This window comes from Cervus canadensis, chromosome 3, assembly GCF_019320065.1.
Source record: "Cervus canadensis isolate Bull #8, Minnesota chromosome 3, ASM1932006v1, whole genome shotgun sequence".
Taxonomy (NCBI): Eukaryota; Metazoa; Chordata; class Mammalia; order Artiodactyla; family Cervidae; genus Cervus; species Cervus canadensis.
Genome location: NC_057388.1, coordinates 20,476,230 through 20,620,408, shown reverse-complemented (window position 1 = coordinate 20,620,408; position 144,179 = coordinate 20,476,230). Strand labels below are relative to the sequence as shown.

At 36.9% G+C, this 144,179-nt stretch overlaps 1 protein-coding gene across 6 annotated transcripts; it reads left to right on the top strand.

Moving 5' to 3' along the window:
* Nucleotides 1-41,446: 41,446 nt before the first annotated feature.
* On the top strand, nucleotides 41,447-136,184 carry ETV1 (ETS variant transcription factor 1). Of its 6 annotated transcripts, none has more exons than XM_043462745.1 (14): nucleotides 41,450-41,830; nucleotides 41,929-42,125; nucleotides 42,237-42,395; nucleotides 43,258-43,345; nucleotides 44,703-44,750; nucleotides 53,960-54,013; nucleotides 91,092-91,221; nucleotides 94,298-94,486; nucleotides 98,834-99,081; nucleotides 117,332-117,400; nucleotides 118,950-119,018; nucleotides 122,302-122,471; nucleotides 128,402-128,503; nucleotides 133,443-136,184. In XM_043462745.1, the coding sequence occupies exons 3-14, from the start codon at nucleotides 42,351-42,353 to the stop codon at nucleotides 133,662-133,664; spliced, it is 1,434 nt and encodes a 477-aa protein (XP_043318680.1). In that variant the 5' UTR covers nucleotides 41,450-41,830; nucleotides 41,929-42,125; nucleotides 42,237-42,350; the 3' UTR covers nucleotides 133,665-136,184. The 6 variants fall into 6 exon arrangements, with proteins under 6 accessions (XP_043318684.1, XP_043318683.1, XP_043318680.1 ...); XM_043462744.1 differs by having other exon boundaries at nucleotides 41,451-41,830; nucleotides 42,264-42,395; XM_043462748.1 differs by lacking the exon at nucleotides 117,332-117,400 and having other exon boundaries at nucleotides 41,448-41,830; nucleotides 42,264-42,395.
* Nucleotides 136,185-144,179: the final 7,995 nt, after the last annotated feature.

Genomic DNA, 144,179 nt, shown 5'->3' with positions numbered 1-144,179 from the left:
CAAGTGTTTCTTCTGTTAAACCTCTAAATTTTGGGGTAAGTTGTTATATAGTCATAAGTGATTAATGTATTGACAGCAAAGATGCTTGTTCCTTGGAAGAAAAGCTATGACAAACATCGATAACACATTACAAAGCATATACATCACTTTGCCAACCAAGGTCCGTCTAGTCAAAGCTATGGTTTTTCCAGTAGTCGTGTGTGGATGTGAGAGTTGGACCATAAAGAAAGCTGAGAGCCAAAGAATTGTTGCTTTTGAACTGTGGTACTGGTGAAGATTCTTGAGAGTCCCTAGGACAGCAAGGAGACCAAGCCAGTCAATCCTAAAGGAAATCAGCATTGAATATTCACTGGAAGGACTGATGCTAAAACTGGAGTTCCAATTATTTGGCCACCTGATGTGAAGAACCAACTCATTGGAAAAGATCCTGATGCTGGGAAAAATTGAGGATAGTAGAAGGGTGTGACAGAGGATGAGATGGTTTGATGGCATCACTGACTCGATGGACATGAGTTTGAGCAGACCCAGAGAGACGGTGAAGGACAGGGAAGCCTGGCATGCTGCAGTCCTTGGGGTTGCAAAGTGTAGGACATGACTTAGTGACTGAATAACAACAGAGATCCTATAGGCCATTGTGGTGACTTTGTCACCCTGGCTGAGTTGAAAAGCCCCTGAAAAGTTGTAAGCAGAGCAGTGATGACCTGCATTTTGAAAGCATTACTCTTGCCTCTCTATTGGGAATAATTTTAGGAGAATAAGGACATAAGCAAGAAGAAGAGTATCTTAGTGCTTTCAGCTGCTATGACAAAATATCATAAACTAGATGGCCTATAAACAGCACCAGCATATTGCTCACAATTCTAGAGGCTGTAAGTCTATGATGAGGGTGCCAGCATACTCAGATTCTGGTGAGAACCTCTTCTTCCAGGTTGTAGACTATGGACTTCTTGCTGTACCTCCCCATGAGAGAAGGGTTTATGGAGTTCTGCAGGGCTGCTTTCATAAAAGCACTCATACCTTTGATAAGGGTTCTAGTCTCATATCCTAAGCAACTTTCAAAGACCCCCACCTCCTAATCTCATTATATTGGGCACAAGGTCTCTCCATATGATTTGAGGAGACAAAAATATGCAGTCCATAGCTTTATTGACTATGACAAATACCTTTGACTGTGTGGATCAAAATAAACTGTGGAAAATTCTGAAACAGATGGGAATACCAGACCACCTGACCTGCCTCTTGAGAAACCTGTATGCAGGTCAAGAAGCAACAGTTAGAACTGGACATGGAAAAACACAATGGTTCCAAATAGGAAAAGGCGTACATCAATGCTGTATATTATCACCCTGCTTGTTTAACTTATATGCAGAGTACATCATGAGAAATGCTGGGCTGGATGAAGCACAAGCTGGAATCAAGATTGCTGGGAGAAATATCAATAACCTCATATATGCAGATGACACCACCCTTAGGGCAGAAAGTGAAGAAGAACTAAAGAGCCTCTTGATGAAAGTAAAGAGGAGAGTAAAAAAAGTTGGCTTAAAGTTCAACATTCAGAAAACTAAAATCATGGCATCTAGTCCCATCACTTCATGGCAAATAGATGAGGAAACAAAGGAAACAGGGACTGAGTTTATTTTTTGGGCTCCAAAATCACTTCAGGTGGTGACTGCAGCCATGAAATTAAAAGATGCTTACTCCTTGGAAGGAGAGTTATGACCACACTAGATAGCATATTAAAAGGCAGGGACATTACTTTGCCAACAAAGGTCCATCTAGTCAAAGCTATGGTTTTTCCAGTAGTTATATATGGATGTAAGAGTAACTATAAAGAAAGCTGAATGCAGAAGAATTGATGTTTTTGAACTGTTGTGTTGGAGAAGACTCTTGAGGGTCCCTTGGACTGCAAGGAGATCCAACCAGTCCATCATAAAGGAGATAAGTCCTGGGTGTTCATTGGAAGGACTGATGTTGAAGCTGAAACTCCAATACTTTGACCACCTGATGTGAAGAGATGACTCATTTGAAAAGCCCCTGATGCTGGGAAAGATTGAGGGCAGGAGGAGAAGGGGACGACAGAGGATGAGATGGTTGGATGGCATCACCAACTCAATGGACATGAGTTTGGATAAACTCTGGGAGTTGGTGATGGACAGGGAGGCCTGGCATGCTGGGTCACAAAGAGGCGGACACAACTGAGCAACTGAACTGAACTGAACTGAACAAAGTGTTAAGAGGCTTTTGCTCTAGTTCAAGTGAGAAGATGGAGGCTTAATCTTGGGTGGCAGCGGTAGAGGTGTTATGAAGTTGTTAGAATCTGATATATTTGAGGAAAGAGCCAAAAGTCTTTGCTGATGGAATAGATGGAAAGTGTGAAAAAGAAAGGAAAATGTCCAGAATGTCTTAAACATATCTGGCAAAATGGATCTGCCATCTACAAAGATGGGGAGAATCCCTAAGAGAAGGAGGTTTGGAGGTGTTGGATAAAGGAGCTGAGTTTGAAGTCTGTCCTGTGAATACATGTAATGCACATCTGAGTGAAGCTTTGAGTCAATCGAATGTCTAGGTCAGTTAATCGAGGGAAAGGGCCCATTTGCAAACATGAACTTGGGAATTTCAGAATACTTATAGATGGTATTTAAATTCTTAAGTTTGGATAATACCACCCAGAACTTATGTGTCAACAGGAAAGAAAAAAGGTCTAAGGACTAAAGTGAGAATCACCCCAAAATTTTGAGATCGCAGAGTTGACGAGGGTTCATAAGAAGGAGCCTGAGAGAAAGAAAAAGAAGCCCAGGATGGTGCAGTGTCCTGGGGGGTCAAGGAAAAAACATACTTCAACTCGCTGTGTCCAAGTATGCTTGTCAAAGGCTGCTGACAAGTCAAATACGATAGCTTTCTTATTGTACGAAATGGAAATGGAAAATTAGTTTTAGCAACATGGGTGCCATGTTGCTTGGTGACTTTGATAAAAGCATTCTGGCAGAGAATTAGGGTAAGTTGAAGAAAGAATACATAGATGGAAACTTTTTAAAAATATAGACAAAGTTTTGGAGTATTTAATTGCTGTAAAGAGAACAAGAAGAAATAAGTGGTAGCTTGAAGAATAAGTGAGGTTGAGAGAGATTTTTCTAAACTGAAAAAAATAATAGAAGCATTGTCTCTGGATAATTCATTTAAGGGCTTCCCTATGGCTCAGCAGTAAAGAATCACCTGCCATTACAGGAACCTCAGGTTTGATCTCCAGGTTGGAAAGATCCCCTGGAGGAGAAAATGGCAACCCACTCCAGTATTTTTGCCTGGGAAATCCCATGGACAGAGGAGCCTGGTGTGCTACAGTCCATGGGGTTACAAAGAGTTGGACAAGACTTATTGAGCAAACAACAATTCATTTAAAGAATATAAATTGTTGCCAGAAAATGAGGCAAGCATTGGAAATAGAAAGCCATTTCATAAAAAAGGAAATGCACTTATTTATTTTACAGGAAAAATCTAATTCAGATATTGAGTGGTATTGTGCTAAATTTCTAGGATTCACTTGGAATGGATCAACATCTTTTGAGGAGGTGGTGGTATATTTGCTAAGTCATATCCGACTTTTGCGACCTCATGGACTGTAGCCTGCCACGCTCCTCTGTCCATGGGATTCTTCAAGCAAGAAAACCAGAGTGAGCTGCCATTTCCTTCTCAGGGAATGTTTCCGACCCAGGAATCAAACCCAGTTCTCCTGCTTTGCAGGCAGATTTTTTACCAACTGAGCTACAAGAGAGGCTTGTATCAACATCTTTTCAATAGTGAAATTCACATCTGCTGTCTTTTCATTTCTACAAATGCTATATAAAAAGGTATTAATTTTCTAGTGATTTTTCTGTCTGTTTTTTAGGCTTACTAATTGGTATTTTATGCTTGCTAACTGGTATTTTACTTTTTGGTAGAAGTGGGGTATATTTTTTATTCTCAATGTATTTTTTAATTAAGAATATTTTTGATTTAGATGTATTTATTTTGTAACTCTTTTTGTATTGCTACATTTACATTGGCTTTAAATAGTTTCAGTTGATTATCTTTGGTTTTCTAATAAATAATCATATCCTAAGCAAATAATATGGCATCCTGCTGTCAGTCTTCCATTTCTCAGGCTCTCTCCACATTATCAAGCAATCCAAAAGTTTATACTGAAGTATAGACTAGAGGACATGTGTAAAATGGGATCTTGAAAGGCTATGTGATACATCTTCTATCAAGAACAAATGTCTGGCACCTCTAAAGAATGACTCTTTTAAAGAATTAAAGAAATTCAGCCACTCTCATTTGATGGATTTTTCAAATATACATACTTGTTCTTATATCAAAATTTCTGTTCATGGTACTGAGTAGACTTTTAATTTTTCCCTTGTGCTTTAAGGAGTAATGAGTTCATGGAGGATAAAAGAAGATACACAGCAAGCTGGATACAAGGGAAAAGAAAGCCAAGAAATCAGGACCCCTAGGTGTCCTGTGAATAGATTAGCATAGTGTCTGGGGTATAGTTGGTTCTGAATAAACTTTAAATAAAAGTTTCCTCTAAAAGGCCTAGAGGAGAGTTTGAGGGAGAATGGATCATTTTTATGTATGACTGAGTCCCTTTGTGGGCCCCTGAAACTATCACAACATTGTTAATTGGCTATCAGTCCAGTTCAGTTGCTCAGTCATTACTGACTCTTTGGGACCCCATGGACTACAGCACACCAGACTTCCCTGTCCATCATGAACTCCCGGAGCTTGCTCAAACTCATGTCCATGGAGTTGGTGATGCCATCCAACCATCTCATCCTCTGTTGTCCCCTTCTCCTCCTGCCTTCAACCTTTCCCAGAATCAGAGTCTTTTCAAATGAGTCCGTTCTTTGCATCAGGTGGCCAAAGTATTGGAGCTTCAGCTTCAGCATCAATCCTTCCAAAGAACATTCAGGATTGATTTCCTTTAGAATTAACTGGTTTGATCTCCTTGCAGTCCAAGAGAATCTCAAGAGTCTTCTCCAACACCACAGTTCAAAAGCATCAATTCTTTGGCATTCAGTTTTCTTTATAGTCCAACTCTCACATCCATACATGACTACTGGAAAAACCATAGCTTTGACTAAATGGACCTTTGTTGGAAAAGTTAATGTCTCTGCTTTTTAATATGCTGTCTAGGTTGATCACAGCTTTTCTTCCAAGGAGCAAGCTTCTTTAATTTCATGGCTGCAGTCACCTTCTGCAGTGATTCTGGGGCCCAAGAAAATAAAGTCTGTCACTGCCTCTATTGCTTCCCCGTCTATTTGCCATGAAGTGATGGGACCGGATGTCATGATCTTAGTTTTTTGAATCGACTATATTCCAATATAAAATAAGAAGTTTAAAGACAAGGCCCAGAAAAAATGATGAACACTTTATAAATGGGCCTTGATTACTTAATCTGAAATTAAAAAGAACTTTTTTTAAAACACTGTGATCTACCCTTCCAGAGCAAAGGAACCACCAGAAAGAATATCACTGATAAGAAAAGCAAATAAAAATTCTGTTATCAGTTTAAAGTGACAACATATTACCACTACCTTTTCTCAGACACCATCTTCACAAAGAAATAACAATGAGCAGTTGTTGGGTTTAAAACTAGAAAATTACAAATGATGACAGATATCAGTTGCTTCTCCAACTCTGGAAATTTTTTGCATCCATTTCTCCTTAATCTTTAGAAGGAAAAAATTAGCAATTCCCTCTTTAGGCCTGCTTCTCAGAGTGGGTTAGCAATATCTGTTCTGGGTTGGCTAGATTTTGAATAGTGGCGCATAGCATATTTAACTTATTTCCTATTCTTCATGCATTGTAAGTTACTACTGCTTTTGTAATCATGAGAAATGTGGATAAATGACTGACCCTTCAGTCTTAATAGAAGTTTGAGCCTACAGTGAAGAAGAATAAAGCTAAATCTGACTTACCATTCCTTTCAACAGTCAATGCTTCGACTTCTAGATGATGCATTTATTTTGAGCTGTCAGTTTTAAGATAGTGAGAGAAAAATGTTCAAGGCCATGATAACGTCCCACTTTAAAGTTCTCATGTGTCTGCTTAAATAGTTACAATAACACATGCTGTAGAAATTTCCTATATTTATTTTAGAATTACTGCTATGTGCATATGTATTATTCTTGGTAGGATGGGCATCTTTATATCTAGGGCATCCACTATGATGACTGATTATGTTCCAGCTGGTCTTTCTCTACTTGGGAGTGAAAATTTTTACTGGAGTAAATTTAATCAGACAACCTTGTTAAATGTGATGCTTGTCCCAATCAGTTGAATGTGTCAAAAAGAGAAAGTACAAGAAGAAAGACAAAAGCTACAGTCTTTAATAACATGAACTTACCCAATGTGAGTTCTTAATTTGGACAGTCTTTGACTCACATTCTGAATTTCCTGATAGCTCAGTTGGTAAAGAATCTACCTGCAATGCAGGAGACCCTGGTTCGATCCCTGGGCAGGGAAGAGTCCCTGGAGAAGGGATAGGCTACTCAATCCAGTCTTCTTGGGCTTCCCTTATGGCTCAGCTGGTAAAGAATTTCCCTTAGGATTGACTGGTTTGATCTGCTTGCTATCCAAGGGACTCTCAAGAGTCTTCTCCAGCACCACAATTTGAAAATCAGTTCTTCAGCATTCAGCCTCCTTTATGATCCAACTCTCACATCTGTACATGACTACTGGAAAAACCATAGCTTTTACTATCTAGACCTTTGTCAGCAAAGTGGTGTCTCTGTTTTTTAATATGCTGGCTAGGTTTGTCACAGGTTTTCTTCCAAAGAGCAAGTGTCTTTTGATTTCACGGCTTGAACTCATGTCCCTTATATCTCCTGCATTGGTAGGCAGTTCTTTACCACTACTGCCACCTGGGATGCCCTCTCCATTTCTTGGCTTTTGTAAATGGTGCTGTTTTCCTGCTATGAACATTGAAGCATATGTATCTTCTCTTCTTTTTTTAGAGTTTTATTGGAGTGTAGTTTATTCACAAAGTTGTGTTAGTTTTAGGTACACAGCAAAGTGATTCAATTATACATATATTCATTCCTTTTCAGATTCTTTTCCTTTATAGGTTATTATAGAACATTGAGTAGAGTTCCCTGAGCTATACAGTAAATCCTTTTTCTTACATGTTATATATAAGAAAAAGGACCTATATATATATATATATATAGAGAGAGAGAGAGAGAGAGAGTAGTGTGCAGATGTTAATCCCAAACCCCTTTGGGAATCATAAGTTTGTTTTCAACATCTATGAGTCTGTTTCTGTTTGTAAATAGGTTCATTATTTTTTAAATTAGCTTCCACATATAAGCAATATGTAGTATTTTTCTTTCTCTGTCAGACTTATTTCACTTCCTATGATAATCTCTAGGTCCTAGGTTCATCCTCTTAACTACAAATGACTCAAATTAGGTTCTTTTTATGGTTGAGTAATAGTCCCTTGCATATATGTACCAGATCTGTATCCAATGTTCTGTTGATGGACATTTAGGTTGCTTCCATGCCCTAGCTATTGTAAATAGTGCTTCAGTGAGCATTGGGGTGCATATATCTTTTTGAATTATGACTTCCTTTGGATATTGTCCATGAATAGGACTGCTGGATAATATGGTAGGTTTTTTTTTTTTAGTTTTTAAAGTAACCTTCATACTGTTCTCCATAGTGGTTGTACCAAATTGCATTCCCACCAATAGTGTTGGCAGGTTTCCTTTGCTCCATGTCATTTCCAGCAATTATTCTTTGTATACTTTTTGATGGTGGTCATTCTGACTGGTATGAGGTAATACCTCATTGCAGTTTTGATTTGCATTTCTCTACTAAGCAGTGATGTGGAACATCTTTTCATGTGTTTTTGATTACCTGTATGTCTTCTTTGGAGAAATGTTTATTTCAATCTTTTGCCCATTTTTTTTGATTGGGTTGTTTGCTTTTTTGATATAGAGATGCATGTGCTGTTGGTATATTTTGGAAATTAATACTTGCATGGCTAATCAGTTCAGTTCAGTTCAGTCAGTCACTCAGTCGTGTCCAACTCTTTGTGACTCGACTCTATGAACCACAGCACACCAGGCCTCCCTGTCCATCACCAACTCCCGGAGTCCACCCAAAGCCATGTCCATTGAGTCAGTGATGCCATCCAACCATCTCATCCTCTGTCGTCCCCTTCTCCTCCTGCCCTCAATCTTTCCCAGCATCAGGGTCTTTTCCAATGAGTCAACTCTTAACATCAGGTGGCCAAAGTATTGGAGTTTCAGCTTCAACATCGGTCCTTCCAATGAACACCCAGGACTGATCTTCTTTATGATGGACTGGTTGGATCTCCTTGCAGTCCAAGGGACTCTCAAGTCTTCTCCAACACCACAGTTCAAAAGCATCAATTCTTCACTGGTCAGCTTTCTTTATAGTCCAATTCTCACATCCATACATGACTATTGGAAAAACCATAGCCTTGACTAGACAGACCTTTGTTGACAAAGTAATGTCTCTGCTTTTTAATACAAAGAACAAAACAGGTGGTTGCCAGGGTTGAGGGAGGCTGGGGGAGGAGGCACATATATGAGCAAAATAAACAGGTACAAACTTTCAGTTATAAAACAAATGAGTGAGAGGTTTGAAATGTACAATGTTGGAAATATAGTCATTAACTTTGTAATATCATTGTATAGTGACATATGATTACTGGATTTATCATGGAGATCATTTTGCTAGTAGAGAAATATCAAATCAATAGAGTATGCACCAGGAACTAACAGTGTTGTAGATCATGGCACTTCAAAAACAAACACATAGAAAAAGGGACCAGATTTGTATTTACCAAAGGCTAGGGTTGTGGGGAAGGAGAAGGCAATGGCACCCCACTCCAGTCCTCTCGCCTGGAAAATCCCACGGACGGAGGAACCTGGTCGGCTGCAGTCCATGGGGTCGCTAAGAGTCGGACACGACTGAGCGACTTCACTTTCACTTTTCACTTTCATGCATTGGAGAAGGAAATGGCAACCCACTCCGGTGTTCTTGCCTGGAGAATCCCAGGGACGGGGGAGCCTGGTGGGCTGCCGTGTATGGGGTCACACAGAGTCGGGCACAACTGAAGCGACTTAGCAGCAGCAGCAGGGTTGTGGGGAAGGGGAATTGGATGAAGGAAGGTACCAACTCCCAGTTATAAGATAAATAAGTACTAGGGATGTAATGTACAACATAATGAAGATAATTAACACTGCTGTATGTTATATATGAAAGCTTTCAAGAGAGTAAATCCTTAGAGTTCTTATGACAAGGAAATTTTTTTCTATTTATTTTTTATCCACATAAAATGATGAATATTCACTAAATTTACTGTGGCAACCATTTCGTGATGTATGTAAGTCAGATCACTATCCTGTACCCCTTAAACTTACACAGAGCTGTAGTCAATTGTATCTCAATAAAACTGCAGGAAAAAATAAAATTGAAATGCCTGCTTTCTCCCCAACTCACCTTAGTTCAGGGGCATTGAAAACTGCTTCCATCTCCCCCTTGAGTCTTCCTCAGCTCTTTTCTTCCTACATATAACCCGCTGGAACTTTCTAGCGCTCACCATGCATCTTCTAAACTTTTGGTTGTTAGCCAACTTTTATGTTATAAAGTCTAAGCTTCTGAACATAGAAATCAAAATCCCCCAAATATGGTCCCTACCTGTTTTCAGCCATGCATCTAACCTGTCCCTGACCTAGTATACTCTCCCGAAGGAAAAAAAAAAACCTCAACATTTCACATAACTAGTTCTGCCCCATTTCAATACCCTTCCATCAATCAACAATTGAATTGAAATTTCTTCCCATTGAAATCACGTCCTTCAAGATCCAGTTTGAATGCCACTTCCTCCCAAGAGCTTTTCCTAATCTCTTCAGCTGCAAGAGATTGCTGTCTTAAAGTCAGTAACACTCTTAAAACACTTAGGTTTTTTTCTTGTTTTGTATTATGTTCCCCTATTAGATTTTTCAGTTCTTACAGACAAAAAAAAACATATCATCCTCTTTTTCTATTCATCTCATGTTGTACTTGACATAAGCTTTTGGACTAAGGATGGTTGTTTCAAAGGAACCACTGAATGAATTAATGATAGCAACCTGTAAATTTAAATAATAGTTTTCTAGAGATGCTCAAATTATGAAATATTTATCTTTGGCATTTTTAATTGTTCTTGGAATACAAAGACGTTCTGGCTTTATTGACCATATATGAACTTTAAAAACTAACCCATCCAACACTAGAACTACAGTGAGGAAATGCAAATAACACAATGACTTGCCCAAGTCACACGATTAAGGATGATACTATGTCCAAAAGTGTGTTGGCCTAATTCTCTGTTCAAATGCATTATATATTAATTTAATTTGAATATATGTACACTTATTATTATTTTTTTTTCTTTGCCTTTTCATACTGTTCATAGGGTTCTTAAGGCAAGAATACTGAAGTGGTTTGCCATTCCTATCTCCAGTGGACCATGTTTTGTCCACTGGAGAAAGAAAGCTTTCTTCAGTGATCAATGCAAAGAAATAGAGGAAACAATAGAATGAGAAAGATTAGAGATCTCTTAAGAAAATTAGAGATATCAAGGGAACATTTCATGCAAAGATGGGCACAATAAAGGACTGAAATGGTATGGGCCTAATAGAAGCAACATATAATAAGAAGAGATGGCAAGCATACACAGAAGAACTATATAATAAAGATCCTCACAACCCAGATAACCACAATGGTGTGATCACTACCCTAGCACCAGACATCCTGGAATGTGGTCAAGTGAGCCTTAAGAAACATCACTGTGCACAAAGCTAATGGAGGTGATGGAATTCGAGTTGAGCTATTTCAAATCCTAAAAGATGATGCTGTGAAAGTGCTGAACTCAATATGCCAGCAAATTTGGAAAATTCAGCAGTGGCCACAGGACTGGAAAAGGTCAGTTTTCGTTCCAAACCCTAAGAAAGGCAATGCCAAAGAATGTTCAAACTACTGCACAATTGCACTCATCTCATGTGCTAGCAAAGTAGTGCTCAAAATTCTCCAACCTGGGCTTCAACAGTACGTTAACCATAAACTTCCAGATGTTCGATCTGAATTTAGAAAAATCAGAGGAACTAGAGGTCAAATTGTCAACATCCACAGGATCATAGAAAAAGCAAGAGAATTCAAAAAAAAAAATCTATTTCTGCTTTATTGATTACATCAAAGCCTTTGACTGTGCAGATCACAACAAACTGTGGAAAATTCTTCAAGAGATGGAAATACCAGACCATCTTACCTGCCTCCTGAGAAATTTATATGCGGTTAAAGAAGCAACAGTTAGAACTGAACAGGGAACAATAGACTAATTCCAAATCTGGAAAGGAGTATGTCAAGGCTGTATATTATCACCCTGCTTATTTAACTTATACGTAGAGTACATCATGAGAAATGCCGGGCTGGAGGAAGCACAAACTGGAATCAAGGTTGTGGGAGAGATATCAAATAACCTCAGATATGCAGATGATTCCACCCTTATGGCAGAAAGTGAAGAGGAACGAAAGAGCCTCTTGATGAAAGTGAAAGAGGAGAGTGAAAGGCTGGCTTAAAACTCAACATACAAAAAATGAAGATCATAGCACCCGGTCCCATCATTTTATGGGAAAAGATTGGAAAAAAATGGAAACAGTGACAGACTTTATTTTCTTGGGCTCCAGAATCACTGCAGTCAATGAATGCAGCCAGGAAATTAAAAGAAGCTGTTCCTTTGAAGTAAAGCTATGACTAACCTAGACAGCATATTAAAAAGCAGAGACATTACTCTGCCAACAAAGGTCCATCTAGTCAAAACTATGATTTTTCCAGTAGTCATGTATGGATGTGAGAGTTGGACTATAAAGAAAGCTGAGCACTGAAGAATTGATGCTTTTGAACTGTGGTGTTGGAGAAGACTCTTGAGAGTCCCTTGGACTGCAAGAAGATCAAAACAATCAATCCTAAAAGAAATCAATCCTGAGTATTCATTGGAAGGACTGATGTTGAAGCTGAAACTCCAGTACTTTGACCACCTGATGCAATGAACTGACTCGTTTGAAAAGACCCTGATGGTGGTTGGGAAAGACTGAAGACGGGAGGAAAAGGGGGCAACAGAGGAAGAGATGTTTGGATGGCATCACTGACTCAATGGGCATGAGTTTGAGCGAGCTCTGGGAGCTGGTGATGGCCCGGGAAACCTGGCATGCTGCCGACCATGGGGTCACAAAGAGTTAGACACGACTGAGTGACTGAACTGAACTGAACACTTATATATTAGCATATTTATATTTCACATTTGTACAAGTTTCCTGTATGAACTTATTCTCTTGCTTCAACAATCCTGTATAATCATCAGAGTTCCACTGACAAGCAAGAAGCATTGATCCTCACGTTAAGGAGACTGACATCCACTGTTTTTCAGCTGAAGTACACTGATTTCTGGAATAAGCTACAGTTCAGCTGGGCTTAGCTACAGACTGACAACTGGGTTCAGGTTTTATTCATGTTTTTTTTTTTTTTTTGATATCCAAGCTAAAGGGGCAGCAGCTATCCAGGGCATAGTTTTTTGCTTTTTTCTAAACTGTCACACTGCCATTTCTGCCTACATTCCATTGGCCAAGGGAGTAATTTTTATTATGTTTACAGTTATATTTAATATCTGAAATATGAATGTATGTCAAAATGGTTTATTTCTACAATTATGCTCCTTGTAGCAAGTTCAACTTGTAAGAAAATAGATGAAAATTAACCGATATGAAAGTTTAATTTCTATGTCTCCATTATTACACTGGAAATATGTATATAGGTATTAGGTTTTGTCTCTATACTTGACAAAATATTTAATGACTGGCCCATACTTGTTATTCTTTATTTGGTAATATTTCTACTATATGAGAAATTATAGTGATTTCATTTAAATGTTAGCAATTAAAATGAGTAAAAATATCCACTATATTTAAAATGGATAACCATCAAGGACCTACTGTATAGCACAGGGAACTCTGCTCAATGTTATGTGGCAGCCTGGATGGGAGGGGAGTTTGGGGAGAGTGGATACATGTATACATATGGTTGCAACCCTTTGCTGTCCATCTGAAATCAAAACATTGTTAATAGCTATACTCCAATACAAAATAAAGAGCTTAATAAGTAAACAAAATCACTCAAAAATATTGAGGGATTTGTGTTTTCTGTTTGCACCAAATAGAAAAATGAAAAAGTACAATTTTTAGTGGACAACAATGAAATTCATGAGAAAATTGGTTAAGATCTGAATTTTCAAGATTTACTCTGGTTGATTCTGATACACGTTACCCAAAATCAGTTTCAGTCAACAGGTCCTTAAAAGGGAAACATCAACATAAAAGGGATTATGTTGATACAGATATACTGCAGAATCTTTTACACATTGAAATGGACTTCCTTGTGAAAATGGTATCATTAAACAAAATATTCAGCATTTATTGCTTTTACTAAATTTTTGCCACCTTGAGTGATTGCTAGTAACCCCCTATGGTCTAAATAATATATTATATATTATGCAATTTTATTTTAAAAATCCCACTACTTTGCCATGATACTTAGTATTATCTAGAACTATGCATTTAGTTAAATTTTATTAATCATACTGAGATGGTCAGTAACACTGAAATTCCTTTCAATTCCTTTATATACTGAATGAGACAGTTTTAGACAGCTCAAAATAGTGGTAATTTAGGGATTAGTTAACTGTTTTTTCCCCCTTGGAAATTAATATGCAACTAGGAACTATTGTATGACACTCATACTGAAGACCTTGGATGAAAATTGAAGGTAAAAAGTTGTGTAAATGATGTTACTGTAGCAAATTTAAAGATTCAATAGTGAAATCTCTCTAACTGTGTTGTTTTTTATTTGTTTGGGTTGACTATCTAACCCAAAACCACTGGCCCAGTTTTATTAGAATTTCCATGTCAAAATAGGCCTAACAATTCTGAATTTTTCTCCCACAAACTGTTAAATAATTGCTATTCTCTTTCTCTTTAGGAATTCTGAAGAGGGCAACCCCTCAGGTATGTTATTTGCCTCCAGTTGCCAGTTAGAGGTCAGGTAAGACAGATTCCATAAGCAAGTAGGTCCCCAAACTATCATTACATCATTAGAGAGGGAACACAAAAAACCATTTATTCCTGCCTAAACATTTTGATTTTCTGCTGTCTTATAAGGTGGAGTGGAGAGGCAGGAAGAATGTTCTAATCTGAAGCAATTTGTAATGAAAATGAATTGTCCATTTCTATGCATTTACTGTTTTATTGATTGATTCCAACTAGAGTTTGTATCAGGCAAGATACAAAATGCTCTGTAACTATAGTCATGTTTGGCACTGTTGGTGTTTTAAGAAATTCATTGGTTTTCATTGGAATAATTTGTCCCTATTCATAAGGAAAAGTGTTTGAATTTCTCTAACACAAAGTTCCTGGATTGGGAGTTAATACTAACTTTACCAAAGTACATGATGGTAAGAATGAGGATGTCTCACTTCTGGATCTTAGTTTCATTTCCTACAAAATAAGGAATTGGTACTGTCATGAGCTTCCGGGTCCCTTCTGATGATAGGATACTGGAGTAATAGACAGTTGTTCTTAGCTATTATTTTTATTTATCAGTATTTGTAATGATCAAAATACAAAGTACATTGATATCAGAACGTGCGATAGGATAATCTATTGATATATCAATTTGTGTGTTTTGTTTTCATTGCTATGGATAACAAATGTTGGCAAGGATGTGAGAAAAAGAGAACCATTGTGCACTGTTGGTGGAAATGTAAATTGGCACAGCCACTATGGAAAAACAGTGAGGAGGTTTCTAAAAAAATTAGAAATAGAACTGCTGTGTGATTCAGCAGTTTCACTGCTGGCATTTATTTTAAGAAAACAAAAACCTTACTTCAGAAAGATATATAGAGAATCATGTTCATTGAAGTATTATTTACAATAGCTCAGATATGGAAGCAACTTACATGTCCATCAACAGATGAATGAATAAAGAACACACACACAATGGAATATTACTAATCCATAAAATAAAATGAAATCATGCCATTTGCAACAATATGGGCGGAACTCAAGGGCATGATGCTACTGAAATAAGTCAGAGAAAGACAAATACTATATAGGTAGGTTTGTGTGTGTATACATTATAAATATATCTATAAAACTAAGTTTATAGGTACAAAGAAGAAAAGTGATTACCATGGATAAATGGAAGAATAATTTTGTTTTAGTTTAAATAAATTGAGTAAAAACTTAAATTAAAACATGATTTTTTTTTTTTGAAAAATGTGAGCCTGGATATTGAGCATATCATAAAATCATGCTTGACTAAAGAACTGAGGCCTTCTTCCATCTTCCAGTTTTTCGTGGGTTTCTGTGTGGTCCTAGAAAGGCAGATGGATGTTGCCAAAATCACTGATTTTGGATCTCTTATCAACCAAACAAGAAGAGGCTTGGAGTCAGATTCAATTAGATTTAATGACAAGAAAGATAACATGATATTTCTTGCTTGTGAGTTTTAGAAACTCAAAATTATGACAGCAAGTATGAGCAAAAAAATTCCTTTGAAAATTAACTATAACATAACTCCAAATAATTACTAGAATTACTTTCCTCTGCTATAAACATTGAAAGACAAAGGTCAAACTATATATATCAAAGAGACATATATGTTTCAAGAGAGTGAAAGTAGTGTTATGGTTGCTAGAATGTATCATCATAGGTAAAACTTTCAAGACCTCTTTTTATGAAATAAAAGTGTATAATTTCAGCAATTCTACATATGACTTACGTGCTTTAATATTTGTACTTAAAGCATGTCTTATACAATATAGAGAGGAATGATAAAATTAATGATCATTTAAAATGTTAATTTTTCTTTACTTAGAACAGCATTATATAATATATGTACATATAAACACCATGGCAAATTGAGACAATAGATGAAATTTAAAAACTTTATATTTTAGTACCTTTAGTACTTTTTCCTGCTTTTTAAATTAAGCTTTTTATTTTGTACTGGAATATAGCCTATTAACAATAGGAGAGCAAAGGGACTCAGCCATACATAAACATGCATCCATTCTTCCCCAAACTTCCCTCCTATCCAGGCTAGCACACAACATTGAGCAGAGTTCCCTGTGCTATACCGTATGTCCTTGTTGGCTATTCATTTAAAATATAGCAGTGTATACCTATCCATCCCAAACTCCCTAATTATCCCCTACTCACATCCTTCATCTCTATTCTTCATTCTCTATTTTGTGAGTCTATTTCTGTTTCTAGGACTTTTCAATGCACAGAAAAATTTAAAGCTTTCAAATTTGTTTTTACAAACCCAAGGGGTGAAGCCTAAGATAAAAAATACAGCATTCTTTAGTCCTTATCTTTGTATATTACTACGAAAAATTGATGCTTTTGAACTGTGGTGTTGAAGAAGACTCTTGAGAGTCCCTTGGACTGCAAGGAAATTCAACCAGTCCATCCTAAAGGAGATCAGTCCTGGGTGTTCATTGGAAGGACTGATGCTGAAGCTGAAACTCCAATACTTTGGCCACCTCATGCGAAGAGTTGACTCATTGGAAAAGACCCTGATGCTGGGAGGGATTGGGGGCAGGAGGACAAGGGGACAACAGAGGATGAGATGGTTGGATGGCATCACCGACTCGATGGACATGAGTTTGAGTAAACTCCAGGAGTTGGTGATGGACAGGGAGGCCTGGTGTGCTGCCATTCATGGGGTCGCAAAGAGTCGGACACGACTGAGCGACTGAACTGACTGAACTGAACGCATTCAAGAGATTTGCCTCTACAAAGCTTAGTTATTTTGAGAGACAGCCCAGTGAACTTGTCACCGTTCATGAAGCAGTGGTGGGAAAAAAAACTCTACTGTGTCAAGTATCCTAACTCTAGTCCTAGTTTCTAATTTGACATCTGTGTACTTGGTTAAATTGCTTTACTCTTTTCTCAAATGTATTGTCTCTAAGTTAAAAAGATTGTAATGAGATACTCCAAAGCTTCAGCCTACTTGAATTTTCTATTACAAAGATTATTTTTTCCAAATATTTTATTTCCCTGGCCTTTAGTCAAATATGCTAAGAACTGCCATCTTCACTGCCATTCATGTATTAATGTTGACAGTTAAAGGATTCTACAAAGTTTCTCTCATCAGCTAATACTTTTAGAATTTCGTTTTCTTATGTCTTCAGAGTCCATCTGAGTTACACAACAAAGTGAATCTCATTATTGGTATCTTAAACTCTCAGTGGTGTTAGATGAAAAGCAACATTACCAACTTTGTTTTAATCACAAGATGCCGTCCAAAAGATATAAGTTGTTTCAAAGAAAATCCACACTCTAAGACTCCCTTATATTAAAATTATTCAACAAGAATATGCTGCAGGCATTGATGCAAGCTACAAAGGATGAGATCTGAAAGTGTTTTAGGTGATGGCAGTTATCTTTGAAATAAACAGCATGCTTTAGGCTATATATTATATTTAATTCGCTAAATATAAGACTTATATGTTTGCCTTATTTACTATTTTCTTCTAGAATTGCCCTTTTCTAGAGGCATCTGTTATGTCATGTGCCCACCACTAACAGAGAGCCGAAATATCAGGGCTCCAGCATTCTTTTGAACGGAAAGATCTAGAATGTTTGCTGGAACTCAGTTCGATAATAATACACTCAGAATGGGCATACTTTTTTTTTTTTTTTTTTTTGCACATTAGCCTTTATCAAAGGGCTATTTGCAATACGTCAATGAGACTAAAATCAAAGGCATTCATTTGAAACTCAGATAAGTACACAGGATTTGAGGGCAGGAAAGAAACACTATTAACTCCATTTTATAGCTAGGTGAAGCAGAGACATAATTTGAAAAGTTATAGAGGAGGCAATGTTAAATCTAGAGCATAATGAATTTTTTTAAAGATGTAGTGTCAACTACAAATTGGCACTTGCCATCTAACGCTGCAAGGATTAAATCATGTGCTGCTGCAGCTGCTGACCTTTGACATTCCCTGAAGGAGTTCAGGGTGGAGAGTAGAAATGAGGCACTCTGTGCTCAGGGATGCGGGGAGGGGCAAGAAACTAGCAGGACAGGTCTTCACATAGTTAGATATATTCAGGAGCCGAATTAATGAGCCCAAGTTTTAGATCTCCCCATATCTAGAATGGCACTAAAATCTTTCATAGTGATGACTGTTCTTTGTGACTAACAGAAAGCTTCATGGGACTGGTAGAAACCTTCTGGAAAAATATCTGCTTGATTGCATGTATTCTTCCTCCCTCAAATCACATATATACTGACCTTCTACCCTGGCTCTTCAGAACAGTTTCTCTGAGCTATCTGAGGTGTTGTCTCCCAGGCTGAAGTCCTCATTTTGCCCCAAATAAAGTTTAACTCGCAATTCTCATGTTGTACATTTTTTTAAGTCAACATCAGTTTTATTCAGAAGAACCCGGCATGCATTTATCAGTTATACTACCTTAATAGGTAGCCAGCAAGTCAGTTTTTTGAAAAATTGATAACTATAAAAGACACTTAAATTAATATAATATTGAAAATGGCCTTCCTTTTCTTGTCTTTCTATTTGACTTGAAGATTGATGTCCCAAGACACCCTAAATAAAATCCATATAAGAACATTATGCTTGTGAGGCAAAAGCACTGCATGTTCCTTTCAGTCAGAAGAGATTATTGACTGATTGTCATCTTAAGTCCTCCCATTAAGACATTCTGGAGCCGTATTCATGTGTTAGAGCCAAGATAGAAGTCTTGAAGAAAACAAGAACAATCAATGCAGACTTCAGTTAACATGCAACATCAATAGAATTGGTGAAAATTTCAATGGCAACACCCATGAAAATGTTGTATAACAACTATATTGTTGTATAACTATATACCTAAACATTTATCTTCCATTGGATGAAAAGAAAGTTAAGCCATTTATCTTCCATTGGATGAAAAGAAAGTCAGATGGGTTAATTCTGTTGGTAAAATGTTCTGGCTATCCTTTGTACCTACCAAAGTAAAAGAATATTTAGCAAATAAAGTTTTTGTCTACTTCTTAAAGAAAAAGGATAAGAATAACTGACATGAAGTAGGTAATACAGGAGGTGGGAGGAATGCAGTCTGCCTTGTGAAGCGTTTATGAAATTTTTACATCTAAACAGCAAAGAAATCTTATCTTTACTTTCTTTAACCCACAGAAGATAAGCACCCAAATTGTAAAAATTTGTCTGATTAGACAAATATGGCATAAATAGTTTTCTTTCCCCATGTTTATTTTATTTTTTAATATTTACTTATTTATTTGGCTATGCCAGGTCTTAGTTGAGGGACATAGAATCTTAAGTTGCAGCATGTGAACTATTAGTTGCAAAACATGGCATCTAGTTACCCGACCAGGGATCAAATCAGGCCCCCTGCATTAAGTGCTGAGGCTTAGCCACCAGGGAAGTCCCTCAACCCATATTTAAATATATATATTTTTTATATATAATATAAATATATATATATATATATATATATATATATATATATATATATATATATATATATACATGTGTGTATGTGTGTGTACACTCAGTTGTGTTTGACTCTTTCTGACTCCATGGACTGTATCCTGCAAGGTTCCTCTGTTCATGGGATTTTCCAGGCAGAAACTAGAATGGGTTGCCATTCTCTTCTCCAGGGGATCTTCCTGACCCAGAAATCAAACCAGTGTCTCTTATGGTTCCTGCATTGGCAGGAGGATTCTTTACCATTGAGCCACCTGGGAAGCTCCTATATATACATACTTACTCTAAATTACCCATATTTTCAATCCCTGATTTAAAATCTCAACATTTTCCTTTCTAGACTTAAGAATTATGCATGTAAATATGACATCTTTTTGCCTTTTCTTACTGTTCATGAGGTTCTCAAGTCAAGAATACTGAAGTGGTTTGCCATTCCCTTCTCCAGTAGACCACATATTATCAGAGTTCTCCACCATGACCCATCCATCTTGGGTGGCCCTACATGGCATGGCTCAAAGTTTCATTGAGTTAGAAAAGGCTGTGATCCTCAGGATCAGTTTAGTTAGTTTTCTGTGATCCTAGTTTTCTTTCTGTCTGCCCTCTGATGGATAAGGATAAGAGGCTTGTGGAAGCTTCCTGATGGGAGGGACTGGCTTGGGGGAATCTGGGTGTTTTTCTGATGGGTGGGGCCATACTCAGTAAATCTTTATTCCAGTTTTCTGTTGATGAGCAGGGCTGTGTTCCCTCCCTGTTGTTTGGCCTGAGGCCAAACTGTGGTAGGGATAATGGTGACCTCCTTCACAAGGGTTTATGCCAGCACTGTTGCATTCAGTACCCTGGACCTTGCAGCAGGCCATTGTCAACCGACACCTCTGCCCGAGACTCCTGGACACTCACAGGCAAGTCTAGCTCAGTCTCTTGTGAGGTCACTGATCCTTTCTCCTGTGTCCTGGTGCACACAAAGTTTTGTTTGTGCCCTCAAAGAGTCTGTTTCCCCAGTCCTGTGGAAGTTCTGTAATCAAATCCCACTGGCCTCCAAAGTCAAATTCCCTTGGGGTTTTCAGTCCCTTTGCTGGATCCCCAGGTTGGGAAATTTGTTGTGGATCCTAGAATCTTTGTAACAGTGGGAAAACTTCTTTGGTATAATTGCTCTCCAGTTTGTGGGTCATCTGCTTGGTGGGCTCCATGGTGGGGCTCACGCACTGTGACTCTCTGCTCTGCTGCAGCCAGAGCCCCTGTCCCTGTGTCAGGCCACTGCTGACCAGTGTCTCCACGGGAGACACTCAAACACTCTACGGCAGGTTTGGCTCAGTCTCTGTGGGGTCGCTGGGTCCTGGTGTGCATAAGGTTTTGTTTGAGCCCTCGAAGTGTCTCGTGAATATGGGGTTTGATTCTAAACGTGATTTCGCCTGTCCTACCGTCTTGCTGGGACTTCTCCTTTGCCCTTGGACATGGGGTATCTTTTCTTGGTGGGATCCAATATTCTCCTGTCGGTGGTTGTTTAGGAGTGAGTTGCAATTTTGGAGTTCTTGCAGGAGAAGATGAGCACACGTCCTTCTACTCCGCCATCTTATTCTCTCTCAAATTGGGAAAGGAGTACATCAAGGCTGTATATTGTCACCCTGCTTATTTAACTTATATGCAGAGTACATCATACTAAATGCTAGGCTAGATGAAGCCCAAGCTGGAATGAGTAACCTTAAATAGGTAGATGACATCACCCTTATGGCAGAAAGTGAAGAGGAACTAAAGAGCTTCTTGATGAAAATGAAAGAGGAGAGTGAAAAAGCTGGCTTAAAATTCCACATTCATAAAATGAAGATCATGGCATCTGGTCCCATCACTTCATGGCAAATAGTTGGGGAAAACAATGGAAACAGTGACAGACTTTATTTTCTTGGGCTCCACAGTAACTGCAGATGGTGACCACAGCCATGAAATTAGAAGACACTTGCTCCTTGGAAGAAAAGCTATGACCAACGTAGATAGCATATTAAAAGTGAAAGTGAAAGCCGCTCAGTCATGTACGACTCTTTGTGACCCCCTGAACTATACAGTCCATAGAATTCTCCAGGCCAAAATACTGGAGTGGGTAGCCTTTCCCTTTCCAGGGTATCTTCCCAACCCAGGGATCAAACCCATGTCTTCCACATTGCAGACAGATTCTTTACCAGTTGATTCACAAGGGAAGCCCCGTATATCAAAAAGTAGAGACATTACTTTGCCAACAAAGGTTCGTCTATTCAAAGTTATGGTTTTTCCAGTAGTCTTGTATGGACGTGAGAGTTGGACCATAATCAAAGCTGAGCACCGAAGAATTGATGCTTTCAAACTGGTGTTTGAGAAGACTCTTTAGAGTCCCTTGGACTGCAAGGAGATCAAGCCAGTCAATCCTAAAGGAAATCAATCCTGAATATTCATTTTAAGGACTGATGCTGAAGCTGAATCTCCAATACTTCAGTATACTCCAATATTGATGCGAAGAACTGACTCATTAGGAAAGACCCTGATTCTGGGAAAGATTGAAGGCAGGAGGAGAAGGGGATAACAGGGAATGAGATGGTTGGATGGTATCACTGACTTGATGGACATGAGCTTGAGCAAGCTCTGGGAACGGGTGATGGACAGGGAAGCCTGGTGTGCTGCCGTCCATGGGGTCACAAGGAGTCAGATGTGACTGAGTGACTGAACTGAACTGAGCTGAACTATGATATCAGTTGGAAAAAAAAATCTCTCATAATAGTTTATAACTAACTCCTGACAATTATAGCAGTCATTTCCTAAATTCTATATATGTTATTCACTTTAGCAAAAAGGAAATGCAATTATCCTTCTTTATTATTCTTGCATTAAAGATCTGCCACTTCTTTGAGTTATAGAATTGCATTGAACATAAGTCAACCATTAGAATGATTATTATTAATACCAAATATACATATGTATGTTACCCTTTTCATTCTTAAAAGTGTGGGAGAATATAAGGAAAATGCATGCACGCTTGGTTGCTCAGTCATGTCCGACTCTTTGCGACCCCATAGATTGTAGCCAGCCAGGCTCCTCTGTCTATGGGGATTCTCCAGGAGAGAATACTGGACTGGGTTGCTGTGCTCTCTCTTCCAGGGGATCTTCCTGATCCAGGGATCAAACCCATGATTCCCACATTGCAGGCAGATTCTTTACCATCTGAGCCACCAGGGAAGCACAAATATACATATCTGTCCTACCCTTTTCATTCTTGAAAGTGTGGGAGAATAGAAGGGTATAGGAGAGACTCATAATGCCTCCAAGTAGTCCTGTCCTAGACAAGAGGGAACTCAGCATTTGACAAGGATCCACGTACTTAAATAGACGTTCACTTGTATTTTTGTCCCCAAATTTTATTTTTCCCTGAAAAGATTGATTGATTTGCATTTAAACATCATTTCAGTTGTTCTTAGTAATGATCTTTTATCAGAGATTCTTCTTTTGAACCACCGATATAGACAGCCAATATCATTAGAAGTTACCCTTAATACTTACCTCTCATTGCCCACACCCCACCACTTTAGTATTTTAGTCATGGCTAAATAATGATAATACAAAAGTTTGATAATACAAACTAAGAAGGCATTTGTGCTTGTGGAGATTAATGAGAAAATGGAGGGAAAGAATCTTTTTATTGATAAAAATTATATTTATACTGTAGGATTTCCTTAGTTTCATAGTTCCTTATACACTTTGGATCAGAGGATGAAGCAGAGGCCATTATGGTTTCCCTATCTATAGCTACAGCTATCACTCCATTGAAGTTGAGGCCAACATTCTGGATTCCAAGGAAAGGTGGCAGTAATATGGGAGAGATAAAGTGCAAAACAGCTGGTAGAAAGTTAAATAAAAATAACCTTTGACAGTATACAGCTGCTCTTATAAGTATTAAAAATTGATCATTTAAACTATAATAACAAAAATCTTATAAACTGGATGTTACATTTCAACAATGTAGTAACAAGGCTTAGAGAAATTAAACATCCTTCCTGGGATCACACAGCTGTTAAATGGCAGAAGCAAGGTTGGAATCAAAAAGCATAGCCCCAGGAATTTATCTTTCTCAGTGTCCACCTCTTCTCCCATCTTCTCTATGTTGGATGCAATCTATTTCCTTTTTTCGTTAATGTTTATTTATTTATTTGTCTGTACCAGGTCTTAGTTGTGGCATGTGAACTCCTAGTTGAAGCATGTGAGATCTAGTTCTCTGACCAGGGATTGAACCCAGGTACCCTGCATTGAGAGTGTGGTGTCTTAGCCACTGGGCCACCAGGGTAATCCCAACATATTATTATTTGTCTTCCTAGGTAAGTAGAAACCTATTTCTATTCAGAAGAACTTCAACTGCAATGTCAGTTATTTTTAAGATGATAAAATAAATTGGTAAAAAAAAAAATAAATAAATAAATAAATAAATAAATAAATTGGTATAATCTGCTAGAAAATGTGCCAAGCATTGATCTAGATAAGAGATAATTTCTTTTATTCTTTTATCAACTCTGTGATGGAGGTACTTAATTATCCCAGTTTTTCAAAAGAACAGATAAAGGCACAGAAAAATAAAATAACTTGCCCAAGGTCACACAGCTGCTAATTAGAGAAGCTAGGATTTGCAACAAGTCAATCTGGCTCAAGATCCTATGTTCCTAAGCAAGGCTGATTTCTCTGTTAGGCACATAGACACAATGCCAAGGGCCTGCCATATTTTAGAGGACCATAAACATGCTTTAATTTGAGTTTCTTTTAAAAGAAAATAAAAAATGGAAATAAAAATGAATTTAATAATATCAAGCATATAGTAACTATAATATCAAAATATAATATATATAATTAATGGTTTCCCAAGTGACTCAGTGTAAAGAATCTGCCTGTCAAGCAGGAGACCCAGGTTTGATCCCTAGGTCAGGAAGATCCCCTGGAAAAGGAAATGGCAACCCACTATAGTATTCTTGCCTGGGAAATCCCATGGACATGAGCCTGGTGGGCTATAGTCTGTAAGGTTGCAAAGAGTTAGACATGACTTAACAACTAAACAAAAATGGCCCAACAATAATGCAATAATTCTGAGTATATGATAATGATTTCTTATGCCAACACAGTATTAAAATATAACAATATATTTATTTTATTAATAATATTTAATGGAGGAAGGAGCCCATGAAAGCAAAGATATTTAGGATCCACAGAAGTCAAATTTAGCCATGTTCTTAACCACTGTGCTATGATGCCTCTCATTATAAATAAAGTTCACAGTCAAACACTCTTAAGCTTATTTGTGGAAATAACTTTCCCCAGTAGTTATCTGCCTATTATTTAGCATTCTTCATATTCATCAGGCAATGATATGTCATTATCTCTTCCCAATCAAAACAAATTAAGAAATAAAAATCATCCTTTTCATGCAAATATCAGTCTTTACTTCTAAACCCCATACTGATCATTTTAAAAAAGCAGATACAGTAAAAGGTCAATTTCACAAAGCTTAGGAGTACAATCAAACAAATTATTTTACTAGGTCTCACTAATTTAATGGAGATCCAGTTTTTTTGTTTGAGAGAGGATAGGTGATATAGGTTTGAAAATGTTCTGAAAACTAAAAAATAGTTTATGATAATTATTTTTAAACTTTTCTTGAAGTATAGTTGATTTACAAAGTTGTGTTAATTTCTACTGTAAAGCAAAGTGATTCTGTTGTCCATATCTATATTGTGCTTGTATTGTGGCTCTACAGCTTAGAAAAGCTAAGAAGAGGACTCAGTATCAGTTCAGTTCAGTCACTCAGTCGTGTCCGACTCTTTGCGACCCCATGGACTGCAGCACGCCAGACCTCCCTGTCCATCACCAACTCCGGGAGTTTACTCAAACTCATAGAGGATAAAAATCAGTGATCAGAATGTTGAAAGATCAGAACTTAAGTGAAAGCATACATGAAGGAAGTAGAATGGACAGTATGAGAGAGAATATATAGAAAAGCGTAATAGATCTCATCTTGCCTTGAGCGTGCCTCTAGTTAACTATCTAGTCAGTGTGTATCTGGTGAATGCTCAGTGTGGGCCAAGTCCATTTCCAGGCAGGCTTGTACATAAAATAATGAACAAGAACACCAGAACCCACCTTACTCCACAAAACAACTAAGCCCACTGATCACAACTAAGACCTGATGTAGTTAAATAAATAAATATTAAAAAAAAACAATCCATACTACTTTCCTGGAGCTTACATCTTGGGGTGGAGAAGGAGGAATCAGGAAACAAATAAAAACTTGGGCATATACGTAAACAAGTGGGAATATTTTAGACAAGCTAAATGCTATGATGAGTAAAGCAGATGAATATGCTGGAGAGATGAGGTAGGGGAAACACAGGGTGAGTCATGCAGGGCCCTTCTAAAAGGCTGTTTTACTGTGCTCTCTCTACTTCCAGCTTATGCTTTCTGTCTGGCGGGGGTGCTGTTATTTGTGTCTTCCTCATATAACACAGCGCCTGGCACATTGTGATGATGAGTGCTGAGACCTGCTGGTAGCAGCTGCACTTCTCCATTTGCTAAATAGAGAATTTAACAAGAGGAAATAAGCTTTCACTTCAGCATAAGGGATTTAGTTTAGTTATTACTAAGCATATCCCAATCCTGAAGTGTTAAATCCCTAAATGGTGTTGTAACTTGCAGTTCTCGATTTCCTCTGGGTCTTAGTTTGCTCAGGCTGCCACAACAAAATACCACAGACTGGCTTAACAATGAAGGTTCATTTTCTCACCGTTGCGAAGACTGGAAATACAAGATGTGGGTGCCAACTTGGCTTCTCACTGTGCACTCGAGTGAAGTACCATAAGTCCCCTACCCACAAACAAGCTCCATTCCAAGAGTGTATTTCTAAGTCCAGTTTGTTCTTAAGTCCAACAAAGGTAGCCTACATACCCAGCTAACACAGTCAGCTATATAGTACTATACTGTGATAGGTTTATAATACTTTTCAGATACAAAATAAAACATTTTTAATCTTACAGTACCTTGAGAAGTACAGTAGTACACTACAACAGTTGACATCCAGGGGCTGCCATTAACAGTCAAGAAACTCTTGACTGAGGAGCAGGAGATGAGGTGGGAAACAACAAAGCTGAAGGATTGCCCAATAGGACACAGGGCAAGCTAAAATGTCACTCTCACCTGTCATGATGGCACAGGTTCTGGTCCCCTGGTGGAACCAGATGCACATTTCCATCTTTGGAATTTTGCAACTTGAGTGTTCGTATGTAGGGTACTTATTGTAAAGAAAGTGAGAGGGGTAGGGGAGAGACAGAATGAGAGAGAATCCCTTTTTCTTGCCCTTCTTACTCTTTTTACAAGGCCACTAAACTCACCGTGAGGGCCCTACCCTCAGGAATCATCTAATCCTAATTACATCCTGACTAGTCAAGGCTATGGTTTTTCCAATAGTCATGTATGGATGTGAGAGTTGGACTGTGAAGAAAGCTGTGCACCGAAGAATTGATGCTTTTGAACTGTGGTGTTGGAGAAGACTCTTAAGCGTCCCTTGTACTGCAAGGAGATCCAACCAGTCCATCCTGAAGGAGATCAGTCCTGGGTGTTCATTGGAAGGACTGATGCTGAAGCCGAAACTCCAATACTTTGGCCACCTGATGCAAAGAGCTGACTCATTGGAAAAGATCCTGATGCTGGGAAAGATTGAGGGCAGGAGGAGAAGAGGACAACAGAGGATGAGATGGTTGGATGGCATCACTGACTCGACGGACATGAGTTTGGGTGGACTCTGGGAATTGGTGATGGACAGGGAGGCCTGGCGTGCTGCGGTTCATGGGGTTGCAAAGAGTCGGACACGATTGAGAGACTGAACTGAGCTGAACCATCTTATGGGGCTTCCCCGGTGGTGCTAGTGGTAAAGAACCTGCCTGCCAATGCAGGAGACTCAAGAGACATGGGTTTGATGGTTGGAGGGGAAAGATCCTCTGGAGGAGGGCATGGAAACCCACTCCAGTATTCTTGCCTGGAGAATCACCATGGACAAAGGAGCCTGATGGGCTACCGTCCATGAGGTCTCAAAGAGTTGGACACGACTGAGCAATTTAGCATGTGCACGTGCAGCATCAGATTAGGGGTTAGAGTTTCAACATACAGTTGTTTTTTTTTTTTTTATTCTTTTGGAAGGGGCGAACATAGATATTCAGTCCATATGCTTTGTTTTAGCATCTTTAACAGTAGAATGTGTTTAGTAATTCCCTTAAGAGTCATTTCTCAGCTAGGTGACAGAAATACAACCATGAGTAAGAGGAATTCCTATCTCCTGGAGTCTTGCATCTAATTGTGGCATAAATTTGAATGGCAAATAAATGGATTCAGTCTGTGATGGATTTGGCATTTGAGAAGAAAGAAGTTCTTATAGTCACCCTCTAAGGTGGCCCCCAATGATCCCATCCTCCTGTTATTCTTCCACCTTCGGTATCATCCCTCTCTCATGAGGTATTAGTCTGTATGACCAATCACCTCTGGCAGAACTGTTGGATAGTCACTTTCAAGATTAGATTGTAAAAGGCAGATTTCCACCTTGAGCTACCTCTCTTGGATTATTTGCACTGGGAAGCCATGTCATCAGCAGCCCTGTGGAGACGAACACATGGTGAAAATCTGAGCTATGTGGCCAATAGTCACAAGGAATTGAGATGGCCAGCCACCACATGAGTGGACTTAGATGCAAATTTCCTAGATCCAGATGTCTGCAGCTCCAGTCTACAGCTTAAATCTCAAGAGGCATCCTGAGCCAGAAACACTCAGCAAGTTTCCTCCCAGATTCCTGACTCACAGAAACTGTGAGATAATAAATGTGGATTAACTTAAGCCACTAAATTTGGAATAGTCTGTAACTGTGTGATAGATAACTAATGCAGATCTTTTCGTGCAGATGATTTGAGAGACAATGATCTAACATGTTCTCGATCAATGGTCAGATATGGAAAGCTTAAGTGAGAATTGATAAGCTCTCAATAAGCTAGAAAAATATGAAGAGTAGCAATGGCATTGATACCAAAATTGATGCACTACTGATGTCTGTTTGAGCTGTAAGATTGAGTTACCCAGAATCCAAGCATTGATATTTCACATTTATGTCATGAATGAGTCAAGTAACAAGAGCTATTTATAATGAATGTCATGGCCTTTTCCTCTGTTTTAACTGATAACACTTATTATTTTAAGAATTCTGAGTTATCAGTAGGAGTGGGTGTCAGAATGTGTATATGGAGAGGAAAGAATATCTTTGTCTCAACTCTAAATGCAAAATTATTTTTAGTCTTCATTCATATACATACCTGCTTCCTGAATGCCTTTCTGATAATGCCTTCCTTTATGGACTCAAATGATGTCTAGAGCATCAGATATACAAATCTTTCCTAACAAAGGTAAGACTCTCATCATAAAAAGCTTATTTTTCTGGGTAGACTATGTTGCTCCAAAATATATTTGATAAAGCTATGAACATTGATATTATTTGACACCAGAGAAACAGGTAGGGATTTCAATTTAGAAAAATGAGCCAAGAATAAAAATCCAAGTTGTATTTAGAGTGTGTTTTACAGATACAAAGAAGATTTGCAGCTTTCTTTGATGTGCTCACATGAAATGCCTGTAGTCAAAGGGCTATTTTTAAACTTGAGAAGAAATTCAGGACAAAAGGAACATTTTAAATATAAAAGAGAACTCTCAGGAAGATCACAGAGAAGTGAAATCACTATTACAAAGTTCAAAGACACATTGTTCTTCAAATACCAAGAAGCTGACTTAAGGATCATTGGTGACCCTCATTCTGGGACGACTTTTCTAGGTTTTAAGGAAGTGATGGACATGAAGCTGTTCTTTTGCCCCTTTTCAGAAATCGCTCTGTTTTGGATCACTTTTCTCTTTTACTTTTTTGAGACTAATCCCTCTGTTGTCAAGCAACATTTTCTGTCTCCTTCAACTACCAGGCTAGAGTTTTTGAACTCAGTGAGGGGATCCGAATTGCAGATAATTAGCATGTGGTGTCAGGCACCAAGTTGGCTGATCACAAGAGACTAGGGAAAGGAATCTGAGGTGTCAGTCCCTGGTTGGAGCAGGGAAAATATCGGAGACTGGGAATTGGCTCCCACGTAGATGGGAAGCTGGAAAATTATTTTAAAACATGGGCAGAAAGCCAGGCGGACCAGTCTCATGTATTAAGGACCGTTCTAAAAGTCAACCGGAAGCTCATAGGGATAGATCTGGGACCTTAGGTCAAGGAGGACTGACCCAGAGAGGAGGGATCTATTGTTCAATGTCAGAGAGAAGCTCTAATAAACAGGACAAGAAAGGCAACTTCTATGAGTACCAACTCTGAGAGGCAATTTAAATACATTAGCTCATTTCTTCCTCACAGCAACTTTGGAAGATAGGTTTTATATCCATTATATAGATGTGGGCAGCTGAGACTCAGAGAGATGAAGCAATTTGGCCTTTGTTGGAGCCACCATTCATGTCCATGATTGTCTGATGCCAAATCCTCATTCACCACACCACTTTTTATTTTCCTATGAGTGATTTTATTTAATACAGTCATTGACTAAGAATAAGAAACGTAGGGGACTTCTTTCATAAGGGATCTCAAGAGCAAGTACAAACCCTTCATTTAAGGTGCTTAAAAATGAAAGAAAGGTTACAGTGGTACAGGTTATGATTCTGAATTATATAATTCAGATACTTTGCTGTTGGTCATATGTCAGATCCTTAGAAATCACAAAGAATGTTTATGTGTGTCAAAAATGAAAGAAACAAATATATTGGAGAAATATATTTAACTCAGTGCATCCTTTAATTTTCTTTTTGATGATAATTTAAAGAAATTTTATCTAAAAGCCATGTGTACGCAGGTAGTCAGTCCTTTTCAACTATCCAGTAAATTTTGGTTTGTTTTCATAACAGTCACTGCCTACAATATTGCTTAGGGAATATTTGAAATGCATTTATATTTGTAGAATAAGGCGATTCAGTAGCATGATGTCCATTCACTGGTTCATTCATCCTGCAACACCTTCTATATACCAGTAGCTGACAATGCAATTGTAATCACAGTACTAAGGAGTTTACTGAATGAAGGATGGTAATTAACATTTACACAGAATTTAGAGCTAACAAAAAATGCCAGCTCTGAGAGGCCACAGGAAGGAATTCTCCTAATTCTACCTTGGAGTAAAAAACAAGCTATACTTCCAGGAAGAGCTATACACAAGCTATACTTCTAGGAAGTACTTTGGAAAACCCGTCTTGAAAGAGTCCTCCCAATGTGTAATGCACTGATTATAAAATACATTGATAATAAAATGATTAACTTGTTAGTCATTATACTGTTCTAAATCAGTTGTATCCCAGGTTAGTCATTCAGTCAGTCAGTTCAGTCACTCAGCCGTGTCTGACTCTTTGTGACCCCATGAACCGCAGCACACCAGGCCTCCCTGTCCATCACCAACTCCCGGAGTTTACTCAAACTCATGTCCATCGAGTCAGTGATGCCATCCAGCCATCTCATCCTCTGTCGTCCCCTTCTCCTCCTGCCCCCAACCCCCCCACCCCAGCATCAGGGTCTTTTCCAATGAGTCAACTCTTCCCATGAGGTGGCCAAAGTATTGGAGTTTCAGCTTCAGCATCAGTCCTTCCAATGAACACCCAGGACTGATCTCCTTCAGGATGGACTGGTTGGATCTCGTTGCAGTCCAAGGGACTCTCAAGAGTCCTCTCCAACAACACAGTTCAAAAGCATCAATTTTTCGGCACTCAGCTTTCTTCACAGTCCAACTCTCACATCCATACATGACCACTGGAAAAACCGTAGCCTTGACCAGACGGACCTTTGTTGGCACAGTAATGTCTCTGCTTTTTAATATGCTATCTAGGTTGGTCATAACTTTCCTTCCAAGGAGTAAGCATCTTTTAATCTCATGGCTGCAATCACCATCTGCAGTGATTTTGGAGCCCCAAAAAGTGAAGTCTGACACTGTTTCCACTGTCTCCCCATCTATTTCCCATGAAGTGATGGGACCAGATGCCATGATCTTAGTTTTCTGAATGTTGAGCTTTAAGCCAACTTTTTCACTCTCCTCTTTCACTTTCATCAAGAGGGTTTTTAGTTCCTCTTCACTCTCTGCCATAAGGGTGGTGTCATCTGCATATCTGAGGTTATTGATATTTCTCCCAGCAATCTTGATTCTAGCTTGTGCTTCTTCCAGTCCAGCGTTTCTCATGATGTGCTCTGCATATAAGTTAGACAAGCAGGGTGACAATATACAGCCTTGACGTGCTCCTTTTCCTATTTGGAACCAGTCTGTTGTTCCATGTCCAATTCTAACTGTTGCTTCCTGACCTGCATACAGGTTTCTCAAGAGGCAGGTCAGGTGGTCTGGGATTCCCACTTCTTTCAGAATTTTCCACAGTTTATTGTGATCCACATGGTCGAAGGCTTTGGCATAGTCAATAAAGCAGAAATAGATGTTTTTCTGGGACTCTCTTGCTTTTTTGATGATCCAGCGGATGTTGGCAATTTTATCTCTGGTTCCTCGGCCTTTTCTAAAACCAGCTTGAACATCTGGAAGTTCTCAGTTCACGTATTGCTGAAGCCTGGCTTGGAGAATTTTGAGCATTACTTTACTAGCGTGTGAGATGACTGCAATTGTACGGTAGTTTGAGCATTCTTTGGCATTGCCTTTCTTAGGGATTGGAATGAAAACGGACTTTTGCAGTCCTGTGTCCACTGCTGAGTTTTCCAAATTTGCTGGCATATTGAGTGCAGCATTTTCACAGCATAATGTTTCAGGATTTGAAATAGCTCAACTGGAATTCCATCACATCCACTTAGTCATTGGATTGTTCTAAATCAAGTTGTGTCCCAGGAGAATAAAATTCCATTTCTAAAATGGACATTTAGAATCCATTTTTCCCTTTTTCACTAACTTGTCTTTTATATTTGAGGAAAGCACCTCCACCACACCTGCATCTCTCACCGTGGTCCAGAAAACAACTATGAGGATAGAGACTGGTGACCTCTGCTGATGTTTTACTGTTTAAAGTTATCAGTGCCATGCCTTCAAATCTAGAGGAAATGCCAGTGGTCCTCTTTCCAAAGAAAGATAAAAGATTTATGTTTTGCTCTTTGTTCATTACTTATTCCAAAATTTACAAGTCACTCAAAATTAAGATTCATGACTATCTAGATATTTCTATATGAAAAGTTCTGTGGTTCTTACAAAACTAACTATAAACTGCTAATGTGTTCACCCCTTAAATGGACAAAAAATGACCATGATATGTGCATGTTGTAATATACCATTCCACTTGCTAAAAGAAAAATGTAATGATCTTTTATGTCACAACTTTAATTAGACTTGCTGGAAGTACATGTAACTAATAGTAAGAGATAGGGTGAGTATTCTTCTTTTAGATGATAAAAATCAATGTTTCTGGGTAAATTCCATACTTACAGAAAGAGAAAAATATAGGAATATACACTATAAATTATACATTCACAGTGGGGTTGATATTGCCCCAAGTGTTGAAAATTGGTCCTTGGAAGGATGGATGCTAGTATTACACTAATTTGTGATCTTCCAGAAGACTCCAGGATATAAACAGATAAATAGGGTATCCATAATATCAAAATTTAATAGGAGGGAAATTATGAATAAAAAATGTCCACAAAGGCTCTTTGGTGGGTAATAATAAAAAAAATGTTGAGTAACACTGGTGTATAGGTATATGTACACATATGTCTCATATATGTATGTATAGGCACCTTTATGCACACTATTTTTCCTTTAGAACAAAATAGAATTCTGTATCTGATCCTTGCTTTTATTTTTTAAGATGCTATGTCATACATGACAAAGCATTGATGCTTTTGAACTGTGGTGTTGGAAAAGACTCTTGAGAGTCCTTTGGACTGCAAGGAGATCAAAGCAGTCAGTCCTAAAGGAAATCAGTCCTGAATAGTCATTGGAAGGACTGATGCTGAAGTTGAAGCTCCAATACTTTGGCTACCTGATATGACGAGCCAACTCCTTAGAAAAGACCCTTACACTGGGAGAGGTTGAAGGCAGGAGAAGGGGACAACAGAGGGTGAGATGGTTGGTGGGATCACCAACTCAATGAACATGAGTTTGAGCAAGCTCCGGGAGATGGTGAAGGACAGGAAAGCCTGGCTTGCTGCAGTCCATGGGGTCACAAAGAGTTGGACACTGCTGAGTGACTAAACAACAATAGCATGTCACATGTAAAGCAGGATTTACAAGGTCGATACTTGCAGGGATCAGGTAAGTAACATAAATAAGAAAAACAGGAGTTAGGGAACAGGTGTGGACAACAGCAAAACTGATACCCATGCTCCTGTAAACAAGGGGGAAGTGGGATTCAGCTCCAGTTGATGGTTGCTATGTGGGAATTTGGTCTCAGTGTTATCATATCCTCTGATTTGCCAAGCAATAGTGGAAATACAAACTTTATGTGTTGACACTGAATTTTCCAAGTGTGTCAACATTATGTGGGTCAAGTGAAACATGTCCAAACTAGTAAACATCGCAGGTCTCTCTTTGGACTTCTGGTAGAGGTCCAACCCAGGGTTACCCAGAATGATTCAGAAGCCAACTACAACATAATTCCTTGCACAGAATTTTCATATGATGTGCTGCTGGGCTTCATTTCAGGTCTACTGAATCAGAAACTCTATGGATCCATCTAGGAATATGAATTTTTAACAAGGAGTTTCTTATGTAATCTCAAGTTTGAGAACCAAGAACACAGCATACTTTTTAACAGCTACGTATAACCTCCATAATTGGATCCTAAAGTAAGAAATGATCATACTGTGTTAAAAACCATGTCATTATTGGTGGGTATTGAAGTTGCTTCTAAATTCCCCCCTACCCCATGAACAGTATGAGAAGGCAAAATGATAGGATACTGAAAGAGGGACTCCCCAGGTCTGTAGGTGCCCAATATGCTACTGGAAATCAGAGGAGAAATAACTCCAGAAAGAATGAAGGGATGGAGCCAAAGCAAAAACAACACCCAGTTGTGGATGCGACTGGTGATAGAAGCAAGGTCCGATGCTGTAAAGAGCAATATTGCATAGGAACCTGGAATGTTAGGTCCATGAATCAAGGCAAATTGGAAGTGGTCAAACAGGAGATGGCAAGAGTGAATGTCGACATTCTAGGAATCAGTGAACTAAAATGGACTGGAATGGGTGAATTTAACTCAGAGGACCATTATATCTACTACTATGGGCAGGAATCCCTTAGAAGAAATGGAGTAGCCATCATGGTCAACAAGAGAGTCCAAAATGCAGTACTTGGATGCAATCTCAAAAACGACAGAATGATCTCTGTTAATTTCAAAGGCAAACCATTCAATATCACAGTAATCCAAGCTTATGCCCCAACCAGTAACGCTGAAGAAGCTGAAGTTGAATGGTTCTATGAAGACCTACAAGACCTTTTATAACTAACACCCAAAAAAGATGTCCTTTTCATTATAGGGGACTGGAATGCAAAAGTAGGAAGTCAAGAAACACCTGGAGTAACAGGCAAATTTAGCTTTGGAGTACAGAATGAAGCAGGGCAAAGGCTAATAGAGTTTTGCCAAGATAATGCAGTGGTCATAGCAAACACCCTCTTCCAACAACACAAGAGAAAACTACACATGGACATCACCAGATGGTCAACACTGGAATCAGACTGATTATATTCTTTGCAGCCAAAGATGGAGAAGCTCTATACAGTCAGCAAAAACAAGACCAGGAGCTGACTGTGGCTCAGATCATGAACTCCTTATTGCCAAATTCAGACTTAAACTGAAGAAAGTAGGGAAAATCACTAGACCATTCAGGTATGACCTAAATCAAATCCCTTATGACTATACAGTAGAAGTAGGAAATAGATTTAAGGGACTAGATTTGATAGACAGAGAGCCTGATGAACTATGGATGGAGGTTCGTGACACTGTACAGGAGACAGGGATCAAGACCATCCCCAAGGAAAAGAAATGCAAAAAGGCAAAATGGTTGTCTGAGGAGGCCTTACAAATAGCTATGAAAAGAAGAGAAGCGAAAAGCAAAGGAAAAAAGGAAAGATATTCCCATTTGAATGCAGAGTTCCAAAGAATAGCTAGGAGAGATAAGAAAGCCTTCCTCAGCGATCAATGCAAAGAAATAGAGGAAGACAACAGAAGGGGAAAGCCTAGAGATCTCTTCAAGAAAATTAGAGATATCAAGGGAATATTTCAGGCAAAGATGGGTTTGATAAAGGACCGAAATGCTATGGACCTAACAGAAGCAGAAGATATTAAGAAGAGGTGGCAAGAATACACAGAAGAACTGTACAAAAAAGATCTTCACAACCCAGATAATCACGATGGTATGATCACTCACCTAGAGCCAGACATCCTGGAATGTGAAGTCAAGTGGGCCTTAGGAAGCATCACTATGAACAAAGCTAGTGGAGGTGATGGAATTCCAGTTGAGCTGTTTCAAATCCTGAAAGATGATGCTGTGAAAGTGCTGCACTCAATATGCCAGCAAATTTGGAAAACTCAGCAGTGGACACAGGACTGCAAAAGGTCCGTTTTCATTCCAATCCCTAAGAAAGGCAATGCCAAAGAATGCTCAAACTACCGTACAATTGCAGTCATCTCACACGCTAGTAAAGTAATGCTCAAAATTCTCCAAGCCAGGCTTCAGCAATACGTGAACTGAGAACTTCCAGATGTTCAAGCTGGTTTTAGAAAAGGCCGAGGAACCAGAGATAAAATTGCCAACATCCGCTGGATCATCAAAAAAGCAAGAGAGTCCCAGAAAAACATCTATTTCTGCTTTATTGACTATGCCAAAGCCTTCGACCCCATGTGGATCACAATAAACTGTGGAAAATTCTGAAAGAAGTGGGGAATCCCAGACCACCTGACCTGCCTCTTGAGAAACCTGTATGCAGGTCAGGAAGCAACAGTTAGAATTGGACATGGAACAACAGACTGTTTCCAAATAGGAAAAGGAGTACATCAAGGCTATATATTGTCACCCTGCTTATTTAACTTATATGCAGAGTACATCATGAGAAATGCTGGGCTGGAAGAAGCACAAGCTAGAATCAAGATTGCTGGGAGAAATATCAATAACCTCAGATATGCAGATGACACCACCCTTATGGCAGAGAGTGAAGAGGAACTAAAAACCCTCTTGATGAAAGTGAAAGAGGAGAGTGAAAAAGTTGGCTTAAAGCTCAACATTCAGAAAACTAAGATCATGGCATCTGGTCCCATCACTTCATGGGAAATAGATGGGGAGACAGTGGAAACAGTGTCAGACTTCACTTTTTGGGGCTCCAAAATCACTGCAGATGGTGATTGCAGCCATGAGATTAAAAGATGCTTACTCCTTGGAAGGAAAGTTATGACCAACCTAGATAGCATATTAAAAAGCAGAGACATTACTTTTCCAACAAAGGTCTGTCTGGTCAAGGCTACGGTTTTTCCAGTGGTCATGTATGGATGTGAGAGTTGGACTGTGAAGAAAGCTGAGTGCCGAAAAATTGATGCTTTTGAACTGTGTTGTTGGAGAGGACTCTTGAGAGTCCCTTGGACTGCAACGAGATCCAACCAGTCCACCCTAAAGGAGATCAGTCCTGGGTGTTCATTGGAAGGACTGATGCTGAAGCTGAAACTCCAATACTTTGGCCACCTCATGGGAAGAGTTGACTCATTGGAAAAGACCCTGATGCTGGGGTGGGGGGGTTGGGGGCAGGAGGAGAAGGGGACGACAGAGGATGAGATGGCTGGATGGCATCACTGACTCGATGGACATGGGTTTGAGTAAACTCCGGGAGTTGGTGATGGACAGGGAGGCATGGTGTGCTGCGATTCATGGGGTCGCAAAGAGTTGGACACAACTGAGCGACTGAACTGAACTGAACTGATACTTAATACTTCAGTAAATGTCCTTTTGCACATTGCTTCTGTATTTATAGATTTCTTAAATTAGGATTACTGTGTCTAAGGTCTATTAGACATTGTACATTTTAGGGTCTAGTATATACTGTAAATTTACTTTAAAAAGGGTGCAGAAAGTTACATTCCAGCCAGAAATACATACTAGTGTCCTCATCCCAACAGCAAAATCACTGGGCATTAGAATTGTTTTTCTTCTTGATAGAATAAAGATTTAAAATTTTTCTTTTTTTAAATGAAAAATGTTCTGACTTCCAATGCAGTTAAGAATTTTTTTAGAAATCACATGTTTACATTTTCTCTATTTGAGGAGTTTGGAGATATTTCCTTGTTGAGAATGGCGGAGTTGAGTGGGAGCTAACACCTTGTATACAATGTCAATTTCATTGACACCTTTACCTGCTTACTAGGGTCTACCCTCCTCTGAAATTGCTGCTTCTCTTCCCACAGGGAGCCCACTATAGCCACTAATTATCTTTCACCATTCTGGTGTATAATCTGAGTTTTATGTTCACTTGTTCATTCCTATGCCCACTTGGCTATTTTAACAGTCTATCTTTTCCTTATTTATTTGATGTAGCTCTGTGCAAACTAGGCCATTAACAATTCACTATAAAAAGTATTTAAAGAATTATACAGGTTACTGTTTTACTTAATAATCTACCCAATTTGAACAAAATTTTATTTAATTTCAATCATATTAACCCATTGTAACAATCAATACCCTTAGTTTCTTTCTTTTTGCTTTTAGAAATGTGCTCTATTTACCACCATGCATTTTCAGTATAATGCTATAATAAGTTAACTCCAGAATAATAGTGATTATTATTTTATTAAATAACAGCAAAGGAACTATAAAGATTTAAATAGCTTTATATGCAACTTCCAACCTCAGAAATGGATTTTTATGGGGGGAGGGGGGAGAGAAACGGGCTCTCAAGAGTTTTAATTTCAAAACCCAAATGGAATTTCAAAATACAAGTAAATAAATGTCAAAGCCTCTTGGCCTCTGCTCTGCCATTCTATGCCTGAAATCCAGCCAAAATGAAATTTTCCATTCAAGAAGAACTGGCACTTACTAAGCTGATTTTTAAAGACTCACTTTTAAAAGTAGTGGAAACTTTGTGCAACTTTGGACGTTCCTCTCTGTGAATAGAACAGCTGCCTCTGTAGACATTTTCCACAATGGTAATGTTTTCTGAAAAACGAATTTTTAGCCCTTTCAATGTCTTCAGCCACTGGGTCTACTGGTTTTTCCCAGCGCCAAGCATAGAAGATAAACAGTAACCAAACTACAAGCTAGTGTCTCACTAAGTATCAGGGCACAAAAAGAACAGATAGAAAAAAGACAGAAGAGAAAGAGAGAGGAGGGAGAATAGTCTGATAGTCCATTTGCTATACAGAAAGATTTATCTCAAAACTGTGTGCTCTTTCAACAAAACTGAGCTGTAGCCTGGCTTGTCTGATTTTTCATGTATCATCATATTCAATTGCTGCTAAGATTACACAGTTAAAAGCTGAGTTAGCTTAAAGAATCCAGAGGGGAAAATATGGAGCCCCTGCAATACGTAATCAAATCTGAGGATTAAGTCTCCGCTTCTGTTTGTCAGTCCAGCCTAGGTGGGGAGAAGAGGCAGTGTTTTGGGGTGCCTATAAAAGAGTGAAGTTTTGGGAAACGGAAACAAACTGTCAGCCAGCGAAAACCTGCAGTGTTCGTAAAGGAAGCTTTAAAAAATTAATAAACTATGGGATGCATCTAAGGTAGAAATGAACATTACAGAATGTTGTGAAAAAACTGAAATCCATTTTACTGTTTGTCAGTCTAAAAGCAGTGACTTGCAGTAGCGAGCAAAAGTTCCTAGCTTGTCTTTAATACTTTCTCACACCTCTCCTTAATTCTCTTACTTTTCTCTTTTGCAGCTCTTCTCATATGCAGTGTACCCTGGAATTAACCCCGAGTCTTCCTTTGATTTCTAACTCCCCTCCCCCCCGCGACATCCCGCCCCCGCCCTTTATGCTCCCAGACCCAAGCCTACTTTTCCTCATCTTCTAATATTTGTTGGTTGATGAGGCTTGGAGGAGGTAGCGAGGCAGAAAAAAGTTTTGTGGTTTGGAAAACTTGGGCCTTTGTTGTGTCATTTCCCCTACCGCTCCCCGCCCCCAACCACGTGACCAAGACAGGCCGGAATTTTGTGAATGGAGCTGAAAGGTGGGTGCAAGGGAGGGAGAGGCTCCGCCTCCTTCCCTAAAGCGGCCAATCTCCTAGCGGAGCGCTGCGGGGTCAGCAATAAACAACAATGGGCTGGGAACAGACGGTACGTTATTGGCTGCGGAGAGAACCTCGCGGGGGCTGAGCCCGAAGCTCCGCCCCCTCCTGTTACCCTGGTTACCCGTCCGGCTCCAGCCACAGAGAATGTCTTTGGAAACTGTTGCCCAGATTAGAGGGGCTGGGCTATCCCAGGAGTGTCGGGCGGCCGGACACGCTTGCCGCTTGATTGCACCCTCGGAAAGTTCCGGAGAGCCTCACTGTGCCGGCCTTGAGGCCATGCTGCGCCCAAACCTCTCCCCGGCCGGGGTAAATGTGCGGTTCCCGCTTAAAATACTTGTAGGTGCGCGCCTTGGGACCGGCTAACTCTGATTTACTGCTTTTGAAGAACTCACGGTGTGTGCCCTTGCTGTCCACAGTTATTGGGTGTTTCCCCAGTATTAAGGTTTTTAATATTATTATTTAAAAAAAAAAATTGACCCTTGACTTCCATGGGTCCGGAGTCTTGTGCGCTCATACCGCCGTTTAATATGGCTCCATAATGTTCCATTTAAGGAAAAACTTTCAATTAGAAATTGAGAGTTGCAGCATGTTTCCCAATGGGCTGAACAGCTGCCGAAAACTTCCTTTGGTCTTGAGCTCTGGTCGCCACCAGGATCACAAATGAATTTTAACACCAATGAGTCCCCGGTGCCATTCCGAGGCCTCTCAGCCCCGGTTGGGCCGAGGCTTTCTTAAGTGACTCTTTACAGCTCTAAGCCCAGTTGGAGGGTCAGGCAAGTGGTTTCAGAATTGCAGCCCTCCCTTTTTAACGTCCTAGTCATTGTCCTTGAAACCCGACTCCCCTTCTCCCCTCGCCACCAACTCCCGGCTCTGGCTGGCAGTTTAAAAACTGGAGAGGAAGCGAAAGCGTCCAGTACAGTAAGGGACACCCTCCGCCTCCGTGTATACATAACAAAAGCTCAGGAAACGTGCGAGTCCCAGGATATCCGAGCCACCCAACCCATCCCTGCCCCTCCCCACCTCCACCGGGGACTCGAAGCACCAAGTTGCAGCGCACACGTGGGACACAATTGATTTTGTACTTTTCCTCACTTAGATAGCTCTGCAGTTTTCTCAATTCCCTCTCCCAACGCAACCCTTCTAAAAAGCAATCCCTCTGCTTCTCCCAAGGGCTTTCCCCACAGATTTTACTGTGTCCCATGAAAGACTGACTTGAGGATGACGTTTAAAAAAAAAAAATGTTTTTGATACACCATAACGGTGATGGTGGGCGTTGAAAAACGGGAAGAGAACTTGGGCCAAAAGCTTAGTAGGAACGAGGCTGTATTGCGAGGTGGGTATCAGGTTCAAAGTGGAGGGACTGGAGATCTCGAGGGAGGTGAGGTAGGAGACTAAGGACGCACGGTCTTGGAGGATAGCGCTTCAGAGTATGTATCTGACGCGAACGAAAGTGCTTTAGGAAAGTGCTTCAGCCCGATAGTGGACCAAACACACCAGTTAGAACTGGCGACTCGATACACATGGCTTCGGTGTCCCCAGGCGCCTTAATAATAAGCAGCGGGTTAGAACGGCAGTCGATTTGCTCTGTGGAGTTTCCAGGCTGTGGTCACAGCGCCGGCAGGCACGGCACCAGCTTGGGCAGAGGGGCGCGGGAGATTCACGAGAAGGGGCAGCGAGCCTCCTGATTGACAGCCCGAAATCTGATCTTGTGAAAGAGACGCGGAGCCAATGGGAGGCAGCGATCCATCAGTTTGGATTGGAGGCCCCTGGAGGAGAAGTAGAGGAAAAACCACCGAATTGAGCTCTGTCAGAGGCGCTTTCGGCTTCCAAAGGGGAAGTGCTGGGCAATAATTAATGTTTTTATTAAAATTGGAGGGAATTTTTTGCAGCCGTTCGCCTAGCGTGGCTTTCAGGTGGGTCTTTCCAACAACTTTTTATGTCTCTCCAGATAATTGCATGGTTGTGGGTTGCAAAAACTATCCTTATGAAAGAGGTGTCTCCGTCTCTTTAGTCCCGTTAGGTGCAAAGCAAGTCTCGCTGATCGCCATTGCTAGTTTTGCACACGTTTGCGAATCAGAGCTGCCCGGGGTACACCGACCGCGCAGGGAAACATCGAGAGTGAAAATAAATACATCGCCTCTTGTTCGAATTTTTGCTACTGAGGAAAATATGTAAATTGTGAACTCTCTTGGCTCTCTTTGGATCCAGGTGAAGGAGGCTGTGTAGGGAGGGTTATTTTTGTGAATGGGACTGTCGGAGGATAATTAGCTATGCAAATTCAAGAGCTTCATTCATGATTTTTTTTTTTTTTTTTTTTAGCCTAAAAGCCATCTTGTTCCCCTCTAGGTTGATAGAAGTCCAGATCCCGAGGAAATCTCCAGCTAAATGCTTAAAATATAAAACACTGAGCTGAGATTTGCGAAGAGCAGCAGAATGGATGGATTTTATGACCAGCAAGTGCCTTACATGGTCACCAATGTGAGTGATCAGTTCGAAAGTTGCTGTTTATAAACTTGACTCCGACGGAGGGGAGAGGGGGGAGGAGGGCGAGTGAGAAGGTGGGGGGGGGGGTGGGGGGAGCTAGGGGGCTGGGACTGCAGATACTTTATCTGCTTTGTTGCCACTGTAGGGCGACTCTGCTTCTAGAAGCCCAGTCTTCAAAATGAGCTTACCTTTCAGTGATTTGGATAAGGCATAGTTTTGTTTTTAAGACCCCCTCCCTTTTTTTTTCTGTTTAAAGTGCTCAAGATGAGTGGAAGAGGAGAAGGAGGGCAGCAGCAGCTGCTGCACTCAAAGTTTTTGGCTGGGTTTGTCTGCCACATTGAAAAGAATGAAGTTGAGACAAATGCTGACACTTTTTTGTTTACATGGGTTTTGTTTCCTTTTTTTTTTTCTTCTTCTTTCTCATTTCTCTCTTATATTTTTTATTTCACCACTCTCTTTTTGTTCTTTTTTTAGGGGATTATCTGAGAGAATAAAATTCAACTGTGTTTTAATCTAGCTCCGATCTAGCCTAAAAATGACTTTAAGTGTAATTGCTTAATGTTGTTTTGATGCTGAGATACCATGAATCTATGACTGATACACAGTGTATTCAGCTCCGCACAGGGAAGCAACCCTCCCTGGCTGTTGAATTCTCAGCAAACGCTTTCACTGTCAAATGAATGCAGAAAATGGATATTGGGATTGATACCATGGACTTTCATTTTTCTGTTTAAGGAGAGGATCCAGTAGACTTATGTATGCCTCTGTGTGTGTGTGTGTGTGTGTGTGTGTGTGTGTGTAAGTGACATCTGAGGTTTACATTTTTTTTTAAAGAATTTTATCTTTCCCTTTGTAGAATCAGCGTGGGAGAAATTGTAACGAGAAACCAACAAATGTCAGGAAAAGAAAATTCATTAACAGAGATCTGGCTCATGATTCAGAAGGTGAGGTTTGATTTAGAGCTGAATTCCCCCTCTTTACCTGTACTTCCCACCCTCATAAAGAAGAGAAGCACTCAGTCTTACCTTAAGAATAATAAACTTTCAAATGACTGCATATAAACAAGACTTGTATTTGGAGCAATTAACGTGATGTGACAGTTTGCTGTTTTATGGCCCTGTCACAAACTAATGAAAGAAGGAAATAATAAGAGTGACATCCTTCTTTTAAGCATTTTGTATTTAAATACCTTTGTCCATGTGGCATATAAGTAATCCCATACACTAATGTAACAATTTGAAAATATCCAACAGAGAGGAACAAATTAGACAGCTATGCACACTGCTTAATTACTCTTTTTCTCCTGCATTAGAAGTTGAGCAATATAAGTGACTGTTTGGTTTCCCATCTCCTTACGCTAAACCATATACTGTTAACAAACTTTTCAGAGATGGTTTTGATGACCGCATGGTGAGGTCATAATATCTTATTTATAGGCCTTTTAAGTGGTCAATGAATCATAATTAAGGCCTAATTAATAATTATAATACATATTTAGGAAATTAAGTTGCAGATTCTTTTTATGAACTGTTGATAGGAGGTCAATATGCTATCAATTATTCCAGCAGTATGGGGGCATTCATAATAAACTTAATAAACTTAGATTTAATTATTAAAGTTCAGTTTGCCATTTATATTAGGTATATTGAATTCTGAAACTTCTTCAAATCTTCATGTAAGTAGGATTAAGTTACACATACCTCTCCCTCCCCAGTGACAGAATACACAGTTTTGGACTTGATAATAAACAGGTGCCAGGGAACTATTTGCTTTTGTAAACCTATTAGAAATTTTCTTCTAAAATCTTGTATTTAATAGTTGTCCCTTTGAGTTTTGAGGCATTGAACCTCAAAACATATAGTACTTTGAGAATTATACCATGTACTGTTAAATCTTTGATAGAAGACTTGGAAGATAGAAATAAAGTGTTATTCAGTCTTTCTGATTTTTCCCCTAACACTATTTTAGCAAGAATTGAATATGGTTAAAAAAGGTTTCTGAGGATAGACACACCTTCATCTCAGCCTTTTTGAGTTCTACTGTAAGTGTGTTGTTTGAGGTCCCTAGGCTTATTTTTTAAGCTATGTGTTAAAAGGGGGTAAAAAAGGTACTGAGAAGCATTGCTTAGTAGGCAACAAAATGTGCAGGATTATTGATATAATTATGAATCCTCATTTCTTTATTGATGCCCCTCCCCAAATTAAATTGATCTATAGGACTAATTTCATGACAAACATTTCCATTTAATGTCACCTAAAAGGTTTGCAAATCTTTTGTTTATGTCTTTGACTTGTTTTTTAGAACTCTTTCAAGATCTAAGTCAATTACAGGAAACATGGCTTGCAGAAGGTAAGGCAAAAAATTGCTTTCAAAGGAGGGGAAAAGCAACTCTAGAAGGGAAAGATAAAAAAAAAAAAAAAGTCCTGAACTTGCTGTCTTAATGTTCAGCCCAATTAATTGAGCTCTAAAAGAGCCACCTCATGTGTCATGCATACATTAGAGCCTCTGATGAGTTTGTCTTTGGGGAATCTGGGACTGCACTACCCAGTGTCATCACAAATTACCAGGAGAAATTGCTTCCAGCTCACAATCACATCTGCTTTTGGCAAGAACTAATGCACCAAGACTTCAAGTTCTAAGCCTCTGTTCAGATTTTAATTGCAATTGATCAGGTTTATATTATTGTACCTCGAGAGACCTCCTAGAGCCAGAACCCGGCTTGCTGTTTCCTTTAGAGCAGCGCATATCATTATTTGGTGTTCTGGTGGAGGACTTTTCTGATGGCAGAAATTAGTTTCACTGGGTTCATCGGGACGGGATGCTTCAAGATTTAAGTGCAAGTGTCTTCTTTCCACCTTGCTCACAACACAGAACGTTAGGTGTGTATCCAATGCTAAGGATATCTATGGCTTTAAAATAAATCTTAGGGGGATTGGAAGATTTTTTAAATGTTTTCTGTGTGTTACTATGATATGATGTTTGTTGAAATTGACTTTTGCTATTTTATTGCTTGTATTAGGATTTATTTAATGTAGCAAGGAGACATTTAAAGGCATTGCTTTTAATTTTGATTGCTTTTTGATAACATTTTGTGTTGCCATCTATTGTATCTTTTATTGTGTGAAACTTTATTTTATAGGAACAGGAGATACTGCTTCAGTACAGCTTTATGCAACTTGAGATATGTCTAATGTTGAGGGACTTTTGTTGGCATCTATAATTTGAAATTTTTCCTTTGGATTTGTTATGCTAAATGTGAAATAATAATTTTATTATATTATGTGTCTTGTGGGAAACACAAAGAGAAAATTACAGGTATTTAAGCATTGAGTACAGTTGTGTTATTTCTATCTTTACATTATACGGGAAACATGCAATTTTTGGAACAGATTTTTTTAAAGATGGTTCAAAGAAGAGAGAGGGTCTTTAAAATGGAATTGAGCATTGCTGTTGCTACTTTGAGGCAGACTGCTATGTTTTTTCGGGTGGTCTTGCTTGTAGTTGATCAAATTGCTGTTAGCATGTAAAGTAAGTTTCTTTGTGTTCCTGATATCCTAGTTTTTCCAAAGAGCTCCTACAATCTTTATGAAGCTTTTAAGTTAAATAATAGCTTTTCCAGGAGCCCTTTGAAAGAGTGATTGTACTTGTATGTTAATGAAAGTTTTAGTTATATTTAAAGGTCATTTTGCTTGTCTCTGTAAATGAAACTTACTGCAATAGATTACTTATTATTGCAACATAAACCATATATTCAAACATAACTTTCTCAACAAAAATCTGCACAGAGGCTCTTGCATGAACTTTTGTCTGTTAAGTTTTGCAGAGTTGAAGGTTGTAAGAACGTTACATTTATGAGGGAATTTATTCGCTTTTCCAAAATACCTTCTAATATCTATTTTAATTGTTCTGGAAGGTTTGTTGGTTCTTAAGATGTTTAAGTCTCACTGTTTCCAAGTCAGTGCACTTGCTGGCAGATTTTGAATGTGCAAAGCAACTCTGTTCCTGGAATTTAAAAATATGAAACTGTGACAGACTCTTACCATTCTATAATCAGTTTCAGTGCAGTGTTTCACTTTTGACTTGTTTTATTTCTTTGTTACTCAGATGAGTGATTTGGTAATTTATCTGAGTTTATTTTAAAACTCTGCACTGAATATTCTTACCTGCGATAATTAACTTAACCTGTAAATCAGATCTGAAGATTTAGTTTTATATAAAATAAACCTAGAAGGTGATTGATGTATTTGAAAGAACATGGACTTTTATTTGGAAAATAATTTATAAGCTTAAAAAAGTTCAGGGATTAATCCTTGGAGTGTTTTATTGAATAACCAGGTGGGCTCCTTTTACAAACCATGAATAAGACTGTATTTTAGAATAATTTAATTCTATGATGATATAAGCATTAACAGTAACTTGATTTTTTAAAAATCTAATGGTAAGAAGAAAGGTGAATTTTTCTTTTTATTATTTGTTAATGGGCTGTACATTTATTTTTATTTTTAGAAATTTTACATAATTATGATATTTGCATTAGCATTTTAACTTATTCTACATCTTGATCAACATTAGCTGAGATCTCAAAATTACATTAGTTTATTCGTTGCTGGCTAGATCTGTTCATTTATGTCCTTCTGGACATCCAGAAATTAAACCATTGCCAAGCTGTCAGACTGTGAACCATTCACTTATTTCTTTTCATAATGTTTTATTTCTCAGAAGGATACCATAGAATTTAAGGCATCTTGACCCTTTAAAAAAAAAGATCATTAGCAATTAACCAAGTTTCTCCCCTGAGTAAGAATCCCGTTGGAAAGTTAAACAGGTCTAAAAATTTATTAGACAGGAAAGTCAAGGTAGTTCTGATGTGTCCTAGGAATTTTTTAAAAAATATTCAGAGTCCCTAAATACTTGGGAAACAATACATTCTCTCAGGTTTAATTTGTTTTTTTTTTTCTATAAGACTTTTTATAAAGTAAACCCAAAGTGCACCATTAGTCATAAGTAAATTATTATAGATTATGAAATGTGTTGTATGTCCAGGGAAAAATTTGGGGTAGATAAGGCAGGATTTGTTTGAGGGTGGGGTTGGAACAAGTCTTTTCGGTTCACTAAAGTGTTCTCCAAAAAATATACTTCCATTCCACAGACCCCCTGCAATTTCTGAACAGGGATCAAAAGTATGTTTTTGAAGAATATAACTTTATATTAGTATCACTTATGAAGTACTAACATTGCAATTTCAAGGTTTTTTTTTTTTTTTTTTTTAACATATATGCCACACTTTAATCACATCTCATTCTGAAGAAAATTGAAAAGGTAATGTCTTCAGTGGCCACAGTAGCAGTTAAAAAATGGAGAATGTGCTTATCTTAAATTTTGCCAAAGCCACTTACTTATGTTGTCATTTTCCGTGTACAATTCTTTATTGATTCTTTGACTTTTGAATTAGATTACCATTGACAGAAAGGCAATTCCAATTATTTGATCCATGAAATAATGAGTTCAAATGTCAATTCTAACAACATCTTGGTAATATGCTTTTTTAGTGGTGCTTTAAGGAAAGGTATCCTAGTAATTCGTCGTTAAAATGGAACCTTTTATGTGTGGAGGACAGAAATAGAAGGATGTAAAAGTGAGTTAAAAGAGGCTCACATTTTTAAAAGTTACTCATTAAAGCTTACCTGCTAACACAACTTAGAGAGAAATGATACATTTCATACGTAGCTAATATAAATATAATAGCAACTTTTGAGTGCTATTTTTGATGTTGGTCTAGATGTCCCTGAGGTTTCCTTTCGTCAGTAGTTTTAAGGATAAATGTCAACAGTGATTCGCTCCTATGAGGGCAGAATGTTTTTCAGTTGTGATGTAAGTTAAATTTCATGATGCCATGACACTTGAATCAAAGTTGTATCTCCAAAAATAATTTTTCTACACTAAAGGTTATTATTACCTCATGACCTCATGCAGATAAGCCTTTTCCTTTTGTTTTCTGTGACCCTCCATTAATAATCAGGTTTGCTGAAAAGCAGAGATGTCATCGTATCTCCTCAACTTTAGTGGTTGATACTAAATTTATATTCAAAGTCATTTATCATGAATTTCCTTAAATGATATGTCGTTACTCAATATGCATAATATCACCCACAATACATAGCTATTATAATGCATTCATTTTTATTTTTCAAAAATTAGACTTTCTTTTTGAAATCGAACATAAATTGGATATGTACTCTTGGATTTTTTTTTTTCCTCTCCATGTGATGCAGTTAGGAGAAAAGGCTTAAAAAGCTTCATTATTTTGTGTGGTTTAAAAAAAAAAGAGGAATTGAGAATTAGACATTAAATTACAGAAGTCCATACTATTTCCTAAGAGCTGAGCAAGAGTCATTGTGAGGGGGCAAGAGGGAGCTACTGCCCATCTTTTTCTTGTACCACGAAATACTCTGAACTATGAAACAAAGACTTCTTGTTTGGACCTGATTAAGGGATAGCAGTTGGAATAAACATACTCTGTTTCTCAGCATTTATTGACAATATATAAATGCATCTAGAGTCTATTTGCAAAATAGAAATATTTGTTAAAAATAAAATTTGGCTTTCATATAGCCTAGATATAGTTTGGCCAGAAGGTCCTAATATATGTTAATGAAATATTACTAAGCTAATTCAGTTACAAAAAATGTGTAATTTCTTAAATTTCATAGGAAAACTTTATTCCCTTTGACCAGTGTGCAGCATTATAATTAAAATAATAATAATAACAATAATAATAGAAGTCAGCTCTCAGTACCTTACAGAAAATGTTTTGCTAATAGCAACGGCTCTGAGCTATACTTAAGTTTTCAAACCTCTATATAAGTTAAAGTTAGGAAATTGAAGTTGATTTGAAGCTAAAAACAACTAAAACTTACTGTTTTCTTTTCTCTTAGAGCATACAGAAAGCATGACTTTATCAGTTTTAAAGATTTTTCTGCCATGGAGGAATAGCCCCTTTTTTTGGCTCTTTAAATATATTTATACTTCTGCATTAATTAATGCTTATACATTGGTACAATCATTTTAATGTTAAAAGCGGATGTGGTGTAAAGCCTGGCTTAGAGGTTTCATGATTATTTTGTTCCATGGCCTGAAGCTTCATTGTAGGATTAAACAAAACACGACTGTGTGAAGGTTGATTTTCTTGTTGTTTTATTTAAAAGAAAATTTGAATTTCTTCAGAGAAACTTGTTTCTTACCCTGTGAGAGGGAAATGCTATGAAGTTAAGCAATAGACTATTATAATCTTAAGATAAAAAGAGCATTTGAAGAATAGGCAAAAAAAAAAAAAAAAACGCATTTCTTTAATGCTTTGTCATTTTTTCTCCTTCCTCTTTCTTTCCTTCCAGCCTTCCTTCATCCACCCATCCATCCATCCATCCGTCTTTCTCTCTTCTTAGTTTTATACATTGAAGTTTCTGTGACAAGTTACCCAATAGAGCAGGATGGATTAAATGTATGTAAATGTATTTATTTAAACATATACCTTAATGGATCTGAGCTGTATTGAGATAGAGCAGTAAAATTGGTGTGTTTATATTGCAAGTTCAAGTTGACTTGCTTTAACTCTCTGGAAGGGTGTGACATGAAAAGATTGCGGTTGAGCCACATGGCTCATGCTGGACTGTGTTTTTGTGAATGGAGGCAGAACTCCAGTTCTGCCTGCTTGTCTGGAGGAATTGCCGAGGAGATCAGCTGTCTCATTCACGGGCAGAAAGAATGACTCATACATCTTCCGCCTTGTTTGGCTCCAGGTCATTGTTACAGTGGATAGAACTGGTTTTAATTAAATATTAACCCCTTTTCAACTTGACGTTTGTTTCATTTGTAATTTTTCCACTTTTTGCCTAGCTTTAAAAGAAAACCCGACAGGCACATAGTTTGTAAGAATAAGACGGTTTTTCCTTGTCTGCCGCCAAACTTGGAAAATATTTCAACATTCACCTTTTCTTAAGTAATGATTACTGCTTTATTTGAACATTAAAAGCAAGCACAAAAGCAAGACAAACTGTTTAAAAATTGTCTACTCTCCACCTCACCCCCCTGCGTAGGCAATGTTAGTTAAGAAAGTATATATTAGAATTCAAAGTAAGGATTAATGATTCTGTGACATCAAGATTGTGATTAATATTTTCATGATTTTCTTTCTCATAATATGTATTGCAATATAATAAAAAAGAGAAGGAGGGGGGAAACAACTTTCGATGATAATCTAGGTAAAGCAAATAGCTGAGTGCACATACTACGCTTTTAAAGCCGAAGTCCTGAGACTTGATGGCAGCTTGTCTATTAATGTGCAATGAACTGACAGAAGCGCTGCAGCTATTACCAATAAAATCCACATGCTTCATCTTCTTGAAAGCCTTTTATTGGTCTTTTGGTATATACTTTCTCTTCCCCTTTCTTACTTTTCCCCTTCCTCTTTAATTACAGAGTGTGGGAAAACATTTTCATTCCCCAAAGGTGATTATTCCAAGCATAGTCTGTAATAGATAGTAGTAAAAAAACTATATATATACATATATATATATTGAGGTTGGCCTCTATTGTTAATTTTCCTCTTTGGAGTGGGTATGGCTTGCCACAAATTTTCAGGCAGCTGTAGTTTGCTACTTCATAGAATTTTCGTGAATGGAGGCAAAAAAGGAAATGTATGATATGAGTGTGGCAATACTTTGTCATATTTTCCTTGCCCAGATCCAACTTGTGTTTTTCGTTAACTGCTTTCCTTTGACTCCAGCTTGAAATCAGAGATAGACTGAAGCCTTTGTCTATTTAAGTGGCATGCTGCTTCATTTGGTCTATTCGGTTTCTTAAGATTAGCTTCTGTGAAAATGTGAGTCATATGTTTTTTGTTAAAATTCTGTAATATGTTCAGGCATAAGTGTGAAGTATTTATTCAGTATGTTAAGGAGTTAGACTAGAAATAGCAATTCTTATTCTTTTTACAAAATTGTTAGTATGTAGCTATTTTCTGTCTTTGTGAGGTGTAACTTCTGATTTCTTCTCTTCCTAAAGTTTTGCCTCTGCCCCCTCCACTCAACAGCCTCCCCGCCACCCGCACCCCACACATATGTCAACATATACTACTTATCCATCAGTTATTTTTATGCCTTTCTTGCAGTGATATATATCATGGAGTTGTAAATTTGTCCTATGATAGTAGGAAAAAAAAAGTCTGGCCTGTAGGACATTCATATTCTGTTACAAATATATTTGTTACTCACTTGCTATTTTTAACTATTCCTGTAAAGGGGTATTACATTTTTATTAGATTCTTGTAAATGTTGGCTTTTTAAAAGCATAGTAATTGCTGGGTTGATAACTTTGCATCTCAATGGTTATCTCTGTTTAGCTGTTAATTTAGAGCAAAAACCAAAACGTGTAGATATGATAGAAAAAATGTATAGGGTTTGATTCTGTCTGCGCACTGTCATTTATTAGATAAATATTTAAAACATTTTTGTACTTTTTTTTGGTGAAAACACTTACTTTAAGGGACATTCCTCTACATAATTTGTGAGTCTTTGAGAAAAATGAGGCTTACCGCAATGTCAAAAAATGATTATAACCAAGAGAGTACTAATGTACAAATTTTAGCTGTGATTTTTTTCCATCTCCAATCTAATTCATTAGAAGTAAAAATATTAAACTTGCATTAGAGTAATTTGAGTAGTAGTACTTCCTGTGTGAAAGGAAAAACAGGGAGGGTGGTGGAGGTTTGGAAAGAAGAAAATATGTAACATTTTTTGAATATCTGCTATTGTGACTGGCATTGTGTTTAGACTATTTCATTTAGTCTTCATGGAAAATATGTATCATCAGTGTTAAACTGATGAGTAAAATGGAGTTCAAAGAGGTTAAATAATGTTGCACAGTTTACACAGCAGAGCATAGAAAAATGATTTGAAAGTTGCTTGATTTGGTTAACCTTGGTATCAGATGTTAGTGGAACCCTGGAGAAAATACACCTTTTCCTCCAGTACAGGCTGGTGAAATAGGCATCAGTTCTAATTTGGAAAAAATGTTCTTAATTTGTCTCACTTCCTTTAGTGGCAGGGGATGGAATTTATCTGTAATAAATTTAAGTATTGGTGAGCAGAAGAAAGTTGTTAGAAAATAGTTGAATGTCCTGCTGCATATATTTTGGTAATTTGCAAGATTATCATTTATTCTGCTCTTGAAATATAGCAATTTTGTTCAACAAATATGTTTTTTAAAATTCTATTAAATAAGTTGACATACCAGACATTTGAATTGTGTGTATGTTTTGTTTCTTTCATATATAGAATTTTTTAAATATCGAATTTCTCTTTATATGGATTTTTTTCTTAACTGTATTGCCAACCCAAAACTTTTTCAACAAAGACTGATTATTTTCATAAGAATTCGTCATACAGAATAGGTACTTTTATAAAAAGATTACATCTGTTTTAATATGACTTGATTAGATAAAAAGTTTCAGGATTAGGTAATATTAGTGAAATAATACTAGCTAATCAGGTTATACCTAAAGTTAATTAGGATGATAACTCAGTATATTTTTGCCAAATTAAAAGTGACCCGACTTTTATGTAGTTTGTGTGTGTGTAATTGTGCATATTTTTGTGTGTATATGGAAACTTGTTTTTGTAATATTATGTCAATTTGGAATAGGTTATTTTGATGCCTGAATTAACTGTGATAAAAATATTCTAGAAGTAAAAAATATACTTGTGTTTTGATTGCTGAATGCATTAAGCTCTTATTATTCATTGTTTTATTCCTTTACTAAAGACAGGGAAGTCATTTGACATTAGGGCTGATGAAATAGTGATATTCTTTTTGTTAGTGTTGAATGGTCACCTGGAAAATATTGTGACTAAAAATATGAGGTTTATTTTTATTAATTATTATTTTTATGACTGTGACCATAATCATTGAGATATAATATTTTATTCCCTATGACCAAAATCAATGACTCTCTTTCACGTAAAAAACTTCGTCACGTATTTTGGCCAAATTTAGGGCAAATGTTAATTATGGTAGTCTAGCAGTAGGCCAACCACATCAAAAACAGACATTTCTAAAAGACAGAGGGGCTTGTGTAATAACTACACATCGTTTGAAAGAATTCTGTGATAAATTTAAATGGGCTGCTTAAACATCAGCAGTAGGCGAATTGAAATACTTCTTACTCCACTCCTGCAAAAAGAAGCGCTGCAGCTAATAGAATTCCTGTAGCTGCTTTTATTTTCATGTTTCTTTTATTTCCATGTGGCAAGTAAAATGCAGAGGAACTACAACTGCTACCATTTTATTTCTGATATATGTGTTTTCTGGTTGACATTGATGATTGCTTCTATTTCCCTTCTTGAATTTTGCTGTCAATACCATTTTAAATAGGAGCTCACTGGCAAATAATCGTAGGTTTGGTCTCAACCTAAAAAGATCTCCCCTGAGAGATTTTACTTGACATTCTTTATGCTTTGGCAGTTTCTCTCTTAACTTTTTTTCTTTCTTTTTTTTTCCTTCAGCTCAGGTACCTGACAATGATGAGCAGTTTGTGCCAGACTACCAGGCTGAAAGTTGTAAGTATAGCATGACTCATTTCTTGGGTTTGTCTTTGCCGCCTCCTTGTATTCTCTCTCTGTGACTGATCTCCTCTTCCAGTGTCTTCTTGGGGCTGTGTCTGTGCCTGTTCAGCTTACAGTCACGAGGTCATTATTTGTCAGGTTGTGATAGCAGCAGAATTCCTCTGTGATCCGAACAGAGCTTAGGAAGACTGGTTGGACCTATTTGGTTAATATCCTTGGAGGAGAAACAGGGTGCGATCCATGTTCGCTCAAGTGTTTACTTTCAGCTTTTCAGTGGGTCCACCAGGAAAGGTCTGAACGCTGATGGAGACAGTGGTTAAAATCTTGACGAGATTTATTGTATGACGTAAAAATCTTGGCGCAAGCATTCTTTGGCTTATTGTTTTATTTTGCATTAATGAACATTCACTTGCTCGGATTTCATTTTCATCTTCATTATCTGCTTCCTGGACCCAGTGACACAAATGAAAGTCGCCATTGGCTTCCCTTAGAATCCTTCCCAGAGCCTCACTCCAGGGCCTTTCAGAGGATGCAAGAGAAGCAATTCAGGGTTCTACCCTCTAATTGCCCAATGAGCGTTTTGCCTGTATAAACATGGTTGCCTCAGAGTTTACTTGTGATATTTATGGTTTGCCTCTATTAGCAAACTGCAGCTATTGACCTGAGGTATAAATAGTAAAGAAAAGGGTATAAATGCCACTGTGATCTTAAAACTGACCTAATACATTTTGTTCTCTTATTAATTTTTTATTTTTAAAATTTTTAAAATGAACATGGCGTACCATGCCTTAGTTTTATTTATTTTATTTTTTATTTTTTTATCGTTTCTGACTGTGCTGTGCCTCATGTGGGATTTTAGCTCCCTAACCAGGAATTGAACCCGTATCCTTTGTGTTGGAAGTAGGAAGTCTTAACCACTGTACTGCCACAGAAGTGTCACTTTTGTTCTTTTAGCACCATTTAAAGCTCTAACTTGTTTCATTTTTCCAGACCATTGACAGTTTCACAGGAGGCAGTAGCAAGAGCAACAACAGATGCTTAATACCTTACAACTTATCAAACTCGTATTTTCACACCTAATATCATAAATCTAATACAAATACCTTCATTTCTTTGAGTAACAGATGTTTGCGTGTGGTGTTTTCAACTTTTATGTTTGGAATCTTCTATTTCCCAGGTGTCAAGGGTTGTAAAAGGTTTCTTCCAGATTCTCTCCCATTTTACATATTTTAGTTCAGTATCATTAAAGTTCTTTTTCATTTGTGGTAAAATATATGCATTCCAGAAAATTTATCTCTCGAACCATTTTTAAGTGTGCAGTGTGGGGCTTCCCTGGCAGCTCAGATGGTAAAGAATCTGCCTGCAATGTGGGAGATGCAGGTTCAGTCCCTGGGTCAGGAAGATCCCCTGGAGGAGGGCATGGCAACCCACTCCAGTATTCTTGCCTGGAGAATCTCATGAATGGAGGAGCCTGGTGGACTGCAGTCCATGGGGTCGGAAAGAAGTGAACACAACTGAGCAATTAGTACTTGGTGGCAGTCACACTGTTGTGCAAACATGAACACTATCCACCTGAACTTTCTCATGATCTCTACTGAAACACTCTACTGTACTTACTAAAAAATAACTCCCCACTTACCTGGCCCCCAGCTCCTGATAACTGCTATCCTATCAATTTAATTTTTAATCTGAAAAAATAATTTTCTGTGCTGTTTGGTGGCTGAATATAGTTATTAGACATCGGATTTCCAGAAACCTATTCAGCTAAGGTACAGACCTTCATTAGTGACTCTCAGAAAGTCCCAGAAAGACGATGGCTAAGGATAACAGCTTGGCAAGGCTTCCCCTTCTTTGATAAAATATAGGAAGAGAATAGTCACGTTTCTGCATGTCCTTTCCTGTTAGGAACTAGAGTTCTTTCTAATACTCTACCTGTCATCTGAGTGGGAGAGTTAGTCTCATGGAGTCACTTTACATCTGAAAAAATTGGTAATTTTAATACTCTGCTCCCTGGATGCTCAAACTGTAAAGAATCTGCCTGCAATACAGGAGACCCGGGTTCAATCCCTGGGTCAGGAAGATCCCTTGGAGAAGGGAATGGCAACCCACTCCATTATTCTTGCCTGGAGAATTCCATGGACAGAGGAGTCTGGCAGGCTACAGTCCATGGGGTCATAAAGAGTCAGATAGAACTGAACGACTAACTTTTTCATCTTTCACAAACGCCTAAAGATAATTGTTTACACCTTATTTGCCCCCTCTTCATTTTTCATATTCTTGGTTAATTCATCTTCTTGAACTCAGTTCCCTTGGTTCACAGCATGTGATTATTTTTCTTTCTCTTTTTACTCCTCTGATTACTCCTCACATCACTTATCTACCTTCCCTCTCTTGCCCAGGGTTCTGTCTGCAAACCTTTCCTCTTCTTTTTCTTATGCTGTGCCTGCATAGTTCCGTAGACCAAGAGTCTGTATCTGTACAGTTCAGTATAGTAACCACCAACCACATTCGTTACTGAGCACTTGAAATGTGGCTAATGGGTCTGAAGAAATTAATATTTAATTTATTTAATTTTTGTGATTTTAAATTTATGTGAACATGCGGCTATCGGCTACTGTAGTGGTCAGCACGGTTCTGTTGAAATAGATCTCCTACACTGTGTATTGTAGCGTTGGTCTCCAGTCTGCTCCTGTCTATTAAATATCTGCCCCGGATCCACCACTCAGGTCCTTGTGCAAGTTAAAACAACACAGCACCTCTGGACTCGTCCCCTCCACCCTCAGCTGAGCATCAGCATAAAACACCATTTATGCAACACCCCCTGTTTTCATTGTGAGGCTTCACTGAACGTTCACAAATCTTTCATTTTTTTCTGCCCAGCATCTCTCTTCAATTTCTGTTGCCTAAGTTGATGACATCACCAATCCAAGCTGAAAACCTTTAATTTATCTTCAGTCCCTCCCAGTTCTTTATCATCACTCCCTTTGGTTACCAAGTTGTTGATTCTACCAGTATCTTAATTTCATGGTCTCATTTCCATTTCTCTTTCACTACCTTAATTCACACCCATATTCTGCCTCCACTGAACTTGTGAATCAGCCTTTCTATGGGGGTTCTTGCCTTCAGATTTCCTTCCATTCTGCTCTCTGCAATGATACTGACGCACATCCATCTGACTTTGTTAATTTTCTTTGAACTTCTTTCAGCAAAAGTCCTAATTTAGCTGTACAGAACATGGTTCCGTGACCTGGGCCTTGGCTACCTTTTCAGTTTTAACTGTTGCTTTCCTAGTACCCTGTCCCTCCCCATTCTCTAAACTTGAAGCTCTCTAATTTTTCAGTTCTCCCAAAGAGTGAGCTCTTTTATGCCTCTTTACCTTTGCACATGTTCATTTTGCTTTTACATTTTTAAGATCTTTCTTTGCAGTCTGGGGCATTTCCAGCTTCAGATTCAGCTGAGACTTCATCACCCTGAGATCTTTCTTGACCTTTCTTCGCATCCTTAGCCTACAGAGTTAAGACTCATGACATCTTGTACGTTTCATTTAGGTACATGTCAGTAAGACTGTGAACTTCTTGAGAATTAGGATTGTGTCATATTCAGTATGCCTGACCTGTTTTAGAAGCACAGTAAGGAAAATTGTCATCATAACCACGATCAGCGTCTTAGTGCTTATTTTCATTCAAGTATTTTCAAAGTCCCAATCCCCTTCTTAAGGTATAAACATATGATCATGCATTAAAGAATATATATATAGCTTTCTTCTGGAAAACATGCTGAAACCATGAATGTTTAGCCAGGCATTTTCAGAATGCTGAAATTTTCCTTCAATTAGTGAATATTTACAGTTTAACAAATATGGCTCTGGGACTTCTGAATAAAGAACGTCATTATAAAGGGAAACCTATAAACACGAGTAAAAATAAATCTGAAAGAGTCTACTAAAAAGGAAAGTAGAAGTGCAATTTATTCAAGTTTCATTGAAATAAAGGACTATTGTTCTGATGATGGTGACCAGCTAATTTCAGTCTTTTCTGAGGATGGAACAAGAGAGATATAATTTTAAAAGAGGAGTAGGGCATATGGATTAGATTGTAAAGATTTCTGGGTGGAGAAGTTGATGGAATATTGGAACTGAAAGGCTATATTGTCTCCTAAATGCCCTTTATAAATGTTTGATACTTGTCTGTCTGGAGAAGATTAGTGGGGCAGAGGGACCCTATCTCTAGGAGCAGAAAGAAGCTACACCCTCTCTGTGTGGCCCATCTGTTAATTCTATGGGGCTATTTTTTTCCATTGTGAATAATCAGATTTCCTTACATACCTCAATCAAATAAAATGCTTCTGTTTTTGCTTTTATTGCTTTAGCCATTTGGTAAATGTATGCTAGATGAATGAATGGCAAATTCTGCCCAACTTTGTATTATAGAACATATGTTTGACTGTAACACATATAAACATATGTAGAAGCGTAGTGACCAGAGCATTCAAAAAATCTGAAAAATGATATTAAACTGTAACACTTGGGTGTTTTTCTAAAAATTTTCCTGAGCGTTCCTTATTTTTGTTTATGAAGTATTTCACTCAGAAACCTGGAATTTTAATGATGTCATGCTATAGTCTGGCAACCTTTCGAGGATGCTGACTTTCGAAGCATATATAGACATTAAAAACAAGTGAAAACAAACAAAAAACCGCCTACAAGCCGTCCTAGGAAATGAATGGAGGCTAAGAAAAACAATTACGTGGCTTGAGCAAATTGTTTCTTAGAAATGAGTCCAGAATTCAGACATTGCTGACAAAAAATAGAATAACTATAGGATATACTTTCGTCCGGATGAAGTAGAATTATACTCCTTGGAAAAGAGAATTGAAAGAGTATTTAGAATATAGATCAACCTCATGTTTCCAAAGTAGATACAAATCTGTGTACACCTTGAATTTTTATAAATCATGTGTTTTAAATACAATACATTGATAACCTTATATTTTAAATAAAATATTTTTTATATATCTAATCCTTTAAAATCTTCCACCCCTCATTTTCTTCCTTTACAAAGTTGTGTTGTTATTTTTCTAACTAGCTTATTTCCATTTGATGACATTAGTTCTTTTTGTGGTTCCTCTACAGTGATTCACACAATAGGTGATGTTCACATTTACATTTTATGTCCTTCCAGAACATTCCCACGGGTATAGCCAGGATTAGGCACAATTCCCAGTAGCACAATTCCTTGTAACTATACTTCTTTCTTTTATACTCAAGAAAAAACACTGGAATGCAAGTCAATTAGAAGGATGTCATTAGAGGAATAATATTACCTAGATTCTTCTCTGGTTTATTTATGAAAGTAAATATAAAAAGGTTGCAATTTTCTTTACTTTAACTGAAATTTGTAACACAATAATACTAGTGACCCAATCAGAAAATAAAGACAAAGCAGTGTGTGGGGACTTAACTGTTTAAAGTCATTATTATATGGGTGATACTTTGTTTATGTAAATTAAATTCATAGCTGCACTTCATATTCTTAGAATTTTTTTTTTTTTTTTAAGAATAGCACTTTGGATCCCTTTTGCAGTGAAGTGGAGATAAAAATACCTTAACAGATTCTTGTACAAATCTGCCTCTGAAAAAAGCTGAAGTTAGACAGGTCTATGCAGACCCTAACTGAATAATTCCTTTTATATTAACATGTATTTCTTAGGTTGGAAAGTTCCATTTACGGTTTGTGTTTCTTAATTTTCTTTTCTACTAAGCTACCTTCCTGCATTCTGTTCCTTTCTACGTAGGCAGTGATTACTTTATAAAGTTTACTTTTCTGTGACTACTTTTGAAGGCTTTCTTACCCAGTTCATTTTTCGGATGTGACTTGACAGGAAGGTTTTGTCTTCATTTCTCTTTTACCAGAAGTGCGTACACATTCAGGCTTCCCTGGTGGCTCAGTGGTAAGAACCGCCTGCCGTTGTGGGAGACAAAGGTTTTATCTCTAGGTTGGGAAGGTCCCCGGGAGGAGGAAATGGCAGCCCACTCCAGTATTCTTGCCTGGAGACTCCCATGGACAGAGGAGAGGAGTCTGGCAGTCCATGGGGTCCCAGAGAGCTGCAATGGCTGAGCCACTGAACAAGAACACGCACTCACAGAGGAATTCCGTTTCTGGGGTTGGAGTGCGTGATTTTGCAACTGTGGCTTATCTTCTTTTTAAACATTTTCTGAGGAAAATTTGAGTATGTTGCTGTCATCAGACTCAAACTATCCATCTGAAGGATGAAGTGTCTCCTGCCGCTTCCCCTGAGATCATCTGTGCGCCTCAGGTCTCGGCCGTCTCCAGCCCTTGAAGCTGGCTTGCTTTGTGTGTGCTTTTTGCTGTGGTTTTGGCTGTTCTTGATCTGTTTGTTGCTTTGTTTTTTGTCTTTTGCTTTTTTTAAAAAGTTTAAATATTTTATCAGAGCAGTATATTGATAGAAGAGCAGAAAAAGCGCAAGTCAGATCATTCCCCATTTTCAGAATCCTTTTCTGTAGAGGCAACCATTTTTTTTTTCCTTTGTAGTTAGCTCACATACTAAATGATGTAATTGTACTGCAACTTATTGATTTATCAACATTATATATTTTTTTCTTTTGCCCTGTTCAGATAGATAATTATTTTGGGTAAATTGTTAATTATTTTCCTGAAAGTCATCAGTTATATAATTTTCTATGAGCACAGTAATTTTCTTCTCATTTGAGTATGAACATGAATTACTTGGGAAGCTTGTTCAAATAGAGCATCATGGTCCCAGTTCTGTGAGAGTTTGACCTTTGAAGTCTGGAACTGAGCCCTGGAATTTCTAACGAGCTGTTAGGTGATTCTGATACAGGCCTTCCATGGAAATAAGGTTAGACATTTTATTATCCTGTCGTTTACTTATTTGTAGAATAAAGGCAGCAGCATCATATATTTTTTTTGCAATTAAATTGTAAGGTGGACACAATTCATTCTGTAACAGATACAGTTTCTGAAAATGTTAACAATATTTTACCATATTATTACTGAAAATACTAGGGAATTAAGTTTATACAAAAATGATATTATTGAAGTGGTTTCTTCATTTTCATCATTTTTGCTTGAGTTATTTGTGTTTTCCATTTCCAAAGACTATTTTCTGCTTATTTTCTCTTACCTCTAGCTGTAAGAAAGTCATTGCTGAGTGTTCATCCCTGTCATCCTAGAATCAGTTCTACTTTAGAAGGCTCCCTAGTAAACTTTGAATCTTCCCAATCTGGTTAGAAAAAACACTGCGGGCCCTGTCCTGTTCCAAGTACCTCCATTAAGGTTTCTTGTTATCAGGGAGTTCGCTCTGACATTGGTAGTGCACATCTGCCCCATATATGCCAGTTTGGAGGCCAGCAGCCGCATTTTCAGCAAAAACTTTTAGTTTGGTGCTTGATTGTTTCATGCACTCAGTGTGTTTAGTCACCCAGTCATTTCCAACTCTTCGCAACCCCATGGACTGTAGCCCGTCAGACTCCTCTGTCCTTGGAATTCTCCAGGCAAGAATACTGGAGTGGGTTGCCATTTCCTTCTCTATGATTGTTTCATAAGGAACATATTTTTCAAATCAAAATAGAAACCCAATGGAAAATAAGCTGCATCTTGCAATAATTTTCGTTTTAGATAACCCACCAGGAATCTACCGAGTTCAAGAGAAGGAATAAAATCTAAATTATATCTAAATTATACACCTTGGCCCTGTTTTTTTTTTAAACCTTTATTGACTTGAACATAAAATAACAAAGAAATAATCTCTCAGACTCATGCCACATTATGATCCTGTGACATTTTTTTCTACACTCAAGGGAAAAAAAGGAAAAGTAACATCTAAATATGGTAAATGCTTGCTTGCATTTAAAAATTAACTTTAGAAAAAGCATAATTAATGGGGAAATGTATAAATAGAAATTATAGTAGATGACTATGGACTTACAACTAAAAAGTTGCATCAGTTTTATTAAAATCTATTCTAGTAGATAGATATTTTTAACAGTTTTTGGTTTTACCAGTTTATTCTTTGTAAGATAGATAGTTGAGACTCAATGCTAAAATGAAAACCAAAAGACAAAGCAAAACAACCCCCCTCCAAAAAAAACTGGGGTTTTTATAGCTGACAGCTAAAATTATATATCACAACCCAAGATTTTTGCTTTTTGTTTCCGATTTTATTTATTCTTTAATTTGACCTTCAGCATAACAAATTATCCTAGAAATTAACTTCAGAAACATGCTCAAAGGGAATATGTCAACAAATACTTTCCACTCACCCTGCCTATAATTAGTAACCAATTATTTTGAGAAAAGTGATCTGTGCCTTCTTTGGTTGAACTTTACTCAATATTAAATAAGTATACTGTTATGCAGTAACTGGACTTATTAGTCTAAGAGACAAACCATATCTACTGGAAAATTTAGGTAAGGGGTGAAGGTGGAAAATTATTTGCAGAACTAAAATCATTTTCCTTGTTCTAGTATTTCTAATATATGCAAGACACTTATGTATAGTGATGAATAAAAAAGCACAAACAACATTGATTAGTATTTGCAAATAAAGCCAAAGCGATGATGAAAGTAAGTGCATTTTTGAGGCACCAAATTTTGTATGTAAATTTCATGGAATCAGATGTAAAGGAGACACGAAGAGAGAATCTGAGCTAAACTAGTCCGTGTGAATCTTTCTGTCATAATTGTATGTTTAGTGTTTTTATGGAGTTTTATTTATATCATTCTTTTTCCATTTTTTCCCTTTATAACGTTAAATGTCTGCTTAATATGCATAGTGCATATTTGCTTCTGTCTGTTATTGAATTTTCTCCTAATGAGAGTTTGTGCAGTGTTTCACTAAGTAAAAGTGGTTGATTTAATGTAGTTGCTTTTTTAAATCTAATGAATTGTGCCCCTACAAGCATTACTGTGATTTGGCATTAGCTGAGGCTGTTGTTAACTCAAGAATGTATTTATTGAAAATTTGCAAGGAATGGCTAAATTAAAAATCCTGTTTATATAATGTCTGATTAAACTTTAAGAAAAAGTACCTGTGGAATGGTTTTGTATGCCATCTTTAAAGCTTATTTAAATCTAAGTTTTAGCCAAAAGTTCATTTTACTTTAGACGCTACATTGTTAAACCATTTAGGTTTGTTTCAGTTACTCCTATTTGTTGGATTTACGGTCATGTTAAGAGTAATTATTAGATCCTGTGGAATAGGTTTTGAATTGTGATTGTTCCTTGATGTGTATAGGAAAATGTTATATGCATATTTCTGTTTGCAAAATTGGAGTGCTTGTAATATATTCTTACAAATGTGAGCCATATCCATTATATTCATTTTTATGATTTGAAATATGAATAATAGATCTTAGAGGTAAAAAGTTTTAATTTTCCTTATGAGATTTTAACTTAGTTATTGGTACATATGTCTATATAGTTTTATATTGAGGATGCTCGATAAGTTTTATGCGCGTGCTCAGTCATGTCCACACTCTTTGTGACCCCATGGACTGTAGCCTGCCAGGCTCCTCTGTCCATGGGATTTTTCAGGAAAGGATACTGGAGTGGGTTGCCACTTCCTTCTTTAGGAGATTTTCCCAACCCAGGGATTGAATATGCGTCTCCTGCATTGACAGGTGGATTCTCTACTGCTGAGACACCTGGGAAGCCCATTAAGTAAGTTTGTAAGGCACCAAAGATTTATTCATTTAACAAACGTGTTTTAAGCCTATTATATGCCATGCTTTGATCCAGGCATTGGTGAAAACAGTGGTGGGAAAACCAGAAAAAATTACCTCTACTCTGATGAAGCTTTTCTTCTTAGCAAGTGTAACTAATAAAGTCTCACTCATCTTATGTTGAGGGATGTGAAGTTGTATCAGGGGTCAGTGTGTATGCATAATCATTGTGTGTTCAGACTCTATTATGTTCTGAAGAAAATATACTTGGGTGTTTTTTAAAACTTTCTGTTTATTTCCACAAAAAGCACTCTGCTTAAAGTGGTAGCCACTGGATTTCCCAGGGGATGACTCTGTGTTCACACCTCTTTATTCCTAAACCTAAATTTCCTGTGATGGTTGACTTAAAGAAGATATTTTTATGACTTTTTAAAGTTTATGTACTCTGATGTTAATAATACACACTGTATATTACCATATACAGTATATTAACCTTTACTTTTTGAGATCATACTCATTCTCTAAGATTCAGTTCATTTGTCCTTTATTCCTTAATTATCTTAGAATTGATGACTTCTGTGTGCCCATAGATGCTTTGTACACATCTCAGTTTAAACACGATTCCAATTGACTTATAGAGAATGGATGGTGTCCTACTCATCCTTGTATAATTCACATGTTGTGGGTATTCACTGAATATTGAATTGAATGACTAGCTTCTTGGGTGCTTAGACTCTTTTTAAAAACATTCATTCAGAGGTAGCTTGCATTGTTTAAAATCTCGTGCAAATATCTGCTTTTATTTTCCTGCGTTTTATTTTTCTTTGAGGGATAATGGAAAGCTGTTTCCACTTAAGTAACATTAGAACTAAGTCTCAGTTATCAGATAAGGGCTCTCTGATAAATATTACTTAAGACTCATATCTCACAATACATTTCACAGTAATCTTTATTTAGCACAAATAATCTTAAGTAACTTGATATTGTTCCCATTTTATACAGAGAGAAATCTAGGATGTGAAATAATCTGGTAACCAAGGCACATGATTGAGATTCGAGAGGTCAGACACCCTCATTCTGGCGCTCTCTGTGGAGATCTCCCTTCCCTGAGGGCTCAAACTTAGCCCACTGGTAAAGATTTCAAAACTGCTACTAATCTTGAAAAAAACACAGATTGCAAACAAAGAGTGTTCTTCATAGGGAACATCAATAATGTTTGCAAATTCTCCTTACCAAGGTGTGATAAACTGAGGGAGACCTTTTTTATAAAAAAGGAGACCTTTTTTTTTTTTTAATAAAAAAGAGAACCATTTTTTATAGGGATTTGCCCCAATAAAGATATTCTGTGAGCTGATGTGAGGTAATAGCTGGAAAGCATGGTGGGATGGCTTGGTATTTGGGAACTATACCAATTCTCATCTAGGTTACAGTGATTTTTTTTTTTCCTCTTCCTCAAATATTTTATCTTACTTATCTAGCATTTGAGAGATTTATGACAATATATTTTCATGTTTATGTGCAGGTTTTGACTTCAGAAATGTTTCAGGCCTGGCATATTTTCCTTACTGGGGGAGGGTGGATGGAGAAGAATGGCTTGGGTAATTAAGACAGTAGTTGTAGTTAGCAGCTGCAGAGTTAGTAGAAGAAGTACTAGTCACAGTAGTAGTATTGATGGAATTGCCAAAATAGTAGTAAATATTCATGAAGATCCCAAAGCTGCAGCTTGTGGGTTAGTGATATTAGCAGTCTTATTTTAAAGATAAAAAACTGAAAAAATATTATTGGGCTTTCTCTGATTTTAAAAAGAAAGTGAAAAAAAAAAGTGTATGCTCATACTTGTGCCAAAGTGGGAAAACAGCAAGTAAAAATTATATGAACCCAGGCACTTTCACTTATTGGGGAACTTTTCTTTTATATATATATATATATATATATATATATATATTTATATATATATATATATATTTATATATTTATTTATTTATTTATTTATTTTAGTTGGAGGCTAATTACTTTACAATATTGTATTGGTTTTGCCATACATTGACATGAATCTGCCACGGGTGTACTTGTGTTTGGGAAACTTTTCTTTTTCAAATTCTCTGTAACCTTGGAGTAGAAAATATTTTTTTTCTCAACCATTTTCTTATTAAAGAAGGTACTTTTAAATTCTGCAGACTTCTTAGCACAAATATTTATTTGTTGGATGAAAGAACAAATTTAATTACAATGTCTTTATACCAATCTTTTGTGTATCTGCACTACCAATTTTAGCGTGAATGTGGTGGTGGTGGTTTAGTCACTCAGTCGTGTCTGGCTCTTTGTGACCCCATGGACAGCAACCCACCAGGCTCCTCTGTCCTTGGGATTCTCCAGGCAAGAATAACTGGAGTGGGTTGCCATTTTCTTCTCCTCTATGTTTACTATTACTTAGGCTTTAAACATTAAATAAGTATGATCAAGAATCTATAAACCACTATAAAATTCTGGATATGTTTTGATCAAAAAGAAATATAGACCCCACTCTTTGTCTGATTTTCCCTCTCAACTTTTCAACACTGACATTTAATCCTAAAGCATGATATACTCTTCTTAGATCGTCTACCAGCCACAGAGCTGCGAGAAGTTCTGTCAAATCCTCTCAAGGCCACTGGACTTGGTTAAAAGTGGCTCTTTCCTAACAAGATGTATGGATAACATTGAAGTAAACCCTTCAGTAGTGTGAGCTTTTTCCTTTGAAATAGTGGTCATGCGAAGAAGTTTGAGCTTTTAGTGCTGTGTGAGCTTATTTTTCTCCGACTTTATGGACACAACAGCCTATTATGTTGATTTGATTTGATTCTCTAGTCCTTGGCACTGGGGCTATAGCGTCAGGTGATGACTCAGTTATCTCTACTCACGGGACTGCAGGGAAAGCCAAGTAGCTCGATGTTACTGCTCCATCTTTCAGGATGTTTTTGCCTTCTTCAGTTGCTCCACATTCTTGTTTCCTTCTTGGGTGACCAAACCTTGTTTTCCTTTCTGAAAGCTCTACTTTTATTCGCAGTTTTATGTCAGATTAAAGGCTGGTGCATTAGAAGGTTATCAGCTAATCAATAAACTTCAGGCATCCCATCTAGTGATAAAGCTGTTTCATTGATCAAAGTGGAAATTTAGGCCCTTAGCTTTTAAATGGCAATTTCAGGTTTGAAGAATGTGCTTGTGGAAAGTATAGCCCTATTTTCTTACGTGTATTGAGAGGCAGTCATTAGACTTTATGAAGTGTGTCTGATGTACACATAAGCAGATCCACATATAAAAATGTCTATCTGGGTTTTACCTAAAATATTTTTCTCATTTTTCTTACTTTTTTTTCAAATTCTAATCAGTAACTCTTTCTCTCTTTCTCTCTAAATGTATAAAACCTGTTTTTGTCAGAACTGGTATTATGATGTCTTCTAAACCTCTAAGGTGAATTTTCAATAAATGCACACAGTGAAAAAAAAAAAAAAAGGTTCAAATGCTGTAATTGTGACATCAGGGGAAAAAACCTCTTATTTTCCTATTAATTAAGTTATTAAATGGATAATAGTTTAAGAATCTTAAGATTTGGCATTTTTATTTTGGTAAAATGTGGCCTTTTCTCTTGATTGAGTTCCTACCATTGCTTTTTTTTTCTCCATAATGAAAAATAAGTGTAGCCAACAAATATTCATACTGTCAGACATTATGCTAGATGCTATAGAATGAAATTTAAAAACAATATTAGTGATAATACTAATCTCTATTTGTTTAGCAATTTAGAATTCATAGATTATTTTTACACTCACATCTCATTTGTACCTTGCAATAGCCCTGGGATTTAGGCAGAGCAGACAACTTCATGCAGGTTTAATGAGATTCCCAGTCTCTTAGATAGTGAATGGCAGAACCAAAATTTAACTTGTAGCGTTTTCTCTTATACCCATCAGAATAAATTGCAATAACCTGTCATTCATTGAAATGCTACAACTGGGCAAGTGAATTAAAAAATATAAGTATTTTTGTAATATGAATATATACAAAAATAAATTTGTTTATATAATAAGTCAAAGGAAAAAATGGAAAACATCCAAAAGTTGCTTATTGTGTATGGATGTCTTCTAATTTATAACTTAATATCCAAAATAAATCATATATGGAAAACAAAGGTAGAATAGACAGCCCTTTAAGTTCCCCATTACCCTATGAAAATCACCGTCATACTTTGAATTGTAGAAGTGTGGTTAAGTCCTGTGTCTACATAAGCCTTAGCTTCCGGAATCCTGGATGTTTGATTAACAAAATAATGAAGCGCTCCAAAGAGAATTTTTAAATTTTGATTTGGAACACTATTTCTCTTTGGACATTGTATAATTTGGCCAGAAAAATGTCCCAATATTGTGCTGAAATTAATTGAACACTACATTTGGCATTTTGTCTGGTACAACTTTTATTTATATTTATTCATGCTATTTTATAGTATTAATGCTGAAGACACTAAATACATATACATATACGTGGTATATGTATTACACCGTGTAATGTAACTATAGAATCCTTTCAACGAACCAAGTGCAGTATACTACATAAGAGCAAGGTGTTGGACCTAGGATGCTTGAGTGGAGATCTCTGTTTACGTTGTGTGTGCTTTGTATAAGCAATGCAAGATAAAACCTGGATAATAATGTTCTCATCCCCTCGGGTAACTTGAGTTTTAGGATAACTTGTGTATTTTTACATAAAATATGTAAGTAATAATCAGTGAGTGATAAACTACTATGCCATTTTATATAAGGGACTTGAGTATCAGGATTTTGGTATTCACAGGTGAGAGGGGATCCTGGATCTAATACCCCAAGGATACCTACAGAATGATTGTAATATGACTGGAACAGAGAAAGCCCTATGTACAGTTTTATTCTATATACACACAAATATATATGAAATACACAAAACATACAATTCATGTTATTGTTCAGTTGCTAAGTCGTGTCCGACTCTTTGCGAATCCACAGACCGCAGCACACTAGGCTTCCCTGTCCTTCACTGTCTCCCGGAATTTGTTCAAAATCATTGCAGTATTTCCCAAATGTACTCATTTTGAATAACTTACCTTTATGTATTGTGTTTTGTTTTTGCCATATTCAAAAACTATATCTATGCCTTCTTACTTAAAAGGTTTATTTAAACATACTCTAAATTTGTATAAGAGCAATTTGATCTTTTCGTATGGGTTACACTAACAGTTCAGTGCATATCCGCAGTGATGCTGTCAGGAGACACTTGGAAGTGCTTGTACAAACCTATTGTCATTTTGACCATAAGGATTCATAAACAAGGTTGAACAGGAAACATCTGATACTTGAAAAAAAGGCCTGGTTATAGGATCAGTTAACATCTTATGTTTAAGATTATGGGTTATGCATTCTGGTTGATCAAGGACACCCTAATTTGTGGGTCTAGCAAAATTGCCTGCATTTCAATGTTTTTGTTGGTTTTGAAGTTGATGTATTCATTGAAAGGGAAAAAAGTGTTGATTTTTCAATTAAGATGCAACCTTTACAATGCAGAGCAATAATAATTATAGTGTTCACTCAGCCTGAAGAAAATATTTCACCAGTTAAATAGCAATAATCAAGATGAGAACTATATTAGAAGGGTGCTAATTTTATGATCATCTCTTATTTAAATAATAAAAATTAACCCCCAGGACCTTTGCTGTAACACACTGCTTGTAGAGAAAGCCATGTTGGCTTTAGATAAGGCCTGGGGAAGCACATTTGAAAGTTAATTGGTTGCTTAAGTTATGAAGAACCTGAGGTCCTCCTTATAAAATAGAATGAATGAATTAGCTAGGGAGTGACAACTTCTACCAAACCAGGTGTGTTTGACCCAGCAATTGGACTCTGCATGCTAAATTTAAGAAAAGTAGAATCTAGCTGTATTTTAAAAAAAACAAAACCTGAAATTATTAACATTAGATGATTGTCAAGCACTAAGTAAAGTAAATATCTTAAACAGTAGCTGTAATTTCACAAGGTGACGCAATGACTTTGAACCCCAAATGTCTAGGTTCAAATCTTAAGTTGCACAGTTTACCATATTTGGGATCTTGGGCTAGTTACCTTTGTTAAACCTTGTATGTAAAGGGGAAAGTAAATGGATTGATGTAATGATTAAATGAGGTATCTTACGTCAAGATTTTGGTATATGGGTTAGTATTTGATAACTCACTATCTGTATAGAAGGAAGACATTATCAGTGTCTGTGTTCTTTTGAGGCCAGAGGATTTCTTAAGCTACCAGGGACAGTTTCAGGATCATAGGGCTGCTAATAGAGTTTAAAAGAATGGAAAATGACTGCATTTGGTTGACCTAGTGGTGAAGAAATTTCGTTTGTGTTGTCATTCCTGCTGCCTACCACCTGCTGGTGATATACTTACCCTAGACAGAGATCATGAATAGATGGTTCTGTAAAAGGGAAGATCTCACCCTTTTTTCCATTACCAACCCCAAAGGAGGGAGCACTACAGATGTAGCAGTGTCGGCTTACAAAATCGTGAAAGATCCTGTGCTTTCTCTGGTTTGTGGGGTAGGTTGTCTCTGCCCCGTGCTTGAAGTATGTCCTCTAAGAAAGATAAGCAGTGTATTTATGACTCATAATTGGAAAAAAAGGTGGTGGGACAGATGAAACCATTTTTTTCCTTAATATATGTATTTTACTGAAGTATAGTTGACTTATAATGTTTCAGGTACACAGCAAGGTGATTCAGTTATACATATACACATATATTATTTTTGAAATTATTTTCCATCATAGGTTATTATTACAAGATACTGACTATAGTTCCCTGTGCTATACGTAGATGGAACCATTTTTAAACCATGGTGAAGAGTCATTCTATTTTAGAAATTGTGTGAGTTATTTGCACAGATATGGTGCCAAGATAAAGACAGACAAATATTTAAGTCTTTATTTATGTACAATACAGTGTTTGTGCATAAAGGTATGTTAAAAAACAAAACCAAACCGTCATCCTTGAATTCAAAAAACATAGTAGGAAATTTGGAAGAAGAGGGTGAAATATGCCTGGGATGGTTAGGATACAGTAGAGTGAGAAGTTAACATAGCAACTGAGAGTGTACTGTAAGTTCTGGAGTCCTAACTAGTTAGGCTCCATATCTCAATCTCCTACTTTTAGCTGAGACCTTGGCAAGTCACTTAATCTCCCAATACATCCATTCCAGCACTTCCTGGAGCTTACAAAAAGGCTCTCAGTGGTAAAGATGCTATAGATGTGGAACAAGAATAAAACTGAACAGGGTATTCATAATTAACATCATCATTATTATATAGAGAATAAGTCCTGCATGACTAACAATTAAAAGAATGCTGCATGAATTCTATAGCTTTTTGAAAAGTAAGAGATTACTGTAAATTGGAATAATTAAGAATGCCTGCATGAAGAAAATGAAACAGGACCTGGAACTAGAAATTCAGATCCTTAGAATAAAGTGGCCCATGAAATGCAGTGAACCTGGAGATTATCCACCCTTCATGGGTAGTAGTAGTGAATGCTTGCTTGGTGCTCCTTGTGTGCTGGCTACTTTTCTAAGCACTTTATACACACACACATATATATATACACATATATATTCATGTATCACTCTGTGTTTACAACAACCTTGTGTACTGTGAGCTATTATCTCCTTTTATTCATGTGGGAAAATTGAGGCACAGAGTAGTTAAGTGGCTTGTTTATCATCATAGAGTGACCTGGTTGCAGATCTGACTCTCAAGTTTACATCCGTAACCACTCTCCTACACTGTTCCAGATAGAGCTTTGTGCCCGAACTAAGGTTATTGGGGCAAGAGAATTTGCCAAGGTGACAAGTAGTTGATGCCCAAGTCATTAGCTGCTTAATCCTCCTTAGTGGCTAATTTTCAATATTTCTGTGCATCCAGCACCCCAGTTGGCTCTTCATGATGTGTATGATTTCCCCAGTCATGATGGGAGGACCCATTAGATTAGATGAAGGCCAGGTGTTAATTTCTCTGCAGGAAATCTGAACATTCCCTGTCCCTTGGGAAGAAAGGCAGTTGTATTTGGAGATTAGGTGTCATTGGATAGCAGGAGATACGGAGTTTGAAGGTCAAAGTAAGTCAACATTTGTGAGTCAGCGAAAATCAATCAGGTATATTTGGGGTTTATTCCTAAGGACAAACAGGCCAACCTGGAAATTTCTAAGCATGCAATTAGATGTCACATTATTGAGGAAGAAAAAGTAGAAAGAAAAAGACAAAGGGGCATACGTAATACATATATTTTGTACATATGTTTCAGCAGATAGGCACACTGTCATTAATTATATTTAAAAAACATACATGCTAAGTAATGCACCTCTATCAGAATTGTTTTAATTCTATCAGTGGAATCTAATGTGGTAAATCCAAGAAATGTGCAGTGGCTAAGAATTTAAATGCATGCATTGTAACAGGAGAGGGGAATCAAGCTTTATCTGACTTAATACTTATCCCTCTGCACACCCTCAGTTTACAAAGCTCCTGTTAACTTCAAAGGGGTGAGGTGGAGAATGCAAACCAGGCCTGTTATGTTTGTGATCTTACAGTTGTTTTGCAGGTGGTGTCCATGTGTTTCTCCAAAGCTCCTCTTTTCTATTTGCACACATGGAAAGAATACCAAGTCCTCTTTCATCTTCATATTTTTCTAGTTTCTTGGAGCTATCCATTACAAAAAAGGGCTAGAAAAATTCTTTGTGTGTTTCGGTGCTAATATAAGCTGCTGAATGTGTTAGCTGGTGACAGTATTTGACACACCTTATAGTCACTTTACACCTGCAGTTATAACAGATGCATTGACAGAGCTCTGTGTACTAAAGAGTGAGGTTATATTTCAGAATACAACAGATAATGGAAATCTAAAAAAGAAGTTCATTCTGCTTGTGCGTTTCTTACATTGTATTATGTTGGTAAATCATTAAGGGGCTTGAAAAAAAATGCTGTTTGTTATTGTTTGTCATCCTCTTTGATCACTAAATGGTAGAAAAATGATCATTCCTGTATAATTTGTGATCAGCAATAGGCATTATAATATTCGTTTATATTCACATGGGCTTGCTGTTAACATCTAAGCATCTCAAAAGGCAAATTTTAAAGAGATGGTTCAGGTTGACATAGCAGCAGATATAGTTTTGACAGTTTTCAAAGAAAGCAGTTAAACATTAGAATATGTTGATTGTTTGGCTATACCACCTCATTTAAGCAAGGAGATCCATTTATATAGACCTTACATCTTTAATTTTTAAAATCCACAAGGATTAGTAGCTAATATTTAGGTGAAATTTATGGGAAAACTCAATCCAGTGGATAGTTTATTAACTGGTTAGTGCATTTATATATTGTAACATAAAGACTTGCATTGTGCAAGGATTAGTATGATTTGGTATTTTAATGATGTGCTTCCCTGGTGCCTCTGATGGTAAAGAATCTGCCTGAAATGCAGAAGACCCAGGTTCAATCCTTGAGCTGGAAAGATCCCCTGGAGAAGGAAATGACTACCCACTCCAGTATTATTGCTTGGAGAATTCCATGGACAAAGGAACCTGGTGGGCTACATTCCATGGGGTTGCAAAGAGCTGGACATGACTGAGCAACTAACGTTTTCATTTTTCTTTGATGTTACCACAGAATGCTTTGTCAGAATAGAAGTAAAAAGATTTTTAATATCGAAATATTATTGCTTCCTTGCTATGATTTTGTATTTCCAGTAATACCTGTACAATACTTCTATCCAGTTATTTTCAACATATTTTGTTTAATATGGTAATCTAATTTCCCCTTATTTGCAGTTAACAAATCAAAGTAAAAAAATATACATTGGAAAGTTGCCATGACATTATTGGCTCTGGAGCCAAATTTAGTAACTGGTGAGAAATCTTGGTTCTGTCAGATAGGGCGGTTTCCTGAAGGACCAGAACGATCTTATTACATGGCGTTTTCCCCTGTAATGTGGCCTCCAGGATGCACTTGTGGGATCCTGCAGTAGAAAGGCCCTAGGGTAGGAAATAAAGGTACAGACGTTCTTCGAGCTAGCAGCTGGGAAGTTACATCAACAACTCTATGAAGTGTAATAAAAATTGGGGGATAATTTTCAACACATTTAAGAAGCCCTTCTGGAATAGTGTGAAGAAGATGAAAATTAAGGAAATTTCTTAGGTGTTCAGTGTGTATAATTAATGAATAGTTGCATAATACTTGATTTCATAATTTTAGCTATTCTAACAATTATATATCCCTGTTGTGTTAGTTGCTCAGTCATGTCCAACTCTCTGTGACCCCATGGACTCTCTCCATGGATTTCTCCAGGCAAGAATACTGGAGTGGGTTGCTATTTCCTTCTCCAGGGTATCTTCCCAACCCAGGGATCAAACCCAAGTCTCCTGCATTGCAAGCAGACTCTTTACTGTCTGAGCCACCATCTATATATATGTAGATCATATCAACTAAGTCATATTTAATTGTAAATTTATATAAATATGTCTTAAAATAAATTGGGTTGTGGGGTATAAAAATCAGATTTAAGAAATTGTATATCCATGGATAAAGTCATTCTCAGTAACTGTTCATTGTGAAGACTGTGAAAGTGTACAAGAGTAACCTCTTAAACTCCTTATGTAATATTGTGTACTGATTTGGTTCATTTGTGATTCATAACTACCAACTGTTACACTGATTAAAAATTAAAGACATGTTCCTGTAGAAAAAAAAATTTAATCTATCATGTAATACATTTTTTGTAAGAAAAACGTATTCAGAGGAAGTAATCTGTAAAAAATGAGTATGTTAAAAAAATTACAGAACTCACTTATAAAATGCTAATATAATTCTGAAACTCTATTCCAATAACTGTTTTCTTGGGATTATATTCTTTATTTGTGGAAATGAGATATGTGTATAAACTGATCCTTTACATTTGCTTCCTGCAACATTTGAAAGTAAAATCAGCTCCTTATATACAGTATTTTATGTGGTATCTCTTTATTATTTCATGACCATGGTTAAGGCTATCCAAGGCTTTCTTGGTTGGTTTTCTTTACTAGCCTTTGACTTGTTTGCTTATTATATTGATGAAGGCTGGGCCTGTGTCAGTAGAGACTTTTAGAGTTATTGTTTTGATATCACTGTTATGCTACAGACTTTTTAAAATTTATTTTTTATTTTTGCTCTGCTGAGTCTTCGTTGCTGAGTGGGCTTTTCCCTGGTTGTGGCAGGTGGGGGCTACTCTTCATTGTGGTGTGCAGGCTTCTCATTGCAGTGGCCTCTCCTGTTGTGGAGCACAGGCTCTAGGACATGTGGGTTCAGTAGTTGCGGCCCATGGGCTTTAGTTGCTCCAAGGCCTATGGAATTTTCTGAGACCAGGGATCTGACCCGTGTCCTCTGCATTGACAGGTGGCTTCTTATCTGCTGCACCCCCAGGGAAGTCTCTGTGCTATAGATTATTTTAAGTTGATATTTATTGTTAAGAAATGGAAAAAAGGGCTTGATTGGCATCTGGAGATGCCGATGATCTTGTCACAGTTTTGAAAGCAGACACTGATACTTAGCTATGATTCTTATTTTTTAAGAAAATCTTGATAGATTTCCAGAAGGAAATTTGACCAACAATATTATCTGCTGTATGAAAAATAATGTGTAGTTTTCTAAAGGTTTCTACATAATAATTAAACAATTTTTTCTTCCTAAAGATTATTTTGAGGTTAAAAAATGTGACTCCCAAATCCTAGTAATTTACTTTTATCTCTCATGCATCTCCCTGGGGAGATGCTTAATCTGGGGGAGCATTCTTAATCTGGTGCAGTTACATAAATATTTTTTAAGGTAGGCAAGATAGTTTGAGTGCAAGCTTTTCTGTAAAAATGATCATTTCTTATGGAAAATGCTCTAGAACACATTGAATTAAATATTACAGAGCATGTTTAAAGAAAATCTCCAAATTTATTTCTGGGGAGAAGTTATAAAAATTTTGAGCTACATAGTGGGTTGATTTAAGTGAAATGTGTCTGTGGGATTTACCCTCATTAGTATTAACAGCTGTAACCATTGAGGCCAACTGACAGATGATTTCTTCTTAAGAAGGTGTTTATTGTCAGGAAAATTGCAAAATTTCCTTTGTAATTACTCTATCTTTGTTATTTTGGCAGCCTGTAAAGTTTTATTGGCATTTACTGAAAGGTAATTTTTTTTTTGGCTCTAGCCAGCTGCCTTTCTTTTTTTGGGCAAACTTTCCTAGCTCTGGTATTCAGACCATATTTTCAACTTTTTCTGCCTATGGGGTCGTTTTGAACAAGGAGCCAAGTGGCAAATAATGTCTGAATTTTTCTCAATCATGTTTTCAGGAGAGTGACATCAGAATACTGAAGGTGTACTTCAGTCATTTGAGTCTTGACTCCTGCTTATCCAGTGTATCATTTTGGTACTAAAGTGGTCAATTTAAGACCATGCAAATTGCAGACTCTGACTATTTTCACATACAGCCTGGAGGAAAAGTATGTTGAAATTATGAATCAAAAGTGAGGATTCACTAACTTGAAACAAAATCGAATCTTTCAAGCAGTCAGTGCAGGGTCATCAAATCAAAATGGAAAGATTCTTTTCGGGAGGTTACTATTAAAAGAAGTAAGGCCCAAACATTTGAAGAAATAGAGCTATGATATAATTTTTTAGACTTGTGGGTATGAAATATAGGTTTGGAATTTCAGTTGTCTTCTTGTGGATATTCACTCTATAGGTTGTGTACCATTTTTCATACCTCTGGGCTTATTTAAAGACTTTTCTAGTTCATACTATTACATGTGAGATGAATTCTAAATTTAGAATTGTACTGCTCTAGTTTTGAGACCATGATAATAAATTCATTTAAGCAAGTCTTTGCATCTCTAGTTATTTATTTCATTGCTTAAAAAAGAATACTGGAGAAAAGTGGTTATATCAGTACTTAATTTCATAAAAACTTATTTATTTGACTACTTGTTCTTAGTGAGTAACACTTACAAATTATAGAAAACTGCTGGTCTTTTTAGTGATTATTATTCCAAATTGATGACAGGCATATTAGTAACTGGCAGTCTTCTTTGGCAATGAAATACCATCTTTTGTTTTTTATGTTACTATCATCTATAGGGTAATTAATATAAGTCATTCAGTTGTGTCTGACTCTTTGCGACCCCATGGACTGTAGCCCACCAGGCTCCTCCATCCATGGGATTTTCCAGGCAAGAATACTGGAGTGGGTTGCCATTTCCTTCGTTCTTTTCTATTGTCTCTTGTCTGCTTCCTTTTTTTAATCAATAGATTTCAAAAACTATATTAACACCATTTTGAACCATTTGTTAGAGATCTAGTCTGCAGGGGCTGGCACTCTGGGGGTTGTTCTGGAGAGATGGAGGAGTCAGAGGTGCAGAATAGAAAGAGCCCACCTTTCTCTGTCCTTCCTATGAGAAGGACCCGTCTTCATGGTCACACAGTAGTGAGGACAGAGCCCCTTTGGCGTCTGGATATTCTAGCCATCTGTCGTGGCCACCCTCAGAACTTCTTCATGCTAGACTGAGAAACACCAGGTAGCGTGGGCATCTTCCAACTCAGCTAGGAATAATAATAGATCCTGCTCAGCCTTTTCCAAAAAAGTGTTGTCCATTATTTGAAAGAAATCACAGAATTACAAGGTAGGGAAGTAATATTTATTTTTGTGATTTTATAGGGCTTAACGAGTAACCATATCAAAGCATAGTGGAACAATTTCTGCCGAAGAGGCATCTTCCATATATATAAAGGTTTTAATTTGGTAATTGATGAAAGAGGGTGGTTTTTGAGGGGTGCAGGTTTGGGTGGGTATCTTGATTCGGAATGCCATTTCAATTTATTAGATCTGTTTCTCAAATAGCTGCAGCTTGTTCAGGTTTCATTCCTGCCAGCTGGATATGAAGTGCTCTCTGTTTGGGCTCACTGTGTGGAATCCGTTTCCAAAAAAATAGTGTCGTGCTGCTTTCCATCTACTGGACCAGTAGGGGTAGGAAGATCTGATTTGAAGCCAATGCAGAATGCAAAACTGATTAGATTTGGATTGGTCTAACAGGAGGCCTTCTTTTCCCTGTTCTTACCCTTTTCCAGATGGAAGAGCCAGTTTCCTTCCAGGGCACTTTCTCCTGGCAATTAGACTGTGAAGATGAGGTTCATTTAGCACCACTACTGCTCAAGTACTATTATCGTAGGATTAGGCTTTAAAATTTAGAGGAATGAATCAACGCTGTTTGTCCGAGGTCTCTTCAATTTTCAATTAATGGTGCTTGTAATGCTTTTAGGAATACAACTTTTTATCTTTTGACTCTACTTTTTGTTTTATCAATATCTTAATAATAACATTACTTTCCATCATCAACTGGAAAGTAGGTGGTCCATGAAACGCCTTTTAAAGCATCAGGCGTTTTAAAATGTTAACCATATGTTCACCTTTCTAATGTGCACTATGTACCCTCCCTTGAATATAGTAGATTACACCCAATTTTGCTTTTTCATAGTGATTAAGGCCCATTATGAATTCCAGTGACCACCATTTGCTAAAATGCAGTAATGCCCTCAGTTATTATTGAGGTACTTAGAGCTGTGTGGCCTCAGAATGTTATGCTCTCTGAATTCTTATATCGAATCTTTAGATTTTTCTTAGGTATTAGTGTACAGTTATCATCCAGAGTTGCATTTTAGAACTACAAGATTGCTTAGTTTGATGCTTTCATTTGGAGATTAGGAACTGAAGCTCAGAGAGGTTGCATAGTATGCTTGGAGTCACGCAGCTAGCTAGCAGTGGGGTGGGAACTAGGTCCAGATTACTTGATTCCTCATCCAGTGCTCATTCTACCAGGCCATGCTGTTTGCTTTTTCCTTCTCTCAAGGTACCTTCCTTACAGATTCTTCTCCACGTACACATTTTTTGCTCTTAGTGAGTAGTTGACTTGATGTGAAATTGAAAACAGGTTGAAATAGAAAAAATAGTGCAGTAACACTCTGACAGCTGAAGTCCTGCTCCTGTCATTAGTCACTTTACTTCCTTGAGTTTCAGTTTATCCTCTGTGAAAGGAAGTGGTTGGAGTCATAATGGTAATAACTCACATTTCCCCAGTGCCTACCACTGCCAGGTACTATTCGAAATTCTCCTTTGCATTGCCTCATTGAATTCTCACACAAAGTCCACGTGGAAGGTCTGTGATAAGCCTCATATTACATAGGGAGAAACCAAATCTTGTAGTAGCTACCTGGTTGACCAGAAGTCCTTAAACTAGTAAGTAGCAAAGCCAAGTTTCTTCTCCATGCTCTCAGCCACCACTGATATGGTTCTGGATGATCTACATGCTCTCTTAGCTGTCATGCCTAAGTATTCTGGGTTTGAATAATAACTATACCAATAGCAGATATTACTGAGTACTTACACACTACACATAGAGTGTCCTATTTATTTAATCCTATCAGCAACTCCACAAGTCAGTTGCTGTTATCCTGCCCATTTTTTATAGGAGAGTAAAGTGAAGCACAGAGGCTTGCTCAGTTTTACTCCTGGTAAGTCAAAGTGGTGGCAGACTTTGAAACCTGACAGATTTAAGTACCTGCTACCTTTGCCGCCATGCCTTATTGCCTGAGAAGGGTATTTGAGTACCTAAGCCTGAACGTGATAGGAGTTTTATATTTATTTTTGCTGATTAGAGGTAATGTGTATGTGTCTGAGCACGCGCACATCCACATGTAGAAACACACTCACTAATGATTTCTTAGCTATGTGTTTGGTGAGGTGTAGAAAACACTCGTGCCCAGCGTAGAAATGAGGGAAGTGAATTTAGTGCAGGAAGTAATGGAGTGTGGAGTGGGAGCTATGGTGAGGACTGTGGCAGAGAGGAAAACACAGGTTCTGGCCGAAGGGGAAGCTGATAATGAGCTCAGTCAACTTTTGAGGCTGGAAAGTGGAATCAGTGTTGCTGGATATTGTGGTTTGTTTTTTTTTTTTTCTTCCTAGAGAAGCCAGAGTTTTGGATTTTTAAACCAGAAAGAGATTTTGAAGCTGATTTTTAAATGATCTCAACTAACTGAAATTATTTGAAGCTCCTATGTGAATCAAATAGAAACCCTCTGGTTTAGACCATTAGTACTGCAAGGTAGATGAGTGATCTTCAGGTGAGACAGAGTTGACTGCATCATGGTATCACCTCTAATTTTAGAAGAGAGGATGGTTCCCATACCCAGAATACTTGTCCATCCTCTTCTGTCTGTTAAAATGGCATGATGGTACACTGATGTAGAGAGAGGTGAATTATGAAGTGTACTTGTAAGAAATAACTATCTTATGAGGCTGTGGAACCTTGTCAGAAGGCTTTACTCTGCACACCCCGAGGATTCCTGGCTTCTGATTTTGACTCTGTCCTCGGCACTGGTTTTCATGTCTGTAGACACCACACCTGATTCTGGATGGGGCCTTGAGGTGTGTGGGATGACTTCTAGGACTTTTATACACTCTGTCCTCTCTTTTTATTAGGTATGTACATCCCCTGGCAGGACATTTAGGAATCCCTGTAGTAGAGTGTGTAGTCCCTATAACTGCTAGGAGTTTGGTATTAGGAAAAAAAAATCTGATTGTCCCCTTATGAGAAACGTGTGGCTTCTCTGAGATTCAGTTCTGGTTTCCAAACTGCCCAGGAAGTTCCTCGCAAGTGCTGAGTATTTACTTTCAGTAGCAATGTAGGGACAGATTAATGACTGTTTGCCTTCCTGCAATGTGCTCCTCCTAGCACAGCGAGGCTTGTAGGTGATTTGCTCACTTCTTGTCTCTGTGTCACATTCTGGTCATTTTCACGATATTTCTAATGGTTTTATTATTACTATATTTGTTACCGTGATCTGTGATCAGTGATCTTTGATGCTACTATTGTAATTGCCTAGGCATTTTTTTTTTAGCAAAAAAAAAAGTATTTTGTAATCAAAAAAGTAGCTCCTCTTTTTTATCTTTTTACCCATTTTTGTTGTTTAGTCACTAAGCTGTGTCCAACTCTTTGTGACTCCATGGACTGCAGCAAGCCCGGCTTCCCTGTCCTTTACAGTTTCCCAGAGTTTGCTCAGATTCATATCCATTGAGTCGATGATACTGTCTAACCATCTCATCTTCTGCCACCCTCTTCTCCTTTTGCCTTCAGTCTTTCCCAGCATCAGGGTCTTTTCCAATGAATCAGCTGTTTGGAAAAGAGTCATACCCTTAGGACATTCACTTATGATTCCTTTGGCACAGAGGTTTCTGGTAGAAATAACAGCTCAGTCCGTAAAACTTGATCACGTCTAATGTTTTCAATTCAAGAATTCTGGGATCCATAATAAGGGGTGAAAATCTCCCTTAGTTCAGCTTTGTGATTGTTACTGCCCAGAGTTCTGTGTGCTGCCAATAACATCAAAGGACCAACTAGATATGGTGTCAAACCCCATGGATAATATTCCTTTTAAAAGACAAAAAAATGCACATCAACTTGCTGTGCTATGGTCTAAATTTTTGTCTCGGAAGTATAGGTGAATCTATTTCCAGATGCTGCAAATAACAGAAAATAATGGAAAACGGGAATCAGGGTCCCTGCCCTTAAAATGTGTTTCAGTTTGCATTTTGATAGCGGTTTAGAAATGTTATCGCTTGTTTTGTCACAGACATAATTCACATCTTTCTTCGGGTACTGTAAACAAGAGAAATGGTTTAATGGCCCCATAAAGGCACTCTGCTGATAGCTGAGATTAGGCCCTTTAGTAATGGATGTCAGTGTGTGTATGTGTGAGTGGTATGTGTCCGCGCTGGGGGTAGGGCGAGCTTGAAAGAGGTAAATGTACTGGAAAAGAATCTATGAGAGGCTTAGATGCAGCCGAAGTGCTTGCCGATTTTCTGTAAGTCTTGGAAGATGGATTTATTAAGCAGGTAACACTATTGTCTTTATTTGTACACAAACATTCACCTTTGCTTCTGGAATTTAACCCTGTACTAATTGAGGTCATTGCCACCCATTTATCACTTGGAATTGAAGTGATATTAACTTAAAGTGAATGCTTTTCATCTGGTGAGTGTATTCCCAACTACATATATTTATATAAAAGGCTACATGCATTTTTCATGCCATACTTGCGTCTGGCCTTAAATAACCTAATTTATGTATACCATTTACTTTTTCCCCTTTTTACAGAGACTTTTTTTAAAATTCACTGCCATAGCCAAGTGAAATTTTTTTTACAAGTGCTTTAATGTCCACAGAATGATTTGTTTTGACTTTCTCAGTTATATTTTGTAAACAAGTATAGAAAACTCTCTACATTATACATAACCATGGTCTAAGTAAATGCTTTGAAATTCCTAAAAGCACACACATTTCTGGTGTTTTAGAGCCTCAATAGCATGTCATTTTTTCACCATCATGTTTGTGTATATCCCTGTAAATTGGCCACACAGGGCTGTTTATCTGATTTGGAGAGTCAGAGTAAACACAGGGTTAATAAAAGCAAACTTGAATGTCCCTTGTTAACTAACTTAGCGTACCCTAATACTAGGAGGTGTCACTATGCCATCTGTCCACTTTTATATTTTCTTTTTTCTTTTTCTTTGCAGACCATAATCTAGAATAGGGATCAGCAAACTTTTTTTTTTTTCTTTTCCTGTAAAGGATCAGATCGTAAATATTTTAGATTTGGTGGGTCAAAGGGTTTCTGTCACATGTACCCCCATTGTTACTCAATGTAGTCCTAGACTCTACATAAATGAGTGGGTGGAAATAAAAGTAAAACTTTATTTACCAGAACAGGTGGGAAACTGGATTGACCCTTGGGCTGTGCAATTTGCCAACTCCTGTTCTAGAATACCACAGAAGGCAATGGCACCCCACTCCAGTATTCTTGCCTGGAAAATCCCATGGATGGAGGAGCCTGGTAGGCTGCAGTCCATGGGGTCGCTAAGAGTCAGACATGACTGAGCAACTTCACTTTCATTTTTCACTTTCATGCGTTGGAGAAGGAAATGGCAGCCCACTCCAGTGTTCTTGCCTGGAGAATCCCAGGGACGGGAGAGCCTGGTGGGCTGCCCTCTATGGGGTTGCACAGAGTCGGACACGGCTGAAGTGACTTAGCAGCAGCAGTTCTAGAATGCTGTTTTTTTGTTGTTGTTCAGTCGCCAAGATGTGTCCAACTCTGCCACTAAAGCACACCGGGCCTCACTGTCCTTCACCATCTCCTGGAGTTTACCCAAGTTTATGTCCATTGAATCGCTGATGCCATCCAACCATCTCATCCTTTGTCGCCCTCTTCTTCTTCTGCCTTCACTCTTTCCCAGCATCAGTGTCTTTCCCAATGAGTCAGCTCTTCGCATCAGGTGGCCAAAGTATTGGAGCTTCAGCTTCAGTATCAGTCCTTCCAGTGAATACTCAGGGTTGATTTCCTGGTTTGATTGACTGGTTTGATCTCCTTGCTGTCTGAGGGACTCTCAAGAAATTTTTTCAGTAGATCGTTCTAAGATAGATTTTTTTGAGCAGCCCGGAAATCTCACCATCAAAATCAAGAGATTCTCATCAAGGCTCTAAATTCCCAGCTAATATTGATTCAAAAACTACAGATATGATTCAAAGATGTAGTTTTATTTAGATAAGTAGTTAAAAATGTGATGTGTTTCTCTTCCCAGGGTAATTGTTTTGTACTCACAGAAATTACTGCTGTATTTCACTTGCATATATGATAAGAGTTGGGAGGAAAGCAAAGTGAAAGCTGATAGCTGAGACAACTTATCATTGTATTTATGCTCACTGTCCACATAGAGAAGGGGACCCATCATTTGTGACATTTTGGTTATCAGAGTCACAGGGAAGCTTTAGTTGTTGCACAGCAATATTTTTCCTTCAGTGGAATATGAGTGGAGTGAATTTTTAAATGCCTTTGGTCCTAGCAATAAATTGAAAGAAGGCAGAATGCCTAAAAGCAAGCATGAATGCTTTGAGAAGTGTTTTCATTTAGATGCAAGTGCCAAGAATATATTATTAAGGTTATGTATATAGAAATATGCATTGCATACACATGAATTAATCAAACTTGAAGATTGGCTAATATATTTATTAGAAATTTTCTTAAAAAAAAGGCAATGTTATGACGCTCTAATTGGACTTCTGTGAGCTCTTGATGGTAGGACTTACTGTTAACTTCTGTAACTCCACATGCCCTGCCCCTTAGCAAATGGCATAATGTCTAGGCCAGTAAATGGATGAATTAATGATGAAATATATGGATAAAGAAACATCTGATATAATGTTATAGTGGTTCTCATGCATGACGGAAATCTTAGGTGTGCCTACACAAAGTAAATTTTAATTGTATGGTCAAGGGTTCAAGAGTTGCTGCCCAAAGCCCAAGGCTTTAATTCCTAATAAGTTAGTCCTAGGCTTTTAGTTAGGCATGAAGCTTAGCTTCTTTATGCCTCTTTAACAATTTTTTTTTTCAAAATTGGAATGCTACTGTCATTCTTGTCTTGAATGATGAGAATCCAGAGTTGTTGAAGATTCTTTGAAAACTTTATAATCCTGTGTAAATTTGAGTTTTTTGAGGCTTTGTAGGAGTGTTTTCTGTCACTATTCCAAACTCAATGAGAGTTCAATATATTAACACCTACAGTTAAGCATATTATCTTTCTTAAATTTACTTCATGTTCACTATAGAAATATAAACAAAAACTGAATTCATAGGTTTCATTGTTTATTGTCTGAACTAACATGAACCAGTCAATCATAACATGGTCTGTTTTCAGTTTAGTAGTACCAAAAAAAAAAATACTTCAGGGTCATGATTATTTAGGAAATCATTCTTCTATGAGCAAATTGTTAAATTCATTTTCTACATCAATACTGTAGATGTTCACATATGACTTATCATATGTCTACCCTGAACCAAGGGACTTCCCTGATGGCTCAGTTGTAAAGACTCCGCCTGCCAATTCGGGAGACTCAGGTTCAATCCCTGGGTTAGGAAGATCCCCTAGAGAAGGAAATAGCAACCCACTCCAGTATTCTTGTCTGGGGAATCCTATGGACCGAGAAGCCTGGTAGGCTATACAGTCCATGGCATCACAAAAGAGTCGGACACAACTTCGTGACTATACAACACCCTGAACCAAAGACTTGGCTGTATGCCAGCATTGTTGCATTGGGAGAGCCAAGGGCCCTACATTCTGTGCTCTAGGAGAATGATGACGGGAGTGTGCCTCTCGTCTAAAATGTGGGCAGGAAAAAATATGGAAGCCAAGATGGTGCCTCATAGTTCATTGTTACAAAATGAAAACAGTCACTAATCTAGCAAATACTTTATGATGAACACCATAACCCCAAGTAAACTTTGTGAATTAAGAAGTGGTTAAGTTTATTTTGGAAGTGCATTTTTTAACGTCTTGGTATTTTGGAGCTCTTAAATTTAACCATTAGAGGAACTCAGTCATTATAAGTCAGCCTTAAGATGTGGTTTTAAAGGTCAAGCCTCCATCAAAGCAAAAATGCAAGATGCATCTCTTGAGAGCTCTCTTGGCTTCTCCTAAAAATCTGATTGTCCGGAGGAGTTGCAGGTCATAAAAGTTTGCATGGAAATGTGGTTGAGGAAATCGGCAGATGAATGATAGGAATTGTCTGAAGTCAGGGATAGAATGTAACATACACTGGGAGCCACCACTTGCTTGTAAATGAAGTGAAGGAGTTAACTGTTGATTTGACGCACTTGAAGAAGGAAAGATTCACTGTAATTAAAACTGCAAACAGCTCTGATGCCTGTAGCCCTCTGTTGCCGACAGAGGCAGGACAGTACAGTAAGTGAGATGAAATGTACGATGAAATGTGCCTAGCAGCCTCGGCAGCAGGCTGGAGCCATGTTCAGCACAAGTAATTTAATTAGTGTTGATCATGACTCCAGATGATGGTGATTTGATAAGGAATAATTTAGTACTTAACAGCCTTTTACATGCACCAACTCCATGTGGGAAGGTAAAGCAAATTGCACAAAATGAATGTGCTGCTTCTACTTGTGCCCGTGCCAGTGAGCTGGAAAGCTGCCTGTTCGCAGACGCTCAGACTCTCAGCCTTGTGATGAAATACCCAAACCTGGTCTCCGCTCTGGAAGGAGTCTCTGTACTACCCTTATCGAAGAATAAAGAAGTCATTTTTGAGATCTAAGGTCTCCAGGAAGCAGAAGACTGAAAATGAGGAAAATAAAGTTGCTTTGGTTCTTGTGCAAAAGATTGAAGATCTCAGGTTAGCTCCTTTTTTCCTCCTCAACGCAGCAATTAAAAACAAAAAAAAACAGCATTTGGCTTATGTTTAGGAAAAAAAAGTCATGGTTCCAAGAGCCCACAGCGATGAAGAGGCCCACACACGAAGAGAGTACGGGAGCCCTAAACCTCTTGGAGAACCTGTGAGAATCCTTGAGTGTTGGCATCTAACAAAAAGGAAGACATTGTTCGACTTCATTTTTTTAAATTCTTTTCAAGTCGTCAAAATACTCAGGGAAATTTTGGAAAAAACAAAACAAAACAGGGATTCTAATATTCCATATGTCATTAGTTCAACTGTGTCCTGTCCAAATTTTAACTTGAAGTCCAACCTCAGACATGACCTTATTTGGAAAACTAGTTAAGACAGGGTCATTAGAGTGGAAACTAATCTACTATTACTGGTGTCCTCGTACTAACAGGGCATTAGGATAGAGAAACACAGTGGGAATACCATGTGAATAATGAAGGCAGAGATTAGAGGGATGCTTCTTCAAGCCAAGAACTGCCAAAATTGCCTGCAAACTGCCATAATCTAGGGAAGAGGCAAAGAACACTTTCTCATAGCCATCAGAACCCTGCCAACACTTCCATCTCACACTCCTAGCTTCCAGAGTAGTGAGACACTAAATTTCCACTTTTTAAGTCACCTGTAATGGCAGCCCTGGGCTTCACTGGTAGCTCAGTGGTAACGAATCTCTCTGCCCAGCAGGAGATGTAGGTTCCCTGGGTGGGGTAGATCCCCGGGAACAGGAAATGGAAACCCACTCCAGTATTCTTGCCCGGGAAATCCAATGGACAGAGGAGCCTGGTGGGCTACAGTCCATGGGGTCACAAAAGAATCCAACATGACTTAGCGATTAAACAACAACAAAAATGGGAACTCTAGCAAACTCATACACCGTTCCCGGGAACTCTGCTTCACTACGGCTGGTATATAGATCAGCATTATCTTTTAAAATTTTCTAGGTGATTCTCATAACCAGACAAATTTCAGATCCACGATGATCTTGGCAACACTTGGATCCAGTGTATGCTGCCCTGAAACAGGTCCAAGACTTGAAAAGAATTTAAAAAAATGAAGTCGAACAATGTCTTCCTTTTTGTTAGATGCCAACACTCAAGGATTGTCCTTTGCTTTTTTGCTTCTAGGTTGATATTAATGGACATTTTGATAGGAGGCTACTGTCCTGTTAGGAGTCATTCCTGATGGTACCGCAGAGTTGTCATCCCTCCCCTGATTCATCTGGAATTATTTATCCTGTGAAGTTGAAGCACATTATCAGATGTCTCTACTGGAACAGGAGGCCAGGCATTTTCAAACATCTCAATTTGTAGAGCGTTGCTTGATGTTTCTCATTTTTAAACCTTTTTTTTTGGAGCAAAACATTTATCTCAATGCAAAAATCTTAAGTGTATAACTTGGTGAATTTTGCATATGTATATACTTGTAATCACTGCATAGAGCAAATATAAAATATTTACAGCTCTGTAGAGAACCCACCTGCTAGTGCAAGAGATGCAGATTTGATTCCCGGGTGAGGAGGATCCCCTGGAAAAGGACATGGCAACCCACTCTAGTATTCTTGCCTGGAAAACTCCATGGACAGAGGAGCCTGGCAGGCTCCATTCCATGGGGCTGTGAAGCAGTCGGACATGACTTAGTGACTAAACATCAACATTAGATTACTAGTTCCCTCTCTCAGTCATTGATACTCCCACCCACCAACAGAAAGTTCTTTCACTATCAGGGTGGTCTGTTCTTCAAACTCCTTTCCTACATATTCCTTAGTGCTTGTCTTCTTTTACTCAGCTTACCATCTGAGAGACGTTCTATGTGTCACCAGTGTGTTCCCTGTTATTCTTGTGGGGTATTCCATTGTATGAATAAGCCACACATTATTTATCCATTTTTCTGCTAATGAACATTGGAATTTTTCCAGTTTTGATACTATGAATAAAGCTGCTATGAATATGTCCTTTTGGTGAACATATTCAGCCCTTTCTCTTTGATATCCGCCTACGAGAGTCATTACTAGATCATAGGGGAGGTTTATTTGAAGACTTGGTTGATGCTGTCGAAAAGTTTTCCAGAGTGTTTGTATGTGTGTGTGTGTGTGTGAATTTATACTCTCAGTAGCCTATATTTGAAAGTTCTTATTGCTTTAGGTCTTCTTCATGTCTTTGTAATGCCAATCTTTAGCCATCCTAGTCAGTATATAGTATAACCTGATGTGACTTTATTTGTAATTTCTTGATGCATAAAGATGAATATCTTTTCATATATGCTCATTTTGTTGCTCATTTTGCTATTTGGATATCTTCTTTTATGAACTGCCTATTTGAATCTTTTGCCCAATTTTAATTGGGTTGTTTCTTTTCTCACTTTGTAACAATTTTTATTAGGTTGAGTATGATATCTTTGATCTTTTTATAGCAAGTAAGTTCTTGGTGTATGTAGCTTAGTGTCTTGAGGAAGAGAAGTTCTTAATTTCAATGAAGCTTAATTCATAGATTATTTTCTTTTATGGTTAATGCCTTTGCATCCTGTTCACTAATCCTTTCCTACTTCATGGTCCCAAAGACTTTTAAAACATAGTAATATTGAATATAGTAGTCTCTGATAATGTCTGATATTTTGATAAATATGATCAACTTTGCATTGTACTGCCAATTTATTAGCTTTTGAGATCTTATCCATTTTTATTCATACAAATTAGTTCTGATCTCTCAGGTATGATTTGAGTTCCTTTGATGTTGGTACTGCTTTTTCTTAGGAAAATGTAAAACCCAATACTTAATCTAAAGTGCTGAACTTAAGGTATGCACATGTTGTTGTATATGTTCAAGTAAGTCATAAAGAGTTGAAAACTATTTGTTAAGAAAGCAACAAATGTATGATTACTATATTACAAGATTTCATTATGCAATATTTTTCATTCTAAGAAGTAGGATATACACATACACATACACATGCAGAGGGAAAAATTTTTCTTAAAGGATGCTACTTTAAATCCTTTGTGTTTTTGTTTCATAATTTAAAAACATTTTATCTTGTGAATTTAGGATTTAGATAAAAGTAAAGAGAATAATGTAATGAACTCCCACTGACCCATCAGTCTACTTTTCACATTTATCAATATTCTTCTATTTGATTCTTCCCCTACACATCTTTTCCTAGATTATTTTAATGAAATTCCAGGACTTATTTTTTTATCTGTAAATATTTTATGAAGCTTTAGCTTTAAACCTTTTTATCTATTTTTTTTGGAACAACTGCCATTTCGTTATCATATTCAACAAAATTAACAATAATTTCTTACCTAGTCCACATTGAAATGTCTTACTCATTGGAAAGTTGTCTCTTTTAGTTGTTTTGTTCAAATCAGAATCCAAGCAAGTCCTCATGTTATGAAGTGATTCCTGAGGTTGTTAAGCCTCTTTCATCTTAGCATTTTATAAATTATAACTTTCTAACTTGGTAAAGTTAATGAACATATGTACCATTTGCATATGAAAACACATATAATTTTCCCTTTGTTTCTGTTCCTCTGCCTCTCTACTCTGAGTAGGTATATTAAACACATTAAATTAGAAAAAATACTTTGAAATAGATCACTCAGTGAAATAATTGTATTATTATTTATTAAGTTTTCCTTAGACAACTAATTTAGGTGACAAATTTGTTTTCCACAGTGCTTCAGATGTTTCTTGAGTACCGCTGAACATTTCAGTCAAAATTATGTGCTTATATTCACAAATTTATTTTCTTGGGGCTTGGTAGCTCTTGATATCAATTTCTTATACTTAAATTATATATGACATTCAAGCTAAAACAAGTTTAAAATGCTGTAATGTTATGATCAAGATTGAATGGCATCATAAACCACAAAGTTTCTCTTGTCTTATCTTCATTTATAGTATATCTACTTAATATTTTGTATTTTAATCTCAGGTTTTACAGCGTTGGAATAGCTGTCCACAGTGTGTCCTTCTTGGGCTTATCCTTGGTTATTCATATCTGTGCATATTGTATGAAACTAAAATTCATCCTCATGTCTGTTTTTCCTCTTATCTTTTTATCTATTTTTCCATTTTTACTAAAAATTCAGTTATTCTGAGGATCCCTAGTATATATTTTTTCAGCTTCATATAAAATAACAAAAAATATATAACCTTATTTATTTTTTGGTTTGAGAGATATGATTCCAACCTAAATATACATATTTCTTCATATTTTGTGATATTGTCTTTATATTGAACAGTAATGACAATGTCATATGAAAAAGGAGAAACTATCATTTCATATAGAATAATTGCTTTATGGTCATAATATACAAAAAATAACTTTAATGTATTTCTCACAATGTATCTTCACACTTCTCTTAAGTAGTTAGACAAGTACTTTTATCTGTAGTTTTATATATAAAAACTGGCCACAAAGATGTTGAGTTTTTATCCTTTTGTCCAAAGTATATCATTAGTTCCCTTAAGAACTGCAGCTGGGTTTTCTTCCTCATAGTTCAGTTTTTATTCCATTAAACTGTTACTATTGATGCACTTGAAATATTTTCCTTTCAATTAATTCTTTAAATTATGCTCCTATTTTCAGTTAATTCTTGAATAATCAGTTGTGGTTTTTTTTTCCTGCTTGAGTTATTGGAAACCTTGCTGAAATATTTTCAAGCTTATTTTCTGAAAACTGAGCTTTTTGTTTTGTTAGTGTCAGCTAAGCCAGTTACAAGTAGTTCATTTGACTTTCAGTAATGAGAAAGTTCAAGCATGCATTTTGTTATACAATAAAAGCAAACAATGAGTATATGGAGAGTATATAAGATTCTCCAGAATCTTTTCTTGCATGAAATTTGTCCAGTGTGATTTTCTTATGTATGAAAGTTAATATGAAATGTTAGTGACATTTTAACCAAGAGGGATAGAACAGGTTAGTGTACCTAATTCCTAACAGGATTTCATTTTTGTGGGTTTTTTTGTTTGTTTTCTAGTGGCTTTTCATGGCCTCCCACTGAAAATCAAGAAAGAACCCCACAGTCCGTGTTCAGAACTCGGCTCTGCCTGCAGTCAAGAACAGCCCTTTAAATTCAGCTATGGAGAAAAGTGCCTGTACAATGTCAGGTAAAGTAATTGAGTGTATAGCGAGCACCTGATGGTTCTTACTGAAGCACAGATTTACCATAATATAAAATCTCAAGTCGTATTTTATAAGAGTTACATCTTCAGCATGTAACAAGCTAATTAGGTCATGTGTTGAGCAGAACTCAAAAGGACTGTTTACTGTCTGATCACATACTTCTAGAATCATTTTAAAGCAGTAATTTTTATCCAGATCATGAGCTGCTTTCCCACAATTGTTAGGTGATGCATCATGAGATTGTAAAAAAGGTTTTAGGTGGCATGAACAGGTACCAAAAGTTCAGTTCTCATTAGAAAAGAATGCATTATGCACTTTAGAGTTTGTAGGGGGAAAACAATGAAGCATTTGGCAAGTCTGAACAGTACATTAGTTATCTGACAGGCTTTGCAGATGATCTATAAGATGCATTCATGGACAGTTGCAGTAAAGTTAGAATTTTATAAGGCTTAGCAGAGGCTGTTATCTGTTAAAAAACCAGTTGTTCCTTCTGATGATGATAAAGGGTGGAACAGTAGAGGTACATTGTTCCTTTGTTGGAAAATTTGATAACATGTATGTTCATTAAAAACCCTTCACAGTAAATTGCATTCTGCTACTTTTCATATTGGCCTCTAATTGCATAAGGGAAAAGTTGGCTCTGTATATTGTATGTTATTACTCTCAATTACAGTAGAGACTTAGTCCTTTAAAGGAGTTAGTTTAGAAACTTACAAAAATGATTACAAATATTTGCGGTCTTATAAATTATGTTGATTCAAGTTCATAATGCATTATGATTCAGAGGAGTCTTCTGTTTCCTCAGATGTTTTTTATACCTATGCTCTGTTTCCTTCTGCAGAATAATCTTATCTTTTTCCCATTCTTTAAATTGAAGTATAGCTGAAAGTTAGAGGTGTACAATATAGTGATTCACAATATTCAAAGGTTATACTCCATTTATAGTTATTATGAAATATTGGCTATATTGCCAGTGTTGTACAATATGTTCTTATATATTATTTTACTCCTAGTAATTTGTACCTCTTAATCTCCTACCCCTGTGTTGCCCCTCCTGCTTCCCTCTACCCACTGGAAAGCATTCACTTGTTCTTTGCATCTGTGAGTCTTCTTCTTTTTTGTTACATTGACTAGTTTGTTAAGATATTTAAGATTCAAAAAACTTTGATTTGTATAGTTTCATGGTTCCTGACCAATGCTTGGATATTTCATTACTATTTGTTCTTGCAAGCTTGTCTTCTATATCCTCTTTCCTAGAAGGTTCATCAGAGTCTGAAATGATGAAGGTGGTTCAGTTGAACTGCAAAACTTTTATAAGATATCTCTTATAGAAGCCTACTATTAAAACATCCTGAGTTCAGATAAAACAGTATTGATCAATCTGAGTTTTATTTTATCACATTTTTAATTTTTTTCATTTTCTCCTTATGAATACTATGTATTCACAGAATAATTATTTAACATATCTGAGAATTTTTAATTAATAAACCAAATAGGTATAGAATTGTCATTGCATTTTAGCATTGATCAGAAGTGTGACTATGGAAGAACTACTGCTTTATAGACATATTAAAAAAAAAGACATCTGACTTTCATAAATTAATGGTAGAATTACCTGTATATTTTGAGATTCTTCTTGGGGACCAATAATTCCCACAGCGATTTAATGGGTTAATTCTGTTTTTTCCATTTCTGTATGAACAGTGTAACGCAGTATGGCATTTTATGAGGAAAAAGTAATATCCTAGGACAGAAGATGTAACATTATTTTTCACATGGGAATGAGACAGGTGAACCATTTTATAAAAGAAGTACATTCTCATTCAGAAATATTGGTAAAGGAAGCAGGTGGAACCAGATAGTATGAGTTTGTGGACTTTGCTGCAAAGGAAGAAAGACTTTTGCAGCCCATACTCCTCTACTTCTGTAGTTTCAAGCTTGGATGGAATTCTTTTGTATAGATGGAGCAACAGGATAAATTATTACATAAGTCAATTTTTTTTAAGTTTCTTTTTTAAAGAAAAAATATACTGGTGAATGCTTTTTATCTTAACAGGAAACAGAGTATTTTAACCTACATATTTTTTGTTCAGAAACTTAAATATAATTTGTTTTCAATAAAATATTTTTAGATTAGAAGAATTAGTTAAATCATATCCCTGAGAACTATGCTAAAGACTGCAACTTAAATTCCTAATGTGTATAAAAACAAGCTTACTCATTTTATTCTTTTGTAATTATGTTTAGAAGTTAGTCTGTGATAACAGGATTTTATTCTTAAGAACATTGTTTTGTGCCTATTTTATGCTCCAAGAAGGTTTAAATATATCAGAGACGTTTTAATTTGCCTCATAAATCTTTATTATCTCATGTGAGGAAGTTAATGCCAGGCATCATTTATTTTACACTAGAAGAATGAAAATAAGGCAAAAGCATCGGCTTCTTAGCATTCTACAACAAATAAAGGCGAGTCAGGTATGATCTGTATCTTATTAAACTGATACGACTTCTTGTTCTAAAGTCTTCTGTAATGTAGAAGGATTATAATATCAGAAATATTTAATGATCTAGAAAAGATCTATGAAACTTGCTTAAGGAGACGTATCAAGAACAGACGGTAATAGGGACTTCCCTGGTAGTTCAGTGGTTAAAACTCCACACTTCCAATGCAGGGAGCATAAGTTTGATCCCTCATAGGATCCTTCATGTCTCACAGTGTGGCCAAAAAAAAACAACAACAAAGAATAGATGGAAATAATGTCACTGCTTTTGCTGACAGAGATTTTCTTTATGCTGTGTTGTTTGTATATGTATTAAAAATAGATGATTTATATTTATGCTGTTTCCAAGTGATACATTATCCTATTTTCTGTTTAAGTGTGTGGCTGTTTTGATGATTACATGTTCTAGAATTGCAAAAACCAAAAACCATACCATTCTAAACTTCCTTAGGTCTTTAGCCTGAAATATTTTTTCTTTCCTTGAATTGTCTGGGGCGGAAACGGAGTTTTGATTTTTCCCAAGAAACGCACATTCTCTTTCCTCTTGTCTCTTGGGTAGTGCCTATGATCAGAAGCCACAAGTGGGAATGAGGCCCTCCAACCCCCCAACACCATCCAGCACTCCAGTGTCCCCCCTGCACCATGCGTCTCCCAGCTCAGCTCACACTTCAAAACCTGACCGCGCCTTCCCAGCTCACCTCCCTCCATCGCAGCCCATCCAAGACAGCAGCTACCCCATGGATCACAGGTAAAGTGCAAGTACCTTATAAAAAGGCTTATTGGAATACAGTCGATTTACAACATGCGTGTTAGTTTCTGCTATACGGCAAAGTGAATCAGTTATACATATGTGTATATCTACTCTTTTTTAGATTCTTTTCCCATATAGGTCATTACAGAGTTGAGTAGAGTTCCCTGTGCTATGAAATACATCCTTATTAGTTATCTATTATATCAATGATAGTATGTATATGTTAATCCCAATCTCCCAATTTATTCCTCCCAACCCCTTATCCCTTGGTAACTGCAAGTACCATTAAAAAAAAAAAAAAAAGCAAAACTGTTTTTAGCATTCTTGGAAGAAATTCCTTTTACCACTTCCTAGGACCTATAGTAAATTCAAGGTGAGTGTATTAATTTTGCACATCTGTGCAAAATATTTTGAGAGTTTGCTCTGTCTTTAGCTATAAATAATTTGTGGAGAAGGTCATTTATAAACATTCCTTTATAAACATTTAAATTGGTTGCTAAAATGGAAAATTAATCTATATACTGACATTTGAACATTTCCCTTTCTGTTTGCTTGAATTAAATTGCTTCACTTAAACTTTAAATCAGATCATCCCATTTTTATGAGCATATGTGTGTACTTGTAAAATAAAGTTAGGAGACTAATTTTAGTAGATGGCTTATGGAATTAGGTTCTTTACCTTAGACTGACTGGTTTAGCTGTACATAGTTTTGCAGAAGAGAACTTATATGCCAGAACTCTCTTTCCTCCTTTCCAAGTGATGGATATCTAATGTCAGTAGATGCATGACCCTGAACACTGAGAATATAACATTAAAGTGGTAGAGACTGAATTAGAATTACTTAGAAAGCAACAAGGCAAGACACAACATAGAGCTAGAGAATATGCTATGCTGGGTAATTCTCAACTCTTAGAGATTTAAAAATTTGTGTTTAAATAAAATATTGAAGGATCCTTAGAGGCCTTAATAATACAACTTAAAAGCAAAGTTCAGTTGTATACAGCATTTATTTTTTCCCCTTCTACCCTGTACTTATGTAGAGCAAGTGGTGTGTTGGTAAATGGTTAACAATAGGATCTATGGAAGAAAACCCCAAAGACTTTGATCTGTAGCATTTGATGAGTCTGTGATGTAAATATTGCCCGCATGGCAGATTCCAAACTATCAGTATGACAACCCTGAATGTGGAATTGGAAAGAGATGTATAGTAACATGCCATGAAATAGTAGTATTTCTACCAAACAGATACAACAGGTATAATCTCGAGAGCATGATTAGTATGTTGTGGTTCAGTTGCTCAGTCGTGTCTGACTCTTTGAGATGCCATGGACTGCAGCACACCAGGCTCCTCTGTCCATGGAATTCTCCAGGCAAGAGTACTGGAGTGGGTTGCCATTTCCTTTCCTAGGGGATCTTCCCAACCGAGGGATCGAACCCAGGTCTCCTGCATTGCAGGCAGATTCTTTACCTTCAGAGTCACCAGGGAACCCCAGATTTTAACAATAAGCCTGTGCAAAGGGGTTCTGACACACCATTATCAAAATAACTCAACCAAAGGAATCCTCCAGATCAGCAGAGGAAACCCAAAGATGTGCCACTGTCAACTTTCTTAAAATAAGGGAATACTCAGATCTGCTTTTTATAGATTATTTAATGGGACTCAATCTCAAATTCAGTCACTCTTCTGATATGAGAGGATAAGATGAAAGCATTCATTCTTTCCAGCATGAAACCAAGTAATAATGTTTCTACCTTGGTTTCCATCCCTGTGTCCTCTTGTGCTTTGGTTATGAAACGCTGTCCATTATCTTTCTCTTCTCACCCTGTGGACCTGAGACTTTCTCAGAGTGTAATGGTATGAGCATCTGTGTAAACAGTTTTGTAAATACAGATGAAAGAAATCTTACTGCCGGGTGGGCCATTAAACAGATGCACATTGTGTAGGACTGATGGGGGGATAGAGAGGACGATGCAGGAAAAAGCAAGTTTTGTTTTGTCTACTTCTGGGGACTTCCCAGAGTTCTTGGTACCAAGCCTCTCCCCCCTCAGACGAGGGTCAGAATTAGCGGTGGCGTGGTTGGCACTCTCTGGAGTTCTCTCTTATGGAAGGTGACTGCTGAACAAGCCGTGTGGCTGTTTTTAGGTGACCTAACTGGAGATGCCATAGCCAAATCCATCTGAGTTTCTCTACTTGAAGTCAAATATTTGAGACTGCGAACAGCCGGCCCGGAACTAGGAGAGGGAAGCTCAGGTCTTTTCCCAGTGTCCCCCGTGGAGCGTGGAGGCCAGTACCAGCTGGCCCATCCCAGGAAAATCTCTGAAGCCGTATGTTTCTGGGGAGGATTTCTTGGAGAGCTCTCGCCACCAAATGACAGTCCCTCAGTTATAAATGGCACATTTGCTCTGGGAACAGATCCTGTCCCCAAATAGCCCCCTCCAGCCCAGCACCCACCCTCTCTCAGGGAACACTTCGTGGCCAACTGGGCTGCACCCCACTTCCTCCCCTCAGCCTCTCTCTGCTCCTCGGTCCAGCCCTTTGGCACATTTCCCTGAACCCACTGTGCAGGAGTCCTGTCTCTTTTTCTCTGTTTCCCATCACTGAGACGCTGTTTTTCTGTACCCAAGAGTTCATCAGCATGCTCTCCTTACCCATGCACTGTCTTCCAGAAGCTTCTAAGTCCATTTCTCTTTACCATCAGTCAGAAGAACGTAACCACAAACTTGTAGTTTCTTAGGAAGCATATGTGTGTTGATATATGCATGGTCCTCAGTGAGTACCAACTGGAATCACGTTGACTCCTGCAAACAAATGGCTTGACTTTTTTTTTAAACAAAGCTTTTAGCAGAAGTATTATTAACTTCTTTGTATGGCTTCCCAAGTGAGCAAGAGTTCTTATTTTCACTTCAAGTTACAATTTTCTCATTCACTCCTTGACAGTTCTTAATGATAATTTCTGTTTCTTTTTTTGGCTAATGAAATAAGCAAGAGAAGGGAAATGAATGCAGTGCCAGTCAGCCTAACTGTTTGGCAATATTTGAGTTTCTAAGTTGGTTTTCTGCAGGTGTAGGTGGAATTTCAGTGCTTTTCAATGGCAGCTGGTGAGGCTAGAGTTAAATCACTGGGTGGAGTGTTCTGAGAAACGCTAAAGCAGTTGCTCTGCCATTCTTTTGCTTTTTCCTTGTTTTCATTTAATGTTACCAAAATTAAATGTTAACTCTCCAAATTAAAGTCACAGGAATGCTTTTAGAAGGGTGTAGGGGAGTTAACAGGCATACATTTGCTCATAGAAATGTCGGATGGTTTATTTTTAAGCACTCCTGGGCATTTTAGAGCACTTTTAACTCTTTAATTAATCCACATCTTTGTGGTGGGTCAGTGGTATTAGGATGAGACACGCAGAACTGAATGATGATGTGATGAGTCAGCCAGTACAGTAGATGACCAAGAAGGAAGGAGTCTAGAAACTCACCGTCAGAAACTGCTGAGGCCTCGGAGCTTCCACGTGACCTAACATCATGACGTGTTGAATGCTATGTGATGCAGGCATGTTCTTTCCATCTTCAGAGGGCTGCCGTAGTATTTTATGCTCATTTTTATCAACCTGATATTTTGTCTGAAACTCTTGGAAGCCAGTCCAGTGTTCTGACAGTAAAGAAGTGGTCTTTAAAAACTAGCTTGGATTCATTCTCTGTAATATTGCCCAGTTTAATTTCTCACTAGAATACAGTGTTCTTTAGGACATTGTTGAAGATGTAAGAGTCCCACCCATTTGAAAAATCCCACCCATTTCCTTTCTTCTTGCCTCAGTAACTGATGGTAAGAAATGGAAAACCATTAAGGAGGTTTTTATTTGGTTGATTTTTTGTTTGTTGATTAGCTTGATAACAATTAAAAGATGATGCAATTTGAGATCAGATTCTTTCCAGAGTCTCTGTTTTGCTTTTTTTTCCTTGTCTATAATTATTTGAACTCACTTCATAAGGAAACTTGGTGAGTATCGAGTTGATTTCTCATGGGGCATTTTAACTGTCAGGGTATGTATTTCTTGCAAATGCTACATTGCTCTCCTTAGGCTTGCTTGATGCCCATCTTTAACTTCTGGTAACATACTGAAATGGTGCTGAATGGAACTAATTAGAAGAGGAACACAAGGTGTGCTACGATTAGAAAGCATGTTGCTACTGAACCAGGAAGGAGAAATCTCATCTTCATTAAAGATTTACACTTTGGGTCAGTCAGCTGGTGTCACGTTCACTAACTAAGCGGTTAAAAATTGTGCCAGTATTTTTAAAGGGTATTCCTTGTTACCTTTTTATTTGAAATGTGCTCTCTTATTCCCCAGATTTCGCCGCCAACTTTCTGAACCCTGTAATTCCTTTCCTCCTTTGCCAACAATGCCAAGGGAAGGACGTCCCATGTACCAACGGCAGATGTCTGAGCCAAACATCCCCTTCCCACCTCAAGGCTTTAAGCAGGAGTACCACGACCCAGTGTATGAACACAGCACCATGGTTGGTGGTGCAGCCAGCCAAAGCTTCCCCCCTCCTCTGATGATTAAACAGGAGCCCAGAGATTTTGCATATGATTCAGGTAGGCCTGTGCTTTAAGTTACATTTATGGTATCTTTTCACTTGCTTGTCCCTTTCATTGGTGTTGGCTGCAGTTTAGGTGGCTCCTGACCGTTTTTTGGTGGAAACTTTCTGATTTATTCCTTCTTTGAATCTTTCTCTTTATGTGAAGGGTTGGACTTTCAAACCATTTTGGCATGAGTCGACAGTTGAAAGAATGTCTAGAATTGAAACCTGTTTGAGGAAAAGTACAATTTGCAAAATTAAGCTCTCTTATCGCAGGCCAGGAAAGTAACAGGGCTGTTCTATTCTTAATTCTGGGCTTTTTTTTCCATTTGCTCCTGTGGCATTATTTAATGACAGTATTTACAGAAGGTAATATTCTGTACTAACTTATTGCTTATTAACTGTTTTTTTCTTTATTGGTATGGCAAGATTCCAAGAGTTCAAAAAGAAGAATTCTTCCATATTGGACAAAGAATAGCAAAAATAGCAATAATAGAGCTTAGCTCTCATCTCACTGAGCCAGAAAGGCCCTGCTAAGTAGTATGTCAAAATGGAGAACTGGGGTTACCTGGAAATAAAGAACATTTTCATCTATTGTTAATGTTACCAAAAACTTTGCCTATATTCAACCTTGAGAACTCAGAAAAATTACTTAATCTGTGTTCATTTTATTTTACAAAATGAATTGAATACATTCAAAATGAATTACATTCAAAATACACTTACAAAATAAAGTGTCTTATATTGAAACAAAATGAATTTTTTTTACAAAATGAATACATTTTGAATTGTCTTACAATTCAAAATCAAGACACCTGCCTTTCAGAAATCTTGGGAATTTTGAAAAATAGTGTGAAATAAAAGCTAATGCTTCTAAGAAGGGCACCAAGCAGAAAAATTGCTAACATTACTATAAGCATGATCAATAGATGGTTGTAGACTTAAAAATATTTGAAAGCAAAGTGACTTCCTTTCACGTGGATACAGTTATGGATATTCTTTATGAAGGAACTATTGCTTCTGTAGGCATAACTCTGCTGAGTTTTTCTATCAGTTCCACTTGATGAAGGAAATCTGTCTCCTGGTCTTGTTTCCTTGTCTCAAGTTAACTTGTATAAAGTTACCTGTTTCATTATAAACTGATCTTAAAGCTCAGCAAGAAGGAGCCCTACTGAGAGCCTCCTTCTGGTCATCCTGTCTCATTGGATAAGAAGTTCAAAGAACTAAGGGGAATTTCTGCTGAGAGACTGACTCTACTGCTGGAAGGTACGCTAGCTGCCCAGGACCCATGCCTTCCCCGCCCAGTCAGCCCTGAGTCTACTTCCAGGACCGGAGCAAGTTCATCCCAGGCCTGGTTACACAGAGCACATTGCTCTTGTGTATACCTCTTAAGTCCAAGAAGGTGGCCAAGGGGCAGCTGTTTGTGAGAGGATGAGGATGGGGCTTGGTTGTAGCCATAGGTTTGGTGTGTGAGTCCTGTGGTATGGAGCAGTTTGGGCTTGAGGGATATAGGAAGTGAGGCAGGAAATGGGTGGGCTGGGGTCTGAAGACTGAAAATGCTCCATACCATTTTCTCTTTCAGTTCTCATCCTAGAAATTTCCCCAAAGTCAAGGTTTGACCTGGCCTTCCAAGTTGCTATGTTGTCACATTTTCAAATAGGAAAAGAGAACGTTATTTATGTATAAGTTTGTTGGACTGATTCATGGTTTTAAAAGTTGTTTGGTTTTTTTTTTAGATGCTTTTGATATGGACCATTTTTTAAATCTCTGTTGAATTTGTTACAAGATTGCTTTTGTTTCATGTTTTGGTTTCTTGGCTGCTAGGCATCTGGGATCTTAGTTCCCCAACCAGGGATCAAACCTGCACCCCTTGCCCTGAAAGGCAAAGTCTTAACCATTGGACCACCAGGGAAATCCCCATATTGTTCTAAAAATTTAAACATATGGTGTGAGGGACTTTATTTGAATGCTTGTCCCAGACCCTGTAATTTCAAGACCATCCTAAAATGTACCATAGTGGTTATAGTTTAGAACCTTTTATATTTGTCTATGATTTATGTGCATAATTAAGAACCCTGCACTACAATGGGCTTTATTCTAGATAAGGTTTGTTTTTTAATGTAAATTTCTAATCCTGTTAACTGATGTTATCTTGATTCTCCAAACCACATTTTAATTTGCTACACAGTTTCTTGAATTCATTTTGATTTCAAGAAACTTTACATGTAAATCATTTAAAAATAGCCCAAATAATTGGTTCAGTAGGACCTGCAAGGCATAGCATTTTTAGAAATTTCTTCATGTTTTCTAGAAATGATTTTATATCTCAGAAAGATTATAATTGGACTCATTTTCTTGATTCTTTGGTTTTCCATATATTTATATTATTATATGTAAATATGCATATATTTATATTATATAACATTCTCCTTATATTTATATCATATGTAAAATTATATATAACATGGTATTGAGAATGTGTAACTTTTCTTAAGGAGATGTGAACCAAATAAAAAGATTTAAGTAATCCAATGAGGGCAAAAAAAAAAAACAACAACAAAAAAACCCTGATACTGTGAGGTTTAATTGCATTAGTTTTGGGCCATATGTAATATAGAGTTCTAAGTCAGTTGCTGTCTGGCCTTCAGAGGCACAGATTCAGTTACTTACAACCAAAAAAGGATAGTCCATTCTTTAGCTCAGCCTGCTAGAATCAGATACCATCAATTGGAAAGCTTAGACAGCAGACATTTAACTCTCACAGTTCTATAGGCTGGAAAGTCCAAGATCAAAACTGCCAGCAGATTCATTTCCTGATGAGTCTCCTCTTCCTGACTTGCAGATTGCTACTTACGCACTGTGTCATCAAGTAGCAGAGAGCGACAGAGCTCTGGTCTCTCTTTCTCTTCTTATAAAGATACTAATTCCACCATGAGGGCCCCACCCTCATGACCTGGTCTTATTCTAATTACCTCTCAAAGCTCTCCTCTCCAAATACCATCATGTTAAGCATTAAAGCTTCACAATGAACTTTAGGGGACTTGATCATTCAGTCCATAAAGAGTGCAGTATCCTATTTTAAAGGTACATAGGGCATCTTTTTTGTAAGTTACCATCTACCTTGCAAATGACTTGTGGAATATTTGTTTAATATTTAAGAAGTTGTTAATGTATGTTACTTTCTCCCCTTTAAATTATATTTCAAGTTGTTAAAGTTGGACAGTACCTTTGAATTCTAATTTCAATATTGCCAATACGATACAGTTCAGTTTTGCTTGAATAGTTAAATAGTAAATCCATCTTCTGAATGGGTGTGGTCTAAAGAACTATAGTAACTGTGTAACGAGGGCTGATGAAAAATTAACCTGTGCCTTTCAAGATGTGTTATTCTGACTTCCCAGTTGCTGCATATGGCAGTCATTGCTGTCACAAGTATGATCTCCAGATATTTTGTTTTATTGTCTTTAGTTCTTGCATCCTTGCTGGCAATTTATTAGTCTTTTTTAGAAAATTTAATGTATTTATCACTGAATCATTGAGTGCTTAGTTGACTTACTGACTTTGAACAAATAGCACATTAGAAACTACTTTATGTGATTTAAAGACAATGCGAAAAACATTTCATAATCCTTTTATTCAGCATCTATGATCCACAGATTGTCCTTTAAGAAGGCCTCTAGAACTCTTCATTGCTTAATTCAATATAACATAAATGTTGTGAAAATAAAAGAAGCTTTGTAAGTGAAAAGGCAACATGATTATGCTCTAATAAAGCCTGACATTAATTATGACATGGGAAATGGAAGGTCTATTAGTCATAATTATAATTACAGGAATGCAATTTCAACTGCTGAGTATTTAAGCTAAAAATTACAAAATATTATGTTAGTAGAGTAGAAATTTATATGAAGAGAAAGGGAAAAAAACTTGGATCAGAGGGCTCTGAAAAGATAAAAAACAATTGATATTTAGGGCCAATTTGATGAACCAGTACAATATGATCATGATTATAATATTAAGTTCTCAACAGTCCAGTACAATAATAGATGTAATTATCTATTATTGTTGTTTTCCTTCTCTGTGTCTCTAGCCTAATATCGCTACACAAAGCAGGGACACAGGCTTTTTGTTGGTTGGTTGGGTTTTACTGAATCCAATCCGATTTCTTCTTTTTTGCCCCTGTGGCCGAGTGACTCCGTAAAAAGAATTGAATAAGCACTGTGTGCCTCATCCATATGAAGTGCATCCAATACAGTGCTCTATTTAAATAAAATTGTGGCTGTTTTCCCATTTGCATACTCACAAATGAGGTTTTGCAGATTCTGAATGCCCAATGAAGTAAATATTTTAGATATTCGCAACAACATATTTTGTTAGAATTTATGTGTTCCTTGATTGGTCTTTCGTTTTGGTTTTGGAGAGCTAAGGGTAGTATTTTTAGGAGAGTGGTGAACACATGAAACTAAAGTTTAACTCAAGAAAATATCAGCACAAAATGTTCATACACTTTGATCAGGTTTTTTCACTGTCAGAAAATCATCTTATGGAAGGGAAGACACATGATGAATATTTAGTGGTGGAGGAATATCATAGAGCAATTGGTAATGTAAGTTATGGCTCTCAATAGCAAATATTATGCAGTCATTAGAAGTCAGACTTTTAATAATATTTAATGAAATGAGACTATTGAGTAAAAAAATTATACATGTCAGCTGTGGCTCAGGCAAAAATAAGACCCAGTATAGAAATACTGTAGCACTAGATATGCCGTGATATTATCGTCAGTATCTACTTTGTCTGTACAGTGCTTTGTCTTTTAATTGTGCTTAGTACAGCTTTTCTAATCAGAGTACGTATTAAATTGTCAAGTATCAACCAATTTAGAGTTGAAGAAGAAAAGTGTCCAAGTTAATCACATCAGTCCCATAAGTAAAAGGAAGGCTAAATACAGAAGGACATAGTCTCATTTGTTGCAAACCTGGCTTTGTATTCCTTTGTTTCCAGGGCTGCCTTAGAGAGGGAGGAGAATGAATATGATCCTTGGTCAGTTTCAGGTTCATCCTTGCACTGTGCTGGCAGTCCCCATTATTTAATGCTCTTATGTTACTTTGCATTTGGGGTTGTTACTAAAAATCTTAATTTTTAACCCAGTAGTTGATTGGAGAGGTGATACCTTAATAAAGTGTTTTTAACACTCAGGGCCTATTCTGTTACTTTAATTAATTTGAAAAACTGCCTCCCCACCATGTGGTGGGGCAGTTTTAGCCAGGAGCTGGGAATGAAGAAGGGAAAGAACTTTCAGAGACAGGAAGAAGGGTTTCTGAAATAAGAAAATGGGGAAAAGCACATGCTTGTAGCTTTAGGAGGGAAGGAAGTAGTTCAGGAGGGTAGGGGAGAAAGAAAGCTGGGATCCTGTTTTCTAAGGAAAATGTTTCCGTATTTTGTAATTGTGTTTTTTAGGCTCATTCCCTCTGGTACTGATGAGGCCTTCTTTCAGTTTGGAGGCATGTCACATGTATGGGTTGGCAAATGCAGCATTCTTTTCAGTTGGGAAATTGACACAAATAGCTGTTTCATAGAATCATAAGTCTTTAAGCTCATGAAAGCTCTTGGGGATCACCTCATTGAAATTCCTTCTTTACACTCCACTGTAGAGATAGAATGTCCAAGGCTTATTCAGGTTAACTTACCATCAGTTGCACAGCTCAGTGAAACAGCCTTGGCTTTCTTATTCTTAGTTAGTGTACAGTTCACAGTCTTTCTATATAATTGTCCAAAGTAAAGTTCTTTAATTCATAATTTGTTAGATGTCGTATTTATTCTTCTCTCTAATTTTAGCCTGAATATTTGCATTTGATTTTAAAAAGCTCTACATGATACAGGGTAATGAAAGCATTTGCACTGAAACCTAAGGTATGCTTTTCCTAATTTGAAGGCATTCATTTCATGTTAGATAGTCCTCAAATTTTATTCTGATTGTTAGGTACTCACTGTTGTAAGATAGGAAGATATAAAACCTCAAATGATATTTTGGATTAAAATGTGTTCTGTCTCTTTTTTAAAAATACACCATAAACATCATCAAAATTTGAGATTGTCAGATAAGTGACTTTTCCTAATAGTTCTTCTGAAAAAGGATGAATGATAATTAGAAGGAAAGGTAGCAAATCAGTGTCATAGCCAGCTAAAGAATTCTTTGATTATGTAAACTTTGGGTTTGTCTGAGCCTTCTTTCTTAGTGCACTTCACTCTTTGAAAACACTTGATTGCTTGATGGCTTAAAATACAAGAGTCATTTTCAAACTGGTGTCGGCTCAATCTATTTTTTAGTAGAGAACTTATGAAGAACTGTAATATGTAAAGAAAGTTTACATTTGGAGAAATAAGATGGGCCTTTTCTCACTTTCATTTTTAAATCCAAGCAACCCTTTTTATGTTCACCATATACTTCTTCATCATCTGAGGACTTAATGAATGCCAGTAGACAAACCTTCAAATTTAGAGAATAATTATCTGTTCTTAGCATGTAGAAAAATTATATGTAGGCAGAGAAATGATAAAATAAATGCAAAATATTTAGCTCATGTTAAATATGTTAAAAACTAGAAATGTGTTTAACTTTCAACTGTCAGAACTGACAAATATATCTGGTACTCACATAGGCCCAAGCTGGCACTGCAGTCATCGAGTTAAATAGTCTTGGGTTTCTGAAATGGTGAGAGAAAATTTTTATGTTGTAAATGTTATTCTGTGTTTTGCTGTGTTGATGGGTACTCATCTTAAATAGCAAAGAAAATAGAGAAGTAATTCCTAACATTGCTCTTCGTGAGCATTCTTGGAATTTTCCTTGTAAAATTTAGAATATGGTTTTAAATTTATGGGATGAAATCAATAGCTAGTAGAGCAAGAAAAAGATAATTATTTTCTGCAGCCACATAGAAATATGAGTAAATAGTGCTTTGTTGGGTTGAAGACAGGGCCTCATCAACTGGTTCAACTTGCTCAAAATTGAAAACAGACAGTTCAGAAGGCTAAATTTACTCAGTAGTTTATTTCTAAATTATTACTATTCTGATTGTTACTACTACTACACTGCTACTACTGTAGTAATATCTTAGGAATTCTGTCATCAGGATATCTTATTTTTTTTTATTGACTCCTTTATAAGAGGAGATACGTATTTATTTTAGGGAAATTGGCCTCCTATATGTTTTATGATAAGTATTCTTACATGCTTAATGAACAATTGGTTTATACATAAGTAAACAACCAAAAATATCATACAAGAAATAATAATGAGTGGAGTGAAGGCAAAAGAGAACTGTTGAAAACGCTAATTAGATTTAGACGGGACCGTGAGAGTAGAAGGGCTCCTGATACTTATTTTACACTTCCAGCTCGACCATAAAGCTTTGTCGTTTCCAAAATGGGAGGCCCCGAGGCTGATAATTATAACTCTAATTTTTAAAAAGATGAAATAATGACATTTGTAAATTTTCAGCTTTACTTCATTATTTTTACTTACATATCTTTGAACCACCATGAAAACTAGTTCTAAATACTGAATTTTTTTTTAAGTCTTGAAAAAAGAATATTATTCAAGAATTAGTAATTGAATATATATTGACTCTTCAGTATTCTTCTGTTCTGTATTCTCTGTGGATGACATAATCTAGGTTTCCTTACCATCTCTCCTCCTGGCTATGTCAACTATTTTAATTTTAGTTCAAAGTTAAATATGGTGGTAACTTTATTTTCTATCATTCTATTTGGCAGATATTAGAAATTATAAGATAAATATTAAATTATTATAACATCATATTAGGAAATCTTGCATACATTTAAAACCAAAGACCATTCATTTTTCGTGTTCCTTCTCATTCCTTCTTCTGTAGGCATAATGAAGATTCCTTGAGAAACCAGTTAAAGATCTATCCAGGGATTGTTGACTGCAGCCATTTTGCAAAATGGCTTCAGGTCACTGGAAGAAAGAAGTATTTTCTTCTTTCAGAGTCAAGGACCAAGTTACAGATGGCTGATAAAACCCATGATATGTTTTACCAGTATTTGGTAGTGGACTGAGTCTTTACAAATCGTTCCCTTAATTGCTCATAAATAGCTTTCTTCCCTCCTAAAAACTCTAGATGTTTTTAAGTATTGCCATCTTTAGTAATTTCCAGTGTAGGGATGATTATGGTTCCATGAACTTTGGCCTTTTGTACCTGATATTTAACACTCCCAAAGGCCAAGCCTTGGCCCTACTCCATGACAGAACATCGTTTGCTTATGGTCACATTTTCTCCGGAAACATGGCAACTGATTTTTTTTCCCCTCTTAACATTAAAATTGTCACTCAAAGAATTGGAAAGTCACTTGGGAATTTAAAGGAATGAGTTATTGGATCATTCAGAAAATAGTACCATCTTACCTGTTTCTCCGACATCCAAAGATAATTTTCTTTTATTCAGCCAGTTACTTGTGGATTAGTAGGTCACATAATCTCTGATTTTTAGGTGCTTCAAATGTGAAAAGTGATGGTGGTGTCTTCCTAATTGATCTTGTTATTATAACAGAGGTCATGGATTGGCCTCACAACTTGACATTGCCTTTTTTTGCTTATCAGATCTCATATGAGTTTTCCTAATTCAGTTCTGAGTGAAAATAGCAAATCTCTCCAAGATTTGGTCCACTCTGTCAGTTTTTCTAAGAAATACTTCAATATGCTCTAAATCTACAGTTACAGTAAGTGGCATTGGCTAGTGATTTGATTTGAGAATTGAGACCATGGTCTGGATTTACTCTTTATGCATTAACACAGGTCAAATGGACAGGGACTGCATTTTAAGTCAGTAATGGAAGGCTGAAGGCTGTTTTAAACCAATCATATCAGTTTTACCCATGACTGATTGATCCCTAGAGGCAGAGCCCTGTAAGCATTTCTCTTACATGAATGGACTCTATAGAGCCTGGAGTTTCATTCATAAAATGGAGACTGAAAGGAAAAACATACAGACACACACACACACAGACACACTCTGACTCTCTGGAATGTCCATTTATACAGAGCTGAAGGGTGTAGTGTTCCATCAGCTGCTGCTTCTGCCAGTTGACTGGAAGTAATGATTAATGCTCATTGGTCCTGCCTGCATGTAACCTGACACTATTTATGGCCGTGCAGTGTTCATAATGTATAGTGAACGGAGAAGACAACATTCTCAAATCAGAAACATAAACAGGAACTTGTGGGTCTGAATTCCATTCAAATATGTCATTTCAGCCACACAGTGTTTGTCTAACTTGGATTTTACAGGCAGGAAAGGGGGAAGGGAGGGATGGTTGGCTTGTGAGTTGTACTAGAATGAAAAAAGGGAATTAGAACGGGGAGAGGAGTGTACTTTTTTAGGGTGGGATTTTTAGTTTCTTTTTAAAGAAAATGACCACGATGCTTAGGCCCAGAAATGCTTATTCCAAGTGGGTGAAATGAATATACAACTGTTTTCACGTGTGCAACTTAAGATTTGCAATTAAATGAGACAGTTTAAGGAAATACATTTGAATCTCTCCCTGTGTGTGTTTCATAAGTGAATAAGAGAGGGCAGATAAATATTGTTTTACGAGTGTATGTATCTGAGTATATATTTTTAGGTTTGGAATATTGTTATAGAATTTTTTATACTCTATCCTTTAGTGACTTACCTATTTAATAGTTTAGAGAAAAAGGAGACTTTATATTTCATAAAATATTTTTACCTAACATGTGTATAACTTAGTGGAAATCTTTCCAAGGAACTTTTGTCAAATTAAATGGCTCATTATTGTTGTTATCCTGTATGTGCGTTTTCTATTGAATTACTTCTAATACAGTCTTGAAAATTTTACAGAGACAGCTATTCAAAGGCACATGTGAAAAACAGAGCCAGGCAAAGCTAAAAGAATGACATGCATGTGTCATTGTGATGGATTTACTGTTCTCTGAAGTTTAGAAAAGTATCCTTAAATGTTCCTTTCTGCTAACCCTTCCACTCAGTGTGGGCGCTCACAGTTCACTGTTTTCATCCACTTGTTTTTATTATTCTTAGTGTTAGAAAATAAAACCACCCACTTTGTATGACACTGGAAACATTATACTGAACCCTGGACCTGTTAGCTGTTTACTGCTGGTGTCATGCTGAGCGGGTGGTGTTACCTCTTTTGTCCTCAGCTGCGTCATTCATAGAAAGGGACAGATGATCCCCACACCTCTTGCGTTTTTGTGCTGCGGTCCATGGGGCCGCAAAGAGTTGGACAGGAGTGAGCAACTGAACTGAACTGACTGAAGGATTCAACATGACTGTGCTTGTAAAATGCTCAAGTACTAAGGGTCCAGGCAATTATAAAAAGGATTTCTGCTGGTATGATTTTTATCCTCTCGAGATTTCCTCCAAGATTGTTGCTAGTTCTTGAATGAAATGCCACCGTGATAGCTAACATTTACAAATACACTTTGGTGCTAAAGGATAAGACAGAATAGAGATGTTCTTACATTAAAACAATCATGTTGTGTATGGCCGATAAGACACTGTAGTATTAGGACGTTTCTAATTTAATGAAACAATCCTACTCAACGTATTACTAGGACTACCCGTGTTCAAAGCAAGTAGATGAAATCATCTGAATCCTGTGGTGATCCAAGGAGAAATGAAAGTGAGAGGACAAATTCATGATGTATTTTTTCAGATCACGTGGATTCCAGAAAGGGAACAATTCAGTATTGAAACTCATCATAAAAAATTCCCCCACCTCAGAAATTGTTTCGTGGCTTGTTTGGGCAACTAATGGTATCTTTTCTTTTAAACTTCTACTAGTTGTCAGAAGTTTAAGACTAATATTAATAAATAGTCAAGGTTAAAATTGTGCTTATTTTATGAAACTGTATTTCCTATCATTTCAGCTTTATTTTCAACTCTTGACAACGAAACCTCCACAGGCCTGTAAAACTTGTAAAACAGTGAGCCAACTAGATCACAATAAGCCAATCCTGTTTGAATGTGGTTGTTATTTGTGTAGGATATTGTCCTCACCCTAAAAACAGATGCTTCCAAGAGAAGTTTGTGGTACAGTCTATGCTGTTATTTTAGATTATGTTGTTCAGTCACTCAGTCATGTCTTACTCTTTGCGACCCCATGGACTGCAGCAAGCCAGGCTTCCCTGTCCTTTAGTTCTTTTAGATTATATAGCCTTTAAGTTTTAAAAACATCTGACTGCAGATCACTGTTTTATGCTTTTTTTTTTCTTTTGTAAAGCTTTGCAAACACTATTCTAGGCATACAAAGACTGACATAATTCTCTTTCTGTCCTCAAAAACGTAATCTCCTATGTCATCAGGAGATTCAGTACATCTGAACTGTGACAAAAGAAATATCTCTGCAGATTTTACATTATTTATTTTTACAGTGTACTAAAAATCCTAATGACAAATTTCCCATCTAAGTGTGAATGAAGTAAAACTCCAGCTTTTCTGCCTTCTTCACATGAGTTTCAATGACTACGTTGTTACATTCACATAGAAATTTTGTGAGTGACAACAGACACCTCTTATAAAACTTGACTTTTTTGCCATCACACTTGATTTCGCCACACTTTAATCCAAACATACTAATACTGGGCCTTACTTTTAGAACTAATTATTTTCAGGTTTGTTACATAATAGAAAGATTGTATGGGTGTAAAAAAAAATTATCACATTAGCATCTTTTTCAGGGAACTTGATAAAATATGTTTTCTTGATCAGCTATACAAAAATCTATTCATGTGGCAAGTGGATATGCAGAGTCAAAGGATGATACACTAGTATGTATGTGAATAGTTTTGCTTTTAAATACATCCTTATGAAGTTTATGTTATTTATGTACCCTGGAAAACCTTCTGATTTTAAATGTTAAACTGTGAGTTTGCCAGGAAATGAGTAGAAACAAAAAAATTAAATTTAAGACAGACAAAACTTAGGCAAGATCTGTCATAATACTCATGTTTCTTGAATGAAGGTGATGTCATTAGTTCTTGGTACAGCTCAATATTTTTTTGGTAAATGTTTTTGCAAAACTTATTTAAACTGCTATGTTTACATTGAAATGCGCACACACACAAACATATTTCTCACCAAGTACCTGTTAATTTCTGATGTATGTCAACATACTCATTTTGGCCCTGGGCTTTTAAAGTGCTAAATTTTCCACTGTCATCATTATACATTAAACAAATTTAGGTGAACTTGATTTTCTCATATCACCTCCTCAAGGAGTGAGTTAGTTACGTATGTAATCAATCCATCCCTGCATTGCACACTGATATGAAAGTAAAAATCACATTAAAATACAACATCCAATGTTGTACTATTTTACTGGGATTTCTCATTTACTCTTAGAGATTTGAATGCTTAATTAAGTTATCACACCGGTTATTTTTTTTTAGGAATTTAACTACCAGCATCAAATGAAAGTGAGGTGCTTTTCCTCTTAATTAGAATTTGCAATCTGGAGTGTTTTCAGGTTTGTACACTATTTTATAACAAACAGTTTAAAGACATTATAGGGATGTCTCATACAAATGTGGCAGATAGTTCCTCTCTGATCTGGCCTGTTCAGCTCCTAGAAACTTTAGGCTAACCATGCCCTGAAGAGGAACCTTCATTCCGTGCAGGGTAGCACTTAGGCAAACCAGAAAAGTACCTGGCAAATGCACAACTGCCCTTTGTGGGCAGATCTTTGGTAGAGCTTCCCAAATCAGTGTTATATTTCCCAATGCAGCTGTAAGTGCGGGTCAAGAAACAGAAACTGAGTTTTTAGTTTCATACCTTCATATCTTTATTTAAAGGAAATTTTAACAGTATTACTAAAGGTGAAGATTAATCAAGTCAGGTGGTTTAGGGTGTTGGTTTACTCTTAACTTCCCCCACAGTGATTAGGGCATTAAAGTAACAACAGTGTTCTGCTGCTTTGCATTTTTGCAGCATATTAGATCAGCTTTCATCACCATGAACTCATCTGTGACAAATTATAAGCCATTTAGTTTCTGCAAGCTGATTTGGCTGTGTCTTTATGTCATGCTCCTTGATCCATAAGTTTCAAAATTTAAAAAAATCCTTTATCCTAAATTTAATATGCATGATTCAATTTACAGACTGAATTTAAAATTTTTTAATATAGCAACAAATATTGGGGGATAATACTGCAAAAAGGAAGCTCAAAAGAAGTACCTCCAAATATTTTGAAAATATAATGGAGCATCTCACTTAAACCTTACACATCATAAATTTATAATGAATTTAAAATCAATATTTTAAATATCACAGGTTAATATATTTATGAAGAATATTACTGAGTAAGCATTGAATAAGCAATGTCAGCCATCTCAGTAGATACCTTATATAAGAATAAAAAATTAAGATACAAAAATAATTTTGATACATAATTACTTTTTGTTGTAAGTACTGTCGTTCACACACTTTAAATACTTGTGAGATTCACTTAAAAATAGATTCTGTTAATAATAAGTACCTTGTATTGAATTCTTAGTGTTCTCAGAAACTGGGCATAATGTTATCCATGGCTTGTTCCATATGGTCTTATCTTTGAAGGAAATCACTGTGATTCCCATTTTACAGATGTGGAGGTTGAGAGAGATGTTAAATAACTAACAAAATGTTTTGCTCCCACAAAATATCAGAACTGAGATTTCAAAACTAGGTCTCTTAGATGACAAGGTATATGTTTGTAATCACTGCCATACTAATGATCCTAAGATTATAATTATGGATGCATATTAAGACAGTGTAAATATTCAGTCGTCTTAACATTTGTGCATAGGCTAAACTGCAGCTTATGATTGTCACTGAATTATAGAAGTTTTTTTCATGAATAAACATAAATGAATATGTATGAAATGCCTCCATTCCCTGCTACAAAACATTTGCCTTTGAAGTCGCCACTTGGCTAGTTTGGATCTGAGTTGAGCATTTAGCAAAAGTTAAAATGTAATGCCAAACTTCATTGGTTGGATTTTTTATTAGATAAGGTAGAAATGAAAGCAGCAGGCAATTTAATTAGCAGTAATTTTTCTGGGCAAGTCATTACTTTGATGAACTTCAGAGCAATGTTTATGGCTCCTAATTAACCATGTTAGTCATTTGATTGAATAATCACTTTGGAAATGTTTCTACAATTTGATTAGAGTCTGACCCACTCTGATGGTCATAAATTAACTGATATCACTTTAGGATAACATGACTTTAGTTACTTTAGGGAAATAAACTCCTCTTAACCATATTTTTTTTAGGCTTCTCTTTTCTGTATAAAGGATGCTGAATTTAAAGACAGACTGAATTTAGACAATGCAGCCGAGTGTCTCAATTTCAAGAGCTAGATGTTAATTTTATTTACTCTGAGGTGTGATAAATAGTATAAGAACTAGCATAAACACAAATATATTCTCAGGTATGCATTTTTTTTTTTTTCTAAATAATTGCTGTTTGGTCCTTTTTTTTTAGAACTTAGATCACAAGTTGAGCCTTTGGAAGTGTAATGGAAGCCTGGCACCAGGTGTATTTTATGGCATTAATTTATGGTGAATTTTAAATTAGTATACTTTAAACATCATAGATTAATAAGTAGAATTTATGAAGAATATTAAAGCACAGCAGAAAACAATAAATTGTCCAGTTCGGTAAATACCTGAGTGTTAGTGAAATGACCCATCGAATCCTACCTTTGATGTCCAATGTCTAGTTTTCCAGAGTTATGCTTGTTTTGTGTGATGTTGGAGTACTTTTATAAACTGGCCCTTCAACTTTCTCAGAAATGCTTGAACTTCTCTTCTCCCCCTCTGGGGAGGAAGGACTACATTTAGTCCCACTTATATATAATAGAGTTTAACCTGTACGTTTTCTAGCTGCCTCCAGAGCCAGCCAGCTGTTTTCACAGCCACACTGCAGCTGAGCAGCAGTCAGTAAAAGTATTTAGTGGCGGGGTGTCAACATCAGTTCAACAAAATGCTTGCCTCTAAGCAGCTGCTGAGCTGATGGCAGAGTCATTAACACAGTCCCTTCCAGGCCCAGCTGCATGAGGGACCTTATGCCTTGGCAATAAATCAAAATAACATTAAACATTAATTTGAAGTACCATTGGTTAAAAAGTTGGGATAAAATGGATTGCTAATTATTTGGTGACCCAGAAGATCAGCTCCACTGCAGCCCTATTATAAGCACTGATATCAGAAAACAAGGTTTAACCCTGCCTTTTATAGGGTTGGAACTATAAACTGCATAATACTTTAAAGAAGGCAAAGCGCAATAAAATGTTTGAAAATGAGTGTGACACTATTTTCAGCTTGTAAACTATTGATTGCTGGATGCTTTTCAATGTTATTGCTATTAAGGATCGCCATTAAGATATTTTTGACTAAGATTTTATAATATATGTTTTTTTTCTGTGAAATGATATCTCATATTTTGGTTGACATTTATCACCAGGCAAATTTTTAGAAACTCAGATAGACTTTAAAAATGGAAATAAATAAATAAATAAATAAAAATGGAACATTCCGGACCTAAAAAGAATAACATCTGGGCTAAATAATGGTCATTATCTATTATAGCATGAAAGTTTATAGACTGATAGTTAAAAAGAGAGAAGAGCCTTTAGATTCCAATTCACTTAAATGCTATTACTTGTTCAGAAGTTATATGATTACTACAAGGGGTGGAAAGGAGGTTGTATTCTTATATTAAATAGCAATCTTGTCATATATATTTTAAACATCTATTTTTGTATGTGCTTAGTTGCTCTGTCATGTCCCACTCTTTGCAACCCCATGGACAGAGGAGCCTGGCAGGCTCCTCTGTCCATGGGATTCTCCAGGTAAGAATCCTGGAGTGGGTTGCCATGCCCTCCTCCAGGGGATCTTCCCAACCCAGGGATAGAACGCAGGTCTCCCACATTGCAGGCAGAGCCCCCAGGGAAGGCCCCCCAACCCCTTTTTTTGTATATGTTTATTTTTGTAGATATTGCTTTAAAATCTTTAGTAATACATACAGGATATAGAATCAACTTAATCATGTTTATGCATCTATGGAAACTATATATGTTATACTCAGATTTGGACCCAGGTTTTAGGTACCTACAACTTATAAAATGTGGAACCTGAAAGAAAAAGTAAATGAAATGGCATATACAAAATTAGGCTTAAGGTCTCAGCAGCACTTTTGCAAATGGAGGGTCTTGAGGTTGAAACTTCAGTCTTCACCGTGAATTGACCTCTGGTTAGGTGAGTGAACTTCCAAACTGAGAGTCAAAGATCAGCCGACTCAGATAACATGTGACTCAGTCCTCTATTTTATATAAACTTTGAAAATGGCTTATCTAAAGTCATATAGCTTTATTAGTAGTAAATGAAGGACCTGAATTTTTATCTTTTCTCTCTTAAATCTGTATTTCTTTCCTTGTCCCCGTATCTAAGCTGCCCATCACTTCATGGGAAATAGATGGGGAAACAGTGTCAGACTTTATTTTTCTGGGCTCCAAAATCACTGCAAATGGTGATTGCAGCCATGAAATTAAAAGACACTTACTCCTTGGAAGGAAAGTTATGACCAACCTAGACAGCATATTAAAAAGCAGAGACGTTAATTTGCCAACAAAGGTCCGTCTAGTCAAGGCTGTGGTTTTTCCAGTGGTCATGTATGGACATGAGAGTTGGACTGTGAAGAAAGCTGAATGTCAAAGAATTGATGCTTTTGAACTGTGGTGTTGGAGAAGGCTCTTGAGAGTCCCTTGGACTGCAAGGAGATCCAACCAGTCCATCCTAAAGGAGATCAGTCCTGGGTGTTCATTGGAAGGACTGATGCTGAAGCTGAAACTCCAGTACTTTGGCCACCTCATGCGAAGAGTTGACTCATTGGAAAAGACCGTGATGCTGGGAGGGATTGGGGGCAGGAGGAGGAGGGGACGACAGAGGATGAGATGGCTGGATGGCATCACCGACTCGATGGAGATGCGTTTGAGTAAACTCCGGGAGTTGGTGATGGGCAGGGAAGCCTGGCGTGCTGTGATTCATGGGGTCGCAAAGAGTCAGACATGACTGAGCGACTGAACTGAACTGAACTGAAGCTGCTAAACGCATTAGATACACAGCCATCACTATGACTCAAGTTTAACCATTAACCAAGTTTTATTTTCTCAGAAATGAATTAAGTTGGTCATACAAGTAAGGCCTTGCTCTTAGGGTAGCAATCCTGTTTGCTATTGGATTTCTGCTGTTGGATTTGTTGCTGTTGAATTTGTTGCTGTTGGATTTCTCTTTTATAGCTTTGCATATGGCCCGTGGGCTTAACAAAATGAAAAGTCAGTCTTGTTTTTGTTTGAAGAAAAAAAAATAGCAGTCATCTTACTAGGCTGAAGCAATTGTAAGAGACATAACAATTTTGTCTTTTCATGATGATTTCTAGCCAATGTTCATGAAATAATCTATGAATGGGTCTTTTATTCATCTTGCCTTGGTTGCCACTGGGTAAACAAATTTATTCCATACATGTCCTGAAATGTCTTTGGACTCATGGCGCTATTTGTTTTGAGGACACCATCACATTTATTTATTTATTTTTATTTATTTATTTTTTTTGGTCATACATTGATATGAATCAGCCATAGATTTACACGTATTCCCCATCCCGATCCCCCCTCCCACCTCCCTCTCCACCCGATTCCTCTGGGTCTTCCCAGTGCACCAGGCCCGAGCACTTGTCTCATGCATCCCACCTGGGCTGGTGATCTGTTTCACCATAAATAGTATACATGCTGTTCTTTTGAAATATCCCACCCTCACATTCTCCCACAGAGTTCAAAAGTCTGTTCTGTATTTCTGTGTCTCTTTTTCCATTTTGCATATAGGGTTATCGTTACCATCTTTCTAAATTCCATATATATGTGTTAGTATGCTGTAAACCATCACATTTATGTGCTGTTGCTTAGCCAACCTTTAGTTTAGTAAGGTTGGTGTGGGTAAAACTTCGAATTCACACACCGGTTCAGGAGAATCACTGTTCACCATGATATGGTTCTCATCCCTGCGTCTCTTGTGCAGGCCCCACCTGCAATGTTAACTGTGTGTTGACAAGTTCCCCGCAGGAGACTCGTGTGTGTTTCTGTTACTTTCCTATCTGCACTCTGTCCACTGATAACAACACGTTTTCAGCTCCAGACTTCTCTTTGACCGATGTTGTTTCCTCTTTCAGAAGTGCCTAGCTGCCACTCCATTTATATGAGGCAAGAAGGCTTCCTGACTCATCCCAGCAGAACAGAAGTTAAGTTTTCCATTATTGAAATTCTTGTAAATACTTGTCAACATAATCAGCCCTCCTCAGGATGCTGTCACATTATCATGATATACAGGAAAAATCACTTAGGTCCACTAAACCATTGTTTTAAAACTTTCTGAAGTAAAAGGAAGATTTTTCGGGTCATGATCTCTTATATTTGTTAACATGAGTCATGTGCATATAAACAGCTGATAAGTGAATTTCTCTGTTCTTTTTTGCCAACAACCACATCCTTTTAAAATAGAACATGTGCTTTATAGATCACCCACCTTACTGCTGTCTGCTGAAATGTATCTTCAAGGAATTTTCAGTTTTGCTTTAGAGAGCTAAGTTGTTGTGTTGAAATAAAATGCAGTTGATTTAAATACAATCACATTTAAATATCTTGGATTTTACATTTGGGGACAAGCAATTGTTGAGCCTCACACAAGAGGCTTAGAAAACGTGTTTTTCTCATGGATGTGTTATAGTAACTTCGGTGGCAAAGTTTTGTTCTAATGGGCATGATATTTGCAAGGTAATGTATGAAAGTTCTTTTATCTGGATAGACTAACCTTCAAAGTATTTCCTGAATTACGTGCACGATCCTTGATGTCAACACTGTGTGTCTTCAGTGAAATGACTTGGATCCATCTTTCTAGGTTGAGTCTAACATTGGTTGTTTTGCATCAATAGAAATTAACCCCTGTGTTGAAAAGATAATAAAATGAGATGGTAAATCCAGAACATACAAGACCAAAATTTTGCACAAATGCAATTTAATTGTTGTTGTTGTTGTTAATATTATGTACCTACCACAGAGACCAATACTTATGAGAAATAAAACTGTGACTAAATTATGTGAAATTTCTTTCTAGTAATTAAAGATAACAGCAATTAAATGAAAGTCCCACAGTCAAGGATATTTGGGGGAGAAAATGATTGTAGAAAGCCATCAATTTATTTTGCATTTTTTCCAAGGATTTAGCAATAAAGGAAAATTCTTTTTTTTTTTTTTTAATCTGACTTGTCTGTTGAAGATGAAATCATGAGGTTAATGCAGCTAAATATTTCTGTAAAGGAGTTCGGGGGTAAACTGTATTTGTTTCAATTCATCAGGGTCATAATGCAAGGTAAATGTCAGTAATTCTGATTTTCCTCTCATGTGTTTGAATAATGAAACTTGGAAGAAAACAAAAAAGAAGATAATTTGTTTTACATCGCAGGTTTGCCAGTGTTTACATGAGCATTATTGGCTTAGTAATAATATATATAGCTAACTTTCATATATTACCGTGTGCCAATCACTGTTCTAAAGTTGCATATATTGAACCATTCAGTCCTCACAACAGCCCCATAAGATAGGTGGTTTATTATCATTCCCATTTTATAGATGAGAAAACTGAGGCACAGAGGTTAAATAATCTGTCCAAGGTCACAGAGTGGAAAAGCGATGTCCTTTTCTGCCTCTATTTTTGCATTCATGGTTATATTTTGAATTGTTTGTGAGTTTTATTTCTGTCATGAATAAATGTATCCCATTTCCCCTCCACAGGCTGCATGTTTGAAAAGGGCCCCAGGCAGTTTTATGATGATACCTGTGTCGTCCCAGAGAAATTCGATGGTAGGTTTTTTCATTGTGTATCAAGTTTTGATTTCTGTAAGAGGCTCTGGAGAGATCACCCTCGCCTCTCCTGAAAGCAGTCAACATAGCTACTTAAAGATTTTCATGCTCATCACTTACAGTGCACTCAAGTCTCACTAAACTTTACCTCTTATAAATTCCCTTTCCTTTTCCCATTAAGAAGCTTTTCTCTTTTGTCCTATGAGAGATCCCATTTTTAAAGACAGACAGAGTATCATTCTTGCTGAGCTTTATGTAGAATAAGAGAGGGCCCTTTCCATTGCCCCACTGAGTACATGCAGCTTGTTGTTAGCGATGTATTGAAAGCTGATCCCGTAATTAACAAAGCGGAGCAGAAAGCTTGCTACTGTGGACGCACAGATGACTAATGTAGCCTCTTGCCTTTTATTGTTCATGAAAAGATGCATTATGGAACACAGGAGCAACATAGCTGCCCATTTAGTTAGTGATTGTGCATCCTCTTCTTTTTTTTTTCCTTTGGAAGATGTTCATTACTAATGTGACATTACTTTGTAATTGCTCCAAATGGATTTAGGAAAGCATTACCTTTTTAATATCACTTGCTGTGGCAATGAAAATGAAAACATCACCCCCACACGTTAGAAAGGGGTAAGGGGTGTCAAGTTAGAGAGACTCTTCTCTTGACAAAGATGGCAACAGTCGGCATCTAAAAGGAGGCTTGGGTAAAAAGTGAACAGTTGATTGACTTAGTGGTTCTTCAGAGTGGTCTCCATATTTCCTGCTTTGATTGTTTAACAGGAAATGAGCAGGGGCCTTCTGATTAGCTGATTGCATAAACTTTCGGGATCATGGCTGTAATGACTTGGTAGCTCTTGGGAGTTTTAATTGTCATTATTTAAACAGCAAAGGATATGCGCAGATTGCTCCTCTATCTCTAATTAGTTGCTTGAAGACTACTCTGTTCTCGATGCTTTACTACTCTTAGACTTATCAGACAGGATGACCAGTCTTGGGAATATCTGTTTCCTTAGCCTCCCTTTATACTGCTAAATTCATGCCAAGGTCACGGGTTAAACTCCACAACTTTCAGTCTTATTCTATAATAGATGTTAGTTTTAACCTTTAAGTTTCAGAGATGTGATGTGTGCTATTGTATTTAGCACCATTAGCAGAGCATCAAAATGCTTAAAATCTAGGTTTTTTTTCTCTTGAAATAAAGCAGAAAGTCTACTTTTTGGAATGACCTTCATCAGTTCCTTTCATATTTAGTGAGTTAACTTTTTAAGAAATCACCATAATTAGTATGGGCATATAAGGAAGAAAAACATTTCAAAATATAGACAAGATCAGGGTATAATCTAACAGGGCAAAGACAGAGTCATACTTGTATTTGGGGAAACTAATTGTCTTGATTATTTTTTCCCTTTGATTTTTAAATACTTCTCAGCTTTATACTAAGAAAATACTTTGGGCAAAATAGTCTTGGGCTTACATTTTATGAGAAAAAGAGAACAAGAAGAAAGAAAAACAAGGAAATGTTTTTTCCTTGTGCAAGGCCAATATGATCAGTCGGTTTTATAGGCAGAAGCAATCTAAAGGTTAGAACATTTGAGTGTTTCATTTCATCTGCAAAATTATTCATTCGCCCCCATGAAAATTTCTAAATCTCAGAAGGAAAACCTAAAATAAATAAAACTATCACTGAGCAATATGAAGAGACACTTCCATATTCTATAGCTTAAACCAAAACAGCATAATGATTTTTAGCAGCTATTGAGTGAATAATTTTACTTTGACTTTTTAAAGTATTTTTTCTATCATTATTTTAAGAGGTGTAGTTCTGTCTTCTGACCAAAAGAAAGTTTTTAAAAAGCTTGTGATTTGGGCTGTTTTATAATTCACTCTGCGTGTTAGTGTATCGCCTTAAGTATATTCTTGTCTAAATTGCTTCTAAACAATTTCCCTCTGCATGAAGGAGAGAAATTCATGCATTAATAGTGATATGCTTATAGGACCTTAGACATTCAACTCCCCGTGTGACTGGTTCCACATATTTTTGAGACAGTTTGCTGGAGCTGGAAGTGTATAATCAGTAGTCATGAAACTGAGTTGTGTGTGTGTTTTCTTTGTTCGATTGTTTGCTTTTGGTAAAATCAAAATATCTGACCAGATTTATACCAAAGAATTGGAAACTGACACCTTTATTGCTGTAATCTATTTAATAGACTTTTACAGTTTGTATGTAGCACAAACAATCCTTTCTTGTTTAAAAATACAGATTTACAGAAAACTCTGGTATGTTCATTTTTATGTGTATATGCATTTTTGAATCAGACTTTCAGAAAAAGAAAAACAAGCTAAACTCAAATAAGTGCAATATAAACAATAGATAAGGGAAAATGAGAGAATTTTCACTTGCTGCTAGCTGAGAAAAGCATGGTGGCAATATGAATGTGTGGTAGAAAAATGGCATGATGGTAATCCAGTATGCCTTGCATTACCCATGATCTTTTCCTGATTTTTACTTAGCTCACAGAGTTTACGCTGCTATTAAATTTGCTTTGAAACATTTGCATTTAAATTTTCAATAGTTTGTCACATGCAAATCAATGAGGTATTTATCAATTGTAGTTTGCAAATTTTAATTTGTCTAAATAAAATGCCTGGAGCTTAAAATTGATTACTCCCTCTCCACTGTTGCTTAGAGTAGGTGTATGTGTGTTTGTGTGTGTTTGTGTGTGTTAGTCACTCCGTCGTGTCTGATTCTGCGACTCCATGGACTGTATAGCCTGCCAGGCTTCTCTGTCCATGGACTTCTCCAGGCAAGAATACTGGAGGGGGTAGCCATTCTCTTCTCCAGGGGATCTTCCTGTCTCAGGAACAGAACCCAGATCTCCCACATTGCAGGCAGATTCTTTACCATCTGAGCCGCCAGGGAAGCCCTGCTTAGAGCAGTAAGAGATGACATTAACAATGAAGTAAAGAAGTAGGATTAGATACTATAGTTTTTAAAATGTATCCAAAGGAAAAAAAAAAGATACAGTGTTTTTATGAGTAATGACATCTATGCCTTTATTTCGCCCTGTGCATTTGTATTGACCTATGTGTAGTTATCTGTAAGTTTGTAGATTATATTCAACCATTTAGCTGTGTTAAGTCCCTATTTAATGAAAAAGATGTATTTCATAGAAACTCTTAAATTAGTTGTGGTTTAACCATTTTTAGTGATTATTTTAACATAAATTTTATATAAATGTCATAATAATGCTAATCCTAGAAACTTAAAATGTTTTTAATTTAGGAGACATAAAACAAGAGCCGGGGATGTATCGGGAAGGACCCACATACCAGCGGCGGGGATCACTTCAGCTCTGGCAGTTTTTGGTAGCTCTGCTAGACGACCCTTCAAATTCCCATTTTATTGCCTGGACTGGGAGAGGCATGGAATTTAAACTGATTGAGCCTGAAGAGGTGAGTGTCATAGATTCTGTGTAGGGAAATCAGCTATGTCATAATAGAAAGACACGTACTTGATTAATGTGCCAAAAATTCATTCTTTAATTTTAAAACTTTAGGAGAACATTTGAGTGAAAAGGTAGTCCAAAGGGGGAAACAAAAAAGCAGGCATACACGTAAAATAAGAGATGAACATGTTACTGGCTTGTTCCAGTTGAATACCTTCCTACAGAATTGATGTTGAAGAACATCACCTGAAACTGTACTGTGCATGCGTGCTAAGTCACTTCAGTTGTGTCTGACTCTGCAGGGCAGGACCTGGGACTTCTCTGAAGGTGCATCCAAGTTGGGCATGTTGGGTGGCCTTTGAGAAAGAGAGGAATGTGCATCAAGTTCAACTCATTTTGGTGAGAGAGGAATTGTTCTTGAGAATTAGCAATTATTAATTGGACAGTCTTGATTTTTGGCAGAAGGGTCAGAGAGGAACATTTAGAGAACTAAGTCATGTGTAAGAGGGTTGTAGGGGAGACACAGCTGTGGGAATAAAGGCACTCAAAGGTCACAGTGGGAAATTCGCACTCCTTAGGTGTCTCTTAGGAGACACAGACCCATAGGAATATTGTTTCCCTTTGATTAATGGTGATACCTGTTTCGAATCAGCTGGGCAGTGTACACTCCATTGGAAGGTAAGAATAAAGTTTAAAATGTCACCATGATACCTAAGAAATTGCCAAAATGAGAGGACTCTGGATAGAGGTGCTATAGGTAAATGGAACGCCTTTCATTCTGTTCAGTTGTCTGACTCCCTTCCAACCTGCCCTGGTGTACATACAAATGGAGTATTTTCCTGTAAAACTTCTCAGGTCAATGTTTATTCTTCCTGGGAGTAGCTTTATATTTAAGCCTACTATTACTATTACAGTGTAACCTACCAAATAGCATTTTGGACCTCAAGAGAAAGGCGACGTTTTTTATTTCTTTACACTTTTAAAAGAAGTTTGCCTGTGCTGGGTCTGGGTTGCAGTGCGCAGTCTTCTCGTGTGGTAGCTTGTCTTATTGTGGAGCGGGGTCTCTAAATCACAGGCTCAGCGGTTGTCACACACCAGCTTTAGCTGTCCCTCAGCAGGTAGAATCTTCCCCAACTAGGAATCGAACCCAGGTGCCCCACATTGGCAGGCAGACTCTGAACCACTATACCAGCAGGGAAGTTTGAAGGGCAGACTTTGATGAAAAGTTTGTGTCTTTTCATGAAAGATGCTTTCTCTCTCTACATTAGCTGAGAAAGCATTGGGAGACTTTTAGCTAACATGGCTATGACTCATATTGGCTATTGTATCTAAACCCCTCAGAAAAGTAAAAAAAAAATTTCAGAGATATCTTATTTTTTTAAACTCAAATTAATTTGTTTCATGTAGATTTGACATCTGCAACGTAGGCTAATGGGCCTATATACAGCTTACATTATCTGCTCTGTGAGTCCGTGTATTCAGTCATAATCAGACGTTACGTCCTAATTTGATATCCATAAGATAAGATGATAGTACTTGTAAAGATTTAAGGGATCTATCTGATTGGAATATGGACTGAATAAAGTATGAAATGAGAGGAACTGATGAGCACAAGTAAGTCTGCTCCAGGTTATATCAATGAGAAGGTATGCTTCCATCTTCTTTAGCCCCACACCAAGTAGACACAGGTACATGCATACATACCTGCCCACACACAGAGGGCTCAGGATCAAAACTGTAAGTATCCATTATCAAGTATGGGCTAAGTGTTTGGGTAGTTGAATTTTGTATTGTGTCTAAAACTTAATTTGGCTGTCAAAGGAAATTCATTTTTATGTTGATGTACTTAAATAATGTAAGTGAAAGAACCACAAAAATGTGAAGCATTAAAGACTGAGGCTAGAGTCACTTAACATAAAGTAATTTGAAAGCCCGTTAAGTAATGATGAGAATGTGATCTCTTCATCTCATGAAAGATGTTAATAATCACTGCAAGAGTTGGTTCGTGCTAGACCTTAAGGACGTCCAGCAGGGATTTATACCAGTTACTTCTGTCCATCTGTGATTAAAGTGAGCAGAAATAGAATTTTTTTATTGTTGCCATGGGCTTCCCTGATAGCTTAGTTGGTAAAGAATCTGCCTGCAATGCAGGAGACCACAGTTCGATTCCTGAGCCTGGAAGATTCCCTGGAGAAGGGAAGGGCTACCCACTCCAGTATTCTGGCCTGGAGAATTCCATGGACTGTATTGTCCATGGGGTTACAAAGAGTCGGATGGCCTTCACTTTCACTTTCATTTGTTAAGATGGGGGTATGACTGAATTGCATCAGTGATTATTGATCCACTTAGAAGTGTAAAAATTCTTAGACAAGTGATTAAGTTCTTTATGTGTTGATTTTTAAGCTGATCGAGTTGAAACAACTAGAATAGGAGACTTGACCAGGGGACCATTATGTTGCATAAGATTGTGAATCTCTGTGACTTTTTTTTTAGCCTAGAAGGAATACAATTATATCTGTTCTTATGACAAACTGACATTTAGATACCTTTTTCTGTAGCAGACTCTGAAAGTAAAAAAAGAGCTGAGGAATTCAGAGAGTCAGCAGACCATTTCCAAATAGTAACTAACTCCCTGGCAATAGTGAAGTAAGCACTAAACGGCTCCGAAGGCCTTTTGTTCAAAATGAAACATTCCATTTCTGATTGCTGCATTGCTTACTGCTGCAATTGCTTCTATCAGGCAATGACTCTGCTGTTTATGTTTAAATTTCTTCTTTGGGAAGTGTTTGTGAAATTCCTCTAGTCTCTGTGGCCCCTGGTCACCCTCTTCTTTCAATCACGCAGCAGTTCTTTGAGGGTCTGTGACAGCGCAGCTCATGAAAGGTGGCTGTGAAACCCACCCTTGTTGGAATTACTTTAAGTTCCACTTCTTTGTATTCCATCTTGCAGTTTAAAATGATACCGAGTGAGATTTCAGTCTTGCACTGATCGTCTGCTCTGTGTGTTTAGGATAACTGCAGCAAGCGCATAATCTTTACCTTCTCTCTCTTCGAGATATTTGAAATTATGGGATCTTATTTTTGAATTAATCATGGGTCCTGGGAAATTGTTCCAGGGAACAGTTATTGACATAGCAAAGCATCTATAGGACACAGCATGCTAAGTCATTTCAGTTGTGTCCGACTCTTTGCAACCCCATGGACTATATAGCCCACCAGGCTCCCTTGTCCATGGGGATTCTGCAGGCAAGAATACTGGAGAGGGTTGCCATTTCCTCCTCTGGGGGACCCAGAGATCAAACCCACATCTCTTACATCTCCTTCATTCACAGGTGGGTTTTTACTACTAGTGCTATCTGGGAAGTCCATAGGACACAAGAGTAGAAGTCTTTTGGTAATGTTCAAGATTGTTGAGCTGGGAGAGTTATAGAGAAGTCTGATAGCCAGGTCCAGGTTGTGGTTTCTAGGTTTACTGTTGCATATTCAAGCATGATTTTAAAAAATAAATTGAATAATATTAATAATTGAACAATTACATTGTCCTATTTAATTCATTTGACAATAAGGGTAAATGCTATAGTGCTACAGAGATCTTTCCACTCTCCTCATGGACAGCCAACGTTTTCATTTGAAAGAATGTTGTAAGGAAGTTACTAGAAGTATTGGCACTGTTGTACACGCTCCATGTTGAAAGTGGTCCTTTGGCTTTTGGTAGTGCTGGATGTAGTGGTGATTGTGATGGGTCATTTGTGAGGGCTGGATGAACTTTCTTAGTTGTTAGATGGTCTCACCTGTCCCGGAAGTTTTTATGTTACCTATTCATTTTAAGTTTCAATCTTTTAAAACAATTTTATTATGATAGGAACACAACATGGGATGTATCTTCTTATCCAGTTTTCAAGTGCTTGGTCCAATATTGTAAACTAGAGGCACAGTGTTAAAGCAGATTTCTAGATCTTATTCCTTTATTTTCCATAACTTGTCTGCATCTCCTAGGCATATGGGTATGTCTCATTTTCCTCAACTTTATGATAAATGTGATATTGAAATTGCTCTAAAAATAAATTTGACTGTTTTAATATGTCTACTGATAACCCACAGTGCTATGAATTAGCTGGCATCATAAAAGTCAAACTCTGCTTATGATACTAAAAAAAGGCTTCTTTCTCTCCCTAGAGACTTCCTCTGGGGAGAGAGGAAGTTATTGTTTGTCGCAGGTTATTTTGCTTTCTAGGTGCATCCTGGTGAGCTTCTAGAAAAAAATTATTAGCAAATGCCAAAGTATTCAGAAATTGTTGTTCAATTTAAGGAGATACTGATAATTTATTTTCACATCTTCTCCAGGTTTGCAGCTCTTCATTTGTCCTATTAAAGATTCACTGATGTCCATTGTTAGCTGTTTAAAAGATGTTTTATTTAGAAAGTATTGCTTTCACTTATTATTGCCACTTGCCCATCACATTATTGCTCCCAACATTTACATTAAAATTAAGTTTATCTTAATTAATGGAATTAATGGATTGATTAATAGTAATTAATGGATTAATTAATGGAATTCATTAGTTAATTAATCCACTAATTAATGGAATATTAATATGTGCCTGTCACTGTGACTTTCTTTTTTTTTATATCTATTTGGAGATATATAGTCATGGGGATGTGACATCACATCTCTTTGCTTTTAAAAAGTATACTGATGCATGTGACTAAATTATATTGTATCTTCATTCAGAAAATAGAAATTAGTGGGAGAGAAAATAGGAAAGATCAGTGTTTTTTAAAGGAAAAAACAAACCACAGAGAAAAGTTATTGCTAATAAAATAGAGTATTTCTGCAAAGCATTCTATAAGATTTTGCTATATGGCACATAACAACAACTTGGAATTCTGTGAACTTGAAGAAGAATGCTAGCCCTATTAGAAAATGCTCTCTCCGGGTTGCCTAGGTATACACTGGAGCTGCAGTTTCTGCTCAGATGAAGCAAAAGTGGAAATTAATGAGGATGTGACTTTGACTGGGATCACAAAAGCAGGCCACCCTGTTCTGGATCGTCTATAGCTAGCCCAGGGTAGTGGGAAGGGAGGGGATTGCAGATTCGTTGAGGAAGGAGGTTTTGCTAAAGCTCTATTGAAGAACTTTGTCTTTGCCAGAAAAGTTGCGCTTCCAAAGCCGTATTATAAAAAGCTCAGAGATTGTTCACAAAAACACAAAGTGGATGTTCTGCTTTAGAGATTTTTTTTGTGGACTCATATACATGGTGACCTTTTTCGCTTCCTTCTTATTTTTAGCATCCAATTACTGTTCTTTAAATGAATGCTGAATTCCCCCAGTTTAGTATTGACTGCACTTTTTTTATTTTCTGATGCTGCTTCAGGCAATAAAAATTATGTACAGTTGAGCTTACTAATTTGTGCACACTAAGCCACTTGTCTTTTAGCCAGTGTGTTTTAGCCAGTGTCAAGCAGGGTATCTTGTTTCCTTTGATTTATCATAACCTCAAAAACACCTTTACCAAGAGATCTTTATTTATAGATAAAGTTGCTCTTGATATTTAGTTTTTAATCTGAAAAAGAAATAAGAAGGAAAAAGCAGAAAGGGGACCTCAGAATGGGAAATGTGCCTCATTTTGGTGAATTGCAGCCTGTTCATTCCCGTTGTAAACACATTCCCTTATTTCCATTTAATTTTGTATCCAAAACAATACTGACAATGAATTCTATTGTGATGTTTCAGAATGATCACTTAATGCCTGGTTGAAAAAGCAAACCAGGACCCAGGAAATACAGATCATGATAGCTTTTTGCCTCTTATACGTATGCCATTGATTTGGATATGTTTAAGATGGTTCAGAAGTAATTAATGAATTAATGTAATTTTTATGAAATATGTTGATAAGATAATACTTAACACAACAATGTAATTCTGTCTCGGTGGCAGGTGGCCAGGCGTTGGGGCATTCAGAAAAACAGGCCAGCTATGAACTATGATAAACTTAGCCGTTCACTCCGCTATTATTATGAGAAAGGAATCATGCAAAAGGTGAGCAGCTAACACAGCATTAAAATTTATTGAAATGTTTCACATTCATCTGCATGTCATACTTCAAAGCCATATATCATTACATTGCTGAAGCAAGGTTTTCGCTCACTTTAACGTATGCTTAGCTGTTGGTTTTCCTATTACAAGGCTTTCTGTTTATAAATTTATGAGCATTATAGGCAAATGTGTAATGCAAAATAGGAGACTTTCTGGAAGTCCCCACTTTGCTGTGTTTGGTAAAAAAAATCCTGCTTTAGTAGTAATATGGCAGTATATGTCCCCAAAAGTTGTTGACATTTTGCTCATTCTCCACAATTATACAATTTTGCATATTAGCTGAATGTTTCCTTTTCTTCTCTTTTTCTGATTCTTAAAATATTCAGAGCATTTCTTGTTCTCATTCTGAAAAACATCTTTTCTTGGCTGATTTCAGTACTTGACAGCTTAACATCTTAAACAGTTGATTCGAAATAAGTATTTAATCTTATCTTGTTGGCATAATGATATTAAATATGATTTATTTCAAATGAGTGTGGCTTAATATTTCAAGGTAGCTTGTATAAAAAGTGTGAGATAAAACAAATGAATTACACTTGGGACAAAATCTAAAATTTTTGAAGCAGGTAATGAATAAATAAAGATAAAACATTCGGGTATTTGTTATTATTAACATCCTTCAGCCTTGCATGTGTACTCAATCTATTAGTCTTGACTGTGAACGGCATTTCAGGATTTATCCATCATGAACGTTACATTATAGTTTCATTATGTGTCCTTTGTTCATTTGTGGAAACATGGGCGTAGTTACATGTTACAGATTATGGCATAGTTTTATGTCACCATAGTTATGCCAAGAAAAACTATACCAGTTGGTCCATGACAATGGTAAAAGAGGGGGAAATGGCATCATTTGGGCGTTCTAGACCAAAGGCAATCTGCTGTCTTGTTAGCCAGCCAGTTAAGTTTGAACTTCAAAGAGCCTTAAAAGATAAGGTTGAATTGGATTCTTAATTGCTTCCTGTTCCCCTGAATCTCACCCTCAAATTGTGAAACCAGTTACTATCTGCTCCTTCTTCTCCATCTCAATCCTGGAGTCTTTTTTTTAATTCTTCCCTTTCTTTCACCAACCACTTCTGTTTACAGCCAGCCTTTTTCACATACGTACCATCCTTTTCCTTTTCATCACCGTGTTCGTAATCAGGCGTAGCAAGTAAGCTGGCACAGTAGGTCTTCCCCAGTTCCCCTGAGCAGTGTTACACGGCAGTAACAAACGCAGACATGACTTTGGTTTGCGTGTTAGTGTCTTGTTAGATTACTGTTTTTGAACAGATTCTTCTGCTAGTAAGCAGCAATATTCTTTCCTCATGAAGCTGCTGTGATCGTTAAATGAAATAATATACTTGAGACACTTGCGTCGTACCTGGTGTAGTGAAAGTCTTCAGCAGATGGTATCTGTGAATAAATCTTGCACCTTGAAGCCAAGACACATATAACTTGTGTATCTTGACTAGTAAGCCCCTTACTAAAGGGAGCAGTCACAGAAAGCTAAAAAGTATCTCAAAATATCTAATCATACTTCAACTTTTACACACAGTGTTTAAAGGGGTATCTTCAGGATGTTATGTCTGGTCTTAGATATTATCAAAGGTATTCAAACTTATGCTTATTACTGATATCATTACTTCCATATTCCCATTTATTTATGCAGTTATCACACATCCCATTTGTTTACCTCTTATCTTAAGAAAATAATAAGGCAAGATGCTTTCCAATGATTAAATGATGGATAGCATAGATGTTGGAATACAGAGAAAAATGTGGCTCCTCAAATTTTCCCTATTAGGCTGTAATTGCCAAGGTAAACTGTTAGTAACTATTTATCAGCCAATATAGGATAGCAAAATGTGTACTTAACAGGCCTTTGGGGGTATCACATATGATATAAGGAAGAATAGGTCATTTAAAGGTGAAAATGCAAAAGTTGAAGTGTACTTGTAAGTAGCACAACAGTCAAGACTTTTGACAGTTTCTGTAGACATACATATTTACTCTTCATTACACGTGTTGATCCAGTCTACTTCCTACTCTCTGATACACCTGTGGCTTTCTCATTGCTTCATTTTCTCCCTGATAACATAATGGATAAGTAAGTCCTAATAGAGTCATTCAGAGGAAAATTGTGCAGTCCTTCAAAAAAATCTGAGATAGAATTACATATTTTAATGTGTAGGGGAAAATGTTTATCTGATGATGCTTGTATATGAACTTAAAACTCTGTGTATATGTAGTGAATGTCAAGGAAAATTAAATGAAAAAATTAAAAACTAAAACCAAAGTGTATCAAAACATGAAAGAAACCCTGATTATTTCAGTAGCTCTGAAGGAAGAAATGGTGAAGTAATGATTATTATACATTATAGACGATCCATGTATATGCTTTTACTTCAAAATTTAAAAGTGCCTAAATAAAAGTATATACAGACATTTAAGTATTGGTTATTTCTTAATGATATGATCAGATTATTACTTCTTTTGGCTTAATCTGTAATTGCAAGTTTTCCTCCAATATTTCTGTACTATTTTTGAAATTTTAAAGAGTTAACCCATAATTTAAATAGCTAGCCTTGCAAAGCACAGTTCAAAAGATAACCTCGTTGTTTAATTGAGTCATCTCTCTTGCAAAATTAATATTTTACCTAAGCATTACTGTTTATATACTCAGTGTATAACATTGTCCATATTGTAATTGTATTACTAATAAGCGGATTCATTATGTTCCTTGGTTGTTTATCAGTCCTTGTTCTAAACTCTGTGGCACTTAACATAATCCAATAAATAGAGTAGTAGCTCTAAATATGTTTAATGAAAGAAAAAGTAAAACAGTGTGTAAAGGCAGGGTCCTTAAGAGATTTTATAATGCTGATTGCATATCTACATTTTAATTCCCCACAGTGATTTATTAAATAATTTCTAATTATAACCAATAGCAACAGGTTGTACAAAAACATTCCAGTAGCCTAAAGCAAAGCAAATGCCTCCTTCTCAGTGGCTGCAAACAAAACAAAGCCAGTTATTAAACGCTCTGAGATATGCCGGCCAATTACTTCATTTTTTTCTCAAAATACTTTGAACAAAGAAATGACATGAAAACTGGGATTTAGTATTGTAGAGCTTTGTTTCTGATAGGGCCTATTTTTACTTTTATGGCAGTTTCACCATTTCATCTTTATGAACTTAATTTCCTTTTTATAAAGGGCTAAAGTGTATAAAATACACTTTATATGAAGTGTATAAAATACACTTATGCCAGACTCCTCTGTTTGCATGCCTTGTGCCAGAAACTTCCATCTCAGTCTTGCAACAGGCTTTCCAAGAAGCCATCCCTGCCTCCATTTCATCAAGAAAAGGGGAACTGAGGGCGGTTTAAGAAACTTGTCCAAAACCTAAGTGTTGGCTGTTTTCAAGCCTAAGGATATTCACAGTATTTGAATTCTCTAAATTGATTTCTCTTACAGGGTTAAAAAAAGAAAAAATCCAGGGCAAAAAAACATTCTAAACCTGAGTCTAGAACAACTGCTCTTTGGTAGTTTTTTTCCTACAAACATGCACAGATAGTTTACAAACCATGAATTCACCATTTCCCCATGTCACAAAGCAACTAGTAGAGGTGTTGAGTAATTTTCACCTTTCTAAAATTACTGAACTCAACATTCACACAAAAAGTTAGTATCAAACTTAATACAAAGAACTGTATTCATCCACTCCCACCCCCTACCCAAACCCTCTGGGTTTTTGAGAAGCTCAGCATTGTCTATTAACGGCAGCGGGGGAGGGCTGTATTTGTTTCACTCAATTGTTTATAATTTCCTAGAGAAGCATTACTCTTCAAAATTTAAGTTTGGGACGTGTCATTTCCTACAAATTACGCTACTTCTCCTTTATTTCAGGCAGCTGTCACATTTCTTTTTCTCATTTCCTCCCTATGTATTGTATATTTTAAATTCCTTTCACTTTTTTTACACCTCTTAATTCAATTTGACACTATATATACATCCTTAACGTCTGTCTAAGGCATCTTGCTTTCATTTTTAAAAGTGATGTACCCAGGATAATACTGCCCTGTTGATCCATCTTTCATTTAAATAAGGCTATGCATCTTTCTTTTTTTCAGATGAGACTATACGGTGCAAAAGAAAAAAATTAAAGAAAGGAAAAAGAATAGTTCACCCTGAGAATCAGTGAAGCACTAGTCTAGTCTTATTAGGAACACAATCCATTTTTTCTTTTAAGATTTGAAAGTTTAGCTTTTCTACAATTTCAGAAATATAATGTTAAGAGAGAAACACTACATTTTAAAGGTCTTGTTATTTTATAAGTACAATAGCTATTACCTTTTCAAACAGAGGGGAAAAAAATTCAATGTGAGATGCCTGCATGAAATCATTGATTTTTCCCCCAAATAACAATGTACGTTTACATTTATATTAAAGCAACAAACTGCTAAGTTTCTAGTTTTATCTAGAATGAATGTAATTATCACTCAAGGTCAGCATTTTGCATTTCCCTCGATTGAACTGTAATTTATCCCACAAAGTGAGGAATTTATTTTTTTTCTTCTATCTGTATCTGTTAATACTTGATTGCCTTTTCTTTTGTTATCCATTTTCTTTTGTTATCCATCCTTTCTGGAGCATTAAACCATGTTTTTGTTCATTTCTTTGCCTGCGTTCCCCATTTGGGAATGGTGAAGATGAGGTTGTGTTTTTCTGTGTGTGTTTTAATTGCAGTGTAATTGACATAACAGCCTTGCATTAGCTTCCCAATGTAAAATATAATGATTGGATATTTGTATCTCTTGCAAAACGCTCACTATTCTAAGTTTAGGTACCATCCCGACATCCCACATAAGGATGGGCTTTTTCTTCCATCTTTCCCTCAGGTGGCTGGAGAGAGATATGTCTACAAATTTGTGTGTGATCCAGAAGCCCTTTTCTCCATGGCCTTTCCAGATAATCAGCGCCCACTGCTGAAGACAGACATGGAACGTCACATCAACGAGGAGGACACGGTGCCTCTGTCCCACTTTGACGAGAGCATGGCCTACATCCCGGAAGGGGGCTGCTGCAACCCCCACCCCTATAACGAAGGCTACGTGTATTAACACAGTGACAGTCAAGGGCCTCCTCCTGCTTCTGCTCTTTTGCAACATGAAGAGAATCTCTGAATTCTCTTCAATATTTGATTTTTGTCATTTGTATTTTATTTTTAAATAATAATACACAAAGGGGCTTTCCTGTTGCATTATTCTATGGTCTGCAATGGACTGCGCACTTTATTTGAGGGTGGGTGGGGGTAATCTAAACATTTATTCTGTGTAACAGGAAGATAATGGGTGAGTGGGAGGGGGGATTGGGGTATTACTTTTTACTTAGGCTTGGGATGGGGTCCTACAGGTTTTAAGTATGATGAAGCTATATCATGTTGATTTGATTTCATAACAACCTAGAAAATGTTCATTTCCTCTGGGTACCTATGGTACAGTTAATTCACATTGTGTAAATATCCACTTGGAGACTATCTGCCTTGGGCATTTTCCCCTATCATTTCTGTGTCTCCGCAAGGTGTACAAAAAAAAAAAACACAAAAACTACTGTAAAAGGCAGTTTAATTGTTAGAAATGACTGTTTTTGCACCTCTTGTAAAAAGTTATTTAGAGATTGCATTTACTGTTTTTTTTTGTTTTGTTTTGCTTTATGTATGACTCACAGAGGAAAACCAGACAATGGGTATTCTCTCTGAAGCTGAGGAATCACCATGACTGTAAATGAGGGGCACAATTTTGGACTCTGGCTCCGAACTGAGTCACAGGCCAGTAGCAGTATACGCATCTGGTGCCACCTTGCTATTTAGATACAAATCATACTGTTCTTTAAAGATTTTGAAACCCATTTCAGTTTCATAATGATATTTCTCATGGTCCTTTGAGATCTTCATTTAAATGTTAAATCTGGGATCGCAATGAAGCAAAAAAATATCTGTCTCCATTCACTTCCTTCAGTACATAAAAACATTATTTAATCAATAAGAATTAACTGTACTAAATCACATAATATGCTGTTCTAGATACAGCGAGCACTTCTTAAGAAAAATACCCAATACACTAAATAGGTACTATAGTAATTTTTAGACATGGTACCCATTGATATGCATTTAAACCTTTTACTGCTGTGTTATGTTGATAACATATATAAATATTAGATAATGCTAATGCTTCTGCTGCTGTCTTTTCTGTAATATTCTCTTTCATGCTGAATTTACTATGACCATTTATAAGCAATGCAGTTAACTACAGATAGCATTTCAGGACAAAATAGATGACTCAAACCATTTATTGCTTAAAAAATAGCTTCTGCCATGCTATGCTATAAGCAGCTTTTATGCACATTGACAAAATGAAGAGTAAGCTTCAGCTTGCTAAGGGAAATTGTGGGAACTTTTGGTGAAATGGAAAATTATTTACAAACTGTTAAAGAATATGAGGAAGTTGCTGTATGGCATAGTGCTGGCACTGATATTATCCATCATCTTGTTTTGGACGCTTGTGTAAATGTGATTGGATTGTTTGAAAGAAGATTTAAAATTTCAAAGGTTTTTGTTTTGGTTTTGTTTTGCATTTGGAGGAAATAGTGAAAGCAGGGTATGTTCTGTTTACCTTGACAAAACCATAAGTAAATGGTGTTATAGTATCTCTGATTAGCTTGCTAAAATGATTCAAGCAAGAAACATAAACTTTGTTCACTATCTCAGAGGAAGAAAAAATTTTAGAGAGTCAATAGCAAAATGTTTAAAAAAAAAATCCTAAACACAAAGCCAAAATCAACTTAGAAAAGATTTTCATGATGAACACAGGAAAAATTGTTGAAAGATGATCTCCTGGCTACCCGTTTTCCAACATGACATGGATCACAGTTCATGTCTCTAAACTCAACAGTTATTGGGAAACCCACATAACATAACCTATACTACTCACATTTATTCCTACCAAAAAAATTCTGATTTCAACATATCTATGTAGCCTGTGATTTCAATGGTTGTTCTACATTTACATTATATATCATTAGGCCCATTATGGGTTAACAAATATGCCTTAAAAAATCAGAATTCCCCCCACCCACTATGCTCATGTGGCCATTTACAGTACTTAGAATAAAAACAGATTTTAAAATATTCAGCTAAAATTTTATTGGAAAGAGAATTGACACATTTGGAGAAATTGAAAGTGGGTCTTTAAAATATGATCCAAGTGAAAATTATATTGAGAATACTTTTTCTTTTTTTTCTCATTTTCTTTTATTCTTTTAAAAATTCTAGTTTGATAGTGAGAAAGAATCGGGCTATGAGCTATTTTAAAGAATCAAGGAAGAATTGGTATTGATTATATAGTATTTAAGGACAAATTATATATTTTGCTGTTTATGGTAGTAACTCACTGAATAAAGTAAGTAATTGGCCAACATTAAGTATATTTCCAACACAGAAGGGTTCAAAACATTGCATTATAAACTCTTTTGGGAAATGTATCTAAAGGTTTTTTTTTTAAGTTCTGTTCTTATTCTACTTTTTGTTTGGTTGTATTTTTATTTTCAGATAGATTAATAAATCTGGCAGCTGATTTCTGCAAGATTCTTGTGTTTTGAATTTCTAATTGAATTGGCTATTCAAGCATAGAAATCAATAATGTAACATTTTCTTTCAACTTTGGTAAAAGAAACTAAAGAAATATCTCCCCTCATATTTGCTGCCACTTGATGCCAATACCCAAGGGGCTAATTACAATAAAGAATGTTACCTCTCAAATAAGTAATGAAAAATGATTTTCCTTAAGTTATGCCTATAAAAATGCATAAAATAGAAATTCACACAGCTGACAGTGCAGAGCAGTTTCCTCAAATTATAGAAAGATCTTGGAGGTCATATACCTGAAACTCCTTTTTACAGATTTTGTCTGTTTCCTATTGATGTCGTAACAAATTGCCACAAATTTAATTACCCAAAGCAACACAGATTTATCCTCTTATCATTCTAGAGATCAGAAGTCCACAATGAGTCTAAAGGGGCTATAGGAAAATTCAGGGGACAACCCCATCCTATTGTGATTTCTGTCTCCTGGCTTTCTCACTCCAGTTTCTGCTTCTGTGGTGACACTTTTTTCTTGTCTAATGTAGTCAGATCTCCCTCAGCCTGTCTCATGTAAGGACACCTGTGATTACATTTAGGGTCCACCCAGATAACCCAGGGTAATCTCCCTATTTCAAGATCTTTAACTTAATCACATTTTTCATGTCCCTTTTGCCAGGTAAGTTACTCACAGGGATCAGGGGGCAGATAAGGGGTGTGAAGGGGAAAAGCTGGCTGTTACTCACTTTACTACACAGAAGACATGGTGTATTAAAAATACTGATTGACTTAACCTATGGGCAAAAATGTTTTATTGATGGATCTAGGATTAGAAATTACTAAAGAACGTTTTTTTACCATTGAGATAGTCTCACTATACTCTTCATAAAAGGTAATGAGAACATCTTAGGTTAAAGTTCACCTATTCTACTAAAGTGTCTGGTTATCACACAGAGCTTTTAGATTATTTAATCCCCTCTTGTGTAACATTATGCAATGAGAGAGAAAAATTAAAAAGTGGTAATTACAGAGTCATAGCAGAATGAATTAGATTGCCCAAGCCAGATCATATTTTTTAATATAAACTTCTTCTGGTGAGATTATGAGTTGTTACTGTGCAATCTTAACATTTATAAGTTATTACTGTTTAAGAAAGAATAATATATAAAACATATCTATTACTCAAAAGGGCAGTTCTAAAATATGAGTCAACTCATGTTTATTTGACAAGGAAGAAAACCTATTACCTGGTGTATAGCCTTTGGCCAGATCATAGGTGTTTCTAAAATGAATATCCTTATCAGGCAGCATTTTAAGACCTTATAATGACAAAACATTACAGAAAGGAAGACCATTTGAATGTTTCTTGGTATCTTAAAAGAGAAAAACTTGAATTTGAAAATAAGAAGTGATATTTTCCAGTTGCAGTTTGATATGAGGAAGGGGAAAAATAGAATTGTAAGGAAAAAGAAAAGGTTAAAAATAATAAAAGGAAGTTAAAAAAGGCAAATGAACATATTAAGCAATTGTGATAAGAATTGCATAAAAGCTAAGTTTTCCTAAGACACCAGTGTTGGACATAATACTCAGAAATTTGGTCCAATTTATTCAGAATTTAACTAGTACTTTTAGGACTTAGCTTTTTCTTTTTTTTCCTTTAATGTGAGGTTACTTTAGAAAAATGTGTTTATCTAAAAAACCCAGTTTATAGAAAAATATAGTTTAAGAAAAGGAGAATTTGATCAGAGTAGGGATGCCTTTATAGAAAAAAAAATTGATGATTTTAGAATGTTCTATTAAAAGTGTATATAAAATAGTTATGGTTTATAAACCATGTAAAATAGGATTGTTTTCTGTTTTTGCATATAGACTCCAATATTCTTATTTAGTTCTATTCTAAAATCATGTTTCTATGGAGAAGAAAATTTTAATTCACTTGGATGTATTAAAATTACACATACAGTTTGAGAAAACATTCTATGGAATTTATGTGATTATAGCAAATAAATATGCTCAAATTTTAAGTCTAAAATAAAAGCCCAGAAACTGAAAATATTGCACTATTGTGATCACTCTGGAAGGTGGCATATGCAAAACTGATAAATATCATCTAAATGTTTGACTTGCTTTTGAATCATTTTAATAATTTAATTTATGATTAAATGAATAAATAAATTAAATGAATCATTTAATCATTTCATTTATTTTACGACACTTGAATTCTGTAGCTTCAGTCCTGTCCAACTCTTTGCAACCCCATGGACTATAGCTCATCAGGCTCCTCAGTCATTGGAGTTTCCCAGGCAAGAATACTGGAGTGGGTTGTTATTTCCTCCTCCAGGGGATCTTCCTGACCCAGGGATTGAAACAGATTCTCTTGCATCTCTTGCATTGCAGGGAGAGAAGACCAGGGAAGCCCTTCGGTCTTAGGTGTTCTATCTCTTTAAATGCATTGTTTCACTTAATCTGTTCAACTATATCAGGAAGAAATTCCTGGAAAGGAGCTATCTAAATTATTTCAGTGACTCTCATGTGCCAACCAGCATGCATACATGACACATGTTACAGTTTTCATCACACTGGCTTTGTCTGAGAAGCTGAGGCTAACGACAAAACCAGAGTCTTTGTGTTAAGATATCATGTGATCACAGGCAAGTTTATAAACCCTTCTTTTTTCTGTAATCTTAACCTAGCTACTTTCTTGATTTATACTTTAAACAACAAAAATGTATGTAACAATGATTCACATTTTGCTGAAATACAGGTTTATTTAAAATGTATTTCATTAAACATTTTTCATTAGTCTTTATAGAAAATCTGAAAAAGAAGTCAAGTACTACTTAAACAACAGCAATATCAAAACATGAATTTATTTTTTTTTTTGAGTCTTTAAGCATTTAGAAATCAAAATGATTGACGTATCACTTTGGTTTTTCCACTGGAGAAGAGTACAGCTTAATGATTCCAAAAGAGACAGATAAACTTCAGAATGTTGTAAGCACTGCCCCCATAACTAATGCTGTTAGACATAATTTCTGAAAGTAATAGATTTCCCAGAAAACTTTTAAAGCATGGTAAAAGTCATGTGATTTGGAGTCATGTGATTCAGAAGAAGCAACACATGAGTGGAATGAATTGGGAGATTGAGATTTTGTAATATACACAATATTATGCATAAAATAGATAACTAGTGAGGACCTATGGTATAGCACAAGGAACTCTACTCATTGCTCTATGGTGGACTAAATGGAGAGGAAAGCCAAGGAGGGGATGTATGTATAGGTATGCCTGACTCAACTTGCCTTACAATAGAAACTAGCCCAACACTGTACGGCAACTGTGAAAAAATGAGAGTGTTAATCGCTTAGTCATGTCTGACTCTGTGACCGCATGGACTATAGCCGGCCAAGTTCCTCCATCCACGGAATTCTTCAGGCATGAATACTGAGCAGCCATTCCCTTCTGCAGGGGATCTTTCCAACCCAGGGACCAAACTCGGGTCTCCTGCATTGCAGGCTGACTCTTTATTGTCTGAGACACCAGAGAAGCCCTAAACTCCAATAAAAACAAAGTAAATCAATACAACACAATTAAAAAATAAATAGAAAGTAGAACTGAAATCACAGCAACTATTTTTCAAAGATATCTGAATTTTTAAAAAATATCATATTGTTTCAGAGAGGACTATGATATCTTAAGTGTGTATAAATTTTATGAACAGCCCCTAAAACTATTTGTCCTGCAGAAAATTTTATGTGAATTTAAATGAAAGAAGAAAAATACGGCATCAAAAATGTGGAGAAAATAAGGTAGTGCATGTGGTATTACAGTTTAAACTGCAAAAGCTATCTAATTCTCAGGAAATATTTTACTTTATACTTGAAAATATTTTAAAATTTAAAAATTCTTTAAATTTTTCCCATTTAAAAAAGTTATAGTAAAATATATGCAACATAAAATTGACCATTTTAAGTGTCTACTTCAGTGAAATTAATTGCGTTCACAGTGTTGTGCAACCATCACTGCTAGTATTTCCAATCCATTTAGATTATTTTATTCCTAAAGCATTTTAAAAAAACTATAGGAAATATTTGTTATATATTTAAAAAGTAAAAATGCAATCTTATGCTTTCTAATAATTCATATGTTATAGTTCCTTTATTAGTATGTTGGCCTTGATTTCATACTGTGGTTTAATAACATTTTTAAAGAAAAAAAGTTTATGTATAAAGACTATTTCTAGTAGCCGGGATATGGAAACAACCTAAATGTCCATCAACAGAGGAACTGATAAAGATGGAATGAAGAGGGGATAAGTGTAATCATCTAGCCGATTCACTTTGCTGCGTAGCAGAAACTAACACAACGTTGTAAACAAATATATTCCCGTCAAAAATACTACGTCTACAAATTCTCTATGATTGCAGGGAAAAAAGTTCACTTAGATACTGAGTTTATTAAATGTTTGAAAATAACTCAGTAATTTATATTAACAAGTAAAACAGCCCAGCACTTTAAGACAAGCCACATCAAACAGAACTGACAGGTTGCACTCAAGTTTCTTTAGTCTGAATGGACAGATCTGATTAACAGATCATAAAGACACAAAGATACCGAAGTTACACTTAAACTCTTTAATACAGTGATAGTTTCAGATAACAATTTTTAAGGAAAAAAAAATCCCAAACAGAAACATGACAGATTTAATAAAAAATGTGTTTTATTAATGTAAAATCAGACTAACACAATACATTGGGCACCATGCCACCACCCTTCACAATATTTTTAGTTTAAACACTAAGAACTTGCTAAATTAAAACAAATTGAATATTTTTCTGTGACTTTTCAAATCTCATAGATTCCTTTCAAAACCTGTCCTCTGAAATATGGTACTTAATCACAAGATGACTTGTTTATAATCATTCACTTATGGAGTAAATTTTGGTTTATTATTGAAAGGACAGCATCTGAAGAGAGAAGATTCTATTATTCATTTTTTCTCAGATATATAATATCAGGCCCAAATGTGATAACATTCCAAATTTGTTTGTTGATTTTTGTTTCATGAAGAGCTTGCTTTGCAGGTGTAACAACCCATAAAATTGCCATCTAAATTATTTCACGAACTAACCTCTGAAATTCAGTATCAAGAAAATTGTGAAATAGAATCAACTGAAAAAGGAATTCTTCTCTAGAATTTATTGTTCAGTTATTTTCATAACAACTTGTGATTGTGTAGAAACCCTGAGGCAGTGTTTCTAAAGCCCAAACCAGGAGAAATATGAAAATAAATATTTGGATAATTTATATCTCAAAGGAGAAATACATTGCACACTGATTTATTCATTGAGTGAATATTAATTCACTCATTAGAACAGATTTTGAGTTATTAATTTCAGTTTGTTCTTTGTTGGGAAATCTATTGATTTAATCCCACAAAATTACCAATTATGAATCTTCTACAAATTGATATTAAACATTGTTATCAAATCAGCTGGGCTTCCCTGGTGGGTCAGTGGTAAAGAATCCACCTGCCAGCACAGGAGACACAGGTTGAATCCCTGGAGGAGGAAATGGCAGCCCACTCCAGTATTCTTGCTGGGTAACCCCATGGACAGAGGAGCCTGGTGAGCTACAGTCCATGGGGTCACGAAGAGTCAGACATGGCTGAACACACACGCACACATAAAATCAGTTGGTTTTCTACTTTGTTGTTATTCAGTGGCTAAGTCTTGTCTGACTCTGTGACTCCGTGGACTGCAGCATACCAGGCTTCCCTGTCCTTCACTGTTTCCTGGAGTTTGCTCAGACTCATGTCCATTGTGTCAGTGATGCCATTCAACCATCTCATCTTCTACCACATGCAATTTAGGTACACCTCCCCATAGGAAGACTCTATAGAAATTTAGGTACACCTCCCCATAGGAAGACTCTATAGAAATTTAGGTACACCTCCCCATAGGAAGACTCTATAGAAATTTAGGTACACCTCCCCATAGGAAGACTCTATAGAAATTTAGGTACACCTCCCCATAGGAAGACTCTATAGAAGATACAGTAGGTTTATAAAAGTGATCCCTTACCTCAAACTGAATAAGACTAACCCATGTGAATCCAACCCATCCTTAGAGAACTGCGTATGGTGTATCAATTAAGCTTAAATAATCCCTTATTTAATGCCTACACTCTATGGAAAAGGAATATGATTTTTAAAAAAGTGGACTTAAGAATGCTAGTGACAGTAGAAGCAGGTACAGTTAGTTAAAGTTAGGTCACTCAGTCGTGTCTGACTCTTTGTGACCCTGTGGACTGTACCCCACCAGGCTCCTCTGTCCATGGGATTCTCCAGGCAAGAATACTGGAGTGGGTTGCCCTTTCCTTCTCCAGGGGATCTTCCTGACTCAGGGATTGAACCCAGGTCTCCCGCATTGCAGGCAGACGCTTTAACCTCTGAGCCACCAGGGAAGCAAGAAGCAGGTATACTTTTATTCAAATATAATGTGTATGTGCATGCATACTAAGTTGCTTCAGTTGTGTCCAACTCTTTGCGACTCTGTGGTCTGTAACCCCACCAAGGTTCTCTGTCCACAGGAATCTCCAGGCAGGAGTGAGTTGCTGTGCCCTCCTCTGGAGGATCTTCCCGACCCAGGAATCAAACCCATGTCTCCTGCAGCTCCTGCATTGCAGGCAGATTCTTTACCACTGAGCCGCTGGGGAAGCCCAAATATAATGAGTGTTTCAGGTCAATCATACCTGTTACTATAAAATGAAGCATTCAATTAATCATAGACTTGCATGCAGTCTATGTGGCCCATCATGGAGAAGAATACTGAACATTTAACTAAAAACCAAGGCATACCAGACAACTGATTTCATTAACTTCTGGACTTCCTTGACCCTGAACGTCTTGATTAATAGCATTTATCAAATGCCCTCTTGCTGTGTATGTGTACATTCCTAGTAGCAAGAAGTAATCATCAATCTGTTCAGGTCACCATTGCTAAAATCGATGATTACCAACTGTCTTTCCATTCTTGCATTACTTTACCCAAGATTCAGAGTCCAGGAGAGCACAAGGGTGTGTCCTTGGATTGTGTCCTCACTCCTTGCCTGTAAACGGGCATAGATCATACAGTCCCATCAAGCCCCTGCGTGCTGGATGAGAAGTAATTCCCTCAAGTAACTGGCAACTTAAGAAGTGAAATTGCCGGCTGGTGTCGTCTTTCTCAAAGCCCCCCAAAATAATAATATCATCCATCTTCAGAATGGGAAAACTGCTGAATATAGTCTGTCCTTTTTGTTCTTCCATTTCCTTCAAAAGTATTTTGATTCCTGTGGGTCTTTAAAGCCTGCTGACATGGTAATGTGCATAAAAGCAGTAAGTAACAATTACTAGGTGTCTTTACCAAGTTCTATAAGAGTATACTCCAAGAGGAATAACGATGAAAGCAAAACAATATGAGTTTAGGATGGGTACTAGTTTACTGGGGCCACCCGAACGATGTATTTAGTACCAACAGGGTGGTTTAAAGTGCAGAAACCTATTGTCTCAAGTTCTGAGGCTAGACGTCCCAAATCAAGGGTTTCTGCAGGACTGGTACCTAGGGCTCGATCTGTTCCAAGTCCCTTTCCTTGGCTTGTAGCTGTTCTTCCTTTTACCATTTTTCTTCATCTTTCCTTTGAATCTGCCTCTGTGTTCACTTCCTCCTTCTTCAGAAAGATACTGATCACACTTAGTTAGGGCTAACCCCGAAACCTTATTACTTACCTCTGTAAAGACCCTGAAACCATGGTTTAAATCCATTTCACCTTCCTTCACCAATCAAGGTTCATTTTAAAATTTGCATGTTCTCCAAGCTGCACATGGCCTAAACAAGATGTGTGCCTGAGTCGTTATCTAGGAACTTGGAGTCAGCTCTCCCTAGATCATACTGCTTCTGTTAAAGCCTGATTAGGACCACTGACCCTACAAATAGGCATGAGCTAGCAGCAAACACCT

Bases quoted from the DNA above. Each gene is read 5' to 3' on its own strand.
- ETV1 (XM_043462746.1), top strand. From the start codon at position 42,351: ATGGATGGATTTTATGACCAGCAAGTGCCTTACATGGTCACCAAT. The intron at 91,222-94,297 runs GTAAAGTAATTG...TCTCTTGGGTAG, and splicing joins AAGTGCCTGTACAATGTCAG to TGCCTATGATCAGAAGCCAC. The intron at 122,472-128,401 runs GTGAGTGTCATA...TCTCGGTGGCAG, and splicing joins AACTGATTGAGCCTGAAGAG to GTGGCCAGGCGTTGGGGCAT.